The sequence below is a fragment of the Prionailurus bengalensis genome, chromosome E1 (genome assembly GCF_016509475.1).
Source record: "Prionailurus bengalensis isolate Pbe53 chromosome E1, Fcat_Pben_1.1_paternal_pri, whole genome shotgun sequence".
Lineage (NCBI taxonomy): Eukaryota > Metazoa > Chordata > Mammalia > Carnivora > Felidae > Prionailurus > Prionailurus bengalensis.
In genome coordinates, this window is record NC_057347.1 from 36193377 (window position 1) to 36333467 (window position 140091).

General features: G+C 51.0%; 3 protein-coding genes and 1 long non-coding RNA gene across 12 annotated transcripts; 2 read left to right on the forward strand and 2 right to left on the reverse strand.

Moving 5' to 3' along the window:
• Positions 1 to 13791: 13791 nt before the first annotated feature.
• Positions 13792 to 41923, reverse strand: CALCOCO2 (calcium binding and coiled-coil domain 2). 8 transcript variants are annotated; one of them, XM_043584157.1, is made up of 16 exons: positions 41802 to 41843; positions 40562 to 40654; positions 33025 to 33214; positions 27875 to 27977; positions 27582 to 27715; positions 25509 to 25634; positions 23140 to 23228; positions 22727 to 22796; positions 21659 to 21781; positions 21289 to 21378; positions 19894 to 20052; positions 19519 to 19581; positions 18632 to 18727; positions 16427 to 16562; positions 15342 to 15370; positions 13792 to 14813 (listed from the first exon to the last, which is right to left on the reverse strand). In XM_043584157.1, exons 3-16 carry the CDS (start codon positions 33202 to 33204, stop codon positions 14637 to 14639), a joined length of 1575 nt encoding a protein of 524 aa, XP_043440092.1. In that variant the 5' UTR covers positions 33205 to 33214; positions 40562 to 40654; positions 41802 to 41843; the 3' UTR covers positions 13792 to 14636. The 8 variants fall into 8 exon arrangements, with proteins under 8 accessions (XP_043440092.1, XP_043440091.1, XP_043440093.1 ...); XM_043584156.1 differs by lacking the exon at positions 40562 to 40654 and having other exon boundaries at positions 41802 to 41922; XM_043584158.1 differs by lacking the exons at positions 40562 to 40654; positions 41802 to 41843 and adding an exon at positions 41358 to 41442.
• Positions 41924 to 50693: 8770 nt separating this feature from the next.
• Positions 50694 to 51245, reverse strand: LOC122484743. The gene is made up of 2 exons (XR_006297693.1): positions 51159 to 51245; positions 50694 to 50832 (listed from the first exon to the last, which is right to left on the reverse strand). It is a non-coding gene; the product is annotated as an uncharacterized LOC122484743 (long non-coding RNA).
• Positions 51246 to 52375: 1130 nt separating this feature from the next.
• On the forward strand, positions 52376 to 91671 carry TTLL6 (tubulin tyrosine ligase like 6). 2 transcript variants are annotated; one of them, XM_043584165.1, is made up of 17 exons: positions 52376 to 52601; positions 59465 to 59557; positions 61666 to 61884; positions 62969 to 63006; positions 64007 to 64125; positions 64265 to 64395; positions 65784 to 65940; positions 66657 to 66800; positions 67392 to 67477; positions 72549 to 72774; positions 74012 to 74187; positions 77066 to 77254; positions 78823 to 78997; positions 80178 to 80438; positions 88654 to 89014; positions 89911 to 90147; positions 90956 to 91671. In XM_043584165.1, exons 2-16 carry the CDS (start codon positions 59481 to 59483, stop codon positions 90135 to 90137), a joined length of 2586 nt encoding a protein of 861 aa, XP_043440100.1. In that variant the 5' UTR covers positions 52376 to 52601; positions 59465 to 59480; the 3' UTR covers positions 90138 to 90147; positions 90956 to 91671. The 2 variants fall into 2 exon arrangements, with proteins under 2 accessions (XP_043440100.1, XP_043440101.1); XM_043584166.1 differs by lacking the exons at positions 52376 to 52601; positions 59465 to 59557 and having other exon boundaries at positions 61796 to 61884; positions 62966 to 63006.
• Positions 91672 to 122088: 30417 nt separating this feature from the next.
• Positions 122089 to 124072, forward strand: HOXB13 (homeobox B13). The gene is given in 3 exon segments (XM_043582685.1): positions 122089 to 122501; positions 122503 to 122812; positions 123819 to 124072. Coding segments are annotated over 3 exon segments (858 nt in total). The 5' UTR covers positions 122089 to 122207.
• The last annotated feature ends 16019 nt before the right edge of the window (positions 124073 to 140091 follow it).

Below are 140091 nucleotides of genomic sequence, written 5' to 3' on the forward strand. Positions count from 1 at the left end.
TTCAACGTCACTCATCATCAGGGAAAATACAAATCAAAACCACAATGAGATACCACCTCGCACCCGTCAGGATGGCTCACATTAACAACTCAGGCAACAACAGATGTTGGCGAGGATGCGGAGAAAGAGGATGCCTTTTGCATCGTTGGTGGCAATGCAAGCTGGGGCAGCCGCTCTGGAAAACAGTATGGAGGCTCCTCAAAAAACTAAAAATAGAACTACCCTACGACCCAGCAATTGCACTACTAGGCATTTATCCACGGGATACAGGTGTGCTGTTTCGAAGGGACACATGCACCCCCATGTTTATAGCAGCACTATCCACGATAGCCAAAGTATGGAGAGAGTCCAAATGTCCATCGATGGATGAATAGATAAAGAAGATGTGGTATATATATACATAATGGAATACTACTTGGCAGTGAAAAAGAATGAAATCTTGGCGTTTGCCACACGTGGATGGAACTAGAGTATGTTATGCTAAGCGAAATAAGTCAGAGAAAAACAAATATCTTGTGACTTCGCTCATATGTGGAATTCAAGGTACACAACAGATGAACATAAGGGAAGGGAAGCAAAATTAATTTAAAAAAAAGAGAGAGAGGGAGACAAACCATACCTAAGAGACTCTGAAATACAGAGCATAAGCTGAGGGTTGTTGTGGGGGGGGGGGGGATGGGCTAAATGGGCCATTGGCGACAGGAGGGCCTTTGTTGGGATGAGCACTGGGTGTTATAAGTAAGTGATGAATCAGTAAATGCTATTCCTGAAAAGAAGAAGAAGAAGAAGAAGAAGAAAAGTCGGTCAAGAATGGAATTGTGGGAGGGGCAATTGGGTGGCTCAGTCAGTTACGAATCCAACTCTTGATGTTGGCTCAGGTCGTGATCGCACAGTTCGTGAGCTCGAGTCCTGGGTTGAGCTCTGAGCCTGGGAGTCCGCTTGGGATTCTCTCTCTGCCCTTCCCGCCCCCCCCCCCCGTTGTCTCTTTCTCTCTCAAAATAAATAAATGCACTTTAAAAAAAGGGTGGAATTGTGGGAACTCGCTGACCTTTACTGAGTTTCTGCCGGGTGCCAGGCACCAAGTTAAGGACGTCCTTTTTATGTCTTCATCTCCTTTAATCCTCAAACAACCCCAATCGGTGGTATTGTTATGATACGTGGCATTAATCATACCCCGATATGGGTGTTATTATCATAGTCCCCTTTTCAGGACGAGCACACGGGTTCTGCCTCATTAAGTGACTTGCTCGCAGTCTCGAAACAACCTGGTGGCAGAACCGATCACCTGCCAGTCCGTTTGTACGTAGTTTACACACAAGTTACACTTAGGTGGGAGGTGCCCAGAGGACAGAGGGGCTCTGCTTTCCTGGTCTCACCCCTGCTCCCCCGGACCTCGCCCCTTCCGTTGGCTCAGCACTGTCCCTTTGAGGCACAGCTGCTGTGTCTAAGTATCTGATCTCATGGTCTTGGGTATGTCGGACTCCCCCGGACGTTGGGGCCGTTTGTGCGGCTGGGTCAGGCCTCCCTCTGGTTTGGCCAGAGCATCACATTTTTGTTTTTCGAATGGGAGTTTCCTCGCCATCTGCCCCACCTACCTCTCCAGATGGGTCTTGGGCTGTTCGCCCTTTGCTCATGCGCCCAGAATCCCTTTCCTCCCGGTGCTGCCTGGAAACCTCTTGCTCACCCTTCAAGGCCCAAGGTAAATGTCACCTCACCTGTGATGCCTTCCCCTGTGGTTCCAGACTTCTTCCCGTTCCCCCTGTGCTCCCACAGAACTCGGTACGCACAGCTATGAGGGTAGTCATTGCCCCCAGCTGTAATTGCGTGTTATGTGTGTGCAGCAGCCGCTCCAAAATGGGGGTTGCCCATTTGTACCCTCTTTGTGTCACCCTTTGTTCCGATAGCGCGTGCATGGTGTCTGGGACAGGCGGGGGCTCAGTCAATGCCAGTGAAGGAGCGGCGGGGTGGCTAATCGCCCAGGCAGGGGCCTCCCCACCTGCACCTTCCGGGCACAACCTCTAGAGGGCAGTCTCGCACCACGCGCCGCTTCTCCAGCTCCTGCCCGATGGCTGCCTTCCCGTCCTTGGCAACTGGACAGGCGCAGGTGCCCACCGCTTGTCCAAAGCCATCAGGCCACTTTGCTCTTACAAAAGACCTTTATAAGTACCTGTTTTCACTCACTGAGAGAAACCCAAAGGGTATCTTTGCTTTTATGAAAACAGCACTCGCCCAGCGTTAGTTTTGCGGTGAGCTGAGAAGTCTGTCGAGGCAGCGAGCACCCCCAGCAGCAGAGCGGCCCCGCCAAGCTCCCCGGTCCCTCCCAACCGCCCTCAGCGTCCCACCACCAAGCCTCCAGAGCTCTGCCCTGACTGTGGGCATCTGCGCTTTATCTCCATTTGTTTTGTGCCTCCGTTTGCAAGAAGTGCCCTAAGGTATCAGAAAGGCGGAAATTCTCCATATAAATTACTGCTAAGGGCGTCTTCCCTTTATGCCATTTTGGCTTACAGAAGGTTTCATAGGATCGTTCCACTTTTGGATAGTGGGGAGAAACCTGTAGATAGATAGATGACAGATAGATAGATAGATAGATGATAGATAGATAGATGATAGATAGATAGAGGATAGATAGATGATAGATAAATAGATACATAGATAGATGATAGGTGGAAAGACCAATAAGGCGCATGTGGTCCAAATGGGCTCTAGAGTTGACAAGCTCTGGGACCCAGGATCTAACCAACCCGGTTTAGGCACTGACTAGGGGTAAAGCATGGGAAAATGCGATTGATTTCAAAATGAAAAGAGGAAATTGCAAAACGGAAACTCATAGTTAAGTAAATAAATGGCTGCCAAACAAATGGCCACAGAACACCAACCCATCAACTGCAACCCCACTTGCACAGAGTGTGGAGATGAACACATCTCACGTGGGATGTGTGAGGGCATCTTAATATTCTTGACATGAGGGAGGCGCTCCTGAAGTGTCAAGGGCCCTCCCTCCATGCCCTCGAAAAGGCCCCGGGGAGGGAGTAAACCCAACGGAGTGTTCTGCGGAGGCCCAGACTGCCCGCCAGAGGGCTCCGGGGGCTGCTCGTGAGCTCAGCCGCCGAGTGGCCGGCCGGGCCGGGGTCCCCTCTTCCTGCGAGGGCTCTACCGCCAAGCCCTGGAAGGTAAGGGTCAGGAACAACGGCTGCCCCCCATTCCCATCTTGCTGGATTTTGAGGTAAGATTTAAGAGGGGTGGTATTTCCTGCACTTAAAAGTTCCTCCGCTGGGGAGATGCCGAACAGGAAGAGGTGCTGTCCCTTCAGCCTTCCAGGGGCAGAAGGGACAGGAGGCAAGAACAGAACTGAGGGTCTAGGAATTCGAGTCCGAACCGGTCGGCGTCGGGTAGGGGACACAGGTAGGCTTCTGGGAAGAGGCAGCATTTTGAGTGGGCCTTGCCGGCCGAGTCAGCATCCCACAGGCAGTAGGTGGGATGGAGCAGGACACAGGGAAAAGGAAAGCCCAAGGCATGTCCTTCGGGCCTTACAGAATTCCTGCGGTGTTTTGGTCTCCAATTTATACACGAGGGGACTTCGTGTATTTTTGGCAGAGAGAGCGGTAGCAGGGTGGCAGGGGAGGGGCAGAGAGGGAGGGAGACACGGAATCCGAAGCAGCGTCCAGGCTCTGGGCTCTCGGCACAGAGCCCGACGTGAGGCTTGAACTCGTGAACCGCAAGATCACGACCTGAGCCCAAGTGGGATGCGTAACTGACTGAGCCACCCGGGTGCCCCCACAAGGGCCACTTACTGAGCGTTCACCTCCAATGGCACCCTGTGCTGAGTCCCTTACCCACATTGTCTCATTTAATCCTCTCAAGCACCCTAATGAGAGGGAGAGGTTACTGGATTCGTTTAACAGACAGGGAAACTGAAGTTCAGAGAGGTTAAGGAAGTTGCTGAAAGTCAGGATTCAAGGCTGACTTCAAACCCATGCTCTTTATGTTCTAAACTCGTCGAGCTGAAGCAAAGACTGTCACGACCATTGCCAAAGGGGGACACCAAGGTGACTTGCCTAAGACTGTGGCCGGGAGGTCTGGTTCCAGGGTCTGGGCTCTGGACCACGAAGCTCTGCTGGCCCGAGTGCTCTCTGGAGACACAGGTATAGGCTTGTCAAAACTCAGGGCCAGTGACAGACCCCGTGGGGTAGAGAAGGGGCGGGACAGATGTGGCCGTGTGGGAGGCAGGGAGGGGAGGTAGGAGGGAGGGGAGGACAGACCGACCACAGGAGACACGAGGTGTTTTCCTCTGCGGTTTGCTGGCTAGGAATTCTATGCTGAGTTCCCATCAACACTACTGAATGCATAATTCCCCCCAAATATCTCTTCCTTAAAAGGTCTTTTGCTGGGGCATCTGGGTGGCTCCGTCCGTCCGTCCGTCGAATGTCTGACTTCTCCTTTCCGCTCAGGTCACGATCTCGAGGTTCGTGGGCTCGAGCCCCGCGTCAGGCTCTGTGGTGATGGCGTGCAGCCTGCTTGGGACCCTCTGTCTCCCTCTCTTTCTGCGCCTCTCCCCTGCTCTCTCTCTCGCTCTCAAAAAAAATAAAAATAAAAATAAACAAAGGCGTTTTGTTGAAGTGCTTTTTAATTAGCAAATACAGCCACGTTGAAATAGGGGCTCCTTTGTCTAGGGCCATACCACCCTAGATCTCGTCTGCCAGATCTCGTCTGAAACAGGGGCTCCTTTTTCCCTTGGGACCAGGGCTGCTGGTTCTCTGGAGCTTTCCCGAATGGCTCTCACGGTCCCCCAGTTCCGGTTAGGAAACCTCTTTGTTGAGAGGGACGAGAGCAGGGCAGGGCTGTCCAGGGGCAGTGGCTGGTGTGGACGCGGTCAGAGATTGAATTGAGTGATGGGAAGGAAACCTTCCTTGGCTCTGGCTCTAAAATATGTTTGGGTTCTTGGGGACCCGTTGTAGGTTTCCTGGGTCAAAGGGGAATAAAGGCGGGTTTATGGAGGTGAAAGCTGCAGGGAGACGCAAAGCGTTACTAGTTAAGCATGGGGGCTCTCAAGTTGGACTGTCTGAACTCAGATCCCAACTCCGTTACTGTATCACCTTGGGCAATTGACTCAACCTCTCTCAGCCTGGATGTCCCGTCTGTAAAATGGATACATTAATGATCTCTTTAATCATTAATTGTTCATACGTTAACGATTCATGGTTTGTTGTGGGGATTGAAACGACCAAATACAAAGTGCTCAACACAGTGCTTACCATACACGCATTCGAAGCCTACAATTTTGCTCAAATCAAAAGGAAATATTACGCGGTAGATGCGGAACAACAACAAAAAACAGTCCCATTGTGCGGGATGTATTAACAGAGACGGATGTCGGCTACAGGAGGAATTTCCCAACAACAAAGGATGTGAAGCCGGGAGCAAACAGTAAAAGCTCCTTAGTTTCTTCCCAAGGGCGATTTTTCATCTCAGGGGTGGTCACTTCTGGAGGCTGGGGACTGGAGGGGTTGCCCTGGTGACGGGCGCTTCCTGAATCCGCGGCAGTTGATAAACAGACGCTCCGTTTGGCAATCGCCCGGGGTTTACACGCAGGAGACGGAGCGCTGGCTTTGCCAAGATGCCCATTTATAGCAGTTTCCTAGGCCCGAGTACGTTTCTGTTTTACAAGTACTCTTTGCCGCCCTGCCTAAGTCTCCCCACTGCTTAACAGTAACAGTTGATTTTCTGGGGCCGAGTGGAGGCTGTGAGCTGCAGAAACTCCCAGAAGGCAGATGGGAAGGAAGGGAGAGGTGGGGTTGGGTGGGACGGCAGGACGGGTCCCCCTGATGGGGATGGCGGACCCGGCTCTGGGCGGCTGTAGGAGGATTTGTCCTGACTTGAAGGTAGGCTGGAAAGCCTGGCAAAGAAAGAGTTACGGAGCGGGGAGGCGGGGGGTGGGGGGGGGGGGGAGAGACGTGGTGGGGGGAGGCCCCCCCCCCCCCCAGCCCGGCCAAGCAGTTCTTATCTTTGGGAAAGTTTCAGGGTCATTGTATTTGCAGGGAATTTCCTGGACTATGAACTTTTATTGCAGAGAGGACGGAATGGCTGGTGAGAGGAAGTTAGGCTCAGCTCCACACCCAGCCCTCCCCCTCTCCCACAGCGGGGATTTGCTGTTTCCCCAAACAGGATAGTGTTACAAACCTAAACCCTGGTTCTAGCCCCACCCTCGGCCCCCCACCCCCCCTGCTGTGTCACCTCCCCCCCCCCCCATCCTCATCCTCATTAAGCCTTGGCTCCCTCGGCTATAAGAAGGGATAGATAGAGGCATCTGGGCAGCTCAGTCGGTTGAGCATTCAGACTCCTGATTTCCGCTCAGGTCGTGATCCCAGGGTCACGAGTTCGAGCCCAGCGTCTGGTTCTGCGCTGACCGCACAGAGCCTGCTTGGGATTCTCTTGCGCCCTCTCTCTCTCTCTCTCTCTGCCCCTCCCCTTCCCCCTTCTCAAAATAAATACACTCTAAAATAAGATAAAAAGGGCTTACAGGACTGATTTACAGGAAACACTCAATGTGTGTCGGTTTTAAATAATGTCATAATAATAAACGAGGCGTCCGGGGGTCACAGATTAGCACAGAGGGGAAAGAACAGACTGGCAGAGTCTGTCCCTGTTCTTGGAAGCTGATTAGAGCAATTGGAAAATGCCTTTGCCAGCCAATGTGGGGAGCAAAAACACAAATATTGGGAACGATTCCTAGTTAGGCTTTGCACTGTATGTCGTCACATTTCTGCATTGGTTTTTCTCTTCCTCATCTATTTTGAGATGCTGTTCAGATGAAGATGTGTCTCCCAGGGCTCCTTCATGGTGACGGTGGGAAGCAGCTAGTCGGGAAGCAGAGGGGGGCAAGCCAGACATTTGGCTAGACTCTGGGCCCACTGGCAGATACTGGGGGAATTGACCATTTACATCCAAAAGCACAGAGGGACCCGCAGGGATTGGATTGTGCGGGCTGAAGCCTGGGCAGGATCACTGAATTCAACACGAGGCAGCCAGCGTTGACCGGGTACCCGAGTGTTCAGCAATCTGGGAAGGCTTCCAGATGGAGGCGGTTCTCCTTGTAATTTAAGAGAGTTTATTAGCTCAGGCAGAAGCTAGAGGATTTAAAAAGGAAAAGAGGATACATGCTGAGCAGCATTGAGGAGGAAGCGCCTCTGCCCTGGGGGCTTGTAGAGAGCCTCTTTGGGGGGGGCATGGGTGGGGGGGGAGACCATGAGGCTGTCCAAAGTGGGAGGGTAGAGACAACACCTCCCTCCCGGAGCAGATGTTGAGGATGGATGACAACGGATGTGAAATATTGACCCGGGGAAAAGCGCCTGGTGTTTGTCCAGGTCAAACAGGTGCAGCAGCTTCCGTGGGAGGAGGTGAGGAAAAGTGTCCCTGGTCAGGAGGGTCACACTCCCACAGGCTTACAGGGGGCGGGGGGGGGGAGGGTGGTAGCCTCACCCAGGTCCAGAACTCAGGCCCCCCAGCTGGGGACAGGCCCTCAGGGAGGACTGGGAGAAAGATGCTTACGACGGGAATCAAGGCAGGTGCCTACTCGCATCCATGTGGACACACATGTGAATGAACGGTCTTTTTTTTTTTTTTTTTTTAAGCTCATGGAAAAAACCGGATGGAAATGTGAGTGATTGTGTTTGCTTCATAGAACTATACTTGAACTTCTTAAAATGTGATTTGTTTTTTCATGTTTATTTATTAAATTTTTTTTAAGTGTTTATTTTATTTATTTTTTTAACATTTATTTTTGAGACAGAGAGAGAGAGCATGAACGGGGGAGGGTCAGAGAGAGGGAGACACAGAATCTGAAACAGGCTCCAGGCTCCGAGCTGTCAGCACAGAGCCCGACGCGGGGCTTGAACTCACGGACCGTGAGATCATGACCTGAGCCGAAGTCGGCCACTTAACCGACTGAGCCACCCAGGCGCCCCTATTTTATTTTTGAGAGGGAGACAGAGTGCGAGCCGGGGAGGGGCAGAGACAGAGGGAGACGCAGAGTCGGAAGCAGGCTCCAGGCTCCGAGCAGTCCGCACAGAGCCCGACGCGGGGCTCGAACCCATGAACTGGGGGATCATGCCCTGAGCCGAAGTCAGACGCTCAACCGACTGAGCCACCCAGGCGGCCCAGAGCATATGTGGGTTTTTTAAACGGGAGAAAGTAGACGTGTTTGCATGTCTGTTCAATTCCCAGTCAAAGGTGTCTTTCCAGCCCTACCCTCCTAGTATTTGACCCTATTGGGTGAATTCCTTTTCTGAAGCTGTTTTCTCGCTGGCCTTTCAGCCTGCCACTTCTCTCCTGGCTTTTCTTCCCGTCTTGGATGACTGCCCACCCCCTATGGTTGATGTTTTTTGGGGTCCCCACCGTTTCCATCTCCCCTGCCCAGGCTAGTGCCCTCGCCGTGCGGTTTCAGCGAGACTGCCCTATGTCAACAATGACTTTCGTCTCCGGCCCAGCCCTTTGCCGACACATTTCTCCCACTGCCTACTGACTGTCCCCACGGGTCCCTCAGAGTCAGCATGCTTAAAGCTGAAATTCCCAAGGGGTGCCTGGGTGGCGCAGTCGGTGAAGCGTCCGACTTCAGCCAGGTCACGATCTCGCGGTCCGGGAGTTTGAGCCCCGCGTCGGGCTCTGGGCTGATGGCTCGGAGCCTGGAGCCTGTTTCCGATTCTGTGTCTCCCTCTCTCTCTGCCCCTCCCCCGTTCATGCTCTGTCTCTCTCTGTCCCAAAAATAAATAAACGTTGGAAAAAAAAAAAAAAGCTGAAATTCCCTCCCCGCAAGCCCCTCTTTCTTCTGTGTTGTCTACCTTGGTGGCCTGGGTCAGAACCCTAGTATTTATCCTTCCCTACCGTCCGGGAGTGGGTTGAAAGTTGCCCCCTCCCCCGAAAAGAGATGTCCATGGCCCAGAACCTGTGACCGTTACCTTATATAGCTAGAGAGCACCGCCTTATATGACAAAAGATGTGATTATCTTTTATCTTGGATTATCCAGGTGCCCCCTAAATCCAGTGACAAGTGTCCTTAAGAGACGGGCAGAGAACACACACTGAGGAGGTATTGTGACCACGGAGGCAGAGATTGGAGTGAAACCACAAGTCAAGGAATGCCAGCAGCCACTGAAAGAACGGACTGTCTCCTACAGCCTCTGGGAGGAGCGTGGCCCTGCCCACACCACCTTGGGTTTGCACATCTGAGGGCTTCCAGAACCTGAACTGTGAGAGAATAACTTTCTGTTGCTTGAAGGCACCCGATTCGCGTTCATTTGTTACGGCGGCCCTAGCAAATTAATAGGCCCTCATTCCTTGGCATCTAATGGGTCACAAAAATCCTGCTGGTTTCAACTCCTTAAATAGCTCTAGTTTGGGGGGCGCCTGGGTGGCTCAGTGGGTTAAGCATCTGATTTCATATCGGGTCATGATCTCGCCGTTTGTGAGTTCGAGCCCCGCGTCGGGCTCGGTGCGGACAGCTCGGAGCCTGGAGCCTGCTTCCGATTCTGTCTCTCCCTCTTTCTCTGCCCCTCCCCGCTTGTGCTCTGTCTCTGTCTCAAAAATAAATAAAACATTAAAAAAAAAATAGTTCTGTTTTTTTTTTTTTCCTCCCATGTCTATCTCCAATCTGGTCCAGGCCTTGGCTGCTGTCTTGAACCACTGCGGTGGGTGGTCTCCTTCAAAAATAGAGATGAAAAAGAATAATAAAAATTAAAAAAAAATAACAGAGTAGCTGAAAGACCCAGGCCTGCAGATAGCCACCATTCTACATTATGCGGTCCGGGCGGCAGAGTCAGCTTCTAGAATGAACGAGAAGTGTGGAGTCAGAGGCAGAGGAGCAGGATGAGCCGATAAGGGAAGTTAGTTCTGGGCCGCCTAGAGCTCCAGCCCCGGATGCTGGGAGTCCCGAAGCCTGGGATTCTGAGACACTCCTATACCCACCTTGCTCCCGTCTACCCTCACTCCTGCCTCCTGAGCTCCGATGAGCGTGTCAGACATGATCCACCTAGATTACAGTCTTCTGGGACAGAGGCTGGTCCCTTTTTATATTCTAGTGCTTTTGGTTCAGAGTCCTTTGCATTCTGGGCCCCTTCTCTGACCTCCTTTCTCCCTCGCCCTGTTTAGAGACCCTCAGAATACAATCCGGTTTTTGCCTGCCACTTCTGTCCCTCCACCTCTTAGGGGACATCACTAACTTAGGCTTCGATCACCCCTTCATGAACACTCTGGTCCCGCAGCCCTTACTTACGTCCTTACGTTGGTGCGATGGCTTCCCTTTTTTTCTGTCCTGAAATTGCTTTCGGGGGTGGCCGTCTCTTTTCCCCGTCAGATTAGGAGACCCCCGAAACCTGAGACCCTCCGCCAGCAGTTGAAAGGGTTCCCCGAGGACAGAGGGAATGTCTTCATTAATCTCGTAGATACCTCAAGGGAAGAACTTTTCTATTTTTTAAAATCCTGGCCCTGTGCTAGTTTCTGCCCACCGTGGGTGCTCAATAAATGTTGATTGACTGAGTCAACAATAGACCGAGTCCCCAGAGTGCCATGTGCTTTCTTTCCACAGGGAGAAAGTAATAACATTAGGCAGAGCAGGCTGGATCCCTTAATATGATTATCTGAAATTTGTGGCTGGTGACTCTCTCCCCCAACTTTATTGGGGACATTCATCTCCACAGAATAGATATTCCCAGAGACCACTAATGCTGCCGGCCAAATGGTGGGCTACTATTAAATGCCCTGACCCCGTTCATCTTGATTCCATCACCACCAAAGCTGCCGCCTGCCTCCAGCCCAAGGTGGGGGGAGAACCCAATACCGTTGTGACAGCGGGTGGTACCGAAATAAGCATACTTCGAACCAAGTTCAATAATGTGGACCCAGCTCCCTAGCTGTACTCAAGGTATTCTACTGTGAACCCGCGGATGACCTTCGCAAGCTTTTTAACCTTTGAAGAATACAACAGCTCGAGACAGAATTCGTAGAGCACACCATTCACCCATTTAGAGTGTGTAACTCAGGGGCGCCTGGGTGGCTCGGTCGGTGAAGCGTCCGACTTCGGCTCAGGTCATGATCTCACGGTTCGTGGGTTCGGGCCCCGCGTTGGGCTCTGGGCTGACCGCTCGGAGCCTGGAGCCTGCTTCGGATTCTGGGTCTCCCTCTCGCTCTCTCTGCCCCTCCCCTACTCTCATTCTGTCTTTCTCTCTCTCTTAAAAAATAAACATTAAAAAAAAAATAAAGTAATTCAATAAAATAAAGTATGTAATTATGCCACTATCTGCACAATAAATTGTATTATTTCAGAGAGAGGGAGAGAGTGCAGGGGAGACGGGCAGGAGGAGAGGGAGAGAAAGGATCCCAAGCAGGCTCCACACTCAGCACAGAGCCCGACGTGGGGGCTTGATCTCGTGACGCTGGGATCATGACCTGAGCTGAAATCAACAGCGGGACGCTCAACCGACTGAGCCACCCAGGCGCCCCTTAACTTTTATTTTATTTTAATTAATTAATTTTAATGTTTTATTTTTATGTTTGAGACAGAGACAGACAACATGAACGGGGGAGGGTCAGAGAGAGAGGGAGACACAGAATCTGAAGCAGGCTCCAGACCCTGAGCTGTCAGCACAGAGCCCGACGCGGGGCTCGAACTCACGAACTGTGAGATGACGACCTGAGCCGAAGTGGGTCGCTCAACCGCCTGAGCCCCCCCCAGGCGCCCCTTAAATTTTATTTTTAAGTAATCTCTATACTCAATGTGGGGCTCAAGCTTCCAACCCCGAGATCCAGAATCGCGTGCTTTACCGACTGAGCCAGCCAGGTGCCCCTCAATTCCTTTTTGCTCCCAAATAATATCTCCTCCTCTAGATAGGCCGTTATCTCACTCGCCCACTCATCAACCGATGGGCATTTGGGTTGTTTCCATGATGGGCAAGGTATTGCTCCACGTTTCAACTTCTTCCTCTACAAAAACGGGAGTTCAGAGCCGTTTCAGAGATTACTGAAAGCGTGCGTGGAATACACGAACGCGGCCCAAACGATAAAGCGCTACATGCAGGTAAAGACAATTATATTAATATTTATAGGAGGTCAACTAAGGAGAGCGCTGGGGCTCGCCTGACTTCCCCGAGTGTGCGGCCCCCTGGGGGTCACCTCAGGGGAATTAGGTGAGTGTCTCTTTGGGTTTGATCCGCAAGGAGAGTCCACTTTGCGTCTTTTTTTTTTCTAGGCGGGGGACTGCAATCGCTCTCAGCCCGGGCGGCTCATCGCATTGCCATTTGTTGCTAGGAGACCAGCTTAGAGCGGGCTCGGCTCGGTGCTGTCCCCCGGCCACTCCAAGAAAACCACCCGAGATCGTAGAAGGATATTTAAACATCAGGGCAGTTTCATTTCATCCCAGGGCACAGGGCTGAAGCTACAGGTGTTCTTAGGGCCCCAGGCTCTCGGACGGCCTTGCCAACACTCACGTCCCGGATTTTCACTAGCTTTCTCTTACCACGCTCTCGCACACACGTGTGCCGGGTGCCGGAAGCGTGCTAAATAGTGCAAAAACACCTTCGTAGTAAGACCAAGAGCAACTGAGTTAGGAGGGGAAACTGGTTGCCATGATGGGTACGACGCTTCTAAAACCCAGCTGGGCTCTAAATACCGTTTGCCCCCGGTAACTTCCTGCTATTTTTTTGCGGGGTCTTTTACGGCTCTAAAACGAGTGGGTGCAAGGGGGTGAGAGGGGAAAGGCTGGGGTAAGGCGTGGGTTATAGGAGAATGATTGTTTCCTTTCACCAGGAGCCGCCTGGAGCATAAGTTCCCCTTCAAATCCTTGGTAAGAGCAGCTGGGGATAACGAACAGTGGTTAAAGATGCTTCGTTTTACGTCCAGCAAAAAGGATCATTAGCACCTTTTTTTTTTTTTTTTTTTTTTGGTATTCACCGATTGGGATCATGTGCACCACTGCTCTTCGCCATTCATGTGCTTAATTAAGAGCTGATGAGTGCAAACTAAAGGAAATTGCAGCTCTCCGCTGGACCTATCTGGGGAGCGGCAGAATTTCTGCAGCGAGGAAAGGGATCTGCCAGGAAAACGGTGTTACCACCTCCCCGTTACGTTTCTCTGCCAGAGTTCCTCTTAATGTCACACTGGAACCTTAAGGGGCGAAAGGCTGGGCGTCCAAGAGACAGCTCGTTGAAATGCTGATAGGGGAGGAGGAGAGGCAGGAGTACAGTTTCATGTTCGTTTTATCAAAGGAGAAATAAAGACAAGGAGCGGTGACCGGGGCAGTATAGCTGGTCTAGGGCCGAACTCCAATCGCGTCGGGAAAACCCCGGGAAGGAGGCCGGCTCAACCTTACTCGTGACATCATGTCTTACATCATTCTGAGGTTTTTGTACAAGTCTCTATGGTGACCCGCTGGTGGCCTGCCTGAGAGTCCTTTCCATTTGTTCCGTCCCTGGAGGGGGAGAGAAAATGGAACTGCTTTCTTGTAGTTCAGTTAGGCAAATCTGGACGGAGGGACTAGAACCTGGTTCGCGAAGAGTGCCCGAGTCCACACCGTTCCCTTTCAAAAAGTGCACGGAAAGCCGGAACAAGAAGTCAGAGCCCTAGATTTCTCAAACTAATGCTCCGTCACCTTGCTCTCCGTCTCAAGACAAGGGCCGGGACGCTTTTGTTGACTAGTTCAGACAAATGAAGAGAAATCACTGCTGGGGCCTACAAGTCCCATAGGCCTCTTGGTCACCCTTTTCTCCTAAGCTTAGAAATAAAAGACCGCAAACTCAAATGACCAAATTGAAGTTACCCGCGTCCCTGAAACAGAGGACTAGTTTATTTTTAGTATTAAAGAGATTAATAGCTCTCATTGTTCTGACTTCTCCATATTCAAAACTCACCTGCTCAGGAAGTTGCAAACCCAGTTTCTAACAGGTCCTACTGATCATTACGAAAGGACTTACAACAATAAAAGTTACGTGCATAGGAAAGATCGAAGAGTAGAAAATGCCAAACAGAGGTATCCAGAGAGAAAGAAGGCCTGTGATTGAAATAATATTTTGTGTCCAGGGCTCAGGAATAAGATGCTTCTGCTGGGAGCTGTGAAACCTTTGGTCTCCAAATTGGATGACCGAGTTCTCTGCAGTGACATTTTTGCCCAGGTTAATGCCATCAGTGGGAGGAAGGGACCTGAGGAGGAGGAGGAGGAGGAGGAGGAAGAAATTCTCAACCTCTGCTCAATCACCAGCCGCAGGCTTAAGACTCAGAACTGAGTGCAAAACCACCCAAGGCCTGACCTTGAAGGGCGCTGGGACAACTCGGAAAATGAATCACTTAGTGCTCGAGTCAAGCCGGTCAGTTCCGTCCCAGGGCCCTTGTGCTGGAGACCCTCGGAAGGCTGGGCACCAGAGGGGAGAGCAGGCCACGGCTAGTTATGGGATTTAAAAGGTAGTAGTAACCCACAAGGATGGAAGTAACAGCCCTCACCACATAATCAGCATGACTCCACCCTTAGGGCAGCAGGACTGAGTAAATCCCTAATAATTTCACGTTAGGCAGGGTCTTGGGTCATAACTCCAAGTAGAAGCTATAGGTTCTACTCTATCAAAATCTATGTACAGTATAGATCCAAGAGGCCGGAACACTTAGAGACTGTGGCAGAACACATGGTCTTCGAAGATCTGCTTCTCTTTTGCTGGGAAGGTCTTGTCACAAATCGGACAACTCAAACAGAGGGGCTGTGGGTGTTGCTGCTCCGAGGTGAAATCAAGAATGTCGCCAGCGAAGTCGGATTTGCAGGTGGGGCACTTCTTGACGGCGAGCTGGGAGGAAGGGCAAAGAGGTCAGCACAGAGGCAAGCTCTAGGTAACAGGGGCCACGTCCCGTGTTCTACTGGATTCTCAGCACGGAGCATAATGCTTGGCCCACGGCAGGTGCTCAGGAAACGGACGACGAACGAACCGATTCACGTTCGGAGGCCCTCCCTGGGGCTTTCTCTACCCCAGGGGTGAAAGGACCCACTAGTGCTAAAGCGGTCAAAGAGCTTCCAGCCCAGAAGGGACACGGGACATGCCCTGTGGCACCGGCTGCCTTGTTCGCATCTCCTCCCTGGTTCTGGTACCTCCGCTCACGGGTGGAGATCTACCCGCCAGAAAGCTGGCGGACAAACCGGGCTTTCTTCTCCCTGCCTCGACAGGCTCACTCGGCTTCGGGTTTTGACCCAATCGATCCAGCTGACTTCCGGAATTATCAAAACGAACCAGGCTCCCTACGCTTCTCCCATGAACTTGAGCAGGAAGGGACATTTCTCAAGGATTTGATGTGGGCACTCTCATGATTCACGTACTTACCAGGCTTGGGGCAGAACTTTCCTGGATACCTGAGGATAATAACAAAGATTTCATTCAGTGAAAGAAATACCATCCCCAGGTTCCCCGACCGTGATGCAGCAGCTGTTTTCTGTAACTCTCTTTGTCCCCCTCTCTCCCCACTGCGTCTCTTTCTCTCGCCCATGTACCATTAACTTCCGACAGAGGGGATCTAGGTCGACGATAAAGGGAAAAGAGGAAAAAATAATGAAGTGGCATTTGGGATAGCCATGCATATTGCTATACAGTCAGAAAAAACAGATACACCTCAGTATGGGAAACACGAGATTTTAGTAAAAACAGCCACGATTTAGTAAGGAAACAACTTGAGGATGTATCTGAAGACTGAACCCGTGCAAACAGGTATTTTTAAAGGAAAGGCTTCGAGAACAGTTTTTAAAGAGGAAAACAAAGGTATACCCCTGCCTGCTGTAAAGATTTGACTGGGGCTCTTAAGAGCACACGACCGCTTTAAACTGCCCAAGAAAAGGCAAGGAGGTCTTCTCTTGCTTTTGGAGACAAAGGAGGAGAAGCTCCCTGTTCCCTCGTGCCTGGCAAGGGCACTCTGACCCCTCAGTCCTTGAGTGACAAGGCTGGTTTTCACCCCCGCTTCTGTCCTCCAAACCACCCCGGGGTCTCTGCGGTGCACGTTCCTGTTACCCTCGGTCAGGCCATCGAGGTGGCCGCCATAACTGCCCATTCCTGGGTGGCATACCCCACCTCGTGTGCTTCCATTTCCAAACCTTAATTAGCTTCCTCAGCTTTGTGTGTGTATATCTTCTACACAGAGACATTTCTCTGATTTATATATTTGGAATAGAGCCACGGGACTCAATTTGTGTCTGCTGCCTCTAGGCGAATGATCTGATTTGCGTCTTCTAGATTCAGATTTATTTCTCAATTAACACTTCTTGCCTGGCAATCCTTCTATGGGGTCCTCAGCTTCTGCCCAGCAAGTCTTAACAATGAGACTGGTCTTAATTAGCATCGCAGGCCAAAAAGAATTTTAGTGGGGGGAAAAGGATGCGGGCAGGGGCCTTCGGGCTCAAACGGCAGTTGTCTCTTACCGGAATAGGGGTTTCCATAGACGAGGGCCGGGTTTTGTCCTGCACCTCCTTGATCTGAAGTCGGCACTTGGTATGGCAAGGAGTCAAAATCCAGACCCATGTAACTCAGCAATCTGCTGTTCTCCCTCTTCAAAAGCTAGGGACAGAACGTTGGATAGAGAGACATATTGAAAGACGACGACAAAGAATGGCCACAAGCACGTGGAGAGGGGACTGCCCGCTTGGCAAGGCTCGGGAAGGTGGGAAAGAGGTAGCTCTCGATGCACAGCGGGGCACTGGGGGGGTCCCGGGAAACGATCATTTGTAATTCTTCTCCAGAGGAAGCAGCGGCCTCAACACACCGAAGATCTCAGTTCTTTAGACCTGAATTGAAATATACGCTGCATTTTGTTTAGATGAACTCAAAAACAGAATTTTAAGCCTCTAAATTACATACCAGCTGAGGTGGGGTACAAAAGTTGGGTGCCTACAGGAGGGCGGCAGGAGCTCTATTAAGGTTGGAGCTGTTGGATGCTATTGAGGGTAAAATGGTTCTTTTGGTCTCCGTCCCACCTTCCCAGAACGATTTTCTTACACAGTGTGAATACTCATCTGATAGGACTTTCCCGTCTTCATGTTTTATCCTTTCAGATGGATACACCAATAGAGAGAGAGAAAGAAGGACGGGAGGGAGGGAGGGAGGGAGGGAATAATGGGAAGAATGAGAGAGAAGCAGCTACGAGGAGGACAGACAGCGTTTAAAGCTCTTATAATTAGTAAACTGCCCCTTGACATCTTAAAAGGGCTTTACTATCGGTCCTTAACCAAACTTTCAAATATCAGATCTTGGGGTGCCTGGCTGGCTCAGTTGGAAGAGCACGGGACTCTTGATCTCAGGGTTGCGGGTTCGAGCCCCACAATGGGGGAAGAGATTACTCACACAAAAAAAAAAATCTTAAAAAAAAAATCAGATCTCTTTCCCTGTTGCAAATTGTGTGTCCTCCCTCCTTCCCATGAGCCTACTTGGGAAAACAGAGACTGCAAAGTCAAGGTGTATTCATCTAAATCAAGAGGATGAGAATAACAAGACCGGAAACAAAGGTCCCTACAGTACCGAAAGGGGCATAAATGGCGTAATCAAAGCCAGAAAAGATCACTTGGAGGCACAGCCCGGGAGGGTTTCGGACAGGGGAAAGATGGAGAACCACGGGAGGTGTGGATCCAGGAGTGGAAGCCAGAATGCACGGACACCTTTGATGCAAGAGCAGGAAAGTGCCTTTGTGTGCAGCTTCTTTTAAAAAAAAAAAAAAAGTTTTGGGGCGTCTGGGTGGCTCAGTCGGTTGAGCGTCCGACTTCGGCTCAGGTCCGTGAGTTCGAGTTCTCGCGGTCCGTGAGTTTGAGCCCCGTGTCGGGCTCTGTGCTGATGGCTCAGAGCCTGGAGCCTGTTTCGGATTCTGTGTCTCCCTCTCTCCCTGCCCCTCCCCCGCTCATGCTCTGTCTCTCTCTCTCTCTGTCAAAAATAAACATTAAAAAAATTTTTTTTTAAATAAAAAAAAGTTTTAACTTACTGTGTTTAATAATCTCTACACCTAAGGCGGGGCTCGAACTCACAACCCCGAGATCACGAGTCCCATGCTCCTCCGACTGGGACATCCAGGCACCCCCAAGGGCAGTTTCTTTATTTAGGGCCATCATCCTCAATCAACAATAACTTGTGTTTAACTCACAGCAGAAAATAAATGTTGGTTGAATGAATGAATGAATGAATGAGGGCACGAATGAATGCACAGCATTTTCTTAAGGGCCCACCAAGGGTCCAGCGATAGTACAGACCATCACTTCTGCCCTGGTTTAGTGGCAGAAAAAAAGGAGAAAGTTGTGCTGAAGGAAAGGGGTCCCTTAACTAGCACAAAAAGGACGTAGGATATGATTCCCCAAAAACAATACCTACAATAGGTATGAAGTTAAGAGTAAAATTAATTTAGATCTTGATCAAGGCTGTTCCTTTCTTGTTGATTCCTGCCACACCAAGCAAGTTTCGGTTGGGGAACCAAGAGAGAGTTCATGGGAGGTGAGGAAACCAGATTAAATTTGCTCTCAGGAGCAATGGTCTCACCCACTGTCCCAGAAAGGGCTCTTTTATTTACCTCTTGGTCACCACATCTCCGGGTCACCCTGCTCCCTCCCCTTAAGACCTTGAGGTTTTCACCGTCCGTACACACTCACATCATTTTCTCTTTCCAATCTCTCTTTCTCTTTCTGCAGAGCATCATATATAATCTTGTTCTCACTCAGTTTTCTCGACAGGCCAGCGTTCTCGTCCTATCGATAATAAAAAACAATTAGGGTTAGGATCACATACTGTCATCTGGATCCCAAGTGGGGGAAAGCGAGGGGCCTGTAGAGGACCTGCTTTCCCAAACTGGTGGGACCCGGGGGTGGGGGGGGGGCAAGGGAGCTGGGGCGCAGAGGAGGAGACGCAGGCGGTGTCGACTTACAGAGAAGTGACTTAACAAGATGCTGGGAGGCCTGGGCCGGCATGGAGATGCCGATTTCTTTTGGGTTAGGGGCAGTGTAAGCGACCAAAGATGGAAGGGCGGTAAGCTTGGGAAGAGCCTCCAGACGGACTTATCAGGATTAGGGCTAAATGGAACCTTGTTCGACCGCACCCAGCCACGGAAATGAGCATCTCTGTCTCGAATGAACATCTCACTCAAGGCGGCGCGGGGCGCTTAGGCTGGCGCGGCCCCCTCCCAGGGAGGACGGGCCTCTGGGCTCAAGTAACACGGAGGACGAAGGAACCCTGGAAGGCATTCCTCCGCGGCCACCGGGAACCCAGGCTGAGGTCCTGGGCTTCCCAGGATGATGACCTATGTTGGAACACCCCACAACGGGTAGGCTTGCTCCCACCTCCTGCCTCCACACACACACACATGCACACGCCTCACAAAGACACTTAAGCTAGTCCTATCAGTTGCGTTTTTGTTTCTGTTTTTGGTTTGTTTTTTTTTTCCAAGATTTTTTTATTTGAATGCTGGTGCCCGGACTGCCGTGTGCTTCTAGCCGGCCCTGAGGTAGTAATGCGGGAGGGACTACCCGACGACAGTGCTCACTGCTGGCTCCTGGCTCCCCATCCCCATGGGCTCTTGCTGGCTCTTCTGGTCCTGCTTCACTTCCTCAAAAGGCAGAAATAAGAAAGGACTATCTGAGTCTACGCAGACACCTGCTCGGTGGTTACAAAATCCTTCCCTGAGATTTGTGGCCTGTGGCCGAGCTGGGGGCCGAGATTTCGGGGGGGGGGGGGGCCAGACTGGTTTCTGGCCGTCCACGCCTCTTTTTAGCAGGAGATTTTTTTTTTTTTTTTTTTTTTTTTTTAAGAAATGTCTCTCCTGAACAAGGGTGGACAGTCCTCTGGGCTCTGGGCTTGGTCTAAGCACCACAAACCTTCACACCCCTTGCTGCCTGGGCCCCTTATTTCCGTCACCTACCAGCGCAGCAGCCCTGAGTTGCCTGATCTGTTTGTGGAGGCGTTGACACTCTCTGTACTTCTCTAAGAAACAGGCTTTCCCGGCCTCTACCTTTGCCTGGAGGCGCTCCACCTCTTGTACTAACTGCTCCTCCACTGCCGTTGTCTTGTTCCTAGGCTCCTGAAGCATAAGATACACGGTCCTCATAGTTAGGGTTCCTTGGGATAGGTGGGGAATGAAGAATGGAGCGCCTGGGTCTTGGAAAACACTCCACGAAAACCCAGGGAACCCACACCCGCCACAAGGACCTTCGGACCCCTGAATGGCCACAGGTCGTTTAAACGAGCGATTCCTGGGGCGCCTGGGTGGCTCAGTCGGTTGGGCGTCCGACTTCGGCTCAGGTCATGATCTCGCGGTCCGTGAGTTCGAGCCCCGCGTCGGGCTCTGTGCTCGGAGCCTGGAGCCTGCTTTATATTCTGTGTCTCCTCCTCTCTCTGCCCCTCCCATGCTCATGCTCTGTCTCTCTCTCTCTGTCTCTCAATAATAAATAAGCGTTAAAAAAATTTTTTTTAAGTGGGAAATAGTCCCATGTTTAGTGGTTGGTCACCAATTCAATTTCTGAAAAACATCAGTGTGGCCAAATAAAACATTTCTCTGGGCGGCCGATTTGGTTCGGGAACAGAGTTCAGAGAACTCTGTTTTCCTCCATAGCATGCAAAAATATATGGTCTCTCATATATACTGGGACTCCATAGTTGACCGAGTAATGACTGAGTGAATGCATGATGCCTGTGTGATAGGATTTATAAACCCAGCAGCTGGATACCCTCCAGACATCAGGATTTCTCATACCCTTCTATTAATTCAGAAAATGGGGCTTCTTGGTACCTGTCATCACCACGAGGCCTCTTTTCCAACATTCTATTCTACTATAGGAAAAGATCAGACGGTTAGGCTTTCATTACTATATTATTATAGCTCAGAATGATTTAGAATGCTAATTGCTAATATTATAGTAGTTACAACAAAATCTGTTTTGACTGCTGCCATATTCTCTAACCGTACAGCTTAGCGCTACAATTGTCAATTTGTCTGCCCCCCATAAGAACTCTTTAAGGAGGGAGTCGGGTTACTCTGGGTCGTAACCTAGTCCAAGGTTGTGTTTACCACAACCTGTCATGTGGCTTCACTTCCGGTATCGCTCTGCCATTCACCACGAGGCAGAAACGGCCACCTCTCTGAGACGTTTTGTAAACGACAGATTCTCTGTCCTCTTCTGGGTCGAGAGCAAAACGTCCGGAGGCGAGAGCGCTATCCCCGTCTGTCTTTTTTATCCTTTCCGTCACCTGAAAACAGACCCTTCCCCTTCCTTCCCGTAGGCTCCCTCCCCCAAAAGCCACCCGAAGACAGACATGCCTTTAACGCTTGCTGTTTCTTCAGGGTGGTTGTTTCTTCCTGCTTCAGCATCTCCTCTACTGTCTGCTCCAGCTTCTTCTGGCGCTCCTTCTGCACGGAAATAGATTTCAGTTCCGCCGCTGCGGAAACACGGGCGCACGCGCACTGGGGAAGGGCCCGCTGAGCTGATGAGCGAGCCAGGATGCAGAGACAGAGGTGAGTCTGCCCTTGCTGGCTTCTGAGAACAGCCACGGGGCCCCTCATTTCAGGTGGCTTCCTCTGAGGCCTTTCCCGGAGCCGGCGATAACCCAGGGACACGACAGAGTAAAGAAAGAACAGCATACGCTTTCCCGCGAGGGCCTAAAAATGTTAGTTTCGTCCGTGACTCTACCTGCTGGGTTAGAGTGAGAAGAAGCTGGCTGTTTTCCTTGTTCAGACGCTCCAACTGCTCTTGTTTATCTTGATCTCCCTGAACGAGCTTCTCCATTTCCTTCTCTCGAGTTGACAGCTGGGCCTAAAGCAAGATGAGTGAATATAACCAAGATATGAAGGGACCACTGAAGAGGGAGACCGTGCCATTTAATGAACGCTAACACAAAGGGGTGTGTGTTCCGTAGCAACTCCCAACTGCCAGCCAGACACCCCTGGAACGTTTTCTCTTCAGCTCTGCCTTACACCCTCAGTAGCCGAGACTCGAATGGGGACAATTCAACCAGCCGCTCTGTAAGGTACAGCTTCCTCAAAACAAGAGTGATTCAGCTGCTATCTGCTTTACGTTCTAGGCTTTTGAGAAAGACTTGGCTTGCATGGATTTGACAGCTAAAAGAAAAAAGTCTGGAAACCCCTGGGAGAGCTGACAGTCCCCCATCTTTAAAAAAAGATTTTTTTTTTTTTTTTTTTTTTACATTTGTTTATTTTTGAGAGACAGAAAGAGCACAAGAGGGGAAGGGGCAGAGAGAGAAGGAGACACAGAATCCGAAGCAGGCTCCAGGCTCCGAGCTGTCAGCACAGAGCCCGACGCGGGGCTCGAACCCACAAACTGCGAGATCATGACCCGAGCCGAAGTTGGATGCTTAACCGACTAAGCCGCCCAGGCACCCTCCAGTTTTTTTTTTAACGTTTATTTTTGAGACAGAGAGAGAGAGAGAGAGAGAGCACACGCGAGCAGGGGAGGGGCAGAAAGAGAGGGAGACACAGAATCTGAAGCAGGCTCCAGGCTCTGAACTGTCAGCACAGAGGCCGAAGCGGGGCTCGAACCCACGAACTGTGAGATCATGACCTGAGCTGAAGCTGGACGCTTAATTGACTGAGCCGTCCAGGTGCGCCTAGTCTGATGTTTTGAAAGGCACGCTTCGGGAACTCACTACGGTGCAACGTAGCTTTCTCTCTCTGGGCCACCAGGCAGGCATGGTGGCAAGGGGAGGACAACGCACTCCGGCAAAGGTCCGGCATCACCTACCTGGAGCTGCTCCACCCTGACTCCCATCTTCTCGTTTTCTGAGGACATCTTCTGGTTTTGTTCTTTCAGTCTGCGGAGGTGAAAAACACGCTGATTGCGGGTCAGATCCCCCAGGCCTTCAATGATTTAAGGCCGCCTTGGCCCTAGGGCCGCGGAGTGAGTTTAAAACCCACTCCTCTTCCGTCCCGTTTCGGCTTCCTGACCTCCAACTGCCCGCATTCGACAACTTCACGTTAATACTGGACTTCAGGTCGTGTCTCCTTACCATTCAGATCCTAACTGTCCAACCTAGAATCATTCCTATCACTGTCCTGATGGCAGGACTGTTTTCTAGGGAGTTCTGGAGAACTGATCAGAGCCCGGCCAAGGGCGTCTACAACACGCAGCTCCTCCCGGCCGGGAACCACACTTACTGAAGCAGCTCCGTCTCCCAGCCGTCCTTCTGTGCCTTTGCTTCCTGTTCCAGCTTCTGAGCGGTGCTCTTTAGAGTTTCTAGCTCCTCCTGCAGAACGTCAAAGGAACCGACCATTTCTAAGCCATTTTTTAGTATCTCCGGCATCCAACAAATATTCACAGAACACTTACTACGTGTTAGGCACTTGCTATGTGTCATGACACAGCAGTGAATGAAACGTCCGAGTAAGGGGATTTCCGTATTAACATGTTCTCAATCTGTTCTTTCCCCAAAACGTACGCACCTTAACTTCTCTTCCCCTGGAGCTTGTATCTGTCCACTAATTCATTAAGCAAATGTTCAGTGACTGCCTAGGAAGCACTGTTCCTGCACTGCGGACACAGCAGTGGGTGAAATAAAGTGGCTTTTCTCTTTGAAAGGTGCTATCCAATACATTCATGAATGCTGCGCACGTAATTAAAAGTCAAGTAGCCACATTCAAAAAAGTAAAAAGAAACAGATACAATTAATTTTATTAACGGCATATTTAACCCAACAGGTCTAAAATATTGTTTCAATATGTAAATAAAAAGGAAATATTTGACTTTTTTTTCATACGGAGCCTTCAAAATCTGTTACATACTTTATGCTGCCGGAGTATCACAATATGCCCTGTTTCAAGTGTTCAATAGCCACCTGCGGCTAGTGGCCACCGTACTGGTCCCAGCCATTTGTTTTTTCTTCCCCAACTTCATTTTGCACTGAAGCCAAGCCAGCGTATCAATAATAACTCGCTGCTTTTATTTTTTTAATTAATTTTTTGACTCGCTGCTTTTAGCTCCAAGACTTACAAATGCATAGTCTTTTAAAAAATAATTTATGTTTATTATCTATTTTTGAGAAAGAGAGGCAGACAGAGCAGGAGCAGGGGAGGGGCAGCGAGAGAGGACGACACAGAATCTGAAGCAGGCTCCAGGCTCCGAGCTGTCAGCACAGAGCCCGACACGGGGCTTGAACCCATGAAGGGAGATCATGACCTGAGCTGAAGTCGGACACTTAACTGACTGAGCCACCCAGGCGGCCCATTTTTTTTTTTTAAATGTTTTATTCACTTATTTTGAGAGAGCGTGAGTGCATGCAAGTGGGGGAGGGGCAGAGAAAGAAAGAAAGAGAGAGAGAGAAAGAGAGAAGAATCCCAAGCAGAGACTCTCCTAACAGCACAGAGCCCAGTGCAGGGCTCGATCTCACGAACTGTGAGATCATGACCTGAGCCGAAATCAAGAATTGGACGCTTAACTGACTGATCCACACTCACACGCCCCTGAGCTGCCGGGTCATTTTAAGGAGTAAATGAAGCGATCCGCTTAATTACAGTGGCACAGTAGGTGCTGAATATTGGCTTGTGTTATCATTACAACTAGTAGCAAGTAGGTAGGCGAGCTAACCCAAGAACCCAGACCTTCTGATTCCTTGGCTAGAACCTGGCAAGTGAGCTCCTGGCCAGACACTGATGGTCGAAAGAGAGCTTGTGAATTATATACCTACGCCACCCCTGTTACCTCACTGCCTCATTGGCCAGATCTGTATCTTGGACCTGTCATCCACACTTCTATACCAGCCCAGGGGCGAGGACATCACGGGCACTTGTGTGACAGCGAGGTATAAAGAACAGTCTGTCTGGGAGCGAAGAGAAGTGGGTCCTAACCCAGTGGGATCACTAAATTGACCTCTTCCACTCTCCTTTGGGCCTCGGGTTCCTCCCCTGTAGGTCAAGGGCTCTACAGATGGTGACTGCCAACGTCTGCGTGTTCTGGAAACTTCTAAGGCATGACCTCAGGGTAATTAGTTTATAGTCTTTAGAGGAGATTCTCCTCTTTAGCTCCTTGCGGGCTCAACTCGCATTCACCACCTGCTGTTTTGGAGGATGTTTCAAAAGAGAAGCAGCAAGGACTTAGGAGAACTTGCGACCTTGCCTTCCTCCCCTCTCCTCCCTCGATGTCCGGACCTAGCTAATCAGAGGAAATACTTTATATTCTCCGTACGAACTGAGAAGACGTCACACCGCCTGAGTTTGAATCCTGGCTCCAACCATCATTGATTAGCTGCAGAAGGGAGCACTTGCCCTTCGGGCCTCAGGTTACTCCTCTGTAAACTCGGGGTAGTAACAGTACCTATATTCCAGAGTTGCAGTAAAGTAATCCACAGAAAACTTTCAACGCTGTGCCGATTCAAAAATACGAGTATGAGGGAGTGCGATCACAGGCCAGAGAGAAAGTGGTGCTGGAGAAGAGACACCACCCGCTTCTGACCTCCGTCCTCCAGGTTCGTTACACGTTTTGCTTGTTTGTTGAGTTGGTGTGCGGGTTCGTGGTGAACCAGCGGCCATACCTGCGTCTTGTGGAGCTCAGCCTGCGTGTCTGAGTTCTGCTTCTGGAGGCTGACACAGGTGTCCTTCAGCTCCTGGTTTTCTTTGCGAAGCTCCTTATTGCGCTGCTCGAGTTCCTCCACCTCACCCTACGAAAGAGCATTCCGTCAATTCGCATTTGACCTTTTGTAGCTCGACGGATAGTCAAGGGCCTCTGGCGGAACGTTCCCACAGGCTGGGATGCTGAGGGTCGGCTGGCTTCCCACTCACCATTAGGACATCTGTGAACCTCGAATGGGAACACCTCCTCAGTTGGGAGGGGAAGGGGGCCGTGTAGGCATGTCTGGATAATTGCAACACGGAGCCCGCCGTTACCAAGAAAGGCAGGCAAACAAAATGAAGACCGTAAAAAGCGAAAAAGTGGCTCATCTTTCTGGGGTGGAGGGTTGGCTCCGACCGCATCCCCGTGTTTGTCTCTGCGTGCCTTTCCCACTGCCATCACTGCTCTCCGTGGCCACTCGGCAAAGGTGACAGGCTGGGCTTCCCTTGGTGGGCTCCTTGGGAATGTGTGAGGGGACGAGGGAATAATGGCAGTGACCCAGCAGGGACTGGGGACCCAGTCAGGAAGCCCAGAGAGAGGGAGATTAAACAAACAGATGTCAAGACCCACTAACAACACGTGTGAATCCGTCTCAAGGCTGGGACAGGATATGGGGTGCGAAGAATCCATATCAATAAAGATGCCATCTCAGTAACTGGTTTATGTTTACGTTCCGCTGACCCCATGGGTGAAGATACGCCTGACCACTCCTCCGCCTGAGTGTGTCCCAGCCCATCCAATGTGACGTCACCAGACTAAGAGATATGGAGACCAACACAAGGACTTGGAGAGGTCTCCCCAGAATTATTAAAAGTCTGGACTAGATCTATTAGGAAAGGTACATGGACTGTAAGGTGCTTGCCCAAGAAACTGCTCAAGAAAGTTTAGGATTATAACCAAGACACATGGGGTTGGAAAGTGGTTAAGGCTTCAGTAAGAACACAAGTTAAATACGTTTCAAGAGTTTATTTTTAAGTGAGAAGCGATTCACTGTAATGACTTTTGAAAATATTTTTTTATGAACCCCAAAATATATTTCTACTTAAAAAAAAAAAAAACGTTAAAAGGGGGAATGACAGAAGAATGTGGATTCTTCTCGCAAATGCTTAGTATCGTTGTTTGTCTCTCCTATTGGACGAGCTTCGGGACAGTAAGTGATTTAAATCATTCTTCCCTGCCCGCCACGGGGCTGGATGGAAAGAGGGCATCCTATGAAATAAGTGGGTGAGTAAATGAATCTAATACTCATGTGTCCCTGGCCCTGGGCCAGAACTAAGAGACACAAAGAATATTTGGTGTGTGCCTCCTCAGAGGAGCAGATACATTTACTGTGGTGCTAAGATGTGATGACAAAAATTAAGCGATTGGAAAAGTGAAGGGAGTAACTGAACGCCAACGGAGTTACAGAAGTTTTAGAGAAAGGAGAAATCACTTCTTGTGATTCTGTTCAATGTTTCTACGTCATTCCTGAGTAGGTTTGAGTGGGTACAGGATACATTTCTCCCAACAGCATCTGTTAAGGCATTCAGTAAAGGCTTATTTTTTTGATTCAAATTCTACCCTATCCTGAAATTACGATTTTTTTTTTTTTAATTAAAGTAGGCTCCACGCTCAACGTGGGGCTTGAACTCCTGACCCTGAGATCAAGAGTCACATGCCCCAGGGGCTCCTGGGTGGCTCAGTCGGTTAAGCCTCCCACTTCGGCTCAGGTCACGATCTCACTGTTTGCGAGTTCGAGCCCCGCGTCGGGCTCTGTGCTGCCGACCGCTCGGAGCCTGGAGCCTGCTTCGGATTCGGTGTCTCTCGCTCTCTCTCTCTCTCTCTGCCCCTCCCCTGCTCACGCTCTGTCTCTATCTCAAAAATAAATAAAACATTAAAAAAAATTAAAAACAACAAAAAAAAAGAGTCACATGCTCCACCAGCTGAGCCAGCCAGGTGTCCTGTGAAATCGCTACTCTCAATGGCGGGAAGGGCTCGAGGTGAGATGTTTACAGACCTGAGTGGTAACAACCAGGATGTCCTCTTCATTTCCTGGACGGAACTGGAAAGGGATACTTGCTCCCCGGACCACGCCGTCCTGATCCACATAGCAGAACTGGTAATACTCATCATCCTTGGGCAGGTAATAAGCTGAAAACGCAACATGATTTTTAATCCAAAATTAGGTCTGGTAAGAAAGCTGAAAATCTGGAAGTCTTTTTATCTGCCCCAGAAAGCTTAGTTAAGCTCAAGGGAATCCGTGTTGGCCGCGGTCTTCAACACCTTTGATCCGGTATTTATTTTCCTTACCTTTGAACTGGACCTCCTGCTGTTTGGCTGAGTCGCTGTTTAGGTCAACGGGCAAAGAAACCCACATGAAGGTGTAATACTCCCGGGTCGTCTTCCAACCCACCTGCAATGACAAAAGGTTCAGCATCTCAAACTGCTCAGGGGCAAAAGGTTCTCGTTCAGCATCTCAAACTGCTCAGGGGAGAGTCCTGATTTGGGCTATGTCTTCTCAAAATACACTTGCTTTTGATTTATGTTGAAAGTAAAATGAATTCTGTATGATAAGATCCACCCACCATTGGATCAGATCTTTTTACTAGTAAGTTTTTTTAATATTTATTTTTGAGAGAGAGAGAGAGTGTGCGAGTGGGGGGGAGGGGCAGAGAGAGAGGGAGACACAGAATCCGAAGCAGGCTCCAGGCTCCAAGCTGTCGGCACAAAGCCCGACGCGGGGCTCGAACCCACGAACCGTGAGATCATGACCTGAGCCCAAGTCGGACGCTTAACCGACTGGGCCACCCAGGCGTCCCCAGATCTTGCTTTTTGACTCATGACAACTATATGTGGTACAAGGTCTGATACAACTAGAAACTGGCCTGCACGCCCGCACAGTCCAGAATACCTATCTCAGAAGGAAATGTAAACCGGCCGTTCCACACCCAGGACAAGAGTTCCAAAAATTATTAACACCAAGTCAGACAGAGAACGGTGAGTGACTGGGGAAAATCTGGGGTTGTGACTCTTGATCCCGCTGTCTTCTTACAACGCTTCGTAGAACTTCTTAATCAGAAAGCCCTTCTGATCTGCCTTCTCCACTGGTCAGTCCTCTCCTGTGTCCAGTCCAGTCTCGTCACCCATACTGACCTGGTTAGACTAGCACATCTTTTAACATGCACTTTTTGAATAATGTGCATGTTGCGGAGTAGAGGGGCCAAAGGGTTCTGAGGTGATGAGGCCCCAGGAAACTGAGCCCAGTCTATAGAATTTTCTTTCTTCAGTGTTTTTCTTAACACGTGCTTAAGGAAGGCCTTTTGGTGCTGCTGGTAGTCATAAAGGCCCCTTCCAGGTACTGAAAGCATTAAGTCATGATATACGGATACTGTAAAATATGCCTCAGAGCAGGAAGCCGGTTAAGTGGAAAATATTCTCAGTAAAGTCGAAGGAGGGTAAAAGATGGCTCAAATCATATCGAGACGGTAAGGGCACACCGGAGAATAGAAAGGGAGCCATTGTGTCTTCAAGGGGAGAACACTCAGCAAATGAGAAGCAAAATTACATCTATTGCCGTATTTTGACCCTGCCTGAGCCCAGTGGGAAGAAAAAGAACTAAAAATAAAATTCCATTTTTATATATGAAGGAATCAGTGCAGGGTTGAAAAGGCGACACTGAACGCTCATCAGAACGTACCAGGGCATGTTTTAGTGTCTCATTAACACGCACCCCATCGCTGGAAGCAGCCCGGAGCCAGCGCGGCCTGTGGTTGGTACAGGAAGCAGGAATTTTATGGAGTCCTCATTCACATCCTGGAGTTTCTTAATGCACTGTGACCAAAATATCTGGGAAGGCCTAAGAATTACTGCGGTCTTGGAACCAGGAGACAACTTCTGGCCGCCTGTGATTTCTGGCCTCGGGTCCCCCACCTGAGTCGCGCTGGTCCGGGCGCGCTTCTCGGACCTGTCCCCTCTCGGAGACCTTGGGCACAGGTAAATGCCCAGGTAAAGGACAGCCCGGAGCACAGGGCCACGCGCTGAAGGCAGGAAAGCTACCACCTGCTTGAGGCTCTATCGGTGTGGGCAGCTTTTGCTTTATTGAGAAGACGAAGCATAGCGGACGCTGAAAACCAGTTCGCGAGCGCCCGCGCCGTGCCAGGAAGGCCCGGGGTCAGGGATGGGGAGGAGCTGAGGACTATGGTCGAGACTACGCCGCAAGAAGGCTCAGTCGGTGGAACATGCGACTCTTGACCCCGAGGTTGTGAGTCTGAGCCCATGCGGCGTGGGGTTTCCTTCAGAAAGACCTCGTTGCAAGAACAAACACCGGGAGGGCTTTCCGAGGGAGAGGTGAGAGATGACACTCTACAGGAAGCTCTTCGCTCTCTAATATATTTTCTGCTGTTCGTGTGAACTCAGCAGAATAGCGCAAAGGTTTAGGCGTCCAACACACTTGTTCCCCACTTACTCACTGGGAGACCTCAGGAAGGTCAGGGTCTTGAGTCTATTCATTTTATTCACCTGTGCACAAGAGGGAACACGCCCACCTGAGGGTGCAGCTGTGCTGTCAGGATCAAAGAGCACACGCACACGCATGCACACGCATGTGCCCCCATGCACGAGACCGCATCAGGGGCCCCTGGGGGGGCTCAGCCGGTGTAGCGCCCAACTTCAGCTCAGGTCATGATCTTGCAGTCTGTGGCTTTGAGCCCCACGTTGGGCTCTGGGCTGACAACTCAAGAGCCTGGAGCCTGCTTCGGATTCTGTGTCTCCCTCTCTCTCTCCCCTCCCCCCTCCCCCCGCTTGTGTGCTCCCTCCCTCTCAAAAATAAATAAACGTAAAAACAAAAAAACCTCATCAGAGACATAGCACACTCTATGTTCTCAAGAAATTTGTGTTCTCCTTATGAGCCTCACAGCTGTCTTTCCAGGGGCGCCTGGGTGGCTCAGTTGGTTAAGCATCTGACTTCAGCTCAGGCCATGATCTCATGGTCTGTGAGTTCGAGTCCCACATCGGGTGAGCTCCACTTCTCTCTCTGCCCCTCATGGGATTCTCTCTCTCTTTCTCTCTCTCTGCCCTCGTTCACTTGCATTCCTGCTCTCTCTCAGTAATAATAAAAAAAAAACCTTTCAGGCTCCTGGGTAGCTGTTCAAATCAACAGCTTTATGAACGATGAATATTAGAAGCCATTCTTTGATTAACCATGCTTTCTTCATGGAGTCATGGCAATACCTCTGAGATGCATGAAGCATTCCAAATATAGATGCATTAAAAATATGCCTTTAAACATTCGTTTTTTAAAAAGCATAAGATTTTCACTTGGCTTATGGTTAAGTCCTCACTGGAAGTTGCTAAGTGCTTGGGAAATATAATCAATCTAAGCAAAACAGAAGTATGACCCTGTTGCAAAAAAAGTTACAGATCGCATTTCAAAGGCTAATTTTTTTTATTGCCGATGTCTGCATTGTCCAGTACGATAGCCACTAGCCACAGGAGGCCATTTAAATTTCAATTAATTAACTTTTTTTTTCAACCTTTTTTTTTTTTTTTTTGGGACAGAGAGAGACAGAGCATGAACGGGGGAGGGGCAGAGTGAGAGGGAGACACAGAATCGGAAACAGGCTCCAGGCTCCGAGCCATCAGCCCAGAGCCCGACGCGGGGCTCGAACTCCCGGACCGCGAGATCGTGACCTGGCTGAAGTCGGACGCTCAACCGACTGTGCCATCCAGGCGCCCCTCAATTAATTAACTTTTAATGAATTCACTAGTCACATCTTAAGTGCTTGACAGCCACATGGGGCTAAAGGTCATTGTCCTAGACGGTGAACGTGTAGCTGAAGGTATAGCTCCCTTGTAGAAAGTTCTACTGGCCAGCTTTGCTACATACAGGGAAGAGAAAAACAACTACTAACTTCTTTTCAAAATGGGAAACACTGATGTGTCAGTTTTCTGAACATCTTGTATTTTTTTTTTTTGAAGTTTATTTATTTATTTTGAGAGAGAGAGAGAGCATAGGGGAAGGAGAAAGAGAGAGAAAGAGAGAGAGAGAGAGAGAGAGAGAGAGACTCCCAAGCAGGCCCTGCACTTTCAGTGTGGAGCCCAACTCGGGGCTCAAACTCACAAACCGTGAGATCATGACCTGAGCTCAAGTCAAGAGTCGGACGCTCAACCAACTAAGCCACGCAGGCGCCTCCAGAACATCCTTGAGCCTAACAGCTCAATATATCCTTCGGTCTCAGGAGGCACCATGATACTTGCCAGGGTCTCTCTGGTTGTCTACTATCCCTGCTTCTAAACACCAGCTTCCATGGCCCCATCAGTTAGCTTGGAATTCCAAACAATTAAGGAAAAGTGGCTCCACGCGGGATGCGAACAAGCGCCAGTTCCTTCCCTGTGTTGTCGAGAAGGATGTCTGATTTCAGGACAAACACTGGCAAACAAGCACATGACATACTGAGATGTCAAAACAAAGGTCACTGACGTTGGAACTCAGCGGTGTAAATTACTTAAAATTTGACCTTTAGCTCCTGTCTCTGGATATAATAGGAAGATCTGTCATTATGATGTGTGTGTGTGTGTATGTGTGTGTGTGTGTGTGTGTGTGTGTGTGATGTGAGAGACAGAGATACAGATGGGGGTGGGGAGAATGGGAGGCAGAGAGTGAGTGGACTATAATAAAAAAGTACCACTTCTGTACTTGAACCCGCAGGGTAATTAGACACTAGAAGAGGTCCCTGAGGGACCTCAGAAAAATTCCTCTCCCTGGAAATCTTTACAAAGAAGCAAGACGTATTTCTTCAGGAACAAACTTCTCGGGTGCAGGATGTCAAACCGGGTAACTTCTCAACAACCTTTTCAGATCCGTAATACTCATATTAAAACACTCTACTAAGTTGGAAAGCAATATTTAAGGTCACGGAAATTACGTAAGGGGCCACTCATCCCAGTCAACTCACAGGTGGACATTTCAAAATAGGATTAATTTTAAAACATTTACATTTGGGGGCGCCTGGGTTGGTCAGTCGGTTAAGCGTCAGACTTCGGCTCAGGTCATGATCTCACGATCCATGACTTTGAGCCCCACGTTGGGCTCTGAGCTGTCAGCACAGATCCTTTTCTGTCCCTCTCTCTCTCTGTCCCTCTCTCTCTCTCTCTCTCAAAAACAAATAAACATTTAAAAATAAATCAAGGGGCGCCTGGGTGGCTCAGTCGGTTAAGCGTTCGACGTCAGCTCAGGTCACGATCTCGCCGTCCGTGAGTTCGAGCCCCGCCTCGGGCTCTGGGCTGATGGCTCAGAGCCTGGAGCCTGCTTCCGATTCTGTGTCTCCCTCTCTCTCTCTGCCCCTCCCCCGTTCATGCTCTGTCTCTCTCTGTCTCAAAAATAAATAAAAACGTTAAAAAAAAAATTAAAAAAAATAAAAATAAATCAATAAAACATTTACATTTGGTTTTTGAGCACTTACTCTAAAGATGCCAATCCAATCCTTTCGACGGGGAATGAACTGTTGGGTGAGTGTATAATAGCATGTGACGTCCCCTCCAGGGACGTAGAACTTCTCCACGCTGTTAAAGATGACCTGAGAGAAATGACAATGATCCAGCAAGACAGCGGATGTGGGGGGATCTTCTACGGTTTCTTCCATGGTGGGCGTCCTGTTATGAGACAGGGGATAGAATACGGCTCAGAAACGGCTGTCTGAAATTTGTGAGAGATTTCTAGGAACATTCCATTCGAGGCAAGTCAGGAAAAGCAAAAGCCTGACAAGGGCTGAGATCATACAACTTGTTTTCTGTTTCACTTTGAGCCATTTTGCATTCAGAGCTTCCTATGCTAGAACTTCGTATGAATGTCTTTGATCTCCACCACCCTCACATACCTTTATTCCCCGCTCGTAGCTAGCTTGTTCTATTTTTTTTTTTTTTAATTTTTACTTATTTTTGAGTGACAGAGAGCATGAGCGGTGGAGAGACAGAGGGAGGGAGCGAGACCCAGAATGTGAAGCAGGCTGGAGGCGCTGAGCTGGGAGCACAGAGCCCGATGCGGGGCTTGAACCCCCAAACTACGAGATCATGACCTGAGCCGAAGTCAGATGCTCAGCCGACTGAGCCACCCAGGTGCCCCTAGCTTGTTCTACTTCTAAATGCCTTAAATAAGTAAGGCAGCCTAGAGGAAAATAACCTGAGCTGGGAACTATAAGACCTAGAGTTTAGATTTTTCATCGCAGCAAGTCCCGTGACTTCCAGAATGTCGGTTTCTCAAGCTGTCAGCTTCTCCGTTCGGTTGCATTTATCCTATAATTAGTGAGTCTTTGCATGTATTCACTCTGCTAGGAGCTGGGCAGAGGTGCAGGAAGAAAGATAGGGTTGAGAGCAGGGGGTTATTTGACATGCAAGGGGACAAGCATGGGTTCTGAAATGAAGTTCAAATTCCAGCCTCGCCACCTATTAAATGCGTGAGCTTGAGCAATTCACTTCACCAGCTGGGCCCTAGGCCTGTTTCCTCACCTGTAAAACGGAGCTAATAACATCTACCTCACTGCCAAAGGGACAGAATCCGTGCAAAATGCTCTTGGGTTCAAAAGAGGGAGATAAATAAACTTAACATTTTTGTTTAATGTTTATTTATTTTTGAGGGGGGGGGAGAGAGAATGAGTGGGGGAGGGGTGGGGGGGGGTTGTCAGAATCAGAAGCAGGCTCCAGGCTCTGAGCTGTCAGCACAGAGCCCGACGCAAGGCTCAAACTTGTGAATGAGATCATGACCTGAGCTGAAGTCGGACACTTAACCAACTGAGCCACCCAGATTCCCCAGGAGATAAATAAACTTAAAAAAAAAAAAAGAAAAAAAAAAAAAAAAGGGACGGGGTGCCTGGGTGGCTCAGTTGGTGAAACATCTGACTCTCGATCACGATCGGCTCAGGTCACGATCTCATGGTTCGTGAGATCAAGCCCCGCATCAGGCTCTGTGCTGACAGTGTGGGGCCTGCTTGGGATTCTCTTCCTCCTACGCGTGCACACTCTCTATCTCAAAATAAATAAACTCAAAGCAAAACAAAACCAAACCCCACCCAAGTTATCTTAAAACAACAACAACAGGGGCGCCTGGGTGGCTTGTCGGTTAAGCGTCCGACTTCGGCTCGGGTCATGATCTCACAGTCGGTGGGTTCGAGCCCCGCGTCGGGCTCTGTGCTGACAGCTCGGAGCCCGGAGCCTGCTTCCGATTCTGTGTCTCCCTCTCTCTCTGGCCCTCCCGTGCCCATGTTCTGTCTCTCTCTGTCGCAAAAATAAATAAAAACATTAAAACAACAACAACAAAAAACAAGAGGGAGAGATGCCAATGGTTAGAGAGGAGAAGAAAGGCTTTGAGGAGTGAGCAGAGTCCTGGATGATCCCTCAAGGAAGATGAACGTTTTGACAAGAGGGTTTGGGGGTAAGAAAACTCCAGGTAAGTGAAATGGCACGCATAAAAGCAACGAAACAGAGGAAGGCTGCCCCCGTTTGGAGGACGGCAAGCGAGTTGGATCCCTATCTATAAAATTGGGGATAAAACCTGTAGATCACCTTCGCAGGTCACGGTACAGATAAAGATGTACTCAAGGATTGGAAAGTATTTGGGAAGTAAAACAGTATATAAAAGAAACAGAGTCTTTTGAATTGTTGAGACCGGCTATTTCCTGCCTCTCAAAAAGTCGCCTGCTCTTTCTTCTAAATGCCACCCTGGTCTAACATTTAGTGAGTCTACCCATGGTCCTCAACCCAGGGTTTCACTGGGCAATGGAAACATATTCAGCTGTACACAGCACATGAAGGAGAGCTGAATCCACGGGAATGCAATACCTTACAAATTTGGCTGCTGGAACATGCTGGAAGATTGTATACACTCAACTTCTTTTTATTTATTTTAGTGTTTGTTCTTGAGAGAGAAAGAGAGAGAGCGCGCACGTGCAGGGGAGGGGCAGAGAGAGAGAGAGACAGAGACAGAGACAGAGACACAGAAACCAAAGCAGGCTCCAGGCTCTGAGAGGTCAGCACAGAGCCTGACGCGGGGCTTGAACTCACAGACCATGAGATCACGACCTGAGCCGAAGTCGGACGCTTAACTGACTGAGCCACCCAGGCGCCCCATATACGCACAATTTGTAAAAATAAGTAAAATAACCAAAAAAACATAGCTCTTCTAGCCCTGCCTGACCCTATTTATTTCCTGGTTTTATTCTGGCCTCTAAGCAACGAGGCCCCTTCTTTCAACTCCTCCAGTAGGCAATTTTTCACAGAGAAGGCGAGAGGACTTCGATGGCACTGAACTGCCTAGCCTTGGGATTGAGCTAAGGAACTGAGACATGTATTGGCTTTCTGGTTTGTGACACAGTTTAGCCACATCCGCAACCTCAAACCTCAGATCAGTGTTTCTGAGGAAGGGGGAGGTCACGTCCCCGTCTAGGTCAGAACCGGTTCCTTTACGATAAGCGGCTGCCTGTGTGATCTCTTGGGTGCTACGGGAGGGTGGCCACGGAGGGCTTCTCTCTGCTTGTGGACCTCTCTCTTTCCTAGGGGTCTCGAGTCATACTGAGGTCAGCATATTCCCTCTGTCCTCGGCCTGGAACGTTTATCTGAGCTTGTAAAACGACCTAATCTGTGATCTGTGGATCATAAAGAACACGCGGGTTAAGGGTGGCTTCAGGGCCTGTCTCTCAATTAACCTGAGCCCCCAACTCCCTCTTCTTTTACTTCCTAACACTATCACCCCAATGTACATCACATAATGCCTAGCCCATAGCAATTGCTGATTAAGTATTCACTGAATAAATGAAATGCATGAGATTCACCAAAAAATGAAAGGAAGGCGCTTTGTAGGCAAACAATGGTGTGAATGACGATGCGGCTCATTTTTTTGAGGCCCTGCTCTTAATTTTGTTGGAGACCCTCAGAGAGGCTGCTGTTTCTCAGCTTTCCCTTTTCTGAAACAGGGTGAAGAGATGATTATCTCCAAGTGCTATGTCGATTCTCGGTATGGCTGGTTCAGCTGGCCTAGCTGGTTCAAGAGCCAAAAAAAACAAAAGGCACAGATTTGATTTCCTTCAGGACCCATAAAATTCACACTCCATTACCCACCTTCTGCACGCTCAAACTCTGGCAAGCTGTTTTGCAAATGGATGTTACTCTGAAAGGCCAGACCAGCCAAGGGTAAGAGGGCTTCCTGCGATCTCTTTCTTTACTCGAGAAAACAATCAATCGATGAGCTCGTGAACAGAACACTGAAGAAAGGACAGCGCGCGCACGCACACACACACACACACACACACACGAGCTCACGTTCTGAGGCTTGAGCGTACAGCCGGTGGAAACTCTCTCTTAACATTCATCTGAACATCTAATCATCTGCCTGCAAAAGGCCAACAGTCTTGGTTCCTTGCTTATCAAAAATGTAAGACCCCGTGAAGTTTCCCATTTCAGAGAGCTCATCACCTTCCCAAGACGACTCAGAGGGCACCTATGGCTCTCTAGGCATCTGGAACTCAGTTGTTCTCGAAACAGAAAACTCTCCTCCACCGAGACTGAGAAAGGGGTTGAGGAGGCAGGCAGACTGGAGAACAGCAATGGCTCTGTTGAGGCCAAAGCTGAGGACAGAAAAGGCCATGGGTAAATCTAGAGCATAACCATGCCAATCTGAACTGGGTCGGTAAAGAGGTCGCTCATTGAATTTTTCCTGGAAGGAAGGTATCTACCACTAATTTTTAAGGTCAGTGATTCTTTTTTTTTTTTTTAAGTTTATTTTGAGAGAGACAGAGACAGTGCGAGCAGGGGAGGAGCAGAGAGAGGGAAAGAGAGAATCTTAAGCAGGCTCTGCAGTGTCAGCACAGAGCCTGATGCCGGGGTCGAACCCACGAACCATGAGATCATGACCTGAGAGCTGGATGCTCAACCAACTGAGCCACCAAGGGGCCCCAAAGTCAGTGATCCTTGAACCCTTCCTCCAGCCTCCCCCCCCCCCCCCCCCCCGTGATTAAGTTCCCTGGGAGAAATGGGCTCTGATAATGGCTAGGGAAATTACCTTTCTGACAAAGTAGTCCAGAAATGACTGTTTATAGAAGGGGCAGAGAGGATATGGAAGGAAAAGTGGAAGGATTTAAGCATCAACTTCCCCTTCTTTTTTTTTTTTTATTAAAAAAATTTTTTTTAAGTTTATTTATTTTGAGAGAGAGAGAGAGAGAGAGAGAGAGAGAGGGTGTGAGTGGAGGAGGGGCAGAGAGAGAGGGAGACACAGAATCTGAAGCAGGCTCCGGGCTCTGAGCTGTCAGCACAGAACCCAACACAGGGCTCGAACTCATGAACTGTGAGATCATGACCTGAGCCGAAGTCAGACGCTCAACCGACTGAGCCACCCAGGCGCCCCCGACTTCCCCTTCCTTAACCACTCTTCCCCCATAGAACCACCATCATGTCTAATGATGTCCACCGTCATTTCTAATTCTGATCATATCCAGGGAGGGAAGGAGAAAAAAAACCAAACAAACATAAAAGTTAAACGTAGAAGCCTGGGGGCGCCTGGGTGGCTCAGATGGTTAAACATCCAACTCTGGATTTCAGCTCAGGCTGTGATCTTGTGGTTTTTGAGTTTGAGCCCCACCCCCATCAGGCTCTGGGGTGACAGCGAGAAACCTACTTGGGATTCTCTGTCTCTCCCTCTCTGTCTGCCCTTCCCCAGCTCGTTCTCTGTCAACGTAAACAAATAAACAAACAAAAATGTAGAAGCCTGGAGAGCTACTGAGTCATGAAAACGCAGTGGGATGAAATTAGGTCCCCTAGAAATCACGGGCTGGTATTCCACTTAACTCCTTCTTCCTACCCTCACACCAAAGACTAGCCACATAAGGAGTGACCAAGGCCAAGAAGGGATGTCTACAAGCAAACGGTCGAGTATGGGAAGATAACGCAGAGATTCAACAAACCGTCAGAGGCACTTTACTTGGACTGTGATTTTTCAGCTCAGTTTCCGAAAGGATTAGGGTTCTCAGAGGATGTATGCAATAACAGGCAATGTATTTTCAAATGAGTCCCCTGAACTGGCTTCTGGCTTCTAAGAAAACCTGACACATTTTCATCTAATGAGCTTTTCAAGCCTAATCTACTACTCCCAGGACCGTTCCATGAGGGCATAGATTCTGTTGTGCTCTCCTGAAAAGGAACAGCTAATTCTACTTCGGCTCTCTCTGAGTGAATTCATAAAGGACACGGATATGCTTTTTAGCAGAAAAATCTAAAAATACTGCAAAGCTTCCTGGTTCAGATTCTAACAATGCAAATACTCAACCAAACCAACTCACCAGTTTTTCTAAAGATTCTCCCCGTGTATGCCTAACCAGGAAGAAGAAATAATCTTAAAAATAAAAATAACTAAAAAAAAAAATAACAGAAGTTCTGTCATAGAGTATGCCCAACATTTTTGCATCAGCCTTTCATACCAGTGGGCACATGTTTAGAGAAATAAAGACTATCAGTAGTGTCTCTGGATTAGTGCCCAGAAGGAAACCAAATGTTTCCACAGCGAAGAGAGAAATGCAAACCAATTCTTCATTTGGGAACAGTAAAAACAAAGATAAGCAAAAAAACCAAACCACATTTACTCTAATTCCTTCATTCTGCTTATGCAACTTTCTAAACTAGTGGCAATTAGCAAAATGCATGAACGGATTTGAATCCCACTCCTCCCAGGCCCAAGAAGAGAGACGTACTCAAAACTACCCTTAGAGAACATGGACAGCGGCCACTCTGGGTGTAAGGATGGCCATGAGCAAAAGCAAAGACACACAGTCACTGGTCTTCAAACTATTGAGCCACTTGTTGGAATCCAAAATTTCCAAGTTCAGGGGCACCTGGGTGGCTCCACTGGTTAAGCATCTGACTCTTGACTTCGGCTCAGGTCATGATCTCATGGGGTTCCTGAGTTTGAGCCCCATGTCAGGCTCTACGCTGACAGCACGGAGCCTGCTTCGGATCTTCTGTCTGTCTGTCTCTGCCCCCTGCCCACTTGCACTCTCTCTCTCTCAAAATAAACAAACTTAAAAACAAAAAAGACTATTAAAAAAACAAAACAAAATTTCCAAGATCATTCTAGTTCTTTTTTTTTTTTTTTTTAAGTTCGTTTATTTTGAGAGAGAGAGAGAGAGAGAAAAAGAGAGGACACACACATGTGTGCACCAGCAGGGGAGGGGCGGAAAGGAGAGACAGAATCCCAAGCAGGCTCCCGGCCAGCAGCACGGATCCCTATTCAGGGCTCGCGCTCATGAACCCTGAGATCAAGACCTGAGCCGAGATCAAGAGGCGGGCGCTTAACCGACTGAGCCACCCAGGCGCCCCCCATTCTAGTTCTTTACCTAAAATCTTTCAGAGTACCTTAGAAAACTTGTGGACCTCCAGGAGGCTTTTAATATTCCCCATTAACAACGGTTGGGATTGGCTGCCCAGCTTGTGCTAAGCAGGCCCTCCGCCACACCCCACACCAGCAGAGGCAACGGTACCAGGGAAGAAAAGAAAAATCGTTCTGGGACAGGAGATGCAGGCAACCAGAAGAAACGGTTTGAGAGGCTCAAAGCCGTGTCCTCCACCTCTAACTTAACGAGATGATACACTTTTTCCTTGAAAGGGGTGACCGTGCTGACCCCTGAAATGACATGGGTGGGGACAGCATTTCAAGTGTAGTGGGAAGGGAGCGAGGCTAGGAGCCAAGGGGCCTGGGTTCCTGTCCTAGCTCTGCGATCTTTAAATTTTTTTTTTCAACGTTTATTTATTTTTGGGATAGAGAGAGACAGAGCATGAATGGGGGAGGGGCAGAGAGAGAGGGAGACACAGAATGGGAAACAGGCTGCAGGCTCCAAGCCATCAGCCCAGAGCCTGACGCGGGGCTCGAACTCACGGACCGCGAGATCGTGACCTGGCTGAAGTCGGACGCTTAACCGACTGCGCCACCCAGGCGCCCCTGCTCTGCGATCTTAACCAACTCACTCTCCCTCCTTTTAGGCCTCAGGATCCTCATCAGTAAAACGCATGGATCAGGCTAGAAAATCTCTAAGAAACTTCCCAGCGATCATGGTGATCCTAAGTGAAAGAAAAAGAAAGCGAAAGAGGTCATCTACCCGGCCTCTCTTGTCATCCAAGGAAAGAAGGAACCATGGTATGATATCGACAAGCACAAAGTTTTTAAAGAGCCCTGGATGTACCACCTGACTTGAAAGATAATACAGCTTCTCGACACTATGTAACTCTCACTGTCTCTCTCGGGGTCCTTTCCACTCCACAGCTGTCATACCTGCTCAAGGGTCGAGTTTCAGGTTAGAGGCCCTTTGAAAATACCCGTGAAAGTGAGTCACCTGGATAGTTCCTAGTCAGGTACTCTCCGTAATCTACAAAGACCGACTGCATTAAAAGTCTTTTGCTTGAAACGGTTTTTGCCAACAGGGGAAGTTAAGTTATAATACATAGCATCTGTGTTATTCTACTCAGCTCCAGCAAAGGCCACTTGTTGGCTTGCATCAGGAACAAAGAATCCAAGTGATCCGGAAAAGTTAACACGCCTGGGAGGGGTTGAAATCCTAACGGGGAACATTAGCACCTACACTGAATTGGGGTGATGGTAGCGGTGAGGAGGGGCTACAGGAGATCAACCGTAAAAAAACAGGTCACTACGCTCTTTCTTCTCGGCTGCCTAGAATATCTCCAATTACAGAAGGCCTCATCTGAAGGAAAGGGGCTTTGGGGATCACGGACAGGGAAACTGAGACCCAAAGAGAAAGTAACTTGCCTAGGGTGACCGGGCAGAGCGCCGCCGCCTCGAAGTAAACAGCGATGCTGATGTCGTCAAGGATAGGGATTAAGGAACTGCCAAGACCTCAGCCCACTGGGGGGTGGGGGGTGGGGTAGATGACGCTGTGACGTCAAGACCCTGACTCGCCGTCAGAGGGGTCCCTTCTGCTCAAGGAGCCTGCCACCCGGCCACAAGCACTGAAGCTCGGCCCTCCTCGGGAGAAAACTGCCCCTCAACCCTCCAAGGCCACGGGAGGGGCTCCAGGGGCTCCATGACGCCACTCACACTTACTGTCACCCTAGAAAGATGGAAGCTGGTGAAAACCGAAACTAGCCACATCTCTGCCTGCCCAAGGTGCCTCCTCAGGAGTGGAAGTCTGAATTTGGGGAACCCGAAGGCCCAACTGCCCCTAATTGCCCTCCTTTCACTCCAGGGACTCACCGGGGGTAGCAGCCGGCGTCGGCACAACAGCAACAGGGCAGGGCAAGGGACAGGGGCGGGGCTAAAAACTCCTGGGACGGCAGATCCCGTCTGATCCCGCCCACCACGTCACAACGGCTACCAAGCTCCGCCCTCGCCGCGATGTTTGCTGGGACTTGTAGTGCTCAGGTGACTGAGCCCCCGGGGCGCTCTGCGGCTCTTTGTGCTTTTCGCCCATCCCAAACAGCATTCTCACCCCAAGGAGCCTATTTTTCCCTTAGAATGAGCTGTTTACTTACCTTTAAAAAAAAAGCCCAAAACTTTACTTCTTCCAGTCCTGAACGAGAAAGGGCCATCGAGAAGTCATCTTCATTTTTCTCCTGCCCCCACATCCCACTTCCCTAAGAGTCTTACAGATGAGACCCCCTTTGGCATTTAATCATGCCTCCCGCCTGCCCCTAAATAAAGGAGATCCAGCAATCTCCCTATGTGCCCCACTTCCTGTGTCTCATCATTCCCTTTCTATAATGAAATTATTTTTTAGTGTTAACTCTGTCAGGGTAGTTCTTACTAAGCATAAACTCAGAATCCTGCAAAGTCAACTTGGAAATTCTCACCCTTGATAGCTGATCGACGGCCTGCCTTCAGCAAGAATTCTGCTAAGGCACTTCAACAGGAATCGCCTCCTACCCTTGATGTCTCCCTTTAGTAATTTTTCATGCACTTGTCCTTATCGTATGTGGAATTGAGCACCATATGTCTCCTCTATTGTAACGGTCCCTGTGGCAATAGTCCTGGATAATGTCTCTCTTACGGGTTTAACAAATGTCAGAATAATTATTTCTTTAACGCTGCACATACTTTTCTATGGACAGGTAAATTGAGAAGTGCCTCTTCTATAAGGAGTAGCATCCATCTAAATCTGGACAGAAACTTTTCTGTGCAGTCTAACGCGGGGGGATTTATGCCCCTGAAGCCACTTTACATTTCAGGTAGGGGCATGAACATTCCTTATTCTGTCTTCTCTCAAGACTGGTGGCATTCAACCGAGATGAATGCATGGTGGGGAATAATGAGTAAATCAGGGACTGGGGCTTCTTTTGAAAGTTCAAATCACCTTCTGAGTGACCAAAATTATGCTTTTCCATTTTTTTTTTAACGTTTATTTATTTTTGAGACAGAGAGAGACAGAGCATGAACAGGGGAGGGTCAGCGAGAGGGAGACACAGAATCTGAAACAGGCTCCGGGCTCTGAGCTGTCAGCACAGGGGCCCGATGCGGGGCTCGAACTCACGGACCGTGAGATCGTGACCTGAGCCAAAGTCGGCGCTCAACCGACTGAGCCACCCAGGCGCCCCTGCCTTTCCATTTTAAACTCTGCCTACAGGGATAAGTGCCCTCAGTATCCTGGATACATCTCCCTTAATTTTACTTAGTGGCTTTCTAAAAAGCCCTTGGAACTGAAATCTCCTACCCCTACATACCTTAATGTCTATATTAACACAACTATTTCGTGACACTCTTGTGGGGAGGTTAAAAATGCAAATGAATCCATTGTGCATTTTAGGAACTGCCTAAAAGAACCACTGATTCTTTAAGAGAAAGCATCTCATGATGATAGACTCTAAGAGCCCTTGGCCTCAAAATCCTCGCTTGGCTGTGTCCACCCATACTAAACTATGATATCATGACCCTTACCCTACCCTAATCAACTTTTGCCTCTATCTTTGCATTGAGAAATCCACCCACCCCTTCCCCAAACCAACTTCAGAGTCTCAATAAACACCACTGTTTTGTCCTTCTGCCTCTGTGCTGCGGCTACAACTTTGGCAAGAAAGTATCCTTGTGGGGTGCCTGAGTGGCTCAGTCAGTTAAGCGTCTGACTCTTGATTCCGCTGAGGTCTTGAGCTCAGGGTTGTGAGTTCAAGCCCCACATAGGGCCCTGTGCTGGGCAAAAAGCCTACTTAAAAGAAAAAAAAAAAAAAAAAAAAGACCGTCTTCTTCCTCAGTAAGGTAAGAATGATCTCAGTTTTGTCTTATCAACAGGTTGTTTTGTTGACATTTTGGGAAGCTAAGTTCGATAGCGTGGAATAAAAAACATTGATTAGTTCGTGATTTATTTCCAATAGAAGTGTCAAGGGAAGGCTGCAAGTGGAACCCTTTATAACTGGATATTGAAGGAATGGGAATCAATATTCAGACCTACAGAGAAAATCCTCCTCTCGTATCTTCAAGTGTTAGGAATGGAGACGAAGACTGGGGATGGGGGTAGTTACTCTGCGTGACACAGTGGGTTTTCTCATTGAATCCTTACAAGGGAAGAACTTTTTATTATACCCTTTTCACAGATGAGACAGTTGAGGCTTCGAGACGTAAAGTTACTTGTGCAAGCTCACCCAGATAGTAAGTGCCATCAGAAGACTTTGAACTGAGCATTCTGACTCAAATAAATGACTGTGCTCTTTTTTTTTTTTTAATTTTTTTTTCAACGTTTATTTATCTTTGGGACACAGAGAGACAGAGCATGAACGGGGGAGGGGCAGAGAGAGAGGGAGACACAGAATTGGAAACAGGCTCCAGGCTCTGAGCCATCAGCCCAGAGCCTGACGCGGGGCTCGAACTCCCGGACCCGCGAGATCGTGACCTGGCTGAAGTCAGACGCTTCACCGACTGCGCCACCCAGGCGCCCCGACTGTGCTCTTAATCATGACTCTCACCATATTTATTCTTCATGAGAGGTCGGTAATCCATAAGGGCAGACAAATGGATAAATGAGTATGATACCCCATGGTAGTGGCTTTAGAAGAGGAATTTACATAGTGCTAAGGTAGCATAGAATTCATTTTTCCTAGGGGCAAGAAAGAAGGTTTCATAGAAAAAGTGGTAAAGAAAAAATTATTCTGACGCCTGTTAAAACAGAAAGGAAAACCTTATTTGGGACGGTTGTAATAGGAGCATTTCAAACAGAGAGAGATTGTACCCAGTTCCAAAAACAGTAAGGACAAGTGGGGATTTACAGCCAATCAAGCAGAATGAGGGAGTCAGTGGTGGAAAATTACTAAGAGGAGAAGACATCAAGAACGGGGGGTTCTTGCTAAACTGATTTAATAGGATTCTTGCTGAAGGCAGGCTAGGGATTGATCAGATAGGAAGAGTAAGGATTCTCTCTAAGCTGATTTAAGATTTTTGCTGAAACCGGACTTGAAAGAGGACCTCAACTACCTCCATTTTGACCTCAGTCTGTACTTTCTAAGTAAAGTTTTCTTTTTCCTGCTTATCTCTTAATTCGGGCAAAAGAACCCGCAGGCAAATCATCGTGATGGGAACCAAAACTATCCCCTCAAGCAACAACGACTGCCCTGAGCCAGCAAGACCCCACGTGACCTCAAGACAACAATGACCTGACCTTCGCTTTCCACCTGCAGTACTCTCTGACCTCTGTCCCACATTTTCCTTACAAAACCCAGGAGTATTTTCGGCACTTTGGAGATTGTATTTCAGAGGGTCCACTGTCTTCCCGGTGTTGCCCTTCCCTGAAATAAATTCCTTTCTTGTTCCGCCACCTGTCTTTGCATTTTGTCAGTGGTGAGTGGCTGAACCTGGTCTGTTTGCCCCCCCCCACCCCCTCACCCCCTCACTCAGAGCCAGGTGCCCTGGCACCCCTGCACCCCAGCTGTGGACTTGGCAAAGGCAGACGTAGAAGCCCAAGGTTGAAGCCTAGTCAAGAGGGCTCAGAGGAGCCCAACCAAAGTTTGGTCAAAGAGTCCTGGTCAAAGGTGACATTTGATTTATTTTGAATAACAAGCTTGGCCCGCAGGAAAAGGGATGGAGGAGAAACGACGTGGAGAGAGGGAATAGTCCTCCCCAGTAGTGCTCTCCAGTAGGATTCTCCGCAGCGAAGGCAGTGCTCAGTAACTGTGCTGACCGCATGTAGCTGTCGAGCACCTAAAATGTGGCTAGTGCACCGGGGAACTGGGTTTTATATGGAGTATTTACTTATTTATTTGGAGAAAATAAAATTTAATAGCATATGCAGGTACCTATGGGGAACCCACGCAGACATGGAAATTCCCTATCAAATTGAAATTTAAATAGATATGTGTCAGCACTGTCCTGGCTGGTGCAAAGCTACAGTATCCGGGCGACAGGGGTGTGGACTATGGGAAGGAGAGGCAGGAGGCAGCCTACAAGATGTCCAAGCAGCGGCTCACTTTTACCCCTGCGCTCGCCCCAGCCCTGCCCAGCTCTATCCCGTGGCAATGACTCTGGCGTTTAGACTCTCCACTCCCTGGAAAAAGACAGTGAGAGGAATTTTATCCCTCGGAGCTCGCCGTCTCTGTAACCACCTAAGACTCTGCAATTGGATGCCTTGCAGAGTACAGAGAGTTTCTTTTTTAATTTTAACTTTATTTTTTAAAATTTACATCCAAATTAGTCAGCATACAGTGCAACAATGATTTCAGGAGTAGATTCCTTAGTGCCTCTTCCCCATTTAGCCCATGCCCCCTCCCACAACCCCTCCAGCAACCCTCAGTTTATTCTCCATATTTATGAGTCTCTTCTGTTTTGTCCCCCTCCCTGTTTTTATATTATTTTTGCTTCCCTTCCCTTATGTTCATCTGTTTTGTCTCTTAAAGTCCTCATATGAGTGAAGTCATATGATATTTGTCTTTCTCTGACTGACTAATTTCACTTAGCATAATACCCTCCAGTTCCATCCACACAGTTGCAAATGGCAAGATTTCATTCTTTTTGGTTGCCAAGTAATACTCCATTGTACAGATAGACCACATCTTCTTTATCCATTCATCCATCGATGGACATTTGGGCTCTTTCCATACTTTGGCTATCGTTGATAGTGCTGCTATAAACATGGGGATGCATGTGTCCCTTCGAAACAGCACCTGTATCCCTTGGATAAATGCCTAGTAGTGCAATTGCTGGGTCGTAGGGTAGTTCTCTTTTTAGTTTTTTGAGGAACCTCCATACTGTTTTCCAGAGTGGCTGCACCAGCTTGCATTCCCAAGTACAGAGAGTTTCTACGCCCGGCTTTGAGAAAGAGAAGAATTGAATAACCGATGGCAAGAAGGAGACTACTAATTAGGTTGGGATACCATTAGGCTTTCAACGAATGCAGGTTGGGTGTGCTGCTTTGTTGTTTTTTTTTTAATTTTTTTTTAACGTTTATTCATTTTTGAGAGACAGAGAGAGAGCATGAGCGAGGAAGGGGCAGAGAGAGAGGGAGACACAGAATCCGAAGCAGGCTCGGGGCTCCAAGCTGTCAGCGCAGAGCCCGATGCGGGGCTCGAACTCACGAACTGCAAGATGATGACCTGAGCCGAAGTTGGACGCTCAACCGACTGAGCCACCCAGGCACCCCGGGTGTGCTGTTTTATAAACTTTTGGAGAAACAGGAGCCAGGTATGCCTCACGTGAACCCTGTGTTTCTAGAATGTGTGGGCAAACCAAATCACCTATTGAACATTTCAGGGGATATTGTATGGTCCCTGTAAGAATTTGGGGGGCATATCTTTGTTTTAAAAAGTTACATTAAATAAACTAAAAAGAAAGAGACATTTCATAATCCTACACATATTTTCAAGACTGTTGTCTGTAGAGAAAAATCTCTCTGTTGGACACCCTTCCCTGAATTAGCCAATTTGAACTGATTCTATGGGAAGTATTTTACAACTCCGTAAATTGTAGGTAACTGATTGGCAAGGAATTTCTGTCTGATCTGATAGAGGTTGGACTATTTTGCCTCCTTTCCTTGTGGAAGAAAAAGCAGTTTTGCGTCCATTTGCAATTTCTTTCAACGTTCTTTTTTTTTTTAATTTTTTTTTCAACGTTTATTTATTTTTGGGACAGAGAGAGACACAGCATGAACGGGGGAGGGGCAGAGAGAGAGGGAGACACAGAATCGGAAACAGGCTCCAGGCTCTGAGCCATCAGCCCAGAGCCCGACGCGGGGCTCGAACTCACGGACCGCGAGATCGTGACCTGGCTGAAGCCGGACACTTAACCGACTGCGCCACCCAGGCGCCCCACAACGTTCTTTTTTATCAGACAAATTGTGCCGCTTTTTTGGAACCAGCTGAATCATCTGACTGACTGGCTCGCTACTGAGTTACATAAAATCTTTAACATGCGTTCATTTTTATATCTGTAGGAGAGTCATGCTTTTCCTTTCCTTAGAAAATTCTCTTAACATTTCTTTCAGTTTTTTATGCATACAAATGCACGTTTGACACGAGTATAGTCATAGCCTTTGCAATTTTTTGTTGTTGTTGCTTACTACTGTTGGGTTAAACACCATTAAAAAAATTTTTTTTTAATGTTTATTTATTTTTGAGGGAGAGAGAGACAGAGTGTGAGCAGGGGAGGGTCAGAGAGAGAGGGAGAGACAGAATCCGAAACAGGGTCCAGGCTCCGAGCTGTCAGCACAGAGACCAACGTGGGGCTCAAACTCACAAGCCGTGAGAGATCATGATCCGAGCCGAAGTCAGATGTTCAATCGACTGAGCCACCCAGGCGCCCCCAAACACCGTTTTATATTGCTATACACCATATGATTATTGGTTTCCTTTTTGTTGTAATAAGTGATTCTACCATAATTTACTTCACCATTCTATACTCATTGAATATTTAAGTCAATCATTAAACAATTTTGTAAAAAGCAAAGATTCAAGGGGCACCTGGGTGGCTCAGTCGGTTAAGTGTCAGGTCACGTTCTCCTGGTCCGTGAGTTTGAGCCCCGAGTCAGGCTCTGTGCTGACGCCTCGGAGCCTGGAGCCTGCTTTGGATTCTGGGTCCCCCTCTCTCGCTGCCCCTCCCTTGCTCATGCTCTGTGTGTGTGTGTGTGTGTGTGTGTGTGTGTGTCTCTCTCTCTCTCTCTCAAAAATAAATACACATTAAAAAATTTTTTTTAATTAAAAAATAAATAAAAAGCAAAGATTCTGTGTGACCATAACTGCTTGTAAGTCCCACTACATTTTTCTGGGCCTCGATTTCCTCTTCTAATTCTTTTTTTTTTTTTTAAGTGTATTTTATTTATTTATTTTGAGAGAGAGAGAGAGAGCAAGCAGAGGAGGGGCAGAGAAAGGGAGAGAGAGAATCCTAAGCAGGCTCTGCACTGCCAGCACAGAGCCCGACGCGGGGCTCGGTCTCATGAACCATGAGATCGTGACCTGAGCCGAAACCAAGAGTCAGATGCTTAACGGACTAAGCCCCCCCCACCCCGGACGCCTTTCAATTTCGTCTTCTAAACACAAGAGAAATACCGGGTGGCCTGTAAGATCTCTTCTGATTGAAAAAGAACTCTGATTCTGTGACTCTCAGACCTTGCAGACTTAAAGCAAAAAAAAAAACCAAAACAGAACCCAAACCAAAACCTGCGGTATGAGAAAAAAAAAAAAAAAAGGTCTTCTAAGAATCTTTGTCTCATTTCCACTCCCAACGCCATCATCCCTGGTACAGATACCGAGACTTGCTTTGTGGTTGTGTGTGTGTGTTTTTTTTTTTAAGTTTTTTATTTTGTTTGTTTTGCTCTGTTGAGAGAACGAGAGACAAAGAGTGAGCGGGGGAGGGGCAGAGAGAGAGAGGGAGACACAGAATCTGGAGCAGGCTCCAGGCTCCGGGCTGTCGGCACAGAGCCGGACGCGGGGCTCGAACTCACAAACTGTGAGATCATGACCTGGGCCGAAGTCGGTCGCTTCACCGACTGAGCCCCCCAGGTGTCCCATACCAAGACTTCCTTTGACTGGTACAGGCAGAAGCAGGACTTTCTTTGTTCCCCCATCAACTACTGAGAGGAAGAGTCCCAAACTGAGAAGGAGCCTGTGTGTCAACCGGAGAGCAGACACCATTCTGAGGGGAAACTGTCTTACTATTTAGTCAGGTGGGTGCCTTGGGAACAAAAAGCCCGTGAAAACAAATTTCATACCTGTGCCTGCAGTCTCTCCCTTGGGCACTTTTGCCTCTGAGTTTGAGTTTCGGGGGAGGGGACGCGGTCCAACTTTTCTGACGACCGAAGGAGGCTCAACACACTGCTTCAACCTTTCACACTCAGGCCCAGAAAAACCCTCGGTGTTTGCCTCAGGGATCCTTCTGTTTGGGGTTTGCCTGGCACAAATCACGGATGCTTTCTGATTTCCCGGCCGTCCCTCCGGCCCTGGAGGGGATGCTTTGCTCCACAGTGGGGGCAGTTCTACTGTTTCACCCCGTTGTCAGCACCCCTGAAAGGACAGGGGTGCCAGGCTCTGGCCTATTAGCTCCCACTGTGGCCAACCCTCTCGTCAATAACCAGTTGTCAGGGATTTTAATGGAAACCCTCCGGAAGTTGTAAATCTTTGCCGCTCCCTCCCGCATCCTCTCCCTCATTTCCATCACAATATCACTCCAGAGGGACCTCAGACCAAAGCCCGAGCTTGGCAGAGGAGATTGGTGGGACACTGGGGGAAAGAAAGAGGCCGGAAGGGGGAGGGAAACAGAGCCGGGACGGTTGGTCTTAGGGAAGCATCTGCTCTTGGCCAGTTGACGACTGGTCACCTGGGCCTCCAGGGCCCCGGAGGTGGGGAGGGGCGCGATAGCCCAGGGCCACCTGGAGGGAAGGGGGACGGAGGGAAGAGGTAGAGGATAGGGTGGCAGGGAGGTTTCTGGAAGAGCAGCAGATGGGCCCCTGGTTTCACCTCAGGCCCTCCAGCGTGAATCTAAGCATCACTAACCAGGCTTTCATTGTCCACTTGGGGCTAAGCCATGCCTTTGCCTCTAGGCTCCTGCCTGGGCAGATCAGCTGGTAAAGGGACAGGGTCCTGTGCCGGGAGGAAAACTTCCTCCAGCAACTTAGATCAAAAGGTTAACAGTTAATTTACAGGCATATGAGAGCACTCAGTCGTGAGTAACTGTACAAACAGCTAGGCATAAAGGTTTATTATGTATCAGTTTTATAAGGGGGGGAAGGGTTGGGGGTGTGACTGGGGCTTCAAAATGGGCTTCTGATGAGACTTGTTTACACAATTTTTGGAATGTCCAAGTGTCCAGGAACAGAGCCTCCCTGGGGACATAAGGGGTGTGTCAGGGAGAGGGGCAGCGGACTGTTGTAAAGCTCTGCTTTATTCAGATAAGGGATCAGAGGCCAGCACGAAGTCCCAGGCACATGGATTGGACACAATGTTCCCAATGAATCTGCTAAAACCTTCATCCTCTCGGAAACTCTCCGGGACTAACTCCACATCCTCCACATCAGCGAGGATCTGGCCTCTTCCACTAGTCCTTTTGATTACGGCTTCTCTGGGAAGGGCCTGTGTCTCCTCTGTCTCCCCTCAACCGAGGGAAGAGAACTCTATCCTCAGCGTGAGAGTTAATGTTGCAGAGTCTTACCTAAGTCTTACTCCTTGGGACTGAACAATCCTTTCCCGCAGGAGCAGCTACATTTCAGGAACATCAATTCGAGCATCTGGAAATCTGCAGAATGAAGAACAATGGATATAGGCAACAAGAAATCCCCGGCGCCATCCATCAGGGAGTTTCCTAAGAACACTGTGGTTCAGGAATTTTATTTATTTTTTTTTTAAAGTGCTTTTTAAAGTTTATTCATTCATGTCGAGAGAGAGCGTGCGCGAGAGAGCAAGCGGGGGAGGGCCAGAGAGAAAGAGGGAGAGAGAGAGAATCCCAGGCGGGCTCCATGCTGACAGCGGAGAGCCCCATTTGGGGCTCGAACTCACCGCCCGTGAGGTCATGACCTGAGCCGACCAACTGACCCCCCGCCCCCCCTCCCCCTTCAGGAGTTTTAAGTCGATCCTTTGGTCTTTCCCCAATCCTGAACGAACCCAGGTAGAAACAGCTCTACTGGCCGCCAACCTTTGCAGGCCCGCAGGAGTCTGGGCTGACACAGGCGGAAACGGAAGGAAACCACGATCATGCGAATCCAGTCATTACTCTGATTCCCCCGCCTGCCAGAGGACAGTCAGAATGTCGCTGTGCGAAGCCCAGACCCCAGAGCCCTGCGCGGCCGCCTCTCTCGGCCAGGGGCTCGTTCGGTAGAGGGGCCACGACCCCCCCCCCCCTCTGAGATGTCATGATTCAGTAAGCCAGAGCGGTTCCTTGCAGGTTTGCGGTATCTACTGTTGGAGAAGCTAAACCCGGAGAGATGATGTCAACTGCCCAGGATTACACATGCCTGAGATCTTGACTTGGGTCTCAATCCAATGCTGTCTGCGCGGCTCCCCTCTGGTCCCGGCTTCGGCTATTCACCCTCCCCAGAGCGCCAGAGGACGAGACCGCCCCCCTCGGTGCACCCCACTCGCCCCCCTCCCCCTCCCCCTCCCCCTCCCCCTCCCCCTCCGGGGCAGCTGGAGCTTCCGAGGCAGACAATTCGGATCCGCTCGGCCCCGAGGCTCCAGCTGCGCCTGCGCACGACGCCCCGACGCCCCGACGGCGCGGGCGGGGGAGGGCGGGGACCCGCGCAGGGCTAGCAGTGGAGCCGCCCCGAGCGCGAGGAGCGCGGCCCAAGCGTCCTCCGCGTCTCCAGGGACGACCTCGGGCGCTGGCCTCTCAGAGCAAAGGGGCGGTTAATTGGATTGGGGGGGGGGGGGGCACGGCCGCCTGCCGCTGGGGCCAATCGAAGACCTGGAAAGCCCTATATGCAAATATATGTGGGCTGGGCGCACCCCAAGTTAGGAGGAGCGCGGGTTGGGCTTAAGGGTTGTGGGGCAGCCAATGGGACCTTGTCTCCTTAAGTCTTTTGAGGAGGGGGCCCGAAAGTGTGGCTGCGACCGATACGCGCAGCAGAGCGGGGGCAAGACGGGGAGATAGGAATTGCGGGTAAGAGCCCCCCCCAAACCCGATGCTGGCCCTAGATCGCGGCCTCCTAGTGTCTCCCCACGGAAAACCTGGTTCTTCATACCCCCGAAGTCCCCCTCGGTGCCTAGTTCGCCAGGGTTACTCCCTCTGTCCTCCCTGGTGGCTCTCTATGGCCAACGCCACTCGCCCTCCCAGTCCCTGCTCCCCCTTGGCGCCGCAGCTCATCTCTTCCCAGCTCCGTACTGGCGTTCATCCCGGAAATACCCTCGCTCCCTTTCTCATCCTCAAGACCCCGATGCCAGGACCTTGCCCTCACTCTCTTCCTTTTCTGGCTCCATAACCCCTCCTGTCCCCGCTTCTCACCCGAACCTGGGGCACCCTCACTTCCTGCCCTGGATTTCCCAAACCCCGCCCAGGGAGCTGTCCCTTAGATACCGGAGATCCCTGGGAATCGCCAAACTTTCTCTGCCTCCTTCCCCATCGCTGGGCCTTTCTCCTGATCACCTTTCTTCCTTTGCCTGGAGAAACCTTCCAGAAAGACCCTTCTGTTTTGGATAGCCAGCACAGCCCTCAACAAATACCCCTACCCCTCCTTTTCAGCTCCCCCTTTCCTATTTCTCACCTCCCGAGGGAGAATTCTTCTAGGCTTGAGGAATGTTCTCCTTTGGGATTTGAACCCTAGGAAAAATGTAACTCACATTTGGGAACGAGATGGGAAGGGAGCTAACCTTTACTAAGCACCGGTATGTACCAGGCTCTTCATTCAGTAAGTTATTTAATAGATACACCAATCCTGCTGTTATATTTTCATTTTACATAGCTTTTATTTTAAGCCAAGCACTGCTTTAAGAGCATTATAAATGTTAACTCATTTCGTCTTTAAATAACGCCCCAAGATAGATATTATTTTCTTCATTTTCCTCATGAGGAAACTGAGGTACAAAGAAACTCAGTTTCTCACCCACAGTCACCCACTAGGAAGTAGAGCTGGGATCTGGATCCAGATCCATCTGTCTTTGCTGGTGATGCAGAGTATTGTGCAGAAAATGGCTGGGCGTGAGCCTGCCTTGAACAATGCATCTTCCCCTCAGTTTCTGGCAGAGCAAAAAATGGAATCTGAGTCAGCAAGATTCTGAGTGTTTCCAGAGAACATGGCTGGTCACTCTCAGCACTTCTTACTGGCACAGCCCTTACGCAGTTGAGTGCCCCCATCCCTCCCTTGTTAATCCACATCTTGCTAAGAACCCATTTAGTCCCTGGGCTGAAATTCCAAGGGTGGCTAGAATGAAAAGGCAAAAGTTCATAAAAAGCATCTCAATTTATTCTGCCTGCATCAAAGCTCAAAGCACTTAAAAATTGTTTTTAATGTTTATTTTATTTTTGAGAAAGAGAGAGACAGAGCACAAGCAGGAGAGGGGCAGAGAGACAGGGAGACACAGAATCCGAAGCAGGCTCCAGGCTCTGAGCTGTCAGCACAGAGCCCGACGGGGGCTCGAACCCACAAGCAATGAGATCATGACCTGAGCTGAAATCGGCGCTCAGCTGACTGAGCCACCCAGGCGGCCCGCACTTTTCTTTTTAAAATATATATTTATTTATCTTTGAGAAAGAGAGTGTGAGTGGGGGAAGGGCAGAGAGAGAGGGAGACACAGAATCCGAAGCAGGCTCCAGGCTCTCAGCTGTCAGCACAGAGTTGGACGCGGGGCTCGAACCCACAAACCGTGAGATCATGACCTGAGCTGAACTTGGATACTTAACTGACTGCGCCACCCAGGCACCCCAAAGCACTTTTCTCGATGTGAAGTTTTTATCTTCTGGTGGTCCGGTAATCACAGAAAAGATAGGGAATAAAAGATAGGGAATGAAGGTGAACCTGAAAGCAATGTAACATTGTGTGTCAATGACACTGAAAAAAAAAAGGGAATGAGGGAGGCGATATTACCTGGCTTCTTATGCCATACAAAATCAAAGAGGCAAAGCTGAAAGCAAGATCCAGAGATCTAACCTCCCCATCTTCCCCAACCTACTTTCAACCTTTTCCAGGAGCTAGCCACTGGAAGCCTTCAGAGGGATGCTTCTGGTAGAGGAATGAGGACCCAAAGTTGTAAAAGGGAGGAGGTGCGGGAAAACATATTATTTGGGAGAAGAGAAGGTAGTCATCCGGCAGACACAGTAGGATGGCCCTTCAGTGCTATATGTAATTCTACAGACTGAAAGAAAAGTCCAGGCTCTGAAGGTCGGGATGAAAAAACTTAGTTACAACTTTAAACATGCTCCGTGATCTGTTCGTAACCACCAAATAATTCTTTTCTCCAATGTATTGACACCCGTATTAATTCCGCCTTGCCAAAGAAAGCGCTAGATATTTTCCGTGCGCCTCTAGGGGGAAGAAGAGGAGTCAGCACGTATAGTCTTTCAGCAGTGGAAACGCTCCCTTGCTGTGAGATTTTTCCAAATAATCTGCAATGTGTTTTTGCATGAAGCCATCCCAGGGCTCATTCCCTCCCCCTGGTGGCCAATGAAAGGCATTTTCATGCTGTCTAGCCAGATGTGGTCGGCTTTGCCTGGCGTGGAAGCTTCTCCAAGATCAAACCCCACACTAAAATGAGAGGAAACATCACTGTTTGTAAATGGTCTTAACTGTCCTCTTTGGAAAGGTGAACTAAATGTTTCTTGCGTCATTATGTAAAACCGAAGATGGTATTTACTCTGTTTGCTACGTTAGCACAAGTCGGTTGCCTTTAAACATTCTCCAAGGCGCTTAGTCCGCATTGCCTGTCCATTCACCTGGCGTAATGGAAAGATGAGCAGAGGGTGCAGTAGCCAGGGCTTTGGTCCTGGCCCTTCTGACTCGCTCTCTGGCTTTGTGCAAGTCCCCTCCTCTAGCTGGCAGGGGCATTTCCAAACTTCCAAAAAGCAAACAGTTTCAACTAGGTATTCTCATGGTCCCTCCCAGCTGTAATATTGAGGAATTCAGTAAGAGCTGAGAAAGTGTTCCAGGGGTGCCTGGGTGGCTCAGTCGGTTAAGCGTCTGACTCCTTTTTTTTTTTTTTTTTTAGCTTATTTATTTAATTAATTTACATTCAAGTTAGTTAGCATCTGGTGCAACGATGATTTCAGGAGTAGATTCCTTAATGCCCCTTATCCATTTAGCCCATCTCCCCTCCCACAACCTCTCCAGTAACCCTCTGTTTGTTCACCATATTTATGAGTCTCTTCCGTTTTGTCTCCCTCCCTGTTTTTATATTATTTTTGCTTCCCTTCCCTTATATTCATCTGTTTGGTATCTTAAATTCCTCATACGAGTGAAGTCATATGATATTTGTCTTTCTCTGACTGACTGATTTCGCTTAGCCTCACGACCTCCAGTTCCATCCACACAGTTGCAAATGGCGAGATTTCATTCTTTTTGATTGCCGAGCAATACTCCATTGTCTATATATACCGCATCTTCTTTATCCATTCACCTGCCAATGCACATTTGGGCTCTTTCCATACTTTGGCTATTGTCGAGAGAGGTGTCTGACTCTTTTTTTTTGTGTGTGTGTGTGCAAAAAGGTGATTAAAAAAAAAATTTTTTTTAAACGTTTATTTATTTTTGAGACAGAGAGAGGCAGAGCATGAACGGGGGAGGGTCAGAGAGAGAGGGAGACACAGAATCGGAAGCAGGCTCCAGGCTCTGGGCCATCATCAGCCCAGAGCCCGACGCGGGGCTCGAACTCAAGGACCGTGAGATCGTGACCTGAGCTGAAGTCGGACGCTTAACCGACTGAGCCACCCAGGCGCCCCTAAAAAAAAAAAAGGTGATTTTATTAAAGCATGGGGACAGGACCCATGGACGGGAAGAGCTGCTTATTATTTTATTTTATTTTATTTTATTTTATTTTATTTTATTTTTTTGGTGAAGTGTCTGGCTCTTGATCTCAGCTCAGGTCTTGATCTCAGCGTCATGAGTTCAAGCCCTGTGTCGGGCTCTGCGCTGGGTGTGAGGCTACTTTAAAAAAAAAAAAGTTTGGGGCGCCTGGGTGGCGCAGTCGGTTAAGCGTCCGACTTCAGCCAGGTCACGATCTCGCGGTCCGTGAGTTCGAGCCCCGCGTCAGGCTCTGGGCTGACGACTCGGAGCCTGGAGCCTGTTTCCGATTCTGTGTCTCCCTCTCTCTCTGCCCCTCCCCCGTTCATGCTCTGTCTCTCTCTGTCCCAAAAAAAATAAATAAACGTTGAAAAAAAAAAAAAGTTTTAATTACAGCCCAAATAAGAGCCCACGTACAACGTGGACTTTGGTGACGAGAAGGGCAGGAAACAGAGAAAATAAATACAAACTAGAAACAGTAGAGTTGTTCCCAGGTTATGGCAAATCTGGGGAGATCCAGGCCCTTAATGGAGGTGGGAATTTGGAAGCAGTTGGCTTTAAGGAAAATGGGACCAACTGATTGTTAAGGGACTGAGGTCACCAAAACCGCTTCTGGGAGCTGGGAGACCAGTCGCTTCACTTTCCGGTCACACCGTTTATGAGTGCTCAGCTGAGAGGGAAAGGCGGCGTGTGGCGTGTAGAAGAGAGATAGGCTGTGGAACCCCAGCTATGTCTCCTGCCTTTGCCCCTCTGTGCCTCCATCTTCTCATCTGTAATGGAGGCGAGAGAATATCTATGACCCGATGGTCTGCCGAGACAGTACATACGGATATAACATGCTTCAGTGCAATGTAAATGCTTAGTTACGTGGTAAGTAGGTTGTGAAAGTAGCTACGGTTACACATGAGTGACACGAAGTGTGGTAAGTGCCCTCTTCAACCCAAGGCCAGTGCTTGAAAAACTGCTATTTATCTAATGCTCACAACAGCGCTTCTATTATATAGATGAGGAAAACGAACGGTAAGCTAAATGAGTCCGTGAATCTATTCCTTCTTCCAGTCTGATCATTCGGGAAGCTTATAACCCTCTGGTGTCTGCCAGACCCGGTAGTAGGAGCTGAGCTTTCACAGACACACGGTCTTTTCCATCAGGGAGGTCACAGTCCAGGGCCACATAGCTGGTGCTGACAGGTAGCCTTTAGTGAGCACTTACTCTGCGCCTGGCACTGTCCTAAGCACTTTGTATTGTATTAACTCCTTTTAATTTCCGTAACTGGCTGGGGCAAACCATTTTACAGATGGGGAAACTAAGGCAGAAGGGGCAGTGAAATACATGGCCCGAGGTCACGCGACTAGAAAGTGGCAGAGCCGGGATTTCAATCCAGGCAGACAGGCTCCAGAATCTGAGTTCTCAGCGACTTCTCTTAGCAGGTGACTTAAAGTCACGTCTCTCACTGCAGCGGCCCTCACGCCAGGATGTACGTATATCTCGGGATGCCGGCAGCCCCCCTTCACCCTTTTCTATTCTCCTTAGCCCCGTCCTTCGAATTTGCTGCCTCTCCTTCTCTAGTTCCACAAGACTGCGAGACTGCTTTTGACACCCGAGTTGTTGGGCGGGAGAGAAGGGACTGGCTGCTGGCACTGGGTAAGAGGAGACTGGTGGAGTCCAGTAAGACCTGAGACTCTCTGGAGGAAGCAGCTTCTGTTCTAACTCACAGCTGCTTGGGGGCCAGAGAGATGCCAGAAGAGGGCAGGCAAATCCAGGTGTCAAGGGCGCCCGGCTTGCGGCCCGGAGAGAAATGACCTGGACGGACGAAAATGCTTCCCCTCTCTTCATGCTACTGTGAGAAAAATAACAGCACAGGCGCAGCTGTTTTGTGGCTCTGGTGTCACGGAGACCACAGGGACCGGACTGGGGCAGGTCGAAAAATAGCTAATGAGGGAGGCATGATTTGGCTTTGGCGGATTTCTGGCATGAAGCACTGGGGACCTACTTTTCCAAAAGCGACAGAAATCTGGATTTTTCGGAGAAATCCACATTTCCTACGTATTGGCAACTCCTTTATGTATCCGTTCTTGCTAGGTTTTACTTATTTGTTTTGAGAGCGCGCGCCTGCGCGCCTGCAGGGGAGGGGCAGAGAGAGAGAGAGAGAGAGAGGGAGAGAGAATCCCAAGCAGGCTCCGCTCTGTCAGGCTGTCAGGGCAGAGCCCGGTGCCACGGTCGAGTTCATGAACCGTGACGTCAGGACCTGAGCCGACACACGAAGAGCCGGACGCCTAACTGGCTGAGTCACCAGGCACCCCAGCAACGACTTCTTTTTAATTTTTTTTTTAACGTTTATTTATTTTTGAGACAGAGAGAGACAGAGCATGAACGGGGGAGGGGCAGAGAGAGAGGGAGACACAGAATCGGAAGCAGGCTCCAGGCTCTGAGCCATCAGCCCAGAGCCCGACGCGGGGCTCGAACTCACGGACCGCGAGATCCGTGACCTGAGTTGAAGTCGGACGCCTAACCGACTGAGCCACCCAGGCGCCCCTACTTCTATTTAAAACTATAACAACTACACACTGTGGTGGGGTGGGCCAAGTAAACATTTCTGCAGGTGGATTCAGCATGTGACCCCAGGCACCCCCCCCTTCCTCCCCCTGGCAAACTGTGAGCACCGTATTCTCTATCAGGAACCTTTGAGAGAAGTCAGCGGGATTTAGCCTTGGGGAAGAAACAGGACGGAGAGGGCTGGGGGAGGAGGAAGCTGGGAGACCAAAGGCAAAGCAAAAATAGACACATGGGGGGGCATCGACTGCTCTCCGCCACCTTGCACCTGACTCAAGCACCATTCAACTGGCTCTCGGGTCATAGATAGCCTAGAATACAGGGGAAAGGCAGGTGGGAACCAATGCGGTGGCGATCAGTTCCCTGAGAAGTGCAAGGGTTCGGTTCCCTGGTCCATGTGCCTGAGGCCCTCTGGGACAAGAGGAAACAGAATTTGATCTTGTTGTTGTTGTTGTTGTTGTTGTTTTTCTCTTTGAGGCAGGCAGACAGCGGCAGCCATGACTTGTTCTTACCACTTGGGCAAGGACTCGAAAGACAGCAGAGACAACTCGCGACTCCAGAGGCCACGTTCAGGGTCAGTTTTGTCTCCTCGAGTTAACATTAACCTTTGGGTAAACGGAGCCACTCCTCCACGGCTTGGTAAACAGAAGCCGTTGCGGAGGGCTAGGGGAGCGGAACGGGCCGTTTATCTGAAATCAAGGGAGCAGCCCCAGGTCAATATTTCACGTACCTCGGTCCTCTTGGACTTTGCCAAGAATGTGCCTGTCCACTGGGCAACACGGGCTCACGAGGCCCAGGTTTCGTCGGGTGGTTGTGCCGAGTACAACTCTGTCTCCCCTTTTCAGGTGTCACCATAACTGGGCTTGGGAATAAGTGACAGCCCCCCTTCGGCAAGAGAGAAACCAGGGGCAGTCCCTGGCTGACTTAATAATTCTGCCCTTCCTCTTGGCGATGGCTGTGAGCTTTCAGTGTGATGGTGGGTGTGATAATTCTCTGAAAACACTAAAGAAGTACACACATATAAGGGAGGCTTTTTTTTTTTAATTTTTTAACGTTTATTTATGAGAGAGAGGGAGAGACAGAGCACGAGTGGGGGAGAGGCAGAGAGAGAGGGAGACACAGAATCAGAAGCAGGCGCCAGGCTCCGAGCCATCAGCACAGAGCCCGACGCGGGGCTCGAACCCACAAACCGCGAGATCATGACTTGAGCCGAAGTCTGACACTCAACCGACAGAGCCACCCAGGAGGGCGGCTTTATTACTGAGTTATTCATACGTAGCCTCCAAGTTAGAGCCCTCTACTCCCCAATTTTGGTGTGGGAAAGGGGCAGAGAGACACGGAAGGATGCCGTAATGTTAAAAATGTGGCGACAGGTACAAAAAATTGTCTAGAATTAGCAAGTTTGGGTATGGAGGGAAAGTGATTCCCATGAGATTATGTGAGTTGGTGAGCCAGCTGTTATGGTATATTGCTGGAGGTAGGCCAAATTGTTGGGAGTCCCTCTGGGAAACAACATGGCAAGATAGATAGGTAGATAGATGATAGATAGATAGATAGATAGATAGATAGATAAAATAAAACTAGAAGCTAATTTCTATATTAACCTAGTAATCCTGGCTCCAGATATATACCTTACCGTGTCCTTTTCTAAATTTTCTTTAAAGAGGGGAAGGGCCCCAGAAGATTGGCTTTATGGTCATAGAAATCTTGGAGGTGAAGGTGATGAATCAGTTCATTGGATCTGGGCTGTTCTGGGTCACCCCAAGCAAACTAAGCACATTCCTAAGGATTATTGAAACAAAGGCATTAAAAATCATTTGAAAACCTTGGGGCGCCTGGGTAGCCCAGTCGGTTAAGTGTCCGACTTCGGCCCGGGTCATGATCTCGCAGTTCGTGAGTCCGAGCCCTGCGTCGGGCTCTGCGCCGACAGCTCAGAGCCTGGAGCTGCTTCAGATTCTGTGTCTCCCTCTCTCTCTGCCCCTCCCCTGCTTGTGCTCTGTCTCCGTGTCTCTCTCTCTCTCTCTCCCAAAAATAAATAATTAAAAAAAAACATTAAAAAATATTGAAATGCCCAGCAAACAACGAAGAAGTCATCATGGGGATAGGAGGAGCGACAAGAACTCTGGACTTCTGTGGTTGGGATCTCGGAAGGGCTCCCTCTGGCCCTGAGCTTGGTATGGGCTCAGTCAGCTACAAATTGACCCTGTGCTCCGCTCCCTTTGCATTCACGGTCAGGCAGCAGGTTGGGCGTGGGACGTTCAGCGTCGTGGGGAGCCAGTTAACGGACCTCCTCAGAGCGCCTCATCTACACCCACTGGGACTAACTCCCTCAGCTAGGAAGGCTTAGGCCTTGGTTCCGAGGCTGTCTCCAGGCACTCGCTCACTTTAATAAGATTGTTTACCAGGTGCCATGCATAGCTTCTCAGCCTACTCCTGAAAAATCCCAGGAGGGCAAAACCAAAGCCAGGATTGGCTGAGCGAGTCCCCAAGGTCAGCGTCAGTGGCAAAAGGTGGAATCGGCTCTCTCCCCGAGCTGGCACCCACCGCGGAGGTGGGGTGGCATTTTATAAACTGCAATCTGTCCCCTGGTCTCCGAGTGGGTCTCCCACCCGCATGAGCAAGGGAGGGGGTCCCCCTGCAGGTGGATTCAAGTAACTGCCGCTCCTTCTGCCCTCTCTCCAGGGTGGGCCGGGATTTGCCCCCAGCCTCCTCCCAGGCTGGGGAGATGCTCCAGTGCCTGCCTTTGGAGGGCGAGGAAGGGGCAGACTCAGAAGAGCAGGAGGACAGCTCCCCAGAAGAGTCGAAAGAAATCGTCACCCTGGTTTTCATGAGCGAGAACGCTGGGGTACAAGAGAGGCTTCAGAATGCCCCGCAGCAAGGCAAGAAGAGGAAGAAAAAAAGGTTAGGACCAAAAGATGGGGAATGGGGTTCTGTGTTGTTGGGAGCAGAGGGGACCCGGAGGGAAGGGGGCCTTGGCCGCTAATGAGAGGGTAAAAGAGGCTGTCAAAATCACACCCCTTTCGGTTCAGATGGGAAGGATCCACTTGATGACCTGTTGCATAGAACCAAACGATGGTGTTTGTAATCTTAACCACACTTTGTCCTAATCGTCATTCTATTTGTTGTTTAGCATGCCTTTTTTTTTTTTTTTTTAAATTGTGCGGAGGGAGACTGTTTCCTTGTTTTAAGGAAGTGCTTATTGCCTTGGGAACTTAGTACATTTAAAGAAAATTTTAAGGTGTATTTATTTTTGAGAGAGAGGGAGAGACAGAGCACGAGTGGGAGAGAGGCAGAGACAGAGGGAGACACAGAATCGGAAGCAGGCTCCAGGCGCTGAGGTGTCGGGGCTCGAACCCACAAACCGTGAGATCATGACCTGAGCTGAAGTCGGACACTTAACCGACTGAGCCCCTCGGGTGCCCCAGTACATTTTAAAAATAACAAGACTGATGCCGATTTCTGGGATCCGACTGTGGCTTCTGTGTTCTAGTTCCCATTTAATATTCTGTCACGCTTCGCCTCTTTTGGGGAAAATGGATCAGTCCTCAGACTCACTGATGTGTGACAGCTTGTCCACTTTCTAACTCACAACTTCCGTTAGTGGGGGCGGCGGGGGTGGGGGGGGGCAAGAGGTGGGCGACCATGAAGTAATTTGGCTGAAAAGATTTTTACTTCCTGCTCCCGATGGGCCGCTGGAGTCAAAGGATTGAGGGGGCAAGGTTCATAGGAAGCCAAAGCAGAATTCGTTACAGCCACAATGCCGAATTTCGACCTCGTGGGCTGAGTAATGGTAGCGCCCGTGTTTTTTCTGCCTCTCTGCAATCCTTTGGATTCGTGTCTTCAGTAGGGGTGTAGTCAAACCAGGCTGGGTGCGACTGAGTAGGCTTGGACCCGCCTGGGGTGGGATGCTTCTGGGTGCGGCCACGTGTTCTGGCAAGTGCGTCTGTCTCTGTCTTGCTGCTTTCCTTCTTCTCTTTTCCAGATGATTGGTGATCAATCTCTCCACCTGCCGATACGAGAGCGGTGAGCGCCTGCGTTCGAGGGATCCACAATGGGGACCCAGTGGATTGCCCCCAAAGGGTTGGGAAGGGTCACCTTGTATATTCTTGGGGGTAAAAAGGGGGTGTCTCCAAATCCTCACGTGTCCTTCACCCGGCTCAATTAACTATTCGAGGAAGGGAATCTCACTCCAAGAAAACGTGGGTTTTGACCATGGTGGTGCCATACTTCAGTTCTCTGTAGTTCTGATGTAGGGTTCTTTGGGAATCTGTAGAAAAGGCAGGGGTTGGTCCTTGTTAGAGCAGAAGTTAGAGACTGGAAGCCTACAGACCCACGTTGGACTATAGAGAAGTGTTGTTGTCATTATATAATTCCGATAGCATATAAGTGTGGGTTTTTTTTTTTAATGTTTTATTTATTTTTGGGAGAGCGTGCACCTGCAGGGAAGGGGCAGAGAGAGAGGCGGACAGAGGATCCGAAGCGGGCTCCGAGCTGACGGCAGAGGGCCCGATGTGGGGTTCGAGCTCACGAGCCACGAGATCATGACCCTGGCTGAAGTCGGACGCTCAACCGACGGAACCGCCCAGGGGCCCCAGCCTATATGTGGTTTTGAAATGCACTGTATACTTTTTTTTCTGTTAGCTTCCTACTTAAGCTTGACTCTGGCTAATGTTAAGGATTAGTTTACATTCCCTGAACACAGAGTGCTTAGTGTTTGGAGGAAGGCCAGAAGCCTACTTCCTGGCAAGGGAAAGCCAGGCCAGGTAAAACATTCTTCCCAGATAACCTTCTGTGGGGTTCACCGGGTATAGGCTGTATTCCTCAGTAGATCTCCCTGTTTCTTTCTTGGCAAAGGTATGTCCAGACCAGGCAAGATGGCTTCCAGTTCCAACGAGCTGAGGTGTCTCTCTTCAGCACATGGTCTGACATGGTCTGAGACCACCTAGAAACATAGCCTCCCCACCCCATTCTCCTTCCCTACTTCCGGGGCTAACAGGCCTTTCTTTCTCCAACTCCATGGCAGTGCGTAGGGCTGCCCAGCGGTATGGCCTTCGAGAGGGAGGGGAAACCAATGACTGGACTCTCTACTGGACAGACTACTCAGTGTCGCTGGAGAGGGTGATGGAAATGAAAAGTTACCAGGTATCTGGGGGCAGAGCGGATCCTCCGTATAAGTGTGGCATCTCTCCAGCGGGCTCCCACTTTTAGGACCGTCCACCAAGGGGATCTCATGGGTTCTCCCGTGGCCCCCATTATTCATGAACTCTGGCTTCCTTCACAGAAAATAAATCACTTCCCTGGGATGAGTGAAATCTGCCGAAAGGACTTGCTGGCCAGAAATATGAGCCGCATGTTAAAGATGTTCCCTAAGGATTTCCTCTTCTTCCCTAGGACCTGGTGTCTTCCTGCTGAGTAAGTGCCCACCTGTGCACCCTTCTCCACCCTCCACCCCCAATTTCCGTCTTGCTCTTGATCCCCCGTCTATCGCTCTCCTTTTCAGGAAGAGAAGGGATAAAGGGTGTGTCCAAGGTTGAGAAAACACAAAGCTCTGCTATAAAAAATTAGATGACATCTCGGGGCTGGGTGCCTTGGAGCTTGTGCCTGTAGTTGGGATGAGAATGGGTTCTGACCCTGAACGCTGTTGATTTTGAACTTGTTCCAACCTTTTAAGTGTGCGGTTTTCTGGATTTTGATTTTTTTTTTTTAACGTTTATTTATTTTTTTGAGACACAGAGAGACCGAGCATGAGTGGGGGGAGGGGCAGAGAGAGAGGGAGACACAGAATCGGAAACAGGCTCCAGGCTCTGAGCTGTCAGCACAGAGCCCGACGCGGGGCTCGAACTCACGGACCGCGAGATCACGACCTGAGCTGAAGTCGGACGCTTAACCCACTGAGCCACCCCGGCACCCTCCCAGTGCTTTTCCAAACCAGGAGCTCCAAGATTCCCAGACTTCCTCAGCTTGTCTGGAACAACTTTCGGGACTTAGTAACAACTCAGAAGGAAACGTGTTTGCCTTTAAGCCACCGGGCACATCCAGATTTCATGGCCCCTAAGGAACTTGGCAGTCAAGTGACTTCTCTAGTGGTCACAATGCAAATGAGTTAAAATGCAAAACAAGTGTAGCAGGACTGAGATCTGTAATGCATCACATTGGCTTCTTTCTTCCGGATACGCTTTCTTCAGAGCGGAGAATACTGTTTGCACCTTGATGCTCTGGCTGGAGGAGAGGTGTTATCCGGGAGGAGCTGGGACCTAGAGTAGGGAAGGAGACGGGTTGATCCGAGGTCACAACACTTGTCAGGGCTTGAGCCAGATGCAGAACGCCACATCTCCTGTCTGCAGACCCGCAAGGCCAAAACACTCGGGTCCCAGCTCCCTTCGTGGGGCATGCAGTCTGTGTTAACGCCTTGCGTGCCGTCTGTCATGTGATCAACCACCGTACAAGCCAGGTGTCGTTACCCCACGGTGTAGATGATGGAAGTAAGGCTTAAAGAGGTCAAGTCCTTGCGAAGGGTTACACGGCTGTGAGCGGTGTCGCCTGGGTTTAAATCCCGACCCAAGTTCCCCCCAAAGCCCACCCTCCCTCCACCGTGTGCGCGTGTGCACGGCCGTCTCTCCTATTGCCAGGTCTCGTAGCGTGCGTCTGTTAGCTCGAGGGCTTTTTCACAGTAGAGAGCTTTAGTGTTTCTGTTTTGGTTTGGCTTTTGATGTTTTTTTTTTGTGAATAAAGGGCTAGGCTTCCTTTGCACTGCTCCCCCTCTAAAGGCGTATTTCATTCCCTTTCTGCCGCTCTGGTAGCTGGGGAGATTTGCAGAACTACAGCAGGTCAAGAAAAAATAAGACGTACATTTGTAAGCCGGATTCGGGCTGCCAAGGGAGAGGTATATTCATCACCCGGACGGTGAAAGCTATCAAGCCAGGCGAGGATATGATCTGTCAACTCTATATTTCAAAGGTACTTCTTCCTTGGGATTATTTATTTCTTGCTACAGCAACCTCATGCTCTAGCTTCACTGGACTGTGGGAGATGAGGGGACGGGGGCTGGCGATGGGGGCCGAGCCGGGTCGTGTCTTCTGCCCTGGAAGTTGTCAGAGCAGGCCTTCGGACCAGGGATGTGATGTGTGCCTGGGCAAGCGTCTCTCACCCTTGTGCCCCTGTAGCTGGTCTAGCCTTACTAGGCTGGCCCTTGCACCTTTGGTCTGTGGGTGCCCCGCTTCATTTGGGAGAGGGGAATCGTCCTGGAGAGATCATGGTGACCGGCTTTACTCCATGGCTGGAGGTCAGAAGTCACAGTGGTATAGCCCACCGCAGGGAGGGAGCCCTCTGGGAGCGGGCGCGGATTGGGAAGGCCCGGCCAGCCCTGCCGGAAGCACTCTTGCAGAAGTGACATTGGTGACAGCATGTCCCTCATCACAGGACTTTATAATGGCACTTTGTCTGGTTGCCTGGAGATCTCCGGGAGGTGGTGAGTTGTGCTGTAGAAAACGGAGGCACAGCGTGGTTTAGGGACTTCCACAGGGCGAGTCCCCCTCCCCCCTCCCCCCCCCCCCCCCCCCCCCCCGTCCTCCTCCCCAACTCGGGCCAAGCCTGCACTCCGTAGTGCCTGGCGATGATCTTCAAGTCTGCATCTCTCCTCTGAAGCCTGTGTGACTCCTGTTCCCTCCTCACAGCCCTTTATCATTGATGGGTTCAAGTTTGACCTGCGGATTTACGTGCTGATGACGTCCTGTGACCCCCTCCGGATTTTTGCATACAACGAAGGGCTAGCTCGCTTCGCCACCACCTCCTACTCCCACCCCTGCGCAGACAACCTGGTGAGCTCAGGGGACGTGCCTCCTCCCCCGCTGCTCCTTAGGGAGACGAAAAGCCCCCAGTTAAACCCACGTCCTCAAGACACTGTGGCTACGGGCTGTCATTTGTTGAACACTTACTACGTGCCGGGTTGCATCCGTCCCTTCACTTGGCCCTGTTAGGAGCCCTCGGAAATAGGGATTATCATCTCTCCATTTCACAAACGCGGAAATGAAAACTCAGGGTGTAAGGGACTTGGCGGAGGTCGTGGAACGAGGAAGAGAGGAGGCTGGGACCCGTGGCCAGAGCTGCCCTGCTTCAAAGCTAGCGCTCCAGATCTGCGGGAGAGCCTCCGCCCACACCTTCAGACCACCCCCCCACCCCAGGACTCCTGAAATGTCCCTCAGGCACTGAACCACCCAAACGCAGGAGGGGTTGGACTCTCTTCTGCCCTAGGCTCCGGGATACCACTTGACTTCCTCTGTTTTGCCACTTGAACCAAGCCCAAGGCCTCCCCTGTCTCTTCTTTAAGACCTAGGGGCCCCGGGAGGGCAAGGAGAGGAAGTGGGAGACCCCACAGAGTTGCGTGTCTCTCTCTCTCTCTCTCTCCCCAGGATGACATCTGCATGCACCTGACTAATTATTCCATCAATAAGCACAGCTCCAATTTCGTTCGAGATGCTCAGGCCGGGAGCAAGAGGTAAGGAAGCCCCTTCACTTCTCTCGTCTTGCCCCACCAGGCTCGGAGCCACGGTCTGCGATTCTACCCAAACCCCGTCGGTCCCCCCTGGTGGTTCCATCTTGGGTCACATGGTCTCAGAAACTATTTCTTGGCCTCCGTAGTCGCTGCCCTCTGGCTGTTAATCATTAAAAGCAGGCTACCTCGTAAACCCTAGGAGGTTGGGAGGAGGAGAGAGAAACGCGTACTGTTTCCCCAGCAGGATACACACACACACACACACACACACACACACACGTACGCACGCGTGCACGCCAAAACATACGCCTGGTACGTTGGGCCCTTCTGAGATTTCCAAACCAATAGATATTTATCGATCGCTGGTCTGCCACGCTATGAAGGACAGGTCAGGCGGATGGTCCTTGGGCCTGTGGTTTCCTGGGGTGTTGTTCCAACAGAGATTCTCAAATGATAAGTCACGACGTGTGTGGCGTGTGTTGACAAGACTGTGGCTGGCCAGCTTTGAGAACCGCCCCCCCCCCCTCCGCCCCACCTCCCAGGTGCGGGGAAATGAGAGGAATGCCTGAGGATCTTCCCAGTTACTACATTCATGTGATCGGCTAATCCTGTCTCATTGGAGTTTTAGGAGAAAGGGGGAGCTGAAGGAAGGGAGCCTGCCAGGCACCAGGGGAAGGGAGAGTGGTGCCTCCTGTGTGGTGGGGGCCGTGCCGGGCAGGGGGGGGGGGGCTTTGTTTACAGTTCCCCCCCCCCCCCCCACGCATCTTCAGAGCACTACGACAGAGGCGTTATAATCTGCCCTTTGTAGGTGGAGAACTATGAGTTAGGTACTATGTCCATTTTACAGACAGGGAAACTGAGGTCTCTGAGAGGTTAAGCTGCCCCAGGCCCCACAACTGTCAGTGCTAGAACAGGATGAGAAGGTAGGTCTGCTAGATTCCAAGGCGCGTGCTCTGCCCCCTGCCTGAGGCTTCCGAGGGCTGATAAACGCGCAATCTGTTTGGCTTTGGAGCCTCAGGGAGGCACGTGAGATTTCACAAGTCCCTTGGTGGCAGAGTTCCAAAAAGCAAACGGAAAATCACTAGCTGAAGCCTGCTCGAAGGGGAGGCCTCCCCTGTTTCCGAGGGCGCCCCCTCCCCACCCCACCCCCCCCCCCCCCGCTCCCCACCTTGACCGTGGACGCCAGCTCAGCCTTGGGCGCCCTTGCAGGTTGAGTGATGGTGCTCAGTGAGGCCTGGCTTTCAGTCCTGGCTCTGAGTCTGGCCAGCTCAGTCAGCGTGGGCAGCGATCTTTGAGCCTTGGCTTCGTGGCGTGTAAGATGTGGGCAGTGAGATGCCCTGCCCACCTCCCACAGTCACCCCCATGAGACTCAAATGACCTGTGGGACAGTGCTCAGGGTCACCGTGACTTTCCCTAAGGGCCTCTTATGAGAAGGCAATAGGCTTTGCGCCCTCGGGCCATGACGGAGGGGTGGCAGGGGGTGCCGGGACTAAGGGGAGAGTGCGTGGTATGGTTCTGCCACCTTGCACCCCCCTTCCTCCTTCCTCCTCTGTTTCCTCAACTCTCTTTCCCCCCAGGCCAGGCCTCCCCGCTCTGCTCCGCTCCCCCGCCCTCCCCCCTGCCCTCTCTCCCTGAGTTCTGGGCTCATCCTTCCCCAGTGCACCTGGACATGTCCTGTTGCCTACGACTCAGCATTTCCTCACCCCTTGCTCCCACCCCCGCATTCTAGAATGGTTCCCCTGCCCAGCTTCCCCATCTCTTCCTCCTGACCTGCAGGATTAGGGAGCTCGGTGTCCTTGAATCCCGAAGATTCCTCCTTCAGAGGTCCCTGTGTCCCTTCCTTTCCACCAGACCCAGACCTCAGACCCAAGGGCTGCTCAGCCCCCTGGCTCTTCACCCTAAATCCAGACTTTAACTTCTCTGTACCTCCATTTTCTCATCTCTAAGATAATTTAGTAATCAGGGCGCCTGGGTGGCTCAGTCGATTGAGCGTCCGACTTTGGCTCAGGGCATGATCTCCGCGTTCACGGGTTCGAGCCCCACATCAGGCTCTGGGCAGACGGCTCAGAGCCTGGAGCCTGCTTCCGATTCTGTGTCTCCCCCTCTCTCTCTCTGCTCCTCCCCAGCTCACACTCTGTCTCTGTCTCAAAAATAAATACACGTTAAATAAATAAATAAATAAAACGACATGGGAAACTACGAATACTGGCTGGCCAGCCTCAGATATGCCGTCAAGGACCTATTGAGATGACGTATGTGAATAAGCTTCAAAAACAATAACCCCCACGCAGGTGGGTTGTGTTATTCTGTATTCTGTATACAGTACTCCCCCTTGTCTGTGGTTTCCTTTTCCGCGGTTTCAGTTACCCGCGGTTAACTGTGGCCCCGGGAGCAGATGATCCTCCTGATGGAGGATGGTCAGCCTAATGTTGCGTCACAACGTCCGCGTCACTCACCTCATTTGTCTCATCGGGGTAGGCGTCGTATCTCGCATCAGCTTCGTAAGCCGGGTGAGCGCAGGAAGGTGTTTCGAGAGCGTGCAGGAGAGACCACAGTCACACAACTTTTATTATGGTATATTGTTATCATCATTCTATTTTTCCTTGTTGTTGTTCATCTCTCACTGTGCCTAATTTAGAAATTAAGCCTCATCACGGATGTGTCTGCAGAGGGGAGAGCATAGTACCTGCAGGGTCTGGTGCTCTCCACGGGTTCAGGCATCCCCTGGGGGTCTGGGAATGTATCCCCTGTGGATAACGGGGTGGCGGGGGGGGGGGGACTTCTCTACTCATTACTGGAAAATGGTAGAGCCAGAGTAAAACTCCCGTGTCTACCCTGAACCCCTAGGCCATGGTCTGTGCTATTTGCTCCATGGGGTTCTACCAGGACGCTCTTTGGCTCATATTCCGTATACAGGCCTTGCTTGTTCCCACTTCTCCATCTTTGCTCAGCTCCAACCAAAACCATGGGGGAACATCCTCGAAGGCCCTTCGGGCTCGCTAAGCTTCCATACTGCCTTCTCCGATCTGGTTCTAGGTTCTGGTGCAGCCATATAACCACTGTGAAACCAGTCGTCTCTATGGGCCTCTGTTTCCTCATTTAATCAGATGAGAGGATTGGGTTCCATCTCTGAGGAAGCCCCACAACTGTCAGTGCTATGGGATCTGAGTCAAGCCACCCACCTTCCCGTTTCTGGACCCCCACCACCCTCTGGTCAACGTCAGCCATAGCCCGTAACTGCTCTGGGTTTGGTGCACATGTCTGTCTTGTGTCCTTGCTTGTACTTAAGTTCCCTGAGGGTTAGAGCGATGCCCTGGCCTTCTGGGCACCTCCCATGTTGCCAGGCAGAGTCCTTCTTTCCTTCTGTCCCTCCTTTGTCCTTCGCTCTTCTTCCTCTTCCCCGCCTTCGGAGGTGATCTGCTTCTGACGCTGACTGCCTTACCCGCCCCCAATTCCCCTGTCCCCAGCTTGAGGCCAACTGCACCTCCGGTAAGTCCCCCACCAGGTGCACACTCAGCAGGAACAGTGGAGGGGAAGACAGAACAATGGGAAACCTGGCAGGGCTCGGGGTGGGGGGGGGGGCAGAGACCAGGCCCTCTTCATCTTTCGAGGTGCCTGGCACATAGCTGGTGTGTTAAATTGAATTGGCTAACCACTGGGCATTATGAAATTACACGATAATGGATATTCATTGTGATGTGCCTGAGTCATCAAGAAGAGGTTACGCCATGATTTGCAACGTCTGTTATAAGAAGTGTATAATCTATTTGGGGAAGATTTATTTCCCAATTAGGCAAATTAAATACATTTTTTTTTTTTTTTTTTTTACACTTGAATGGATTGGCTTCAAGCGATCTGGAAAATTCATTTATGGGCAACACTTTATACCCTGACAATGGCGGGGGCGGGGGGGAGGTGGGCTTCTGTGTTCAGTGGCCTTTGCTAATCTGTCTTTACATGAATGCATCCTTGGTTGGTCATTTCATATGTGGGTTGACTCCCCAAATGGTCCTTAGCTTCCCATGGCTGCGGGATCGTGAGTTTCGCATGTTCAGCAGACCCTCGGCAAATGTGCGTTGACTGACTGCCCCGCTTCCTCCTTTTTGGCCCCATTGGCTGGAGTCCCGTGAGCTCTTTGCACTGCCTTGTGAGCCCCTGTCTCTTGTCTTGTCTTCCCCTCTGCTCTTCCCACCCCTGTGTCTCTCCCTCACACATTCCCACTTTCCCTCCGTGTGCGCATGCGTGTGCATGTGAGCGGGTGGCTGTGTGTCCCCACCGCCGCCTCTTAGACCTGTCAGCTGTGCCCTTTCTCTGGACTGCCCAGCTCAGAGCTGACCAGAGCACCCCTTCAGACGTTTCCTCACGAACCTCTCCACACGGGGTAGACGTCCTCTGATCTGTGTAATAGGGTGACCAGCGGGTGACTGAGGGGTTTTCTGGGATGTGAGACTCTCAGTTCTAAAATCAGGACTGTCCTAGTTTGCCTGGGACAGTCGGTAACCCTCTCTGTGGCGGTGCCCTGGGGCTGCCTTTTCCCTGTGGATAGTCCTAAAGCAAAGTTTCTGTGAATCTAGTGTCCCCAGAAGCCCCTCAGATGGCTGGCGTGGGACCCAAGTATTGGTGTTCTTAGAAGGCTCCCTACGTGTTTCTAATGAACACCAAAGGCTGAGAAACCATTTGCCATCAAAGCCAAACCCTAATGTAGGATGTTGGGTGGTTTCTTTTCTTTTTTTTTTTTTTTTTTTTGCACCCATTAAGCTTTCCACCCAGAATACCTTGTCCCTGCCCCGGCCTCACGGGTGTTTTCTGGGTCACAGTGAAAGTGCCCAAGCCAGGTCTTATGTGTCACTTTACTTGCACCCACTTCAGGGCCGCAGAGGCTTGAGGACTGTGGCCCTATATCTCCTGCAGGCCCCTTCTGAGCTGACACAACCCTGTTGTCGCCCTGCACCCCGGGCGTCCATCCCCGTTAACTCCCGGGACCTCTCCAGAAGTTTCTCGGTGCCAGCGTGAGATGGCCTTAGCTGACCAGAGGGGGGCCGCTTTTGCCTCATGGCCTGTGGTTTCCTTCCAGGAAGCTCTCCACCTTCAGCGTGTACATGGAGAGCCACGGCTACAACACGGAGCAGGTCTGGAGAGATATCGAGGACGTCATCATCAAGACGATCATCTCCGCCCACCCCATCATCAAGCATAACTACCACACCTGCTTCCCCAACCACACACTCAACAGCGCCTGCTTTGAAATCCTGGGCTTTGACATTTTGCTGGACCACAAACTCAAGCCCTGGCTGCTGGAGGTAGAGGGGTTGGGGCGAGGGGTGAACACTGGCCGCTCTTACTGGGGTCGGCGGGGGTCAGGCTCATGCCTTCATCCCCCCCTCCGCTCAGCCAGATCCTCGCAATCAAGCTCCCGGCCAAGCCAGTTCATCTGCCCGGGGCTTGCTGCCCGGGGCTGAGAAGTGGCCACCAGAGGGGGTAGACGGCCAGGGATTAGGGAATTCCTTGTGTCTTCTTGAAGTCCACCCAGAGGGGGGGTGGAGAAACCGTTGATCTCAGGCGCAGAAAGCCTCCAAAGACAGCTTTGTCTTTTGTAATAGAATCATCTCCCAGAGAGGGGGTGTGGTTCATCAGAACTGGGTGATGATATTCGAGATCAGACCGGAGCTGCCGGGCCTGGCTGTCGGGGGCTTGGGCCACTCGGTTCCAAGCACCAACAGAGAGTGGGCTGGTGTCTGTGGCCGCGGGAGTGGGTGGAGAGCCGCTCAACGAGTTTCCTGTCTCCCCCAGACCCATGGCAGGGTGCCCCGCAGCACGTTACGTAGGACGTCTAAACAGGACGGACTTTTCCGCGAGCAGGAATGAGTTCTCTCCCCCTCAGTCCTGCTCAGGGTCCCGAATGCATCGCTCTGATTTCTTCCCCACCTCCCAGCCTGACCTTTTGGACTGGGTCTGGGTCAGCCAGACCCTCTGGCTGGTCTCCCAGCCAGACCCTTCCATCTGTCCTATGGGATGGCATGTACCTGAGAGAGCACGCACACCAGGGGGAGGGGAGACCAAAGACGGGGCACCCCTGATGCTTCTCGAGAGGAAAGGCCTGATGGGACGGGCGCCCGGGTGGCTCAGTCAGCTCAGCGTCAGACTTCTGCTCAGGTTGCGATCTTGTGGTCGGGGTTCGGGGGATGGAGCCCTGCACCGGGCTAGGCACAGTCAGTGAGGAGCCTGCTTGGGATTCTCTCTCCTCTCTCTGTCCCTCCCCTCCCCCGTCAGAATAAATAAACTTCTAAAAAATCATAAAAGAAAAAAAAAAAGAGGAAAGGGCTGAAATATACGCTGGTTAAACCAGAGGATATTCTCCTTCCTCCTTTTCTCACTCTGGCTGCCGTGCGGACTCCCCCTCCCTGTCTCTCCCCCCTCACCTGGTAGCCAGGGCCCCAAGCTGGGCTGAGGCTGCTCCCTGGAGGTGGCATTTTGGCCTCACTCCCTGCCTCCGCTCTGGACAGCCCAGCCCTCCCCCTCCCCCCGGTGCCTTCACAGGTCAACCACTCTCCGAGCTTCTCCACCGACTCCTGGCTGGATAAAGAGGTGAAAGACAGTCTGCTATATGACACTTTGGTCCTGATCAACCTGGGAAGCTGTGACAAAAAGAAAGTCTTGGAGGAGGAGAGACAACGGGGGCGGTTCCTGCAAAAATGTCGTTCTCGGCAGACCAGGTACAGAGGTGCCCCGAGACCCTGGAGACCCCACTGTCTGTGACTTCCCTGCTCCCAGTAACACTGGCCTGGCCTGGTCCTCAGACAGCCTACTGGTTATGTGGCCTTCCTGTCACTTCTCTGAGCCTCAGTGTTCTTTCTGTGAAATGGAGCCAGTGATACCTAAGTGGAATGAAATGAGATAAAGGTTCATCACAGTGCCTGGCACGATAGGGTGTGTTAGAGACCGTGAGGAGTCTTGCCTGCTGGGGGCAGGCAAAATGAGTGAAGGGGGTTAAAAGCTACAAACTTCCATTTATCAAATAAATAAGTCATGGGGATATGATGTAGGGCATGGCGACTATAATTAGTAAGACTGTATTGCATGTTTGAAAATTGCACAGAGTAGCTCCTGGGTGGCTCAGTCGGTTAAGCATCTGACTTCGGCTCAGGTCGTGATCTCACGGTTCGTGAGTTCAAGCCCCACGTCGGGCTCTGTGCTGACAGCTCAGAGCCTGGAGCCTGCTTCCGAGTCTGTGTTTCCCTCTCTCTCTCTCTCTCTCTCTGCCCCTCCCCTGCTCATGCTCTGTCTGTCAAAAATAAATAAAATAAACAAATAAACAAAAATAAATAAACATTTTTTTAAGTTAAAAAAATAAAGAAAGTTGCTAAGAGAGTAGATCTTAAATGTTCTCATCACAAAAACATTTTTGTTAACTGTATGGTGATCAATGTTAAGTAGACTTATCGTGGGGATCGTTTCATGATATATAACAATATCGAATTGTGTTGTACACCCGAGAAATGAACAGGGTGGTATATGTAAATGATACCTCAATTAAAGCAAGTAATTGCATTTAAAAAAAGAATCTTGTCCCGAGTTGGTGGGGAGGGAAGTCAATTCTAACAAATGATAATCCTATTTGGAAAATTAGCTTATATATGCAGAAAGGGGCCTTTTGAACAGTTTTACTGTGAGCATTCTTTTTTTTTTTTTTTGTACTTTAAAATAGGAGTTTGGGGCACCTGGGTGGCTCAGTCGGTTAGGCGCCCGACTTCGGCTCAGGTCATGATCTCACAGTTTGTGAGTTCGAGTCCCGCGTCCGGCCCTGTGCTGACAGCTCGGAGCCCGGAGCCTGCTTCGGATTCTGTGCCTCCCTCTCTCTCTGCCTCTCCCCTGCTCACGCTCTGTCTCTCTCTGTCTCTCAAAAATAAATAAATGTTAAAAAAATTTTTTTTAATTTTTTTTTTTCAACGTTTATTTATTTTTGGGACAGAGAGAGACAGAGCATGAACGGGGGAGGGGCAGAGAGAGAGGGAGACACAGAATCGGAAACAGGCTCCAGGCTCTGAGCCATCAGCCCAGAGCCTGACGCGGGGCTCGAACTCACGGACCGCGAGATCGTGACCTGGCTGAAGTCGGACGCTTAACCGACTGAGCCACCCAGGCGCCCCCCAAAAAAATTTTAAATAGGAGATTTAGTTATAGACAGAACTATATCCCGGGTATGAGTTCATTAAGTATAAGATGAAGATTCAGGGATCACCAATCCCCAAATTAAAACCATTCCTTCATTTTTGCTGAAAGACCCATTGGTCTGTCCTACCCCATGTTACCTGTTGGCAAGAGCGAGCGCCCCCTGCTCCCCGAGTGGCAGCACCTGCCTTTAAACAGGGGCCTTCAGGGGCGCCTGGGTGGCTCAGTCGGTTGAGCGTCCGACTTCAGCTCAGGTCACGATCTCACGGACCGTGAGTTCGAGCCCCGCGTCGGGCTCTGGGCTGATGGCTCGGAGCCTGGAGCCTGCTTCCGGTTCTGTCTCCCTCTCTTTCTGCCCCTCCCCCGTTCATGCTCTGTCTCTCTCTGTCTCAAAAATAAATAAACGTTAAAAAAAAAATTAATAAAAAAAATTAATTAAAAAAAAAAAATAAACAGGGGACTTCATTCTGCGGAGCGATTCTCATGTCTGAAGAGCCTGAACTTGGTGGAAGAAATGCCTTTGTGGCTTTTCAGATCCCCCTGAAGCCCCTCTCCTCCCATGAGCAGAACCAACCCTTGGGGGGTGGGGGGTGGGCTTCTGACGCAGAGGCAATAGCATCTACTTTGTGACAGCACTGTGTTTCTCAGGGCACTTTTGCGGGTGCCCCGTCTTCCCTGTGAAGACAGGTGGGTAGCGGGGGGTGTTATATGGTCCTGTCGTTGGAGCTAAGGAGACCAAGCGTCTGGGAGGGAAACTGAGTTGCACGAGGTCGCCCCGCCGGGAAGTGACAGGTCTGGAGCCAAGAACCCAGGGAGTCTGCCGCTTGGGACTCCTCCGGGCTGCCTTCCACTGAGCCGGCTCTGTCTCAACTTCTCCGGGAGGAGGCAGCCTCCGTTAGGGAGGAGCCGGGGCTCTCCCCTGAATCATCCTCTTGGTCATGGCTTGGCCCCCGGATAAGCTCCGTGCTCTCGGTTTCCCTGCTGTAAAAGGGACTCATCATTCCTCCCTCTCTGACCTCCAGCTCCCCGAGGGGCTGTGAGGGAGAATGAGATCATCGCAGCTCGTAAAAGCTCAGCCAAAGAAGCCCTCACATTTAGCAACCTCTCCAGAGGAGGGAAATCAGGGCTGCAAAGGGGGGGGGTGGCCACAGTCCGCCTCCTCCCACCTGAGCCAAGGGGAAACTGGGATCTTGTATGACGAGAGACCTTGGTGAGCAGCCGGAAAGACTGTCCCAACCAGCGTTTAGTGCCTCATGACAACGGCTGTCCCGAGAGGGCTAGAATCAGTCCCGCACATTTATTTAGCAAATACGGGTTGACCGCCGTTGTGTGCGAGGCCTCCGCCTGGCCCCAGGTGACGTCCGGCTTGGCACGTCCCTTCCTAGAAAATCTACAGCAGCCTTGCATTCTGTTCCCCAACAGGATCGAGGAGGTCAAGGGTTTCCAGGCTGTGTGGTTAGAGAAAACTGAGAAGTTCGAGAAGGAAAACTGTGGAGGGTTCCGCCTGATTTATCCTACTCTGAATGCAGAGAAGTATGAGAAGTTTTTCCAGGGAAACAACTCTCTCTTCCAGAATACTGTTGCCTCCAGGGCTCGGGAGGTGTATGCCCGGTAGGAAGGCTCTGGGTGAGGTGGGTGGGTGTCGGGGGGGGGGGGGGGGACATTATACTTGACCTTTAGGGTGACTGGCCCGGCACAGCGAGGAGGGTCTTTTATTTATTTACTTTTTTAATTCTTTAATGTTTATTTATTTTTGAGAGAGAGAGAGAGAGACAGCGTGAGCAGGGGAGGGGCAGAGAGAGAGAGAGGGAGCCACAGAGTCCAAAGCAGGCTCCGGGCTCTGAGCTGTCAGCGCAGAGCCCGATGCGGGGCTCGAACCCACAGACTCTGAGATCATGACCTGAGCTGAAGTCGGACGCTTAACCGACTGCGCCACCCAGGAGCCCCCCCCCCCCCTTTTTTTTTTAATTTTTTTTTTTCAACGTTTATTTATTTTTGGGACAGAGAGAGACAGAGCATGAACGGGGGAGGGGCAGAGAGAGAGGGAGACACAGAATCGGAAACAGGCTCCAGGCTCTGGGCCATCATCAGCCCAGAGCCCGATGCGGGGCTCGAACTCACGGACCGCGAGATCGTGACCTGGCTGAAGTCAGACGCTTAACTGACTGCGCCACCCAGGAGCCCCCCCCCCTTTTTTTTTTTTATAAAGTTTATCTATTTTTGAGAGAGAGTAAGAGGGCGAGGGGAGGAGGGGCAGAGAGAGAAGGCGAGAGAATCCCAAGCAGGCTCGGCGCTGTCCACACATGGAGCCCCATGCGGGGCTCCAGCCCACAGACTGTGAGATCACGACCTGAGCCGGAATCCAGAGTTGGACGCTTAACTGACTTAGCCACCCAGGCGCCCCACGAGAAAGGTCTTTGAGCTTCAGTCCCCAACCTGGGAGTTGCCGGGGATATATTTGCTTTGGTCTCACAAGGACCAGGAATGCTAAGATACCCTGGTGTGGGGCGTTAAGTGGATATGTGGCTGTTTCTAGAAACTCGTCCCTGAGAGAGGCACCCTCACCCCTCTCCAGAAACCCCAGTCCCTCAGAACTCCTGAATCCCCACAGGTAGGAAACCTAAGAGCTGGAAGGGACTCATCCTGTCCCGTCTAATCCCTACCCATCACTCATTTTATGGAAGGGGAGATCAGAGCCCAGAAGGGGTCACATAGCAGGTGATGGCAAAAAAGAAATCGGAATCTCTGTCTCCTGACCCGGGTGACCGAGTTAGTCCCACTACGTCATTGGCCAGAGAGGTGTAGTGGTCCAACACGGGGGCCCCTTGGTTTGGCCGCCTACCCCGACCCTCTTCCAGGCACCTGCCACGCGTGGCCCGCTGGGAAGTGGAGACAGAGACAAGGGGGTGGAGCCTCGTAGAGCCACTTGCTTTGCGTGTCTCCCTGGATGCTGTTCCCCAGGCTGGGAATGGTCTGGTGGGAGGAATGCCTCCCCCCCTCCCCCCCGCCTCCTGCTCTGTGCCCTGCAATGTCATGGATGCAGGCCGGACACGCTGGGGGAAGGACATGTGGAGCATTGCCCTTCTTTGCCGAGTCTCATCGCCCCCCCTCGGGGGACAATAGCCCGCATTTGCAGCCCACCCCTCACCTCCCTGACGCTCGCTGTTCCTCACGGACAGGCAGCTGATCCAGGAGCTGAGACTCAAACAGGAGAAAAAATCCTTCCAAACGAAAGAGAAGAAGGCAGAGACGCAGGGGGAGTCGGCCGGCGAGCGAGCGAGGGGCAAGACCGCGAGGAGCTGGCCACAGAAACCACAGCAGGAACACAAGGCCACGGCCCCCGTCTCCAGACAAGTAAACCCGGCGGGGAGGGGCGCCCGTGTGCCCAGCGCCCTTCCTCGGCTGGGGCCGGTCCGTGGGGGGCTGCTGAGGAGGCCCCTGCTCAGAGCCCTGACGCACTGAAGGAATGGGGGGGCTGCACGGAGGGCTGGGCCCCAGGAGGCAGGGGGGGCCTGGAAGTCACAAGGAGCCCGGCGTCCTTCAGACGCTCACCAGCCCTCCAGTGGGAGTGAAAGCAGCCAGGAGGCCAGGCACGGTCCCCATGTAGGCCGCGGGCTCCGGGCCCACTTGTACTCATAGGTCCCACCTCCGGCTTGGGTTGGAATGCTCGCCTCCAGCAGGCCAGGGGCACAGCTGGGGTGGGGGTGGGGGTGGGGCGCAGAGAAGAGCCTTAGGGACGCAGGACCCTCCCCATTACATGGGGTGACTGACCACAGCTGGGTCCTTCCAGCCTGCCCGCTGCTCAGAGTGTGTGGCCCAGCCCCGGCCTGTGGGCCAGCTGTCCCGTTGTCCTACCGTCTGAATCTTTGGATTCCCCCTCTCTGCCACACTGTCTCTTCTGGCTCGGTGGAAGGACTCACGCTGGCTTTTTGGACCATCTCCTTTTTCTCCAACACTCGCCTGAAGGGGCAAGATTAGAGCAGGATCTTTTTTTTTTTTTTTTTTCCTATGTTTTTTATAACTCTGTTAGGGTCGTAGGCCCTTTGAGAATCTGATAAAAGCTATGGAACCTCTTGCCAGAAAATATATAAAGGTACAGTTTTAAAACTGCAGTCTTCGGGGCGCCTGGGTGGCTCAGTCGGTTAAGCGGCCGACTTCGGCTCAGGTCACGATCTCGCGGTCCGTGAGTTCGAGCCCCGCGGCGGGCTCTGTGCCGACCGCTCAGAGCCTGGAGCCTGTTTCCGATTCTGTGTCTCCCTCTCTCTCTGCCCCTCCCCCGTTCATGCTCTATCTCTCTCTGTCTCAAAAATTAATAAATGTTAAAAAGAAAATTAAAACAAAACAAACTGCAGTCTTAAGTGGCTCAGAGATGCCATGAAACTATCCATGAGCCCTCTAGAACCACGGATTAGAGACACTTTGGGACCAATTGCTTTCCTTCTCTTCTCCTTGGCACCTACCCTGGGTGCAGATGCATCTGGAAATGGACACAGCTGGGTTCCCACGGGCCGTGTTTGGTTTCCTCCCTTCCCAGAATCTCCAGCCATTGACGTTAGTGTCCTGCACACCTGAGTTGCTCTTGAGTGTCAGAGATGCAAAGACAAATGAGACAGACAGCAGCCTCGCCCCGGAGGCCCCCACAAAAGAGGCCGGCCCTGCACGGCGGCACACCTCTGCACCTGACCTGAGGCACTCGAGCCTTCTCGGCTGCCCGGGGCTGGAGCTCGGTAACCCCCTCTCCAGAATCAAGGAGGTCAAGTCCGCCTCCGCAGTGAACATATTCACCAGCACTGAGGTGAGTGGAGTCCTCTACCTCCCCAGAGGGCTGAGCTCAGGGGGCGGTGGTAGGAGGAGTCTTGCTTTCTGGTGCCTTCTCTACCCCTGAGTCCTCACTGTCTGTCTCTGGGTGAGCCGCTCAAGCCTCGATTTCCCCACCTGGGAAGCCCGAGTTGTGGAATAGCATTACCTGCTAGGAGAACGGACCCTTACTTCTAGGGCTTTTCAAATGTTAATCATGGGCCCACCAAACGCTGGGTCACGACTGTACTCTAACTACTGGAAAATCTTCAGCGCTGTTGGGCCTCAGCTCGGTCCAAGTGCTTTTCAAGTTTCTAACCATAGCCCACAGTAGAAATCCATTTTATTTCATCCGTACGTAGACACACACTGAAAAAAAACTTTCCAGAAAAGTGCTTGGGGGGGTTCCTGGCTGGCTAAGTCGGGGGAGCAAGCGACTCTTGATCTTGGGGTTGTAAGTTCGAGCCCCATGTAGGGTGGGGAGATCACTTAAAAGTAAAATCATAAGGGGCGCCTGGGTGGCTCTGTCGGTTGGGCGTCTGACTTCGCCTCAGGTCATGATCTCGCGGTTTGTGAGTTCGAGGCCCGCGTCGGGCTCTGTGCCGACAGCTCAGAGCCTGGAGCTTGCTTCGGATTCTGTGTCTCCCTCTCTCCGCCCCTCCCTTGTGCATGCTCTGTCTCTCTCTCAAAAATAAACATTAAAGGGGTGCCTGGGTGGCTCAGCCGGTTGAGCGTCCGACTTCGGCTCAGGTCATGATCTCGAGGTCCGTGAGTTCGAGCCCCACGTCAGGCTCTGTGTCGACAGCTCAAAGCCTGGAGCCTGTTTCACATTCTGTGTCTCCCTCTCTCTCTCTGACTCTCCCCTGTTCATGCTCTGTCTCTCTCTGTCTCAAAAATAAATAAACGTTAAGAAAAAAATTTAAAAAAAAAAACGTTAAAAAATTTTTTTAAAGGTTAAGATGGTAAATCTTGTGTGTGTGTGTGTGTGTGTGTGTGTTATTTTACTGCAATAAAAAAATAAGAATAAAGAGTATGCATTGGGATCTGGCTGCCTCTGTTTGGATACTTGGATCCTAGAGTCTCCTATATGACTTCTGTCTAGTCACTCTTATCTCCCTAAGCCTTAGATTACTCATTGAGAAAAATGGTCATTTAATAATAATAACTACAGAGGATTACTTTGAGTGTTAAATGAAAGAATTGACGAAAATGTTTAGGGGCACCTGGGTGGCTCAGTCAGTTAAGTGTCCGGGTCTTGATTTGGGCTCGGGTCATGATCTCGTGGTTCATGGGATCCAGCCCCACGTCGGGCTCTGAGCTGACCGCACGGTCCCTGCTTGGGATTCTCTCTTTTCCCTCCCTCTCTTTCTGTCCCTTGCCAACTTGCACGAGTGCTCTTGCGTGCATGTTCTCTCTCTCAAAAAAAATAAACTTAAAAAAAAAAAAGGAAAAAGAGGTTTAGACTGGTGCCTGGTGCACAGGACTCTGGAAGCATTAGCTGTTATTTCAATATTCGTGTGACTTCTTAAGACTGCCTCTGTTCTCTTCTCATTAATTAATTAATGACTAATTAATTAAGACTTAAAGCGGTACCGCTTAACTCTAAAGAGGTTTTCAAAAAATAAGGCAACAACATTTTATTGTCTTTTTTTTTCTTTTTTGGATTTCATATGCAGAGGGCTGGTTCAGTAAAAATCCTTGGTTCATTCAAAGTCTTTGTGCCTTTCATTTACTTATTTTTTTCCTCTTATCTCTATGCTTATCCACCATGTTTGGTTAGTGTGTTTCCTGGCAAAGTAGAGATTTTTTTAATGTTTATTTTTGAGAGAGAGACAGACAGAGTGTGAGCAGGTGAGGGACAAAGAGAGAGGGAGACACAGAATCCGAAGCAGGCTCCAGGCTCTGAGCGGTCAACATAGAGCCCGACGCAGGGCTCGAACCCGTGAACCGCGAGATCATGACCTGAGCTGAAGTCAATGCTTAACCCACTGAGCCACCCAGATGCCCCAGTAGAGATTTCTTTTTTTTTTTTAATGCATGCACTTAAACTTTATTTAAATGTGATTGGGTTATTTATCTCATTCTATGACCCAGTCTTTTTCTTGTTGAGCCCTGTTTTTTTTTTTTTTATTTAAAAAAAATTTTTTTTTTCAACATTTATTTACTTTTGGGACAGAGAGAGACAGAGCATGAACGGGGGAGGGGCAGAGAGAGAGGGAGACACAGAATCGGAAACAGGCTCCAGGCTCTGAGCCATCAGCCCAGAGCCTGACGCGGGGCTCAAACTCACGGACCGCGAGATCGTGACCCGGCTGAAGTCGGACGCTCAACCGACTGCACCACCCAGGCGCCCCTCTTTTCTTTTTTTAAGGTTAAATTTGGGTGCATTGAAATGCTCAAAAATTTTTGAAAAGTTTATGTACTTAAGTAATCTCTCCACCCAATGTGAGGCTTGCACTTGAATCCAGAGTCACATGCTGTTCTGACTGAGCCAGCCAGCCACCCTGAAATGTTCAAATCTTAACTGTACGATTCTGACAAATAAACACATCTATGTAATCTCTATCCCTGTCACAGTGTAGAAGTTTCTGACATCTCCAGAAAATTCCCTCCTGCCCTTTTCCTGGCAATTGTCCCCCTCACCTCCCTCCCCCCCCCCCCGCCCCCGTTCCCTGTGTCCGTCATTCAAGAACAAGGGATCCTGACCCTGGCTTTTTTGACCTTGGACTATTTTGCCTATTCTAGAATCTTACATAAATGGAATAAAATAATACATATTCTTTTGTGTCTGTCTTCTTTAGCTGAATATTATATCTGAGATCCATTCATGTTGTTGGGTCTATCAATAGTTGGTTCTTCATTGCTGAATTATAATCTATTGTACAAATCTACTGCAGTTTATCATTCTCCTGTTGATGGACATGTGGGTTGTTCCCAGTTTTTATTTTTTTATTGCTACTGTGATTAAAGTTTCTATGAACATTGCTGTACAAGTCTTTGTGGACATATGTTTTCATTTCCCTTGGGTAACTACCTAGAAGAAGTTTGCTAGGTCAAAGGGTAGATCTGTGTCGAACTTTATAAGAAACTCCAAAATCTTTATTTAAAGTGATTGTATCATTTGTACATTTCCACTGACAATGAACGAGAGTTCCATTTGTCCCTCTGTCCACGTTTGGGGTTATCTGCTTTTTAAATTTCAGCTACTCTACTGGCTATTTGTGATTTCACTTTGTAGTTTTAATTTTCAGTTCCCTGGTCGTTAACTGTTTTGAGACTTTGTCAGGTGCATGTTGGTCATTCGTATTATCTTTCTTTGTGAAGAGTCTGTCAAGTTTTTGCTTCCCTCTCTTTTAAAAGTTAGGATTTTTTATCTTTTTCTTATTGACTTGTCGGAATTCTTTGTATATCCTGGAAACCTGCTTATTCTTTTTCTTTCCTTTTTTTCTTAAGTTTTTTTTTTTCTTAATCTTTATTTTTGAGAGAGAGAGAGGGACAGAGCACGAGCAGGGGAGGGGCAGAGAGAGAGGGAGACACAGAATCCGAAGCAGGCTCCAGGCTCTGAGCTGTCAGCACAAGCCTGAATTGGGGCTCAAACTCACGAACTGCGATATCATAACCTGAGCCGAAGTCGGACACTTAGCTGACTGAGCCCCCCAGGGGCCCCATGGCTTCTTTTTCTTACTAGTGCCTTTGATTAGTGAAAATTTTTAATTTTGATGAAGTTTATCAATTTTTCTCTTATTGCTTTCTGTGTCCTATTTAAGAAATTTCATGTACTTCCAGGTCATAAAGATGTTCTCTTCGTTTTTTCCTAAAAGCTTTATAGCTTTAGCTTTGTGTATAGGTCCATGGTCCATTTCAAATTAATTTTGGGGTATGCTTGGTGATGGGAACCAGGGTTTGTTTTTCCCATATGTGTTGCTACTTTGAACACTATTTTAAAAAAATTTTTAAAAAGACTTTTTTTTTTTTTTTTTGAGAGAGAAAGAAAGAGAGCAGGCAGGGGAGGGACAGAGGAAGAAGGAGAGAGAGAATCTTAAGCACCCTCCATGCCCAATGTGCAGCCTGATGTGGGACTTGATCTCATGACCGTGAGACCATGACCTGAGCCAAAATCAAGAGTCAGACGCTTAACCAACTGAACCACTCAGGCACCCCTCTAACACTGTTTATTGAAAAGACTTTCCAGGGCGCCTGGGTGGCGCAGTCAGTTAAGCGTCCGACTTCAGCCAGGTCACGATCTCGCGGTCCGGGAGTTCGAGCCCCGCATCGGGCTCTGGGCTGATGGCTCGGAGCCTGGAGCCTGTTTCCGATTCTGTGTCTCCCTCTCTCTCTGCCCCTCCCCCGTTCATGCTCTGTCTCTCTCTGTCCCAAAAATAAATAAACGTTGAAAAAAAAAATTAAAAAAAAAAAAGAAAAGACTTTCCTGTGGGGCGGCTGCGTGGCTCAGTCGGTTAAGCATCTGACTTCGGCTCAGGTCATGATTTCCCCATTCGTGGATTCGAGCCCCGTGTCAGGCTCTGTGCTCTTTTATTAGGCACACGTTTGCAATTATTTTGTCTTTTTGGTATATTGACCCTTTTTTCAATCATGAAATGATAAAATCCTCCTTATCCCAGATAATACTCCTTGTGTAAGGATCTATTTTGTTTGACATTAATATAACCACTTCAGCTGATTATGGTTAGTATTTGCATGGTATATCTTTTTATTCTCAACATTTTTTTCTCATTATATTTAAAGAGGATCTCTTATAGGCAGACGTAAGTGGATCTTGCTTTTTTAAATTTTTTAAAGTTTATTCATTTTCCAGAGACAGAGACATAGTGTGAGTGGGGGAGGGGCAGAGAGAGAGAGGGAGACAGAATCTGAAGCAGGGTCTGAGCTGTAAGTACAGAGCCCTGTGCTGGGCTCGAACTCACGGACCATGAGATCATGACCTGAGCTGAAGTCAAGACGTTTAACTGACTGAGCTACCCAGGCGCCCTGGATCTCATTTTTTTTTATCCGGTATAATAACCTCTGCTTTCTAATTAGGGCATTTACTCCATTTTCATTTAATACAGCTATTAATACCATTGAATTTAGAGCTGAATTTTTGTTGTTTGTTTCCTATTCATCTCTTCTGTTTTTGCTTTTTTCCTTGTGTTCCTCCTTTTCTGCCTTCTTTTGGGCTAGTTGAAAATTGAATTTTTGTGGGCTGCCTGGGTGACTCAGTCAGTTGGACATCCTACTCTTGGTTTTGGCTCAGGTCATGATCTCATGGTTTGTGAGTTGGAGCCCTGTGTCAAGCTCTGTGCTGACAGCATGGAGCCTGCTTGGGATTCTCTCTCTCTCTCTCTCTCTCTCTCTCTCTCTCTCTCTCTCCCCCTCTCTCTCTGCTGCTCCATCATGCTTTCTCTCTCTCTCAAAAACAAATGAACTTAAAACAAATAAAGGTTTTCTTTAAAAAACTGAATATTTATGGGGCGCCTGGGTGGCTCAGTCGGTTGAGTGTCTGACTTCGGCTCAGGTCATGATATTGCAGTTCATGAGTTCGAGCCCCGCGTCGGGCTCTGTGCTGACTGCTCAGAGCCTGGAGGCTGCTTTGGATTCTGTGTCTCATTCTCACTCTGCCCCTCCCCAGCTTGTGCTCTGTCTCTCTCCCTCTCAAAAAGAAACATCCAAAAAAAAAAAAAATTAAAATTAAAACCCTGAATATTTGTTAGTTTTAATTCATTCATTTAGTTAGTGATAATTTTTGCATTTTTTTAGTGGTGGTTCTAAGGATTGCAAAATGCATCTCCAGCCTGTCAGAATCTACTTAAGAGGTAATGGATTTCATTCTGAATATAGGAAAATTATTCCCTCTTTTGTGCTAATGTACATTATAAATCCCACAACACGGTGTTATAAATTTTGCTTTTTTTAGCTTTACTTTTTAAATTAATTTTTTATTATTTTTTAATGTTTATTTACTTTTTTTATGTTTTTGCTTATTTTTGAGAGAGAGAGAGAGAGAGAGAGAGAGAGAGAGAGAGAGAAAGACAATGTGAGCAGTGGAGGGGCAGAGAGAGAGGGAGACACAGAATCCGAAGCAGGCTCCAGGCTCTGAGCTGTCAGCACAGAGCCCGATGCGGGGCTCAAACTCACAAACCGCGAGATCATGACCTGAGCCGAAGTCAGATGCTTAACTGACTGAGCCACCCAGGTGCCCCTCAACTTTATTTTTAACTAATCCCTACCCCCACTGTGGGGCTTGAACTCAACCCTGAGATTAAGAGTTCCATGCTCCGATCACCTGGGTGGCTCAGTTGGTTAAGTGTCTGACTTCACCTCAGGTCATGATCTCATGGTTTGTGAGTTCGAGCCTTGCATTGGGCTCTGAGCTGACAGCTCAGAACCTGGAGCCTGCTTCAGATTCTGTGTCTCCCCATCTCACTACCCCTCCCCTGCTCATTCTCTGTGTCTCTCACTAAAAAATAAACGTTTAGGGGCTCCTGGGTGGCTCAGTCGGTTAAGCAGCCGACTTCGGCTCAGGTCATGATCTCGCGGTCTGTGAGTTTGAGCCCCGCCTCGGGCTCTGTGCTGACCGCTCAGAGCCTGGAGCCTGTTTCAGATTCTGTGTCTCCCTCTCTCTCTGACCCCACCCTCCCCGTTCATGCTTTCTCTCTCTGTGTCTCAAAAATAAATAAACATTAAAAAAAATAAAAAAAAAAACGTTTAAAAATTAAAAAAAAAAAAGAGTTCCATGCTCCACTGACTGAGCCAGCCAAGCGCCCCTAAATTTTGCTTTAAACAGTCATAATATTTAAAAGAATTAAGAAGAAAGACTTAAATAACAAAGTTCCATTATCTTCCCATCTTCTTTTTCTTTTTTTAATAAGTCAACGGTATCCATAATATTGTCTGCTGTATATAATGTATATACATTTTTCTCTGGCTGTTCCCTTTATCTCCAGATTTCAGCTCTTTGTGATGTCTATGGGTATCATTTCCTTTTGGAAGAGTTTCTTTTTTTTCTTTTTTTCTCTTTTTTTCTTTTTAAAAAAATTTTTTTAACGTTTTATTTTTTTTATTTTTGAGACAGAGAGAGAGAAAGCATGAACAGGGGAGGGTCAGAGAGAGGGAGACACAGAATCTGAAACAGGCTCCAGGCTCTGAGCCGTCAGCACAGAGCCCAACGCGGGGCTCGAACTCACGGACCGCGAGATCATGACCTGGGCGGAGGTCGGCCGCTTAACCGACTGAGCCACCCAGGCGCCCCTTTTCTTTTTTTTTTAAAGAAATCTCCACCCCCAGTGTGGGGCTTGAACTCACAACCTCGAGATCAAGAGTCGCGTGCTCTTCTGACTGAGCCAGCCAGGCGCCCCCATCTGGATGCCATTTTATTCGTATTCGTTCTACTTAGGAGTCTTGAGCTTATTGGTCTTGTAAATTGCTGTCTTTCACCAGGTTCCAGAAGTTTATGGCTGCTAGTTCTTCAAATGTTTCTTCTGCCTTATTTCATTCCTCTCTATTTTACTGCCTCTATGACCACTCTAGGTACCTCAGAGAAGAAGAATCATACAACACTTATACTGTTGTGTTGGACTTATTTTGCTTAGCATCACATTTTCAAAGTCCACGCATGTTGCAACATATATCAGAATTTCTTTCCTTTTTAAGGCTGAATAGTATTCCATTGGATGCATGTGCCACATTCTGTTTCTTCTTTCTTCTGTTGGTGGACAAATGGGTTATGTCCACCTTTTGGCTATTGTGAATAATGTTGCTGGGAACATTGGCGTATACACTTTTTTTGAAAAGGAGCTATCTAATAACTCATTCGGTATGTATACCTAGAAGCAGAAATGCTGAATCGTAGTGCATTTGTAACCTTATTAACTGTTTCTAGATGGTTCACCAAAATGGCCGTACCAGTCTACCTTCTCATCAGCAGTGCCTGAGTGTCCCTGAATACCTATTTTTCGGATGAGCAATCTCGAGTGTTTAAAATCTCTCGTGTATTAAAAACAATAACAACAAAGAAAGTTCTGTGGACACCCCCCCACCCCCCCCACCCCCGGATCCTCTGCCCTAATGTTTGTTTAACCAATTCCTGGTGAGGAAACCATTTGACTTAATCTTTCTTGCTGCTGATGAGCTTGGCTTACTTTGTTGGAATCCAGAAGGCATAGGAAGGAGCCCTAGGCTTCGACAATCTCATTTTGGGCTATTTTCTCTTCCAGCCCTTAACCTCAGTGGAAACCTCCCCAGATTCCACCACCCAGGACTCAGACTCCCCAGAGTCTCTGCCTAGCATGACCGTGAAAACCAGCTCTGAGTACAGTAGCCCCAAGACGGTCTCCTTGAAATACAGGCAGCACCACATCTCCCAGCACCTCCTCCAGGGGAAAATCTCGAAAATTTCTCTGCCGACAAATTCCCAGAGCTTCTTAGGAAATCTGAACCAGAGCTGGGCTTCGCCGAAGAGTGACGCGAGGAAGCAGAGTCTGATGTCTGAGCTATTCACCAAGGTTCCCCTGAGGGAGAAGCTCTCCCTGTTCCCAGCTCACGACAACCCAAAGCTGGTGCTGAGTAACAAGTCACGTGAGTGCCAGCGCGAATGGCATGTGCCAAGGGCCTAGGGGGTGGAGCCACCAACGGAACCAGTCCTCATCTTTGAGGAGTGGCCATTCTGGGGTGGGGGATGCAGCCCCTGCCCTCAGGCAGATGGGAGACCCCAGCCTGATGGTGGAGACATAAGCCATGTCCTTAAGGAGTCTCTAGTCTTACCAGAAACACAAAAAAAGGCAAAAAAAAAAAAAAAAGAATTTTTCTTTTAAATGTTCATTTATTTATTTTGAGAGAGGGACAGAGAGGGAGGGAGAATGCGAGCGGGGGAGGGGAAGAGAGAGAAGAGAGAGAGAGACCCCCATGAACTGTGAGATCATGACCTGAGCTGAAATCAAGAGTCTGATGCTTAACCTAAGACTGAGCCACCCAGTGCCCTGAGATCTTTTTTTCTCCTTTTAATGTCTTATTTATTTTTGAGAGAGAGAGAGAGAGAGAGAGAGAGAGCAAGCGGGGGAGGGGCAGAGAGAGAGGGAGACCAAGGATCTGTCTGGGCTGACAGCAACGAGCTCAATGAGGGGGCTCGAACTCGTGAATCGAGAGCTCATGACCTGAGCTGAAGCCGGATGCTCAACCCACTGAGCCACCCAGGTGCCCCGCTCCCCCCTCCCCCCCCCCCCATAGAATGCTTTTGACAAGTACCCTGTTCAATTTCCTGCTTCTCATTCAAATGAGCTGCATCCAGCCGAGTCACAGGGTATTGGGGGAGGGGCATTCAGTCTGGCAACAGGAAGAGAAACTACTTGGAGGAGAGAAGCAGTGGCTGATTCGGATTGAGGACCCTCAGGCGGTTTGAGGCCAGGGGACCCTAGTGGGAGGTGTGCCGAGTCCAGCGGCACACGTTGATGATGCCAATGACTTTGCCTTTCCAGAAAACCACTCCCTGCCCTGGGAGTGCTGCTGGGGCGGCCAAAGCTCTGGCAGGAAGAGGCGGCTGCACGTCTCCTCCCTTGTGCTCCTGCACCATCGTCCGAGCTACAATGTTTCTCTGAAGGATCTGCTGGTGGTCGCCACCCCAGCCCGACTGGATCCGAGGCCTGGCCGAAGCCACGGGGGAAGCGTACACTCACTGCCCGATCGCTGGCCCAAGAGGATGTGAGCGGAGCTAGGTAGGTCCGCCCATATTCCCTTCGCGTGCTTGCTGATTGGCGGGCACCACAGGTACGTATTTCTGGAATGTCGGATGGGCAGGTGGATGGCTGGAGCGATAAAAGACACACGTACTAGAGCAGAGGTCCGAGTTCTGGGGCTTTCTTTGGTCAGTGTCATACCCTCCACACGTCAAGGCGATGCACCATATCTCACGTGATCCTCAGGTCACATGCTGCGAGGTTGGCACGAAGACATCATTACTTTGTCCTCAACTTGCAGATGAAGAGAATCAAGGTTTCGGGGCATTAGACGACCCGCCCAACCTCACACAAGTGATGGGTTCTGGACAAATAACCCCGTGTTTCTTCCTCTCTACCGCTCTGCTGTGAACGTAGAGCCCATCTTGACCCATGGGAAGAAAGGAGCCCTGCTTAAATCACTATGATCTCATCATCCTGCCTCCGGAGCCACTTTCACAGTGGATGGGTCACTGAGTCGAGGCCTTCAGAGGTGTCAACCCTTGAGTTTTTGGGAGATATGTAGCCCCTTGTGTAGATTTTAAGATGATCAAGAGCGGGGCACCTGGGTGGCTCAGTCAGCTGAGCGTCCGACTTTGGCTCAGGTCATGATCTCACAATCCATGAGTTCGAGCCCCGCGTGGGGGTCCGGCTCTGTGCTGACAGCTCAGAGCGTGGAGCCCGTTTCTGATTCTGTGTCTGTCTCTCTCTCTCACCCTCCCCTGCTCACTCTCTGTCTCAAAAAAAAAAAAAAAAAAAAAAGTTAAAGGAAATATATATATATCTTTTTTTTTTTTTTTTTTTTCAGAATGAGACCGGATCTCTGCCATTGTTTCTCTTTCCACGTCGTATTCCCAGGAAATGATTTATCTTTTCTTAAAGTGTCCACAACGTCCATAGGATCAACGGAAAGTTTTATTTCCTCATCTAGATATCCTGGTCTCACAACTGCCTCCCATTAACATCACTGGGCCAACAGCCTTGCCTTTTGTGCCCTCCCAGCTAGCTTCCGGTGCTGAAGGACCGTGACTTATGAGAAGTATTGGAGCTGCCCCAGGAGCCACCCCCAGCTGCCCCACCAGTGGCATTCCTACGGGTCCCTCAGATGGCATCGTCATCCAGAACACTCCCCCCCCCCCCCCCCCCCAGGTAGAGCAGTGTGAAGGGAAGCATGTTTCAGGGAAGGACTCAAAGCTTCCAGGGACGCAAAGCCCCCAGTCCACCAACAGGCCTGTGTCAGTTGGCTTTCAACCTCGAAGAGAAAAGACCGAGAAAGGGCCAGGCCTGAATGGAGAATTCTGAGCCCTGAATGGAGAATTCTGAGCCCTGAGACCAGACCTCCTCCCACCCCAGCCACCTCTGTGCCCAAACACCTTTGTGCCACCTCCCTCACCGGCCCACATCGATCCTGCTGACGGAGAAAGGAGTGAGGCGAGAGTGCCCAGCGTGCAATGTTTCTTCCGTCAACCTGCAGAAATGACGCATCTTCCCCTCAAGTGTACATTAATAAATTGCCACGCTCAATGCCAGGGTGGTGAGCCTGATCCAGAGGGGGGATGGGAAGGGGGAAGGGGGAAGGGGGAGAGATCGTTCCCGCAAGCAACTCCTTGGTAAGAAAGCTCCAAATTCACTGAAAATGCATCAGGAGCCTTTGAAGAATCTCTTTGGATGAATGGTAGGCCCTGCCCTCCTTGCTGGGAGGCTAGTGCCCAAGGTGGCCCTTTGCGCAGGGGGCGGGGGGCACGGTGGCTGCCGTGTGCCTGTCCAGCATCAGTTCTGGCTAGACTCCGGGTGTAACATTTCATTCTGCCGGTTCATTCTCTACCCTCTCCAGGAATGTGATCCAAGATTTTGCCCCTCTTGTTCTTCCTGAGTGAGAGCCCAGGAATGAGGAGCTTTGGAGGCGGGGCGGGGGAAGAAGGGTGAGGTCCCAAGTCAAGAACCTGCCTCCCAATGTTGATGCAGCTCTGCTTTTTGAATTCCTACTGGCACGAATTTCTGGCCTCAAGGATGCCGGGGGTTCTGGGATACTTGAAGCGCACACAGCTCTCCTCACTCAGTTACCCAAAGGAGTGAATGGAGAAGCCATTTGGGTCCGGCTGTGAAGGACACACATACACAACACCTTCATCCCGCCTAGGCGCCTGGCGGGCTCACTCAGAAGAGCATGCGACTCTTGATCTCGGGGTTGTGAGCTTGAGCCCCACATTGGGCACAGAGATTATTGAAAAAAAGATTAAACCCCCTTGGCCCGCCTTTCCCCAATACCATTGAGGACCCTCCAAGTAGACGGGCTCAAGGCCAATTTTCCCATTGTCAATTTTCAGGCTATACGGATCACAGCCTGGCCCACACAAACGATGTAAGCTTTGCTGAAATAGGGCTTTCTGGAACGTCTACAATCTCTCCCCTTTTCTCCCTAGTCACCAGCCCCAGCCAGTCAAGGTTCCTGAGCTGATAAAAAGGAAGTCTTTTAAGGAGGTGAAGTCAGAACGATTTGTCCTTCTAGGGGACGATTTGGTGCCCGCACCTTTGATCCCAGGAACGGGCTCAACTTCATGGGCGTGCAGTCTGTGTTGTCTCACGTGGCCTTGCACTTGGTTAGATGCTCTGTTGTCACCCTCTTGAAATTCTATTTTTTTTTAATTTTTTTTAACGTTTATTTTTGAGACAGAGAGAGACAGAGCATGAACGGGGGAGGGGCAGAGAGAGAGGGAGACGCAGAATCGGAAACAGGCTCCAGGCTCCGAGCCGTCAGTCCAGAGCCCGACACGGGGCTCGAACTCACGGACCGCGATATCGTGACCTGAGCCGAAGTCGGACGCTTAACCGACTGAGCCACCCAAGCACCCCTTGAAATTCTATTTTTAAAAAAATGCTTGTTTATTTATTTTGAGAGAGAGAGAGAGAGAGAGAGAGTGAGCAGAGGAGAGGCAGAGAGAGAGGTAGAGAACCTCAGACAGGCTCCGCACTAACAATGCAGAGCCTAATGCGGGGTTCAAACTCATGACCGGTGAGATCGTGACCTGAGCTGAAATCAAGAGCTGGACGCTTAACCGCCGGAGCCACCCAGACGCCCCTGAATATTTTTGAACAAGGAGGCCCGCATTTTCATTTTGCACCCGCCACGTTGTGTAGCCAGTCCTGCTTAAGAGACTTCAACAGCTCTGGGTTATCCAAAGAGAAGGCAAAATGGCAGGCCCCACCCACTCTCGCCCGTTCACCCATAGGGCCCCCGCCGAGCAGCCTTCCGCCAAATGCTCTTGGGGGACAAAAAAAATGCTCGTGGCAGACGTTGCCCCCGTGGAGTGTGCAGTGGAAGAAGACAAGCCCCCAGATAGCTAGCCTGACTTAAGTGCCACTAATAAAGAGTGTCGTTAGATGAGAGGGGCCAATGCCCTCCCACCCAGCAGGGAGGATCAAGTCCCCTTCTTTGGAAGAGGTGATATTTGAAGTGGCAGGAAAAGATGAAGATGTTTTTGGGGCGCCTGGCTGGCTCAGTCGGTAGAGTATGCGACTCTTCATCTCAGGGTCGTGAGTTCAAGCCCCACGGTGAGTGTGGAGCCTACTTAAGGGGAAAAAAAATTCAGGGGGGTGGGAGATAAATATGATTTTTAAAAGTGGAGATGAGGGGCGCCCGGGTGGCTCAGTCGGTTGAGCGTCGGACTTCGGCTCAGGTCATGATCTCACAGTTCGTGGGTTCGAGCCCCGCATCAGGCACTGTGCTGACCGCTTGCTCAGAGCCTGGCGCCTGCTTCAGATTCTGTGTCTCCTTCTCTCTCTGCCCCTCCCCCGCTCATGCTTTGTCTCACTGTTTCTCAAAAATAAATAAATGTAAAGAAAAAAAAGGGGGAGATGAGGTGTGGTACTGAGGCACAGCAGTGTGGAAGAAAAGAAAAACACCCCCGAACGTGGTCAAGAAGTAAAGTCTAGGGGCGCCTGGGTGGCTCAGTCGGTTGAGCATCCGACTTCGACTCAGGTCATGATCTCACGGTCCGTGAGTTCGAGCCCCGCGTCGGGCTCTGGGCTGACAGCTCAGAGCCTGGAGACAGGTTCAGATTCTGTGTCTCCTTCTCTCTCTGCCCTTCCCCTGTTCATGCTCTGTCTCTCTCTGTCTCAAAAATAAATAAACGTTAAAAAAAATAAAAAAAAAAAAAGAAGTAAAGTCTAGTTCAATCTGGCTGCGTCAGAAAGGGAAAGTGGGAGGTGACAATGGAAAGATCGTTTATGAGACCAGATTGGAGATCCAGGGGCTCTTGTTTCCATCACTAGCATCACTCTCCTCATGATAATGAACTTGTGTCCATGGCTGTCTCTCCAAGGGATTACATGTCTTTACATCTTTATACTTTTAGCCTAGTGCCTAGGACATACTAAAAATTCAGTAAATATTTGCCAGATGGGTGAATATTGAGGGTCTAAAATGTTATCCTGGGTAGGGCCACCTGGGTGGCTCAGTCGGTTAAGGGTCCGACCTCAGCTCAGGTCATGATCTCACGGTTCACAAGTTCGAGCCCCGCGTCCGGCTCTGTGCTCACCGCTCGGAGCCTGGAGCCAGCTTCGGATTCTTTGTCTCTCTCTCTCTCTCTCTCTCTCCCTCTCCCCCTGCTTGCACTCTGTCTCTCTCTCAAAAATAAACATTAAAAAAAAATTTTTTTTTTTTAAATAGACATCTTGGACTGGGCAGCTTGTCCAGGCTCAGAAACCATCAGGGCAGCTTCAAGATATGTGTCCCCCCACCCCCAGAAAACCAGAGTAGTCAGTTGACCTGGAGGGTGTTGACCTGGATTAGAGAACTCCCTCAGAGGGCTCTAATGCATCCCCGTGTTCGGGAACCACTTCTCTGGCTCACCCCACACTGGACAACCCCTAGCCCACCTCCAACAGGCCAGGCGGGGAAACCTCTCCGTAGCCTTAAAAGGGCAACCGCAGATTCCAGTTCTCCATCCACCCTAGCAGAGACTGGAAGTCAGGCCGATTGGCAGCTGGCTCAAGCGTCCTCCCCCACCCGCACTGGATGATTACATGAGCCGAATGTAATCATTCACAACCCTTGTCTTTACAGCTGGCATGTCGCTTAGTTTAATTACAGCACACAGCGGCATTTCAATTCAAGGAATCGAAAAAGCAACGAAATGGGTTTTGCAAATTGTTAGGAAGGCAATGAAGCCCGTGGAACTGCAATTTACAAAGCATTGCTTTCAATTACTTTGCATTCTTCAGCCATGACTCTACGTTATTAACCAGCAGCCTGGGAAAGCCAAGCAGGCAGTGCGCCGTGGCCAGGCTATTTTGTGACTCCTGCGTGCGCCCTGCGGGCTGGGGAGGTGGCTGGAGGCTCCAGGAACTGCCTTGCGGTGGGAGGATCGGGACTGCTCTGAGCAGATGTTCTCCCCATCAGGTACTTGCTACCCACTTGCTATCCGCCGCTACTCTCCAGACGCTCTGACTGGTCTCGGGTGACCTTCAGCAAGGGTCCCCCTTCCTCTTTACTCTGGAACCGTCTACTATCCTCAGAGAACACGAGGAAAGGAATGGGGGGAAGCAAAACAAGTTCTTTCTTTCTTTCTTTCTTTCTTTTTTTAATGTTTATTTTTAAGACAGAGAGAGAAACAGAGCGTGAGCGGGGGAGGACAGAGAGAGAGAGGGAGACACAGAATCGGAAGCAGGCTCCAGGCTCTGAGCTGTCAGCACAGAGCCCAATGCAGGCCTTGAACCCATGAACCCAGAGACCATGACCTGAGCCGAAGTCAGACATTTCACTGACTGAGCCACCGAGGTGCCCCTGATTTCTTTTCCTGGCTTACTTCCTGATTTCCTCTCATTTCTTGAGAATGTACTTCCTGGGCCGCCATTTGAAGTTTTTATTGTATTGTATTTTCTTATTTATTTTGAGAGAGAGTGAGAGAGGGCACGAGTAACGTAGGGGCAGAGAGAGAGGGAGAAAGAATTCCAAGCAGGCTCCACACTGTCAGCACAGAGCCGGATGCGGGGCTTGAACTCACAAACCATTAGATCGTGACTTGAGCCAAGATCAAGAATTGGACACTCAACTGACTGAGCCACTCAGGTGCCCTTTATTTTATTATTTTTGAGAGAAAGAGAGAGAGAGAGAGCGCTAGAGAGAGAGTGTATGTGTGAGCAAGCAGGGGAGGGGCAGAGAGAGGGAGAGGAAATCCCAAGCAGGCTCTGCGACAGCCTGACGTGGGGCTTGAACTCACAAACCCTGCGATCATGACGTGAGCAGAAATCAAGAGTCAGATGCTTCACTGACTGAGCCATCTCAGGCACCCCCCCACCAGACAACCATTGTAAAGGAAAGACTGTGGGGCTCGTCAGATCGAGCCCCGTGTCTCGCTCAGCGTGGAGCATGGAGCCAGCTTGGGATTCTCTCTCCCTCCCTCTCCCTCTCCCCCTTCCCTGTTTGCTCACTCTCTCAAATATACTTTAAAGTTTAAAAAATAAACTTAAAAAGGGGGGGGGGGCGTAAGACTATGCCGTCTCTCCACCACCCTGCTTTCCCAAGTCTAGGAGTCTTAGGAATGAAAAGGGCCCCCCATCCATCTGCAAAGGGGGGAGTGGAAGCAGCAGGAAGTCAGGCAGGCAATGCTGAGACAGATCCCGCTTGCTGTGAGCAACACTGGTTAGCGGGGTAATTGGGAACAGAATGCCAGCTGCCTCAGCAGTCATGCCAGGCGGGAGAGCAAACACCCAGATCCTGTTGGCAAACCCAGCAGGGCCATCACGACCTGGCCAAAGCAAACAGGGGCTGAGGCAGGCCTGCCGCGACGGACTCTCGCTTCCCCTGGGATCTGGCCGAAGGTGAGACGGAGCCAGCAGGGTCACGTGTCAGGACATCAAGTAGCCTTGTGGACGTTCGTACCATCTCTGGGTGAGGGCCCAAGCTGGATCCTCGTTTTCCTTGCCGTGATCCCCTTTCAATTTGGGAGAGGCCAAGAAAAGTCTGATAATGATAAAGCTTTTCACGTGTATGATTTTGTACAGCCTTCACAGAGGTCCTGTGCGATCGGTAGTATCCCCATCTCGCAGATGAGAACACTGAGGCCAGGGGCCATCAAAGGCACAGAGCCAGGACTTGGGCTCCGGGCCTCTGACACCGCGTCTGTTGCATTTCCCATTTCCTCTGCGCTCCCACCTTTCCACCCGGAACCCCTCGATGTCAATTCCCACAGTCTAAACGGGACTTGAGTTCTTTCCATTTTCTAGCTGAGAAGCAGAGGCTCAAAGGAGGTGTGTATGTGTGTGGGGGGGGTGGGGAGGGAGGATATTTTGGTTTTCAGACCAGAAAAATAGCTAGTTGACATCCCTGATTCTGTCTGCCACTCCCACCAACCAAACAGAGGCCCGGTGAAATGAATATATTTATGCATATTTCCAATTATTTGGATACTTCAAAAGCGTTTTTCCCTTCTTTATTTAAAAACATTTTTTTAATGTTTATTTTTGAGAGGGAGAGAGAGAGACAGAGTGTGAGCAGGGGAGGAGCAGAGAGAGAGGGAGGCACAGAATCCGAAGCAGGCTCCAGGCCCCGAGCTGTCAGCACAGAGCCCGACGCGGGGCTCGAACCCGTGAACCGTGAGACCATGACCTGAGTCGAAGTCGGACGCTCAGCCGACCGGGCCACCCGGGCGCCCCTTCCCCTCTTTATTTAAACATAAAAGATCTGAATCAAGATCTCTGGTTTCCATGTTGTAATTTGGTTGTATTTGGAGGTAGCCTGAATAGACCCCCTTGTGGCCTGTGGGTGGTTTTAGGGCTCAGTGTACCTATAAAAATTCATATTCCTTGCAGCCTGGCTGGGAAATTTATATTTCACGGAAAGATGCACAATATTTGTATTCATATCTGATGGAGGGACTGGGCTCCTATGGAAAGGGAAAAAAAAAAAAAAAGCCAGCTGTTGGATTGCTTGTTCCCTTCTGGGTCTCCATGCCTCACCAAATTTCCTGATTCTTCGAACATTCTGGATTATTTTCCAAAGTGCCTGTTTGAGGGGAGGGCAAGATAGGAGAAAGAAAAAGGAATCTTTCATCAGTCTCACACCCACAACGGGTCCTCTTTCCCTGGCATTGTCATTTGCCCCGCATCTGGGGGCCCTGCAGGGAAATGTGCACCAGAAGGGGCCTGGCAAAGTGGAGGTGGAGGGCGTGATTGGAGCATGGCCTCCATTTCCCATCTCCGGAGAAGGGGGCTTAGCGGGCAGGGTGGGGTTGGGGATCCCCCGGGGAGAGAGAGAGAGAGAGCGAGAGGCCTGTGCGCAGCTGGTTTAGAAGTTCCTGTTGCAGAAGGTGAGCGCGGAAAAGGCGCGTCCCGGTGAATTTGCACGAACTTGGAGTTGAGGACGCACGGAGAGGAAAACCTCGCTCACCCAGGAGCCAGGTCCGCCTTCGTGCTCCAAGCGACCGGAGGAGTTCGGCAGATCCGGGGCGCTGAGCCCCGCGCTCTTGGTTGGGGAGAAACCCCGGGGGGACCGTTGCTCCCTGCCTGTCCCCCCCCACCCCCCGAAACCGACGCCGCTGCGCCTCCGCGCGCTGCCCTGTCGAGCGCATCCCGGCTCGGGCGCCAGGACCAGAGACCCGGCTCGGCCGTCCGTCCACCCAAAGGGAAGCCGACCTTCGTCCCAGCGGGGTCCCAGGAGGATCCGCTCCAGTCTGGAAGAAGTAGGACGGGGGATGGAGGACCTGCGCCTTCCCCTCGCTGCTCTACAGGCTGTGGGCAACCCAGCGTCTCCAGCTCAGATACCCCAACGCCGCAGGGGTAAAGCCTCCCGCAGGGGGGCGTGCAGTCAGCTTCCTTCCTCCGGTATCTACTTAGGAATCTACGTCCCTGCCGTTTATTTAGTGCGTACCAGGTGTCAGGCACAAGGGCCAAGTGCTCGAGGAACTTTATTATACCCAAACCACCGGATGGTGGTGGTGCTGGTGGTGATGTGTGCCCGTGGGGGGGGGGGGGGTTCAATCCCCCTTTACAGATGAGAAAACCAGGCCCTGGGAAGCCCAGTAATGTTAGAAACAATATGGGTGGGAGGCAAGACTGAACTCCGCCATGACTCCAAGGCCACCCGAAACCTCAGTGAGATCCTTCCAGGGCCACAGTTACTTGAACTTGACCTGCACCCTTGCAATTAGCTTCCGGCGTGGAGATCAATGTTAATACCATGCGGGGGAACAGAGCATTCGGTGCAGTCACCTCCACTCTGTCACTGTTCCCATAAGGCCCCCCGGAGGAAGGAGGAAGACAGGGTAGGAATGGCAGTTACCCCAGGTTTACAGAGTAGGAGCGGGTTCAACCACATCCAGGCCATAGCTCGTTTGGAGACCAGCTCCAAGAAAAGTCTTCTGCTGTCCTAAACCCAGGAAGAGCTTTCAGCCAGTCCCTCTCCTGAATTACTTTCATTTTAAAAGGAAACAGGGTGCTGAAAACAGGCTGCGGAGTGTCTCCGGACCTTAGTAGCTAAGACCTCCCTCTTCTCAGAGCCATCGGACTCCTTGGTGTGGAGCTCTACCACCTGGGTGCTGGAGGAAAGGGAACTGAGCCGCCCCCCCTCGGGTGGGTGGCGGGGGGTGGGGGGGATGCTGTGGCAAAGGAGTAGAGTATGACTCCTTGAGTCCAGCATCAACTCTGTAGCTGTTAGTATCAGCCCTCTTTTACAGGCAAGGAGACTTTGCTCCGGGGGGCGGGAGGGAGACACTTGCCGGGACCTGAAGCCAGTGGGCACGATGGATCTGTGTGACTCCACAGCTCCTCTCTACCCGCCTAAGGATGGCTTTGAATTGGGAGCCCTACACAGGCTCGTTCACGCCGTCTTAGCGTTAACAAAGGAGAGCTGTGGCGACCACACGGTTCTTAAGGTTGAGTGACCCCCCACCCCCGTCCCTCCCGAAGGAGTGAGGATGTCATTTGCGTCCTGCTTCCATCCATAACAGCTCACAGATGCCCCGTATCCCTTCAGAGGGGTATTCTTCCAGTGATCCTGGGGGGAATGGGAACAGGGTGGGCGCCTCTCAGCCCCTTCCTGCTCTCCTTTGCCCCCCCACCCCCAGTCTGGGACCTCTTCCAAAGTGGCATTTCCAAGGTTTGAATGAAGGGATTCTTCATCCAGCAGGAGAGAAACATCGCCCCACGGGATGCGCCTTCTTCGGCCTCCAGGAGGCAGCTCAGCTGACACCCCCTGCGCCCCACCCCCCCCAGGAAGACCATCCCTGGATTCCCGGCTGGACACAGGATTTCAGAACTTGCCCGTCTCTAGGCCTCTCTCCTAACCCCACTCCCTCTCCCGGCCATCCCCTCGCCTTTCTGGTCCCACCAGTTTGCTAAGTGCCTAGGATGTTTACCCTCCGGAGCGCGGCGGGCTAGGGGCTGAGGTCAGAAGCCTGATTCACCGCAGGGAGGCACCCCGGCCCGGCCCCCACCCAGAGGACCCCGGCGAGCGCGGCGGCGGGTGAGGCGATCGAGGCTGGGAACCGCCACCCCGCCCGGCCCATAAATGCCTCCGCGACTCCCCAGCCCCGAGGGCATCCCTCCGGCGGTCTGCCCTTCCTCCCGCCTCGGGCTGGCTACGCCCCGGGGGGCGCGCTACCCCGCGGGAGAACTCCGGGGTGGGGGGGAGAGGGCTGGGCGCCCCTCACCCCCCAGTCCCCGTCCCGATTGAGATCGAAGGCTGCGGAGAAGGGGTGCCCATAATCCGCTCCACCTCACTCCCAATCCACTAAAAGACTTTGGTGACCCTGACCGAGGCGCCCCCTGCGGAAAGGCTAGAGGTCTCTGCTCTCAGCGCCCCCCACCCCCACCCCGCCTCGGGCTGAAAGGCTCTTCATTCTGGGGAAGGAGGAGCCGGGAGGCAGAGGAAACCCGAGAACTTGCACCTTCCCACGCGCCACGGGTTGGGGGTTCAAAGGCTTGGATTTGAATCCCAGGATGCGGGGGAGAAAGGGGAGCAGGGTCCCGCCCCCCCTTTCTCCACGTCCTCCAAGGACCGATGTCCCCACTTCAGAACCCAGAAGGGGTTAATATTTCACTAGCTCGCCACCCCCCCCTTCCTTCCACCTGGAGGCGGGGACCACAGCCGCCACGCGGTCCCCAGCGGGGGGGGCGGGGCTCCTCACCTGCGCAGCCCCGGCCCCCGTCTGACCCCGACGCACCGATAAGCCCCCAGACGGCCAAACATCGTTAACTTCTTTGCCTTTCTAGACTTCTCTGCCTGTCCTTTCTCCGACCTCGGGCCCAGGGGTCGCCTGGGTGTGTGCCAGTAGCTCCTCCAGGAATCCCACACACCACACATCGGGCCTCTCCCCCCCCCCCCCCCGCCCCCGCCACGCAATCTCCTTCCTCCCTATCCTCAGGCTTTTGGCCCAAGGGCCGACTTTCTGTGCCACTCGGTGGGTGTAAAATAGTGTTCCCTCGCCCTCTACTCCGCCACAGCTCCTCTTGCCTCTTTGGCCCCTGTCTTAGAAGACTTCCAGGAAACCGTAAAAATCAAGAGAGAGAAAGGGGGAGTTGATGTCTCGGAGAATGTCAACAACGATTTCAGAAACTGAAACTTAGTTTCAGCTCAACCCTGAATGTGAGGGGCCGGGGCGACGGGTTGGATTTGTCCTCTGGGACCGCCCTGCCCAATAACGTTCTGTTTCTTGTTTCCCTTTGCCTTTAAAAAAAACTTCACGCACACGCGTGAAGATCTCAGACGGATCAGAGACAGGGTCTACACCCCAACCACCGGTTGCTGGGAAGCAGCGGGATGGTAGTTTTCCCCTGGTGTGGGGGAGCACGGACAAAGTGTGGGTCCCGCCCCAGGGCCGCAGACCATCTGTCCAGGGTGGAGGGAGCCAGGCTTAGAAAGCTGCTCGTTCATGTAGCAGCCACTGCCACTGCCAACATGGCTTCTGCCTTCAAATCCTTTCTTAGCTCTCTTCTCCCCATCCCTTCTCCCAAGAAAGAGAAGGCTCCTGGAAAAGACCCTTGGAAGACAGGCTCTGGTCACAGAGGCCAGGTGGGGGTGGGGTGGGAAAGTGGCATCCACGGGAGAGGGCAGAGGGGTGGGGATGGGAGCTCGTCCTTCGTGGAGGGGCCACCTCCCTTTCTCCACAGGAACTGAGGTCTTAAGTCCAAGTGCGAGGTTGATACCAATTCCAGCAATTACTTGGATGCACTGGAACATTTTCTAACTTGAGTTTTTTAACATTTGTTTTTGAGAGAGAGAGAGACAGAGAGCACACACAAGTGGGGGAGGAGCAGAGAGAGAAGGAGACACAGAATCGGAAGCAGGCTCCAGGCTCCGAGCTGTCAGCACAGAGCCCGATGCGGGGCTCAAACTTTCCAACCGTGAGTGAGATCACGACCTGAGCCAAAGCCGGACACTTGACCGACTGAGCCACCCAGGCGCCCCAACAGTTCCTAACTTAAAATAATGCAGTCGTAGGACCAAAGAGTGAAATGTCGTTTGGTCAGAAATTAGGTAATAAAAGCCCTTAGACTTCTCCGGAGAGACAGAGAGATCTTCTGACAAAAAAAAAAAAAAAAAAAGATAATAAGTTATTATCCCATAATAACGTTCTTAAAAACCTTCAACGTTTAGGGGCGCCTGGGTGGCGCAGTCGGTTAAGCGTCCGACTTCAGCCAGGTCACGATCTCGCGGTCCGGGAGTTCGAGCCCCGCATCAGGCTCTGGGCTGATGGCTCAGAGCCTGGAGCCTGCTTTGGATTCTGTGTCTCCCTCTCTCTCTGCCCCTCCCCCGTTCATGCTCTGTCTCTCTCTGTCTCAAAAATAAATAAACGTTGAAAAAAATATATATATATATATATAAAACTTCAACGTTTAACACGCCCACTCTAGATGTCGCTTCCAACAATTCTGAGGGGATCAAACTTAATAACAAAACCTTGGGGGAACGTAGATCTCATTGTCAAACCTTAGACACGGCCCTGAGACATCTGGATTGGAGACCCCGCGCCCCCGAAGTTGTTAGCAAGTTCCTGGCATGCTGTAGGCGCTCAGAAAATGTTTGCAATATCTTCTCCTCCCTGCGCCCGCCTGGCTCCTATCCACGCAACTCTGCAGGGTCCAAATTCTCTGTTGACCTTTCCTCTAAAGATCTGCTAGGTTTTTTGCCCAGTTTCTTGACTGCTGTCTTAGGTACCATAAAGGGACGCAAACCGTTCTGTCTTCCAAAAAATTCCTGGAAGCGGTGGGAGTGCGAGGCTGAGCAGTGACACCACCCCTCCCCCCCCCCCCCCCCCCCCCCCCCCCCCCGCCGCCTGCCCCCTTCCCCAGCTGGCTACCGCGCTCAAAGTTCCCCGACGGCTGCGACTGAGCCTGGGACATCCGAGTTGTGTGCGGCACGATTGGGGGGGGGGGGGCTGGTCAGTTCACTGCAGGGACCCCGTAGCTGAAAGAGCTGTCTCTACAGCCCCTCCGATCCCTCTGACTCCTCCTCGCTCGCCTCCCTCACCCCTCCCAACTCCAGCCCCACCGACCCTCCTGTCCCCAGCCAGTCTTTGCTGTCCCATGTGTTCTCCGGGGTCATAACAAGCTTGCGGCGACCACTGGGTCATGGGAGGGAGCGGCTAAGTGCCCTGGCTGCTTTTTCTCAGTTCCCCAGAACACTGAAGGCTGAGAAGGCAAATCATCACCCCTCATGGAAGGGTGGAACTTCCAGAAGCCCATCTGCCAGGTGCCTGGAGGAGCCATATCTTAGACCCCACCCCCACATTCTAGTGTTGGGTGAGAGTCTGGAGACCTGGGTGGGGGGTTGCTCTGGGCTTAGAGGGAGCGAGGCTGCTGCGGCGACACTGGGCCTGAGGTCTCAGTTCTGCAGTGCTGAACCTTCCATCACTGTCCAACTTGGGACTTTTCTGTGTCTTCTAATATGAAGGAGAGTCAAAGAAGAGGAGATAATGATTAAGAAAAAAAAAAATCTCCCTCCATTTTCCAATACGGGTGGAATTCTTCAAGAGGAAATCCAAGCGGGCAATAGTCCAAAATCAACACCCCATTCCCACCATTCTGTCCTGAATCTCCAGGAAAAAAATGTCAGGAACGCTCTGATACCTTATAGATGGAAACACTTTGAATCCTCTGTCACATTTATAACCCTACCAACAGAACAAAACCAGAATCTTACATTGTAATAAAGTATCGTAAAAACAAACTAGTAAGACTCTAGATCAACAAAGAGCAATAGAAAATGGGGAGGGGGGAGACAGGAAAAGATAGTTCTCTGAAAAAGGACATGCAAATTGCTTTTAACACTGTGAAAATAAGTTCAAACTCAGAGCACATTAAAAATGCACAAGGCTTTTGATCCCACCCGTCTCCAAGAATATATCCTACAGATACACTTGCGTAGATACACGGGGTCGTGTATATTTCATATAGCGGCAGAAAAAAAAGGGGAAGGGAACATTGGAAACAATTTAAATCTCTGTCAATAGTTACCTGCTTAAACTAGCTTTGGCACATCCATACAATAAAGTGGAGCCGTTAAAAAGGAGGCGTTAGTAAAGATACCGAACCATTATCAACATGATTAAAAAATAAAAGACAAAAATACCAAGCCTTGCGTATTTACCAGCTGCCGCCCTTTGTGTTAAAGGCTATATTTGTAAGGGTACAGAAAACTCCGCACAGTGGTTGCTTCTGGGAAGGAACCGAGGTAAGAAGCGGGACAAAGAACTACTTTTCTTTTCAACGAACGTCCTTTGGTCACTTCTGAATTTTTCCTTTAGCCAACATTATCCATTGGAAAAAAAAAAAAGATAGACAAAAATCCGGAAATTATTATTTGCGATAGTGTTCCTTTTTAGTTACACAGGTAATAGAAGCTCATTACGAAAACATTTGGAAAATAGAAAAACTGAAAACGAATTACTTTTCTGTTTGCGAGGTCCCGTGTACTCGATCTTGGCAATCACTAAAGAAAGGGTGGGCTTTTCTCAGATAAGCAGAACGGACAAAAATCAGGGCATTGACTTGATTCCTTACAAAAATATAAAAACAAAGTCATTTGTTTCTGAAGCAAGTTTGCAGAGTTTAATGCAACGAGAACGATGCGAAAGCAGCGACTTAACCGGCAGACCGGGTGAAAAGACGCGTTCGGTGGGGGGTAGAGGCCTGCGGGGTATAGAAGAACTCACTCTTCGCTCCCAGGCCAGGTCTACACAGCGGAGGCCCTCCGAATGAAGCCTTCTTCCATTTGCGCCATTCAGACCAAGAATGAAGCCAAAGTCTAACCGTTGGTTTTTAAGTGGAAACCCAGGCACTGTGTGTGTCTGTTGGGGGGCTCCCCGACTTCCCCGGGGCGGCGTGGCTCTGTAGATCTCCCCACCTTCCGTCCCCCTCCCTGGCCGCGGGGATGCTGCGGCGGCGGCCACTTGGGCCGCTGGGCCGCGGGGGATCGGGGGCCCAGGACGTCTGCGAAAGGAGCCGGGGCAGGGAGAGCGTGCCTCTACCCCTGACGGAAAGAAATACTTCCCCTAGGGAGATGCCCCCGCTCCGCGCCCCTCTGCGCCCTCCCCCGACGCCCCAGGAGAGAGGTGAGCCCAGCTCTCCCCGACGGGCCCCCGCTGCGGCCCGTCTCGGGCAATCTCACCGGGTTGGGCCGGTTCCCGCGCCTTATTGGAAAGTGGGGGGGGGGGGGGCGCGATGCGGGTTTTCCAAGGATTTGGTGAGGAAGCCAGCGGGCCCGAGGTTCTCAAGCTGCCTGTGCGGAGCTGGGCACCCCGGCCCCCCGGATAAACGTGGGGCGAGCGAGGGGCGCCTGTGAGTACGCTGCTCCCACCCTTTTCCGTTGGGGACGACTCTGGGCCCTTCCTTCTTCTCCATGTCCCTGGAGCGACCAGCGACCAACTCCGACCCCCGTGCGCGGGCCTGGGGTCAAACCCCCTCCCCACCACTCGGCCCACATCTTTCCTGCCCAGACCGACGACGCCTCGGCTATCTTCCGGGTCTCCCTCGCTAAAAATAGAGGGGAACCGAGGCACAGAAGTTGAAAGAGATGTGCTGGAATTGGGTTAGGAGATCTTGGGGATAGGTTTGTTGGTCAGCGGGATCATAGGCAAGTCTGGAAGATGCATTGGGTGAAGGGGAACAGACAGGTAAGGGTGGGCCAAGTTGGGGGTGAGGAACATAAGGGCTGGGGGTGGGGAGGGACTGGAGGACAAAAAGATCCTACCCCCAGAAGTCCCGACAAGGAGCCCTGGGGAGGAGGACTCTGACTTGAGAGCCAGCAGGCAGACCTCCCTGGCTCCTGGTGTCCTCTCAAAAAGCAGAGGCTGAAGTGACCCCAGCATTACAGGAATTGTAAACGGACTGGATTTACCCTCAAACCAACAATTTCCTCTTTTTTTCCTTTCTCTCCCTTACTGGGGATTCTGCTTTCCGCGGTCCGTTCCCTCCAAAGAAACTGCTAAATGAAGGAAGACTGGCTCAGCTGAACAGGGCCCTTGGAATCTTCTTCCTCCGTCACCTTCCCCTCCACTCCCCCCCCCTTCCCCCACTGGACTAGTGTGGCTAAAACTGGGAGCAGTGGCGGTGGAGGGGGGCTGGGGGGGGGGGAAGCTTGGAATCTGAGTATTTGTCCAAATGCTCCGGCTTTCTTTGGGTAAATGTGGTTGGGGCTGTGTCACAGTAACCAGAAGGAGAGGATCAATAATGAGACTAATACGAAAAATAAAAACAAAACCGCATCGGTTTTGGGGGACGCTAAAATTGTGGGTGGGCCTCTGGTCTTGCTTCTGGACACACGATCAGAGTTGATAAAACCTCAGGATCACTCTGGCTGGTTTGGTTTATGGGCAATGAACTTTCTCTCGGATGTCCAATCAGTAAAGGTGAGAGATTTCCCCCCATGGGGGTGGGTGGGTGTGGGTCTCCTCCTGGATAAGGGCGACGGGTGGGGGGGGGCGGGGCTGACCAACTCCCCTGCAGGAGTTAACAACTCAGGTAAAGGGAAGATTCCAGCCAATTATTGTTTGGTCAAAGAAAGGCCAAACAATGACTCCCTGGCTCCTTTCTCCCAGAATTGGCTGCACTGGGTGGCTACTTTGGCATCCTAGAAAGCCAGCCTAGCGGGTGCTGAACTGGGTGATGTGTACCTGGGTCAACGTGGGTGCTGGACGATCCCAGCCCCTGCTGCCCTCTCGTCCAGCTTGCTAGGACGTTCCTTTGCTCAGTGTGCACTGAAATTCCCTGATTTTTTAAACGTCAGTGTTCATCCCACCCCGCCCCCCAGATATGCTTCTATCTTTTCCTCTCTCTGTCTGTCGTAAACTGAATCCGTTTCTCTGGGGGTGGGGTTCCTCTGGATTCAGTCCCTCGGGTCTGGTGAGGGAATTAAATGGTTCCTGGTTAATTGGCTCCTTCAAATGCCGGGTCAGGGCGTCTGTGTGTGAGGACGCAGCTGCTGTCTGTGGTTCTGTCTTTTCGCGGGGGGAGGGGGGGGGTGCTTGCGGGTAGGGCTTGTCTTCGTGGGAAGGGTAACCCACTACCACCTGCGTTTATTAAATCCCCACACACTTTGAAATGACCCCAAAATTTCTTTTCTCCCGAAACTCGAGTGAGCCAGAGACGGAAGACGATTTTCTTTTGTTCCGGTTTGTAGCCTCCTTGGCCTGGCCATGAATGGGGAAAAAAATGGCCAGGCCAAGACTCCAGCTGAGATGCGGGCTTTGCCTGCCACTTGGAAGGACGCAGGGGACCTGTAGGGACCCGCTAGGACAGACTTCTGGGGGCCGGAGGGAGCTGAGGGGTTTTTGGAATCCGGTCTCCCTTTTACTGAAAAATACGTAAGTTCTGGCATCCAGCTCAAGGATGGATATTAAAGGAAGCAAAAGAGAAAAGAGAACCGGGAAGAAAAAAGCTGGGTGGGGGGGTTGCTTTCTCAGCTCAGAACTGGCTCAGTCCAGGGCCCCTGGCAGGGCCTTCCGCACTCAACTTGGGGGCCAAAGACTGAGAGAAAGTGTCCTCAAGTCTCTCCTTCCTTCCCCCCCCTCAAAGACCCAGACTCTTCTCTGGGGCAGGAACCCAAGACACAATGCCTGTGTCTCCCACCCCTTCTATTGTTGAACTCTGGATGGCTGGCTTGAATCCCTGCCCCTCTCTTACATTTTCCCCCCACTCTGCACTGCCTTGGTCAGGGAGAAGGAGCCTGGCCCACAGGGGTCACGGCCAAGAGTCCCTGGACTGCCTCCTCCCCCCCCCCACCCCCCGCCACTGTATTTCCAGATTCTCTTTTTTTATCTTCTTTTTTTTAATGTGTATTTATTGATTAAAAAAATGTTTTTAATATTTATTTTTGGAGACAGAGACAGAGCACGAGTGGGGGAGGGACAGAGAGAGAGGGAGACACAGAATCCGAAGCAGGCTCCAGGCTCCGAGCTGTCAGCACAGAGCCCGATGTGCGGGGCTCAAACCCACAAGCCGCGAGATCGTGACCTGAGCTGAAGTCAGATGCTTAACCGACTGAGCCACCCAGGCGCCCCAATATTTATTTGTTTTTGAGAGAGACAGACAGACAGACAGACAGAGTGTGTGTGCCAGTGGGGGAGGGGCAGAGAGAGAGGGAGACAGAGGATCCGGAGCGGGCTCCGCGCTGACAGTGGAGAGCCCGATGTGGGTCTCAAACTCACGAACCTTTGAGATCCTGACCCGAGCCGAAGTCGAGTGCTCCACCGACTGAGCCACCCTAGGCGCCCCCAGATTCTCTTTAAAGAAATAGCTTCAGCTTTCCAACCCCAGCAAGTCCAAAAAAGTTTTAAAAATGTAGATGCCCCGATTCCAGGAACCATCCCTGCAATGCTAATGACTCTATGGGGATCCTGCCCTCCTTGAGGAAGGAGCTTGTTTTGTAGATGGGCGGGGGGGGGGGGGGTAGGGGCCGAAGGAGTAAAGAGCGTTTAAGTTAGTTGGAAAGGAGTTTAAATCCCAGAGACTCCACGCTGAACAGCCCAGACCTTTGTGATGTATGGCCGACGTGAATCTTGAATGATAAAGACCCAGAGGCCAGAGGAACTGCTGCCACCAGGTCAGCAGAAGCAAAATTCAGCACAAATTTCTCTTCTGCAATGAGATGGCTACGCGTGTCCCTTGCAGATATTGCAAAACAAGTGAATAAGGAATATAAATATATGCGCGATATATATATACGTATATATATCTCACCAGATTTTCTTTTTTTCTTTTAAAAATGTTTATTTATTTTTGAGAGAGACAGACTGCCGGCAAGGGACGGGCAAAGAGAGTGGGAGACACACAGAACCCGAAATGACCTCTGAGCCATCAGTACAGAGCCCGAAGCGGGGCTCGAACCCACGCACCACGAGATCGTGACCTGAGCTGAAGTCAGACGCTTAACGGACTGAGCCACCCAGGTGCCCCATCACCAGATTTTCTAAGAAAGAAACCCTATCAGATAAGTAGTCGAGAAAACAAGACTCAATGTCTTAATCCCCTTAGCCAGCTATGTAAACTCGTTCTCCCTCGCTCAGGCATTCTCTCTCTCTTTTGGCGTCACTGCTGCTGAAATGAGTAGTCTCTAAGCTAAAGTCACACTTCTATTTCCCCCCAAGACTTACTTTCAAAGGATAAATACAAGCTGTGTCTGCGGATCACAAGCAGCCGGTAACTCTGGATGGATTATGTGAGATTCCGTTTATGAGGGCAAATTGGGTCTCACACATGAGTCACCTTGAATAACCCAGTAATTAATTAAAACCATGTCCTCCAGGGGACAATTTATTACATTCTCTGGCTTGTTATGAGCTAGGTGTAGTTTGGAAATGAAAAATGTGAGTGCTGTTCCATGATGTCTGCCCTGCCTTCTGCACTGGACTCTCGGGGACTCCCTTTCACCAGGTCCCAGAGGTGGTGGGAGGGACGTCAGCCTGGAAGGGTAGAGCGGAGCAGCCGGGTTGCCCTCCTCCCCCCACCCCCTTCAGCTTCTGTAGCCAGGGTCCCAGCCAGTGTTTTCTGGAGTTCTTCCTGGAAACAAGTCGAGGTGTTGGGTTGGTTGATGCAGAGGTGAGAGCCTTGGAAAGAGGGAAGGGGCGTGGGCTGCAGGGAGGGAGCCCAGGGACGTGACAAGATCCTGGCTCCGGCCTCCTCGGCAGTCCCTGGGTACGTGGAGCAGGCGTTCTGATACTCTTCTCCAAGCCTAGAGGTCACAGCTTCTCTGACTGGACGACACCAAGGTCAGGTCTCTCTTCCCAGTCGGGGAGGTGGTGTTGTGTGGGTGTGGGGGCAGTGCCTCTCCATGGGCAGGAGGCCAGAACAAAGTTGTAGGCTGGTTCCTCTTCTCCCCGTAGAAATCTTCACCTTCCCAGCCACCGCGGACAAGGAGAGAAAGGACCCGTTATTTACATATCTATAGTCTTCTTTTCAGTCTTCACTCCCTTCCTCTTGGTCTCCCAGCAGCCTTGGACGGAAGGTGGGGCAGAGAAGATCGCTTCCACTTTGCAGATGAGGGCACTGAGGGTCAGAGAGAGGAGATGGCTAGTCCAAGGGCACGCAGCTGGCAACAGGTGACAGAGCAGGGACAGAAGTTCCAGCTGCCCCCGTCAGGGATGCCCTAGGGGCAGAAAGGAGGGAGGGTGTGGCAAAGCTAGTCTGGCTACCCCACCTCAGGAACAGACCGGGCTCTGGTTCCCTTGGGAAGCCTGGAGGTCTCTGGGGACATCCCCGTGGAAGGACAGTCCTGCGCCAATGGCAGCAATTTCGTCCCTAGGCCTGGGACTATATACTCAGTCTTTGACACTCTCTGAAGGCTGGATAACCCAAAGACTCATCAGAGGATCCTATTCTCGGCTGGGTGGGAGAGGGAAGGGGGGCTGTCTCCCATTCCGAGATCAACAAGGGAACCAAATCCAGTCAGGAGGTGGGGGGAGGGGAAGGGCAGTCTGCCTGGCAGGCTCCTCTCTCTTTGGGAGGGAGCAGAGGGAACTATGTAGCTCTCCTGTCCCCAGCCAGCTGCCGTGGACAGTGGGGCAGTAGCCTATAAGAATAAGAAGCCTAGGGGCCCCTGGGTGGCGCCGTCGGTTAAGCGTCCGACTTCAGCCAGGTCACGATCTCGCGGTCCGGGAGTACGAGCCCCGCATCGGGCTCTGGGCTGATGGCTCAGAGCCTGGAGCCCGTTTCCGATCTGTGTCTCCCTCTCTCTCTGCCCCTCCCCCGTTCATGCTCTGTCTCTCTCTGTCCCAAAAATAAATAAACGTTGAAAAAAAAATTAAAAAAAAAAGAAGAATAAGAAGCCTATAAGAATATATGTTGGACCTTTGTTTGGTCCAACATAGAGCAGTAATTTTTTTTTTTTTTGAGAGACACAGAGAGAGCATAAGCAGGGAGAGGGGCAGAGGGAGAAAGAGAGAATCTTCAGCAGGCTCCAGGCTCAGCACAGAGGAGCCCGACTCAGGGCTCGATCCTATGACCCTGACATCATGACCTGGGCGGCAATCAAGAATCAGATGTTTAACCCACGGAGCCCCCCCCCCCGGCACCCCTAGAGCAGTCGATGACCAATACCTTTGAGAATGGGGTTGACCCAGGTCTTAAATGAGTAAAGGAGACGAGAAAAAGGAGAGGAAGCTGTTATCAGTTATAAGCCAGTTGAGAGATGTATCAGCCGAATGTAAGGTGTGGAGTTTGTTTAGGTCAGGATTTTGTTTGAAAAAACTAACTGTAAAAAGAACCGTGAGACAGTTGAAGAAATTGAAACATGGATAGTATTAAGGGATTATTGGCAATTTTGCTATGTATGATAATCACGTGGAGGTTTTGTTAAAAGAAAAAAAAAAAAAGAAGAAATCCTGATCTGTTAAACATCCAAACAGAAGTGATTTGGGGTAAAATGATGTGTAGGATTTGCTTTAAAATACTCCGAAAAAAAAAAAAACACCCTGAAATAAGGCTGGCCATGAGTTGATCACTGTGGACGCTAAATGAAAAGTATAAGGAAAGCATTATTATCCCCTTCTGCATATGTGAATTTTACTTTTTTTTTTTTTTTTACTATTTGCTTTTCTGATATGTGAAATTTGCCACTAGAAAACAAGTCAGTAAAGTGCGGATCCCTATCCCAGAGAAACACATACGTGCACCAACTTTCACGTTTCACGAAACCCCCCAATTTCAAGGCGTGAGCCCATGGAATCAGGTTTACAATCTTCGGGCTTACCAGACACCTACTTTCCTCCGGGGACAGGAGAGAATTGGAAAATGATTTAGCGGCAGAGCAACGACAGAACGTTCTTCTCCCCAGTGCTGCGGGTGTGGGCGGCCCAGGTGTCCTTAGCCCAGGCGCTAAGGAGTTTGGGTTCAGACATTGGGGTATAGGTGAAAATTTCCCAGCACAGCTCTGTTGTTGCTCCTAGAGACTCAGCTCTGAAGTGAGACAGAATGGTGAGAGCGGGGTAGAAATAGGGGAGTTGAATTTCCTCCCCACCTTTGTAGTTTTAAAAATCAGGAGGGGGGGGTCGGTGTCTCTAGTCAACCTTTACCGTGTGTGAACGAGTTCTTCCCGAACCCTTTATTTTTCCCTCTGCCCTTCCCTAACTTCCTCAAATAGCTTCTGTCTATTTTCAGGATCCGTTTGTACTTTTTAATGAGACTTATTTCCATTTCAAAACTTGGAAACAGCGCGGCGTTTAAACAGGGAAGAGAGAGCGAAAGGGTCGGAGCCTGGATTTGGTGCCATAAAGACACGCGTTGGAGGCCAGCCTTCATCATCCATTAGCCTCTAGAAATGGGACACAATAATCTCTTAAACCTTAGTTTTCTTATCTACAATAAAACAGAAATGAACAAACAAACAAAACAAAACAAACAAACAAAGAAACAAGCAAAGCTCCGGTAGTAACAATCGCCCTCTACCCAGTTCTATTGTTGGGGGGGATTAAATGAAAGTGACATACAGGGCACTTACAGTCCCCAGCACAGGACACACTGGGTTAGGATCCTAACAAGAATTCTGAAGCGGCCCCCCCACCCCCACCCCCGAGAAGCAGCGGGGCAGGGATGTAGGGGTCTGGCCGGACGTAAGGTGCTGGCCAAAGTGGCGCCCCGGGGATCGCCGGTCCTCAGGCCAGTCCCGCGCTGCTCCCGCGCACCGCTTCCGACGAAGCACTAGGCAGGTTTTGGTCTGGCGGGAACTTCCGTCTAGAGGGAGAGCCTCTGCCTCAGGGTAAGGACTCCCTATTAGGAGGGCGCACCTAAGGGCACAGAGGTCACTGGGTGGGTGGAGGGAGGGTCAGGGAGGAGGCTCCCACACTCTGCAGCTGCGCCCTCTGAGGTCAAAACGACCCATCCGCGGGACGCTTTGCCATCCAAGAGCGGGTGGGTAACCCTCGCGGGACGGGTGTGTTTGGCCACATTACTGAAAAATCTGCCCCAGGGGTGTTTACACCCATGTCAGTAAGGGAAGAAAGGCTCTTGGACTAAAGGGGGAAAGTCTTTAGGCCACCCTTCCTCTCCATGGAGAGTTGTTCCTATGAAATTTCCTTTCTGGAGGGAGGATCCACCTAGCCCGCATCTGAGACCACAAAGGGCCCCTGGAGGAGGAGCTGGTCTACCGTCCATCTTTGCTTGCCGGCCCTGGTTCCAGCCTTGGCCAGCACCCCTGGGACCGGTGATTGCTGAGGCTAGAAACACCATGCAGAGCAGGGGGGGAGCAGGGGACAATGAATGATGCAGAACATGAAGGTAGGCTGATATGGGGGATTCCAATCCAAGGCTGGAGGGCACCCTTCCCCCCCACCCAGATCCCTGTCTGCATCAGCCAAAACACACACATACACACACACACACACACACACGTAGCCAGAGATCTGAACTGGGCCTTGCCAGATCCCCGGGGTTATTAAGGAATTGGTGGTGGCGAAGACATGGGGCGAGGGTCTGCTTACCATGGCTCTTCCCCAGGCCTCCATCTGGGCCTCTAAGGCTGAGCCCCGTTTTAAGGGAAAATTTCCAGGCCAACCCTAGGAATAGGAAACCGAGAACCCTGGTCTTGCTCAGTGGGGCTGGAACAGCCCGACCAGCAGTCCCTCAGCCTGGGAGGGCGTGCCTTTGTGGCCAAGCTTTGGCCCTGTAGGACCTGGGTAGATAATGGAGCCAAACTTGTGGAGCTTCTCCATAATCATGTCCCAGTCAGCCTGGCTTTGGGGGCTCCCCCGGGGGCAGGCACCGAGAGGGACAGTCAGGGCATCACTGGAAGTTCCCACATTGCATCCAGCTGCCATAGCTGTCTACCTTCTGGTTTCATCTCTCCGTCCCGCTCCCACCATGGCAGCTCAGAGCTTACTGGAACCAGAGAACCCCCAGTTATTCTGAGGTCAGTTCATTCTGGTGTGAGCAAAACTGCTTCTTTCTCTTGGCCTCTGCCGTCCAGCCACTTGAGCACACGGCTGGCGAAAACTGAATGATCTCTGAGGATCCTCCCCACCCCGAACACCAACTGACCAGTTCGAGTAACTACAGAATTTGGGACTTCCGATCCTTCAAGGGGAGAAGAGAGAAAGGGGAGCCCCCCCACACCCCCAATCAGAGATGGCCCTGATTAATGATTCCTTGGGAGAAAGCTTTTCTACCCTCTTAAGCTCCTAGATCCTTAGCCCCTGGTGTTAGTTTTTATACAGTAGCCTCCAAGATCAGAATCTGCTCCCAAGCCCTCCCCCCAGCCATATAAGCAACTTGAAGGGAGAGCAAAGTTCTTCAGGTCTCTGGGGAAAGATTTCTGGCCTCCAGGGCCAACAGCGGATACCAGTCTCCTCTAATTGTGGACCAAGCCATAGACTCTGTGGAGACCAAATGAAAAAAAAAAGTTGTTTTTTTGGCAGGAGATTTTCCAATTTAAAATGAAGGGCATCTCATCCACCCTCTCAGAGCGCCTAGAAAACCCCTGAAGGAAGCTGGAGAGGGAGAGGTGCTAGTTTAAGCTGGTGATCCAGAGCTCAGAGCGCGGCTCCAATCCCAGATCTCATGTTAATGGAGGGGTTCCCTGTGTATGGCCCAGTACTGGCTCTGGACCTTGAGGGTCGGTGTAGACGGGCGGCAGACAATCGGCCAGATTCCTCCCGATTTATAACATGCTGGTGTCTGGGGTAAATGGCTGGCCCAGAACCTTGGCGGCCTGTCCAAGATGGACTTTCCTGCAGGTCAGAGTACTTAGGTAGTAACCAGGAATCATCTGACTGTCATCTCAGGCTAGGGCTGAGATTCAGAGAAGCAGATGGTGTGTGTGTGTGTGTGTGTGTGTGTGTGTGTGAAATGCCTACTTTTCTCCTCCCCCAACTTTGTTTCTTGGAACAAATAACTTAGTGGAAAGCAAAGGGAAAATCTTTTGCTATAGAGGTGGGGGAGAGAAAAAGAAGGTGGAGCCACAAGACGGTCAAGTTCTGGACCATTGGAGGGGGTCTCAGGCCTGTCAGCAAGGGAAGTGGGGGAAATCAGGGCAAGAAGTTAAATCTCTCAAACGGTACTCTCCCCTAAGCCTCAAACCGACAGCTCCACTTTAGGCCAAGGAGGTGGGTTTGGATTTGAAGGGGCCTTGGTGCTGACTTTCCACTTGACTGCCTGTCCACCAGCAGCCCTGAGAGTAGCCAGCCATTTATCATCTAGAACCACATGCACCTGATAGAAAAAAAAAACAAGGTGGAGATGGGGTGGGGAGGTCGTAAGCGACTGAAATTATTTTCTTGAATTTGCAGGTAAGTTTTTTGTTGTTTTTTTTTTTTTTAAATATGTTCCTCATTCCTGAGTCCCATCCAGGATCGCAGGGGCGGGAACAAAGGAAGCCGAGTCTCTGGGGACCCGGGAAGCCGCTGCAAACCCCAAAGACGTTGGTTGTGCCTCTCCGTTTGAGGATGTCACTCTTGTTACTCTACTCCCAGTGGGTGCATCATTGAGGAGGTTAGAGGGCTCCGCAGGGCATTATAGGATGAGGGGTGGAGGAGGTGATCTCCCACACCAATTTGGTCCTATTTAATGGGCTACTGTGGAGTTTATGCCCTGGGGCTGACTGCCCCAACTGAGTCAGCCCGAGATGGTCTCAGGGCAGGGCTCCCTCAAGGACCTAACTGTGCCCCGCCCTAGATCCTCTCAGAATAATCAGTGGCCAGCCCAGTGGCCTATTTGTGGCTCTCTCCAGGGTTTCCCTCCCCACTAACGCCTTCGACCTCCAGGAATGTTCCCTTTTCCTGTTCGTGCTTCTGCCCAAAGTGAACGCTGAAGCGGGCCTAGAGATTTGTCCAGCCCTCCCCTCCTTACACAGGCAGAGGAGAAAACAGAGGCTCGGAGAGGGGAAATGATTCTGCCCACCCAAACCTTGCTCTGCAGTGCCGCCCTCCAGGCCCCAAATTCCTAGTGCTTTGGGCCAGATCCACACTGGGCTCTTCTGGGTTGGGTGCTGGGGTGGGTGCCGGAGGTCGTTCTCCCCAGCAAAGCCCAGGGTGGGAAGAGGCTGGGGACTCTGGGGGGCCGGCAGGGCCTCCAACTGGACACACAGCACACAAGGCAGGCAGGGAACAGTGTGCTTCTGGCCCACAGTTGCAGGACCAAAGGACTGGAGGCTCTTGGTCTCTTTTCAGCGACCCTCAGTTTTGCCCCCAGCCCCCCCCCCTCGCTCCTCACTCTCTCCCTCCCTCCCCCTGCTCCAGACCCCCACTCACGGTTCTTGGGCTTGGCTAAGCGCTTCTCTGGTTTCCAGGCGCCATCAGGGCGGGCGTGCCGCTCCTCTTAGCAGACCGTCTTTTGATCACTCCTCAGATCCAGTGTTCCGTGCCCGAGGCCGTGATCGGCTCATTTTGTAGCTCTCTCCTACAGTCTCCGCTTCGAAAGCACTTGAGTTTGTCCTGAGAGGGTCCTAATCCCCGGGGATGTCTCCAGGCTTCTCTGGGTGGGGAGAGACAGTGGAGGTGGCCGCGGCCTCCTTCTTAAGAGCCGTGCCTCCAATCTCTGATTCTTGTAGCTCCTGGACCAGGCCGTCAATTTGCCCGAAAGACTTTCCTCTAAGGTCGGGAGAGGCCCAGCCTGACTTCAGTTCCGAGAGAAGGGCCTGGGCCCTCTGTCATCCCCAACCGCCGGCAGGCCCCCCCCCCCCCCCCGAAGCCGGTGACCCACTCCAGGCCGCCCTGCAGACCGACCTTGCCAAGGGCCGGCTCCGGCCGCCTGCGGAGAGGCCCCTTCCAGACTCCGGAGAAGAACAATGGAAAATTGAGAGGATCCGAAAAGGAGAAACTGAGTGTGTGCGTTGGGGGCAGGGGGCAGAGGCAAGTAAATCTGAGAGAAGAGAGAAAGAAATCGGGAAAAAAAAAAAATAAAGACATAAAGGAGAAGGAAAGACAGAACAGGAGGAAGGAAGGAAAAGAGAGAAAACGAAAGAAAGAAAAAAGAGGGGAGGAAAAAGCCAACAAAGGAAAAATAGGGTAAGGGGCAGCTAGGGAGAAAGGGACCGAAGGCTACCTAAAGGTACACGGGGATGGGGAGGGGGGCGACGGGAAGCAATACAGACAGAAAGAAAGAATGCGGGAAAGAACGCACGAAAAGAAAGAGAATTAAAATCGAAGGAAAGAAAGGCAGTCAGGACAATACAGACGTAAAAAAAGAAAGATGCCAAGAGACTGAAGACAGACGAAAAGAAAATACAGATGGAAAGAAAAGAAAGGATGTTAGAAAAGACAGAGAGAAAAGAGCACACACCCCATTAGGCCCTCTTCATAAAGGAAGCGGCTCCAAGCAGTGTCGCGGCAGCGGAGCCCTGACCTTTGCAGAAAAAGAACTGTGGCCACCACAGATAAATTCGCCTTACTCTTCGCGGCCGACCCGAGGCCTTCGGTCGCCGTGATCATATACCTTGTTCCAGGTGGGAGAACGAAGACAGCGGCGCTCACTTTGCTTTACAAAACATAATACATAATTTAACCACTGCCCCAAGTGGGCCGAGGGGGCGCCGCTCGCCCCCTCCCCCTCGCCGGCGACCCGAGCCCGGGCGGGGGGGGCGGGAGCTGACAAGGAGGTTCCAAGTCCCCGTGGCCGGAACCCCTGGGGGCGCGGCGGCCGCGCTCAAAGGCCCGGCTGTAAAGGTCAAAGGCGGTCCGTGGGGCCGCGCTGAATGGGCTCCCGGAGGTAAACAGACTCTTAACTTTCAACTTGGCCTTGACCTTCCCGGAGGTGTCTGGGCGGTATGTAAAGGAGCAGCTGAGGCTTTCAGCGCGTTTGGCTGGGTCCGTAAAGGGACCTGGGGTGGGGGGGGGGGTGGGGGGGACGGCTCGGGGGTCCTGGAGGGTCTGCTTGGAGGCTCCCAGCAGGACACAAAGGAGTCTGTGGGGCGGGGCGGGGTGGGGGGTGCCCGGGGGGAAGGGCTGGCTTGGCCTGGGCCGGCTGGGAGGTCAGGAGGCCCCCTGAGACCTCAACCGAACTCACGTCGGGCTGGAGGGAGGATTTGGAGGCTCTGAGCCTCAGTTTCTCTTTGTGGAAATCTCAGGCGTACACAGCGCTGGGAGAGGCAAGTGAGGAGAGGCCGGTTGTCTTTAGGGCAACTGTCCTTTTCTCTTCAAATAAGAAAAGGTGGCTGTAGTTCCTTAGACACAGATACACATACAGAACTTGTAGGTGTTCGGTTTATAAAATGCTCTCAAGTGCATTCCATTTAAATTCCATTTAATCTCCACACCATTTCTGTGAAGTAGGAATTATTGTCCCCGTAAGGAGACAGATAATTTTTACGGATGAGGGAGTTCGTCGCACCTTATCTGAATTCACTAAAGGTCGATGACAGGTCACAGAGAGACGGACATGCATACACATGTACAAGAAGTGGGAACATATGTCATATGCTAATAAATATGACATCCAGAAGGATTCCCTGGGATCTAGTCGATACTAACTAAATTGCAGAGTGTAACGAAAACAAAAACAAAGATCCTAGAGTATTTGTATTGAAATGTATCTGTTTACACGGGAGTCTCTAGCACAGCTGGAGAGCTTCTCCCGGCAAGGTTCGAGTGAATCATCTCTGCGTTCCAGAATAATGCTGAGCTCAGTGCATTTCCGTGGACACGAACCAGAGCACTACATATCCCCAAATCACATATATCTGTGTGATTCATCCATGTTGTGAATAGCAGTAGTTTTTTTTTTAATTTTTTTTCAACGTTTATTTATTTTTGGGACAGAGAGAGACAGAGCATGAGCAGGGGAGGGGCAGAGAGAGAGGGAGACACAGAATCGGAAACAGGCTCCAGGCTCTGAGCCATCAGCCCAGAGCCTGACGCAGGGCTCGAACTCACGGACCACGAGATCGTGACCTGGCTGAAGTCGGATGCTCAACCGACTGTGCCACCCAGGCGCCCCGCAGTAGGGTTTTTTTTATTGCTGTGTAGTACTCCCTTCTTTAATTATAGCACGATGTATTTACCCATTGTACTGCCGATGGACATTTGGGTTGTTTTTGTCTTTGAACTACAAGGAATTAAGCTGCTTTGGACATTCCGGTACCTGCCTTTTGATGGGCATAAACATTCGTTTCTGTTGGGAATATGTCCAGGAATGGAATTGCTGGGTCATAAGGTATGACTAGAATTACGTACTTTGGGGGGCGCCTGAGAGGCTCAGTCGGTTGAGCATCCAACTGGTTCAGGTCATGATCTCGCAGTTGGTGAGCTCAAGCCCCGCGTCGGGTTCTGTGCTGACAGCTCGGAGCCTGCTTCGGATTCTGTCTCCCTCTCTCTCTGCCCCTCCCCTGATCGCACTCTCTCTGTCTCTCAAAAATGAATAAACATTAAAAAATTAAAAAAAAAGAATTATGTGTTTCTAAGTTTAGGGATCTTATACCTGTACTGTCACCTACAGTAAAAACCAGTGACAAGAGGTGCCTGGCTGGCTCAGTCGGTGGAGTGCGTGACTCTTGATCTCGAGTTGTGAGTTCAAGCCCCAGGCTGGGTGTAGAACATACTTGAAAAAAAAATTGAAAAAAACTGTAGTCTTTAGGTAAAAATCCTGGCAGTTCTGTCTTTCATTATTACACAAGCAACAGGCTAGGAGAAGAAACTGGAAAGCATCCAAAGAGATATCTCCTCCCTTTTCTCTCATGTTGTTTTCAAATAAAATAACACCTAGTGAGGATTTTGTGCTTGGCGTCTTCTGTTATTAGCAATGTCCGTGGAGGGCGAGCTATGATCTCCACTGCAGCCCCACAGCTTGGGGGAAATTCCAGTTTGTATGGGTGCTTTCCTGAGAGATGGCTCAAGTTCAGGTTCAGGTTGGTACGGTTGGGCATGGCTGAGCCCACCAAGAGTCAGGGTGGATTGTTTCGTATAATCGCCGTGACCCTGGTGTGGAATGGAAAAGTTCTTGCCTCCTCCAGAAAAACTGCGGGTTCTAGAAGAAGTGGACCCAGAAGGATTTGATTTGGGAGGGGTAGCAAAGGAAACAGAAAAACCTTTGAGGAACTGTGAAACAAATTGGTTGGAGTCTTCTGAATTACACTGTACAATAGGGCCCAACGGAGGGACCTCCAGCAATCCTTGTGGTGTTTCGGGCTCTCTCTCTCCCATCCTGCTTTCCAAGGAAAATGTAAATCCTGGAGGAAGCCAATAGGGGGTCCTGGGCTTTCTGGACACTCAGCTTGGGTAGGAATGTGCCAGGGCCACCGTGCGTTACCTGGGCCTCTTGGGAATTAAGAGGAGAACCGCAGGGCGGAGAGGCTGGACATCTTTGCACAGGGCAGGCTCCTTCTTCCTTGGGGCCCAGCACCCCTGCAACTCGTGTGCTTAGCCAGTTAGGCCTGGTTTCCTGGAACTTCCTTAGATCCCAGCAAAGGGGGACAAGAGATCCTCTTTTCTGGCTGGTACTTCGGGGTTTTATAAGACCCTTTCCCACTCCTGCAACCCAATTCTCTCTTTCCCTCTTGGTGCTGTCGTCCCTCGGCCTCTGCCTCTCTCTGAATATACAAGGCATCTTTGTGCTCTCTCCATACTTCTTTCCCCACCATGAAACGGAAATCCGGACCCCCTTTCGCAGGCTACAGCTAGAAACTCCATTTCCCTTTCAGATCTGAACGTGGCACATCCCGGGCTCCAGATCTCCCGTCTTCTCCCCAGCTCCTGTCCCCCTCCCTCTCTTGCCCCACCCCACTCCGGAGCCGGCGGGGCGGTAGCTGGGATCCCGGGGGGTGTGTGGGGGGCGGGGAGGGCTTCCCAGGCACTTCCCTGGGCAGCCTATTACACGCATCCGGAATAGGAGGGGCACCTGGAGTGAACTGGGATGCTTGCCCCCCGGGGCCTAAAGCAAGGGGCTCCCAGAAATGCCCTCTAATCCCCATTTCCCAGCCTCTTCTGGTTCAGGCACCTTCCCAGGTTCCCCTTTCAGGCACAGAGCGGCCTCCTCCGGGCCCCACCCCCGACTCCCCTTCCCCACCCCACCCCACCATGAGACGCACACTTTATAGGGAGAGCTTTTTATTCTCTCGTTAAACCTGCCAAAGCACCGGAGACAGAGAGCCAGGGAGGGAGAGGAGGCTGCGGAGGTGGGGGGCCGGCTCGTTGTCTTCTCTCCCTCCCCCTCCCGCTTCTCCCCTCCCCCCCGGACGCGGAGCTGGGTAACTCCAAACTGGAAAACAGAGAAAGGACACTTCCTCTCGGTTCTTTTCTGGTTTCCAAATGCAATAAAAGCGAGGGAGAGGGAGAGAGGGAGAGAGGGACTTGGGGAGGGAGGGAGGGAGGGAGGCGCGCGGAGGGAGAGAAGGAGGGGGAGGAGGAGAGAGGGAGGGAGGGAGAGGGAGAGAGACACACTGGGAGAGAAGCAAGGGTAAAGTATTTTCGCAATTTCTGCCACGAAGATTTTACTAGCTTCTCTCCCCAAGGCCACAGCCAATCAGCGCGCGTGCCCTGGCACCTGCGTCTCCTGCGTCAAGACGGCCGGGACGAGCGAATGCAGGCGCCGGGCGAGCTGGGAGCGATTTAAAACGCCTTGGATTCCCGGGGCCTGGGTGGGGAGAGCGAGCTGGGTGCCCCCCGTATCCCCCACCCCCGGCACCCCATGAGCGGACCCGCGGCCCCATGGAGCCCGGCAATTATGCCACCTTGGACGGGGCCAAGGACATGGATGGCTTGCCCGGGGCGGGAGGGAGTCGGAATCTAGTCGCCCACTCCCCACTGACTAGCCACCCAGCAGCAGCGCCTACGCTGATGCCCGCAGTCAGCTATGCCCCCCTGGACCTGCCGGGCTCTGCGGAACCGCCAAAGCAGTGCCACCCTTGCCCCGGGGTGCCCCAGGGGGCGGCCCCGGCTCCGGTGCCTTACGGCTACTTTGGAGGCGGGTACTACTCCTGCCGAGTGTCCCGGAGCTCGCTGAAAACCCTGTGCCCAGGCGGCCACCCTAGCTGCCTACCCCGCCGAGACTGCCGCGGCCGGGGAGGAGTACCCCAGCCGCCCCACCGAGTTTGCCTTCTATCCGGGGTACTCGGGACCCTACCAGCCTATGGCCAGTTACCTGGATGTGTCGGTGGTGCAGACTCTGGGGGCCCCCGGGGAGCCCCGCCACGACTCCCTGCTGCCTGTGGACAGTTACCAGTCCTGGGCCCTCGCCGGGGGCTGGAACAGCCAGATGTGTTGCCAAGGAGAACAGAACCCGCCAGGGCCCTTCTGGAAGGCAGCATTTGCAGGTAACTTGCCCCACTACTTTGGGTCCCGTTGGTGCTGAGTGTGGGTTGTAGGCCCGGCGGGCACTTGCATGGGAGGAGGTGAAGGGAAACTTGGGGCTGGTGAGGAGGAGCTTGTGGTCCTGTTGGCTATTAGGACCCTGAAGGAGGGTTTTAGGTGGTTGAAGAGCCTGGTGGAACCCCAGAGGGTCAGTGTGCGTGGGGGGGTGGGGGGGGGTGGGGGTGGCTGAGCTGGGTGTTTTCTAAAGCCTTCGGGCCACCAAGCCCCTTCACCTCCCTAGGAGGCTTTGGGACCAGCTTCTCAATATGTCAGAGTGTTTGGTTCCCTTATCACCTCTGAGGGGCTCAGGCTGTTCCTACCTCAAAGATCCCAGATTTACTTCTGCCAAAAGGCTAAATGACTCTCAATTTAGTGAGTATGGGGGTGGGGTGTGTCGGAACAGAGATAATGGATGTTCTGTAAAAAATACAAGCCTTTTCTCCTTTTCTCCTTTTCTCCTTCTCTCTCCAATGAATTTTCAGTTTCCACAGGAAAATTCAGATTTCCTGCAGTCATAACCTAGGGGTATGTGTGGGGTGTGTGTGTGTGTGTGTGTGTGTTGGGAGCGGGGACAGAAATGTGTTCCCTTCTGTACATAACTTGGCTGTAGACTCTAGGAGAGTGGCCAGGAGTGTGAAAATGCATGTGAGGGTGGATGTATGTATGTGACCCTGGGCAAAGGTCTGGCCGTGTGTGATGGGTGTGTTTCCAGACCTGCAAGCGTGAGGACAGTGTTAGGTAAGGGTGATCCGCAGGATCCTGGTCTTTCCAAGCCTCAGCGGTAATTAGAAACCAGCCGGAAGTCGAGGTGTCCCGCTGTGCTTTGGGGGAGTGGGAGCCCGCGTGTGTCTGAAGGGCGATCCGGGTGCTCCTGGAGAGTTACTTAGCTTGTAGGGCCTGGGTCTGCGCGTGGGCTTGGGGGCAGAGGTCTGAGCGTGGCTTTCTCTCCCTCCTTCCGTCGACGCGCAGATACAAGCGCGCAGCACCCTCCAGAAGGCTGCGCCTTCCGACGGGGCCGAAAGAAGCGCATCCCGTACACCAAGGGGCAGTTGCGCGAGTTGGAGCGCGAGTATTCCGCTAACAAGTTCATTACCAAGGACAAGAGGCGCAAGATCTCCGCGGCCACCAGCCTCTCAGAGCGCCAGATCACCATCTGGTTTCAGAACCGCCGGGTTAAGGAGAAGAAAGTCCTCGCCAAGGGCAAGACCAGCACCACTCCGTGAGGGAGATCCCTGCCTGGGGAGGTGGGGGGCGGGGTGGGGAGAAATGGGAGTGTCCTGGGGAGACCGGGAGACTGCCAGTGCCAGGCTGGAGCGCAGGACTCTAGTGAGGGGCTCCCACAGGTTACACTCGTCACAGGCCACACCTCTTGGGCTGTTCCTCAGGGATGGTCTGCTGTACCCCCATATGTTCTAGGGAGCCAGTGAGGCCCAGAGTTACAGTCCAACCCACCAGAGTAAGCCACCACCTACAGGACCTGTCGCGGTCATAATCATTCATCTTAGCGGTGACAGTGATTACTATCACCAGTATGAGTTCCCATGATAATTAGTCTCTATCTAGAGCTCTGAAGAGCACTTTAGAAACCGCTTGCATGGATTGAGCTGATTATGAATAAACTTGGAAGGAGACCCCTGGCAGGGAAGCTTCCTCTGGATCCCCTTCCATTTCCAAATCCCATCCCCCACCCCAGTGACTGCGGCAGAGAGGAGAAAAGGCACATTCATCCCTGCGACTACCTACCCCTACCGTTGCTCATTTAGCATTTTTCTCAGAGGACACACGGGCAAGAAAGACAACACGGGTGGGCACCACTCCCTCCCTTCCCCGCCCACCCCCTAGGTTGTACCGAGGGGTCTCAGAAGTCCCATCCTCAACGCTTAGATTTTGTCCTTGAGTGAAAATGAAGCCAGCGTGCTGCCCTCCCGAGTCCGTCCTCCTTCCTGGAGAAAAATTGAGTTCGAGAAAGCGCCCGGATAATTCCCCACCTCTCATTTCCTCCCCCAAACTTCCCAAGTCTTCCCTTAGCGTTCCCGGTGGTTCTGTCCAGGTTACGATCCATTGGGCGTTTGGAAGCCACATGAAATAGGTATTTGCGGCCTTGTAGATGTGCCCCACCCAGGCACAGAAGGTTACAGAACTAGATAACCGCATCCCGTCCCACCCTACGGGGCAGACACGTCCCAAACCCGCTGGACTAGCCAGGCAGGAGAGAAAACCAGAAAATGGCCCTTCGCCACCCGCTTGCCCCCACCAAGAGAAGCGTGCGGGTCTCAGGCTTGGGAGACGGGGCAGGCCGTTTGTGGGTAAAAGAACAGTGGGTGCCAGAAACCCAAAGACCCAAGATCAGGCATGTTCAGCAACAGTGGCTGCAAATTTTTTTCCCCCTTTTCCCTTGGCGCTGGCTCAAGGACCCTGAATCCTGGGTGGGTGGAGGATGAGGTTGGTGCTCGTGTCAACTCCCTTTTCTCCATCCAAGTAGAGACTTGGCATGTAGAATTCCACGAGCCTGGGGCAGACTGGCTGCTCGAAGAGCTGCAGAGCCAAGGACTTCCCCGCTGTGCCTGCTCCCTCGCGTCGTACCTGGGCTCAGTGCCCTGCGGGATTCACCACCTGGGCCGTGCAGCAAAGCGGGCCGGTTTGCCCTGGGTCTTCCTGCAGCCTGGGCTGGGGCATCCTGGCGGGCACGCTCCTCGTGATCCAAGTGGAGAGGGTCTGCACCTCCCATGATCCCAGACGCCACCAGGAGCACCCTGTGGGGGCCACAGTCATTGTCCCAATGGCCTCTCCAAGCAGGCTCAGGCTCATGGTTCTCCAAGTGTAGCCAAGGGATTGGGGCGTTTACAGCCAGGCGTTCGGTGAAATCCCAGTTCTGGCTCCTCTCCTGGGAATGAGTTGGGAAGCGACTCAGATTCTTCGAAATCTGTGTACCAAAGAGGAGCCCAGGGTTGAGGGGAAAGGCCCCAAAGGTGGCCGGTCACCCTCCCCGCCTTGGGTCTCCTTAGACTGTGTCTGCTTGGGGGAGGTGTTCCTTTTGTGATTAAAAAAAAAAAAAAACAATGAAAAAACCCTCCCAAGCCCCGTGGTCCAGTTTAAGCTCTTTGGTAGGACGCGCCTAGTGGGCCTAGGGGGAGGCCTGAAGGAGTCAGAGGCCTCGAGACTCAGCAGCCCCCGGGCTCTAACTCTTCCACGCCGCTATAAGGGACTTAGAGTTTCGGGGGGCTCCTCTATTATTCGTTTGCGACAATTTCCGAACAAAAGATACGGGAGTTTAGAGATTTGTCTACCAAGGAGTTTGTGCACGATTAAAAAGGCAAGGACGCCCCCTGCCGGCAGAAGTTTGCTATTTCAGGGAAACCCGCTGGTCGGCTCGGCCTCAACCCCCCAGGCCGGGCCGCTGGCTTTCGGATGCCTGGGGGTCTCAGGCCTCCGGAGTAAGTGCAGTTTAGGGCTGCTTGTGAGGGCGCCGGGACCCGGAGTCGCCTGGAATGGGGCCAAGGTATCGTCAGTTGTATCGGTCCGGCCAGCGAGAGACCCAGGAGGAAGGCAAAGTGGGCAGCAGCATTGATCTTAAATATAGACAACATTGGGTAGCAAGGCCGCGGCGCCATCTGTCCTGGGTCTGGGTCTTCGTTCCACTGGAATATTATTTATCTTCCTCTGCGGACCGGTTCGCGGCGACACCCTCCCCCCACCCCCAACCGGAGTGATTTACGTAAGGAACCTGTGCAAAACAAAACAAAACATTTTAATTGCGTTTGGCTTTAAAGCCTCTCATGAAATCCCTTTGCAAACACCCTATTTTACTCCGAGGCAATTTTACCCCCTCCCACCCAGACCGAGCCTTTAAAAAAAAAACAAAACAAAAAAACCCCAAAAAACCCACCTCTCCCCAATTAGTGTTAACTGACGACAAAATCCATACACCTACGTTAACTTGTCTGCAGCGATTTGCTTTTAAATCGGGCCATGTTTAGATACCGGAGAGCGGGTTTTGCTAAAAAATTATTCAGGCTGAAGCATGTGAACGCCACGTTCCCAAATCGGTAAATTCAGACAACATTTGCACGAACAAAATACATGTAGGAGCGCACAAATACACTCCCGAAAACACACCGGGTGTGTTTCCGCCAACGAGGCGGAATTCTCGGAGCGGCCCTCCACGCCCTGTCCGTACTCCCCCAAACACCCGGGCTGAGAGTCTCAGCAGCAAGCGTCCGAACGGGATCGTAGGGTCGCGTCTACGCTGGCTCCAGGACCGCAATCACTTCTAACGCCAAAGCAGTTGTATTTTATTAGGCTTCCAGAGGCCGAATTAGGGGGTCGTGGTGGAGAGGTGCGTAGACGCAACCTCCGGAAGCTCTTTTCGAATCTAAATTCCCGAGGCCGCCCAGAGGAGGGCCAGGCCGGGGCTCCAGCCCTGGGGTCCTTCACTCACGCTGGGAAACGCTTCCGACCGCTCCGGAGCCCGCGAGGCTGCGGCGGGCGGAGAATCCTCACAGCGGCCCCCCCCCCCCGGCCCCCCACCCCAGCCACCCCTGCTCTGAGCCGCTCCGGAGCCGGAAACTGCCCTTTGCGGCAGGAGAAAGGCTCTGATCGAGCCCCCCCAGTTCTCCCAGCGGCCCGGCTCCCCTCCTCCAACGCGAAGAAGACTGCCAACCCCCCCCCCCCCCCCCCCCGCTTCCTCCCCGTCATTAAAGTTTTATCCGAGGTCCTAAGTGCTGCACTTTAATTAGGTTTCCTTCGGGAGAAACGCTCGGTGTCCCGGGCCGCGTCCGGTCTAGTAGAAACCCCGGAGCTACAATCATGGATTGGATACTCAAACCTGCACTAAAGAGCGGCTCCGCTGTTGTTGAAGAAATTTACATCATAGTCTCACCCACCTGAACAGTTCCTCTCCAGGAAGGGGGCGGGGGGAGAAAGCACCAGAGTGGCCCTCGGCCTTTCACCCGAGTCGGACACCCCTCCGCTCCCCCACCGCCACCCCCAGGCGTTGATCTGGGCCTGGAGAGAGATTTTAAAAACATCCAGTGGGGAACTGATGCGGGCCTTTCCTCTTTTTTCCGCTACAAGTTAGCTCTGCGTGGAAAGGGGGTGGGGTGGGATGGTCGAGCAGACAGAGAAGGAAAGAATCCCGCCACTGACTCCCCTCCCCTAAATTGCCCCCAAGGTGAAACAGGGGACGCGGGCAGCTTGCGTTCAGTCGCCCCTAGAATGATTAAGAGGGAAATTGAGTCTGTGGCACCCGGAGGGGAGGGGAGGGGTGAGAAGGGTCAGGGGCTGCCGTTGAACTTGAAGTTTCAGGTTGGTGGTCTCCACTGCCTCCGCCCCACTCTCCTAAACGCTTTGAGGGAAGAGGGAGGAAGGTGGGGGGAAGGGCGGGGGGGGGCACCTTCGGCCTTGGGAGGCAGAAAGTTAAACCGGTGGGGGGCGGGGAGGAAGGCCGGAGAGACCCAGAGACCTGCTGGGGACACCGAGGTTGGGAGGTTGGCGGGCAGTGGAGGAGGCCTCGGTCTGCACTGGGAAGGAGATACCCCAGCCTTCGCCCGCAGTGGGGAGCCCTCTCCCTGAGCCCCGCCCCAGACTCTGCCTGGAGGGGGGCACCCGTCCTTCCTTCTCTAGCCCAGAGTGCGCAAACTGAGTCCTGCGCCACTCGGGAGGCTGAGCCTTCAGGTCAGCGACTGCCGAACTCAGGCCCTTGACGCCAGCTGAATTCCGGGCTTGGCCTTTGCAGAGAGAACAAGAGTGTTATGCGCCCATTTCTCAGACCAGGGACCGGCCCGTTTCACTACCTTCAAGAGTGCGTTTCTCCCTAATAAGGTAAACTAGCTAATCTGTGGGCCAAAGGCGTCACCGCTCTCACAGTCTGGGACCGGCCTCAGGAGGCCCTGGAGGGGTCTTCCCAGGAATGGGTGGGCCTCTGCGGTCTAGGTGGGCAGGGAAAGGGGGGTAGAAGGGACTTGAGACCAGAGACCGACCACCTGGGGAGGGCACCTCCACGTTGGTTCCTGGAGAGACAGCCGCACAGCTGCCTGAGCGGGAAGGGACAAAGAAAGCGCTTCGCAGCACGCGGGACAGACACAGCCCCCGGGCCAGGAGAGGCTGGCAGGTGGCAGTAAGCTCCAGCGCTGGGGCCCCCCACGTGACCTATGTCTGTCTCCGACTGGGTGGTGTCCTGGCACAGACAAAATTAATATTATCGTTAATGCTATTGTTATTGTTATGTAAACTCATAATTCTTTACAACACACCTAGTTTTGGAAACTCTGTGAGGATGAAATGTAGTGATAACACGGATGATTGACAAACTAAAGGGCAAGGCCCTGGCCCTTTAAAAAAAATAAATCAGCATACCATTGTCTGGGAGCCGCTACCTTGGGTCCCCCGTTCCTGCATCTTTTTCAGAAGCCTGGCGAGTGCCAGGATCCGAGAAGCAACTGGAGGGGACACATGATGCTGCTGGCACGCGCGCACAGGGGCTCAGAGCCCCAAAGGACAGCCGCGGGAGGTGCGGCCCATGCCTAAGACCTTAGCCACTGACACTGCTAATTCGTTGGTCTTGGGGTGGGGGGCAAGGACTCACCTGCCCTTCTTCCCTCCACCCCAAGCTGACCCCTGCTCATGTTTCCTTCCGGAGCTACTATTGTCACAATGACAAAACCCACAACTGAGTATATAGCTTATAAAATGAGGACATTGAGGGGTGCCTGGGTGGCTCGGTCGGTTAAGCGTCCGACTTCGGCTCAGGTCATGATCTCACGGTCCGTGAGTTCGAGCCCTGCGTCGGGCTCTGTGCTGACAGCTCGGAGCCTGGAGCCTGCTTCGGATTCTGTGTCTCCCTCTCTCTCTGCCCCTCCCCTGTTCATGCTCTGTCTCTCTCTGTCTCAAAAATAAATAAATGTTAAAAAAAAATTTTTTTTTTAATGAGGACATTGAGACCAAGGAGGGTAAGTTACTTGGTCAGCGTCACCCAGCCTGCAGTGGCAGGGGCTCTTAATGTCTATGTTTCTCTGTCTACATCCCCAACATGCCTCTTTTCACAAGGTCCCACTAGACACTGACAGACGCCTGTTTCCATCAGGAGCCGAGCCCTGATGTCACACAGGTGCACTTAAACTCCCTAGACCTGGCCCCTCTTGGGTGCACCAGGGAGATTTGCATAAATGCAAAACAAAACGAAACAAAACAAAACAAAACCACACCAGGATTAAAGACAAATATAAATTTGGTTAAACCCACCACTCATTTACCCGGTGCCTACAGGATGCAAAATCTTCCACGGGGGGTGGGAGGCTGGAGGAGAGACATTGGAGAGGCCATCTCCCATCGCGTTGAGCCCTGCCTCTTGCTTACTGCCACACCCTGGGTCTGCTGCTTCCTCATTTGTGTCCTCTGACATTGTGTGGCGGGGTAAATGATCACAACCAAGACAAATGGGGGGAACAAGGAGTGTGCAAGATTCGCCCCTCATCCCCTGGCATCTGGAGTGTCCCAGAAAAGGGCCTGTTGGAGTAGAACCTGGGAAGATGATTAGAATATCAAATCCAGGAGGGAGGATGCCAGTAAAACTCGGGGAGGGGGCCGGAAAACGCAGGTCGTGGCCAGAGAACGGTCTGGTCTGGGCTCTGGGTGGGTAGAGCAGGCTGGGTCCTGAAAGGTGGGCGTAGCCGGAGTAGGGATCAGACAGCTACTTGCCATTCAGACTGTGACCGCCCCACTGCAACCCAGGGGGACACGCACCAAATGTTGGTCTGGGGCTACAGGCCGCACACCAGAGGCCCCAGGCAGGGGACAAAGAGATCCATACTCTTTCTGAGGGCCCTCAGCTCCCCAGTCTACTTGGGCCCAGCGCCCCACCCCCCACCTGCGCTCTGCCTTTGTCTTTGTCTGATGGAAGGTTGAAGTTCGGTGCCCCTCCCCCTCCAGGCAGGGTTTTGTCATTGAACTTGAGTCAGGCTATAAACATTCCTTCACCCCTCCGGGAGGTGGACCTGGACGCGGAGCCGGTGGAGAGAAAGGGGCCTGGGGAGGGTTGTGGAAGGATCCGGAACGCGAGAGGCCTGGCTTCTAGCCAAGCCTTCATTGCTTTATCAACGAGTATCTGTTGTCTTTCTCGGAAAACTCGCCTGAGCTGCGTGAAGAATCCCGGTTACCGAGGCTGCACGGCAAGTTAGAGCAATATTTCAGTCAGGATCAACATAATGTAATTTTTTCATTTTCGCTCTTTCGTAATTCATGTTTTCTTACCTTATTTTTAGGCAGCAAAATCTCCAATTTTTTTTTTTTTAATGAGTAGGGAAAACAAATGCATAAATAGCCAAAGAGGGGCACCTGGCTGGGTCAATCGGTAGAGATTGCAACTCTTGATATCCGGGTTGTGAGTTCGAGTTCCACACTGGGTGTAGAGATTACTTAAAAAAAAAAAAAAAATCTTAGGGTCCCTGGATGGCTCATTCGGTTAAGCATGCCTCTTCTGCTCAGGTCACGATCTCCCGGTTTGATGAGTTCGAACCCTGCATTGGGCTGGCTCTCTGCTGTCAATGCACAGAGCCCGCTTCAGATCCTTAGTCTCCCTCTCTCTCTTCCCCTCCCCCGTTCTCTCTCTGTCAAAAATTAACATTACAAAAACTTTAAAAATTAAATCTTAAAAATTTAGCAAACGAATAATGGCGAAAAAAGGTGAATTGTTAAAGAACGTTCCAGTAGGTCATGCCGCGACCTATTTTCAAAGCGCCCCTCCGTCGGCGGGGTCATTCCAGCGGGCGGTGGCCGAGGCCCCAAAAGCCCGCGGTCCCCTCAGGCTCTGGAAACTTGAACTTGGTAGATGGGGCGTCCTCCCCACGCCCGCACCCGTGGCGGCGGAAAGCCAGGCCTGCCGCGCCGCCAGAGCCGGGAAGGTGGCGCGGACTTGCCAGCCACCCGCCGGCCAGGGCTGCGCAGAGCGGCCTGGTGAGACGGAGTCAGTTACTCCTTATTTCCTTCTTCTGTCTGTCTGTTTTAAAGACTCTGGGATCCCGGAGCTTGGGAGGATCAAAGACTCGATCTGCGGGCTTCTCCCGGCTTCGTGAGATCCAGTGTGATGGGAACAGCGCGTCGGGAGGCGCGGCTCTTCCGGGTCTTGTGCGCGGCCGGCGTCCCTTCCAGCGAGGAGCCCCGCGACCGCCGAGAAGGCACCGGATCCCGGCGAGCCAACGAAAAGCCCCTGGCCTCCCGATTTGGGCCAGATGAAATGCCCGGAGGCAGGTCCGCAACTGGCAACCCGGAAAAGAGGCCTGAGGGGGTTGGACGGATAATGCTCGCCAAGTTCTTCCCAGCCCTTCCACTTGGCTCTACCTGCTCCTGGACGTGGATCAAAGGGGTTTGTTGTTTTCTCTTTCTCTCCAACCTGGAATCCCCAGGCTTTCTGGGCCCTGGAAGGAACCCAGCCAACCCTTCTCCCTTTGTCTAACTTTGGGGGTGGGGGAGAGGCGTGGCACCCGGGGCTAGTGCACCGACCCGGGTCACATCTCACTGAGCTGGGCCACGTCTTTTAGAGCAAGTGGGACCACTACTGTCATCTGGACCAAGAGAACCCTAAATTGGGACTTTGTGTGTGTTGGGGTGGGGTGAGGGGTGGCGGGGAGGCCGAAGCTGCGAGAAAGAAGGGCTTCTCAATTTTAGTTTGTTGGGTTCTCACATCCCTGCCCTCCCCTCCACTCAGCTGTGTTTCCGGGAGGAATCACCCGAGCCGAAACGAAAACGTTTAATTGAAAAAAGTAAATGCAAAGGTCTAATGGAGTGAGCCTCCCAGAAATGGCATTAATTAAGTCTCTGGCACTTGGGTAGTTTTGTGTTAGTTCGGTCCAGCATTTGTGAACATTAAGGATTTAGAGTGTTCCCGCCCGACCGCTTCCGTGGAATCTGATTCAGAGTAAAAGAGGCCACATTTACAATTCCCCAAAAGCTTCAGACTAAAAACACATTGAAATGATTACCCCGACATTCCTGGCTTAAAAAAAAAAAAAACAAACCCTCAACGTACCAAAAAAATATATCCAGATCACAGAAATAAATATATGGGGCTTTAAACACACATTCTTTAAAAACTTTTAAATAAACAACCCTTTTCTTAAAGTTTTTTTTTTCCATTCATGATTTCAATGTTCATGTTCTACAATTTGCAACCACTGTTTTTAGTCGTGTCTCCCCTTCCCTAACTTAGTTATATGCATCCTGTCCTGGTTTTATTTTATTCTTTTTTTTTTTTAATTTATTTTTTTAGAATCGGGGCGCCTGGGTGGCACAGTCGGTTAAGCGTCCGACTTCAGCCAGGTCACGATCTCGCGGTCCGTGAGTTCGAGCCCCGTGTCAGGCTCTGGGCTGATGGCTCGGAGCCTGGAGCCTGTTTCTGATTCTGTGTCTCCCTCTCTCTCTGCCCCTCCCCCGTTCATGCTCTGTCTCTCTCTGTCCCAAAAATAAATTAAAAAACTTTGAAAAAAAAATTTTTTAGAAGCAAGGTCTACACCCAACATGGGGCTTGAACTCAGGACCTGATATCAAGAGTCACATGCTCTATGGAATGAGCCCGCCGGATGCCCCATGGCTTTAAAAAACACTATACATTGATTACACCGTAGGCAACTTTCCAAGTTATTCCAGTCTTCAAAATGCCCTGTAAAAATGCATAATATGCCACAAAATGTGTTGTCATAGTTTAGAAAATCATTTCCCCAATGTTGGTCATTTCGGTTAACCCACATTTGAAAACAGGGTTTGTTTTTTTTTCCTTATTAGAAAAGTATCACTTTTTCATCGTCAAGAATTTCAAAGATAACAAATATAAAGACGAAAATAAAAACCATCTCATATTCTAAAACCCAGAGTCCACCAAAGCTAATCTTTTGGAGAATTTTCTTCAGTTGTTTTTCCTTGCCTGTGTGTATGATGTCAAAACTGAACTTCTGCATGAACATTGGTGCACCTTGCCTTTTGATTTAATATTAATTAATATATTCTCAGCGTCATTTAAATTTAATATTATTCTCAGTGCCACTAAATATTCTCCAAAAGCATGATTTTAAGGCTTGCACAGTATCTAGTCCTTGAGGTGTGCCTCAGATGGAAAAGCATTTCTGCTTTTGGTCATTTAGATCGCTTCCATGTTTACTTTTCAAAATAATTCACAAGTGAGAAAGAGAACACTGATATGCCCCTACGTAGTTTGATAGGGAGATGAGAGTTGAATCTCCAAAATTCAAGGAATAGAATGCTTGTCTTTTTTAGGTAACAGATTCCTCCTTCCCAGTATTGCCTGGGAGGGAACATTAAGGGGAGCCTTCTAGAATGCTTGAAATAGTCTGTGTTTTGATCAGGGTGGTGGTTACAGGGGTGTGTGAAAGATTAATTAAGCTGACCATGTAGAATTTGTGCACTTTTAACATTTTAAACTGCTCTCTCACTCCTGCAAGCTCTATGTCTGTTTACTTAGAAAAAGAACAATGCAGGAAATAAATGGGTGAAGGAAATGAGCGAGGGGTGGGGACCAACCCAAAGTGGATCGGTTCACCCCTTTGCTAGGTTCACAGAGACCAAAAGTAAATATTTGACAGCTTGTGATGAGCGGGGGGGGGGGGGGGGGGGGGGGGGGGGGGGGGGGGGGGGGTTGGGGGGGGGTTGGGGGGGGGCAGGGGAAGAGCCTGGCCCTCCTCCCTGACCCCTGTGCTTAACCCTTGTTAAGCAAAGATGGCTTTTCTATTATAGTTGCACTCCTGCGGCTCTGAATTTCCCCGAGTGAGTAGAAGAGGAGTAAAAATAGGGTAGAAGAGGTTTACAAAGAGAGTTCAAATGAACATATAAACAGCTGACCCTGCCATCATTGTCCTGGGAAATAGAAGTGGGGTGCTTTCTATACCACGTAAAAATTTAACAAAGAAACTCAGGAAAACGGTTCATTTTGGATCTATTTTATAATCTATGTTTTCGCTTCAAAAGATAGCAGGCAGGACCTGGAGGCTGTAGGGACAACGCCCCTCCCGGATGACCAGGAGGACCCGTGAGAGATTGGAGTAGTGTCTGGTCTCTGAGTGGAGTTTTATTGGCACTTTGTGCCGTGCCGTGTGCTGGCCAGAACACATGCTTAATCCTTGGGACGCTGCAGGAGAGGGAAAAACAACCCTTCAACCTACTTGGCACGTTATTTTCCTATTGTGATTACGATGGAAGACGATCGCAGCCACTGCCCAGTATTCAGCTGGGATTTTTCACTTCTTTTTATTTTTTATTCGTTCCTTTAAAAATGTATTTTTGGGGCGCCTGGGTGGCGCAGTCGGTTAAGCGTCCGGCTTCAGCCAGGTCACCATCTCGCGGTCCGTGGGTTCAAGCCCCGCGTCGGGCTCTGGGCTGATGGCTCAGAGCCTGGAGCCTGTTTCCGATTCTGTGTCTCCCTCTCTCTCTGCCCCCTCCCCCATTCATGCTCTGTCTCTCTCTGTCCCAAAAATAAATAAACGTTGAAAAAAAATTTTTTTTAATAAATAAATAAAAATCAGATTGTTTATAATCAGTGCCAATTTTCCACACCTGGGGCAAGTGCTCAGATTTAAGAGGAAGAAAAACCCAACGTTGATGGATCTGATGACATCCGCTTGAATTTCGATACTGAGATTCTTTTCAAGTCTTGAGGACCGGGATCTGTGGAAGAGCAGAAATGTGGGTTTGCTGATAGTAGAGCATTAACACTCAGGCTCTATTCTTCCCGTGGCTTCCCTCCGCTGGTCCAGTCCTGAGGCACTGTGGTATCTTCAAGTTATATCTGTGTGGATCGCGCTGAACCCCCAGGTGCAAGGGCACAGAACTGTGGCTGGGGTCAATGGTCAGGATCAGCGGGGCCCAGCGGCTCGGGGGTTAGTGCTTTTAGCACTTCCATCTTTTAGATGGAAGCGATTCTCCAGAGTCCTGATTTGGAAGCTGAGCTATGACTTGGGAAATTTATTGCCCTGTGGTCTTTTAACAAGAAGTGATCTATCTTCCCCGGGCAGAACTTCCATTACCGGTGACAGGTGCCTGGAGCCAGCTTATTAAAAAAACCGTCGTTTCAACCCCCAAAGCGAAGGTGCCACGGCGTGTTGGGACAGAATGCTAATTTCCAGCTTGCCGTCATCATCTGGGACAGCATTACGAGCATTTTAATATTCAAGAGGAACGAAACCCAGTGCTATTTCTGTAGCTGCACCCTGAGCCCAGGGAGCGTTAGGAGCTGCCTGTATCTTTCAGGCAGAGGTCCCGTGCCCCCAACCCAGCAGGCTGACGCAGCTCCCAGGCTGTCACTGGCCGCCTTGGGCTCCTGTGCCCTGAGAGTGGATCAGAGAAGTCTGGACGAAAAGAGGAGAAATTTCATGAAGATCTCTCAAGGTTGAGCCCGTTTTTATGCACCCCCCCCCCCACCGAGTTTCTCTCCTCCCATTCCAGCTGAGTTGTCCAAATTATCAATGAACTTTTATTTTTTTTAATTAAAAAAAATTTGTTTTAAATGTTTGAGACAGAGAGAGACAGAGCGTGAGCAGGAGAGGGGCAGAGACAGAGGGAGACGCAGAATCGGAAGCAGGCTCCAGGCTCCGAGCTGTCAGCACAGAGCCCGACGCGGGGCTCGAACTCACGAGCTGAGATCGTGACCTGAGCTGAAGTCGGACGCTCAACCGACTGAGCCACTCAGGCGCCCCTCAATGAACTTTTATTTGTTGTATATATATTTTTTTGACGGAGAGGGCACAAGTGAGCAAGGGGCAGAGAGAGACAGAGAATCCCACAAGGAGCAGAGAGAGAAGCTGGACTCGTGTTCACCCGAAGCAGGGCACGAGCTAACCCGATGTTTGGGCGTTTGATATTGAGATATGGCAGGACTCGAACTCAAGAACCGTGAGATCGTGACCTGAGCGGAAGTCCGATGCTTAACCGACTGAGCCACCCAGACGCCCCAGATTGTCAATGAACTTTCTGTGTCATGCAGGGAGATCTAAGGAAATGGTCCAAATGGTCCGAATGGTCAGGACAAGAATTAGCCACGTGACTGAACCAGGTACAGCTACTTAAGGGTCCAGCCTGTCAGTAGATATCTCATCTGAGATTCTTGGTGTGGGGGTATGGGGACTGGGAAACCCAATTACCTAGACGTGATGGGGGCAGGGATCTCCCCAAGAGGCAAGGCTGAAGAATCACTTTCAGCTGGATCACAGGAAAATATTCGTAATTTTCTGAATCTAGGTTTCTATTTTAACAAATAACATGGATCTTACATAGTTGCCAGGGAATGTCAGATGTTTCACAATCCATGTGGCTGATATAATGTACTTTCATGGTTTATATGACTTATAAAAAACTGCCCTAGTAAGTTTTGTCCCTCCAGGAATTTGGGGTCACAGGCTATGTGCCCGGCACTCTAGCTGAGGACTCATGAGTATTTTCTTCAATCCCCTCGCCCCTTTATTCATTTTTTTAAAGTTTATTTACTTTTGAGAGAGAGAGAGAGAGACAGAGCACAAGTAGGGAAGGGGCCAAGAGATGGAGAGACACAGAATCTGAAGCAGGCTCCAGGCTCCGAGCTGTCAGCAGAGAGCCCGACACGGGGCTTGAACCCACGAACCGTGAGGTCATGACCTGAGCCGAAGCTGGATGCTTCCCCAACTGAGCCACCCAGGCGCCCCTACCCCTTTATTCAAAGAATTGGATAGACAAAATGAACTCATCGAAATTTCCAGTTTTATTTATTTATTTATTTATTTAAAATTCTTTTCAACGTTTTTTATTTATTTTTGAGACAGAGAGAGACAGAGCATGAACAGGGGAGGGGCAGAGAGAGAGGGAGACACAGAATCTGAAACGGGCTCCAGGCTCTGAGCTGTCAGCACAGAGCCCGACGCGGGGCTCGAACTCACGGACCGCGAGATCGTGACCTGAGCCGAAGGCGGCCGCTTAACCGACTGAGCCACCCAGGCGCCCCAAGCCCTTTCTCAATAAAAACATTTTATGTGTCCCCAAGAAGGTCTCCTTGGAAGCATCGCACAGCTCGTGTCCCATCTGTGCTCTTGAATGTTCCTGGGCCCCAGATTCATTTTTGGCACAGCTTTTGGGTGAAAGCGTGATCCGCTGAGCTGAGAAGTCTGCCCCCAGGTTGCCAAGGGGTTTTCTAGTGGCTGGGCTAAGTGGCCCATCACTGCTACCTCGCTTCAGTAAAGGCACTGATGGGGTTTGCTCTGAATCTGAAACCACACCTCAGCCCCTCTCCTCTGCTCTTTAGGAGCGGGGAAACTGCAAAGCTGAGGCGAATCTGGGGAGAAAGGCAAGGGGGAAGGAGGCATTATCCCCCCCCCCGCCCCCCGCCCCGAGTCTGGAACCTCCAAAGGGAGAACTGAACCAGGTAAACGATACGCCATCAAGTCCCAATTAGCTGCAAGAGAACTTTCTTTCCCGGGTTTCTCACGGCTAACCTCATTATCCACATGGTTGACGTCTTGGTATATCACCCTCTCGACCTGACTCTTCTGTTATCCTTAGCCCTGCCAAAGTTCAATTCAAGAGAAAAGAATCAAAAGGTCGATTCTTTTCTTTCTTCCTTCTTCTTTTTTTTTTTTTTTAGGTTTATTTATTTATTTATTAACATTTTTAAGAATGTTTATTTATTTCTGAGAGCACGAGCGGGAGAGGGGCAGAAAGAGAGGAGGACACAGAATCCAAAGGAAGCTCCGGGCTCTGAGATGTCAGCACAAAGCCCAACGCGGGGCTCAAATCCACGACCTGCGAGATCGTGACCTGGGTCAGATGCCCAACCGACTGAGCCCCCCAGGTGGCCCTGCTTATTATTTTGAGAGAGAGAGAGAGAGAAAGTTCAAGTAAGGGAGGGGAAGAAGGAGAGAGAGAGAGAGAAAGAGAGAGAGAAAGAGAGAGAGAGAATCCCAAGCAGGCTCCGCACCTGTCAGCGTGGAGCCCAATGTGGGGCTCAAACCCATGAATCATGAGATCACGACCTGAGCCAAGGTCACACCGACTGAGCCCCTCAGGTGTCCCTTGATGCCTTTCAACTGCAGGCAGCCAGAAGCCTGAGAAAAATGTGACCATCACTGATCTTGATATCCAAGGAAGACGACAGCTTCTCTCGGGGTCTGGTTTTCCTTTCTCTGCCATGTTGTTCCGGAGAGACAACAGGTACAGCTGAGAGAGGCTGTGGACATCACCCTCTTCCCTCAGCCTTCCTAGCATAGCTTGAGAACTTGACTTTGGGGCCACAAGTCCTAGCTCTCTGTAGGTGCTGGGTAAATACTGGTTGGATGAATGAATAAACAGGGAGTGAATAAATCAGTATATTCCAGGCAAACCGTGATTCAGTCACCTATCACACAACGGAAATTGCCTTCGAAAGGAAAACTGCAAATCATTTTTATAATAACAAATGTTTTTCATTTCTCTTTGAGAGAGAGAGAGAGAGAGAGAGAGAGAGAATGCGAGCTGGGGGAGAGACAGAGGGAGAGAGAGGAAGAATCCTAAGCAGGCTCCCCGCTCAGTGCAGAGCCCGATGTGGGGCTTGACCCCTCGACCCTGGGATCGTGACCTGGGCCAAAATCAACCGACTGAGCCACCCAGGCGCCCCATATCATAAAAATATTTTTTACGTAAAAAATGCTTTTTACATAAAAGTATTTAAATTTTTAAAAATTTTTATTTATCTTTGGAGAGAGACAGAGCACGAGTGGGGGAGGGGCAGAGAGAGAGAGGGAGACACAGAATCCGAAGCAGGCTCCGGGCTCCGAGCTGTCAGCACAGAGCCCGACGCGGGACTCGAACCCGCGAACCGTGAGATCATGACCTGAGGTGAAGTCGGAAGCCCAACCGACAGCCCCCCAGGTGCCCCTACAGATCATAGAAAGAGGAACTTTTCTTTTTAACCAGATCAATGGCAGCTCTTTTGGTTTAAGGCATATATATCATTTTTTTCCAATGAAAAGCTAGAAAGAATATTGAAGTCTTCGGCAGGAAGAATTTAACTGGCTACTAGCAAGACTGATTTAAGGTCATTGCCTGGACCAATGCGCCGTCTCTCAGAGAATCAGCTCTGAGAAGAGATTATGTTTTGCAGATCCTACAGAAAGGGTCTAACTCACCTGTGTGTCCCAAGCGAAAGCGGGCAGAGAGAAACAAGAGAGAGCAGACAAGAGAGAAAGGAAAAAAGAAACTCAGCCTTCAAAAGACAGAGAAAAAGGAGAGAGAGAAAGAGAGA

Excerpts from the sequence above, each read along its gene's own strand:
- CALCOCO2 (XM_043584156.1), bottom strand. The coding sequence starts at position 33,204 with ATGGAAGAAACCGTAGAAGATCCCCCCACATCCGCTGTCTTGCTGGAT. Across the intron at positions 20,053-21,288 it reads AGAAACAGCAAGCGTTAAAG|GAGCCTAGGAACAAGACAAC; the intron begins GCATGTCTGTCT and ends CTTATGCTTCAG. Across the intron at positions 15,371-16,426 it reads CTATGGAAACCCCTATTCCG|GTATCCAGGAAAGTTCTGCC; the intron begins GTAAGAGACAAC and ends TATTATCCTCAG.
- TTLL6 (XM_043584165.1), top strand. The coding sequence starts at position 59,481 with ATGACTTGTTCTTACCACTTGGGCAAGGACTCGAAAGACAGCAGAGAC. Across the intron at positions 67,478-72,548 it reads GCTCAGGCCGGGAGCAAGAG|GAAGCTCTCCACCTTCAGCG; the intron begins GTAAGGAAGCCC and ends GTTTCCTTCCAG. Across the intron at positions 78,998-80,177 it reads CGGCCCCCGTCTCCAGACAA|AATCTCCAGCCATTGACGTT; the intron begins GTAAACCCGGCG and ends CTCCCTTCCCAG.